The sequence below is a fragment of the Calypte anna genome, chromosome 1, assembly GCF_003957555.1.
Source record: "Calypte anna isolate BGI_N300 chromosome 1, bCalAnn1_v1.p, whole genome shotgun sequence".
Taxonomy (NCBI): Eukaryota; Metazoa; Chordata; class Aves; order Apodiformes; family Trochilidae; genus Calypte; species Calypte anna.
In genome coordinates this window covers 94,453,739-94,570,823 of record NC_044244.1, presented here as the reverse complement: position 1 = coordinate 94,570,823, position 117,085 = coordinate 94,453,739, and the positions used below count along the sequence as shown (strand labels likewise).

Here is a 117,085-nt window from a genome sequence, read left to right as displayed (position 1 = left end):
ATCAAAGGCAGACTAATGTTTGTAGCTCACAGGCTGTTGGTTTCTGAAAGCATGGAGGCAGCCTCTGTAGCCTTGCCCTGCATAGGGTCCGGCCAGGAATAAGGATGAGAGAGATAGGAATGAGGGTGGGATCATTTGTCCATTCGACTCACACATCCCATCAGTGGTTTTATACCTTGCTCATCTGAAAAATCTCGCTTACCCAGAGAATGACATTTGCACCATGCAATTTAAATATCACCAATCTAAAAAGTTAGCTGTTCTCACTGCAAATTGTCTTATTCCCATTGATATCTGCTTGAGAGGGATAGGGCTCTCTTAGGAGAGCATTTTGGACTGACCTATTTTTCACATATAACATTTAATAAGATTTATTGCCATATTTCACTAGTTTGCTGTGAATTCAGGTAGTGTATTAATGGAACAATGAGATAGGCCCTTGACTTGGTAAATACAGAATCAGAAGAAAAAAAGATTTATGTAAGAGCCTATAAAAACAAGATAGTTCAGAAATCATGCAGCTGCTCTATTTCTGATTCTCTTCATTGTGTCTCAAGATGGACAGATATCAGACTGCCAGATATCTTACATTATTAAATTTTGTAAAGTTTGGGCATAAGGGAGAAAAATGGCCAAGAGTAAATGGCAATGTTAACTGTACTGTTTGTCTCCAGACACTAAATCACTTCATGTGACACAGTACTCCAGGGAGTTCTAAAATTAATGCCATTTAAGAAAAAAGTATCCTTTAGGCATATTGCAATATTTATAACAGTAGTTGTTCTTTTCTCAGAATATTTAACCTTGGCAGAGATATTCCCCTTGTTCTAAATAGCATCTATAGAGTAAAAAGATATCAAAATAGATCCTAAGAACCAGTAGTTCTGATCTCTGTTTTGCTTTCTGCCATGGTCAGAGCTTGGAGCTCACTCCAGGGTATACATTGGAAAGACTCTAATGCTCCATACTGAAAACTATCTGGAAAAAAGAACTCTTTGGCATGAGATTTCTACCTCTCCAAACTGAGGGCAGATCTTCCAGAGCTTTAGAGCAAAGGTGACACAAATCTTTACAGAACTTTCTGTTGATAAAAAGGGAACAGCCTCCCTCAGATAACTGGGTAACCAATGAGCCTGATACAGATACTTGAAGGAGAAAAAGGGCATGCACAGCAGGACATTCAGTGGTCAGAGGCCATGAAAGCAAGACTTGCAACCATGTTCTAGTTGCACAGTGGTCACCAACCTTCTGTTAAACAACTGAAGTAAATGATCACTGTGTTGGCTGGGATTCAGAGACATGGATCTACCAGTTCCTTGCTTCACTCAGGCAGCATGGGTGAAGAGAGGCTCCAGGGAGAGCAGGAGACTGAAACATATAGGCAGCAACACAGCTACTCTTTCATTTTGACATGGGGGGGGATCAATGTGAAATGAGAAGGATTCTCATTTCTGGCAGCCAAACACTTTGATTTTGTATTGCAAAACAGTTTTTAGTAATTTTGATTAGATGGTCTCAAAATCACACATTTTCAAAATGGCTTGTGATTTGTTTCTTGTTCCCTGACCTATGATTAGTTCCATGGGCTATGGAAGTCAAGATGATGAGAGACTTAGAATACTCTCAATTATTCTTCATCAATAAAATTGATACAAAAACCTGTTTGTTAATCATACTAATTCAGGACTTCACTTTTCTGTTTCACAGGGTTCCTATTTTTAACCACAGTTCAGGTACACTGCGCTATTAGATATGCCAGCTCTACATCTCCTAGGCAGCAAGATCTAGTGCACACAAATAAGAGGATTCATTTAATTCTCTCCAGAGTCTTCCTTGTGTAATGTCTCCTGAAGAACATAGAGAGATTGCAGAAGCGAGCTTTTAACTCATTTATACAGTTCAAATCTCTCATATACTGATCAACCACTCTTATCCAAAATTTCCACTTTTTCTCTTCTGGTAAATTTATCATCAGGAGACCAGTCAAAGTCCAGACTTGAAGGAAAGACCAGCACCCTTGTCAGAATGTAGGTAAGAATCTGAAAACAAAATGGGAACCTCTTCATCAAGAACAATGGGCTTAGTGAGGAAAGCAGCCCATTAGAGAAACTCTTGCAGGCTTCAAGAATTTGGAAATAAACCTATCTCCTTTAAAAAAAAAAAACAAATCACGTTTGTACATGTAGAGAGTGCCACTGTTATATCAAGTTATGTCCACTAGATGGACGTCATTTTTAAGAGACGAGAGAGTTGAGTCTGCGCCAGGCTGTGGGGCTCAATTTAACAATTCCCCGCATTGCACTTTCTTTTCTGTGTAACAACAGAGACTTGGGTAGCAAGAACTGAATATAATCATTTCCACAGATGATCTGATAGGTCCAGTCCTATGTTGCTATTGCCTAGGCAAACACAGGCATCGAATGTCACTCTTTCTGAGAGTTTGCCCCACAAGGTAAGAACTGCTGGTTATTTTCTCCATTTTAATAACTCGCCTCAAATTAGGCACTATTTTTGGCCTAGTACAATCAAAAACCATGATTCAGCATGCCTCTAAAATCATAACTCATAATCAGTTTTCAAAAATTATCTTTAAAAATGAGCTCATTTGAATTTCCTACTAGACCCTGGGCAGAGCAGAGGATTAAGTGAGAGAGCAATGCCAGAGAAAAGACACCAAAGTCAATGAAGGAGAGGGAAAGATGCTCGAGCAGAGATTTCCCCACAGCCCATGGTGAGATGGCAGCTCTGCCCCTGCAGCCTATGTAGGAGCACTGTGGAGCAGTCCGTGAAGGACCACGGTGGGGTAAATGTGGATTTTTAGCCCCTGAAGTATCACAGCTGGGCAGACATGAAGCAGCAGCCTGTGCAGGATCATGGAGAGGGTCAGATGTGTATCTGCATCCAGGGAGGACCCCGTGTCAGAGGAGGTGACTGCTCCTGCAGCAGCTGTGACTCTGTGTGCAGCCCAGGCGGGAGCAGTCTGTGCCTGAGGGACTGCACCTGTGGGAGGGACTCGTGTCCCAGGGGTTCCTGAAGGACTCTCCCGGGAGAGGGACCCCTTGTGTGAGGAGTCCTCCCCCTGAGGAGGAAGGAGCAGCAGAAACACCGTGTGGGGAACTGACCCTAAACCCCCCTGCCCCTGCCCTGTGCCCTGAGGGGGAGGCAGCAGGGAAGGGATCCGGGACCGGGGAGATGGGAGGGTTGGGGCTGGAAGGTGTTAAGATCTGGCCATGTTTCCTCTTTCTCCTTGTATATTAATTTTTTTTTTCCTTCCTAAATTGAACCTGTTTTTTTCCTGTTACTGTAACTGGAGAATGAAAACCTCCATGACCTTGTCTCAAATACTAAACCTTAAGGTGGATTTTGTCCTCTCTGTCCCATGGTGGGAGGGAGGTGAGTGGGTGGAAGTCTGGTTGATACCAGCTGGGCCTAAACTGTGACAGTGATAAATCAAACAGTCACCAGAATGCTAAGTAATAGTAACAAACTCTATTTATCTGTCCTGTTGTATGGTCCTTCCATTTGAAAGGGAGATGGAATGGAATACATTCAGTATGAGGACTCTGTACTCAAAACAGGCAAGAACATTTGCATTAGTCCAGTGTGAAGAGCCATTCACCATCCAAAACTGGAAGTGAATTAGATCCTACAAGTATCTCTACTCCAGTAGACAAATTCTGTCAGTTCAGTTCGAATGAGAATATGTATTAATTTTCCTGTAGGGACCCTTTGGAACTTGACAATGGAGGCTGCAGGAAAAAAAATGTGATGAATTAGCCTATTCCTTCCTATAATACAACCTTTCCCTCACCAAAAGTATCTAGGAAAAAGGCATAATATGGAAGGGAGCAGAACGGGCAATTCATCATTTCTCAATTCTTTGAGGCTTTCACCAGCATCATTTGCTGTCATCTATCTCTTCCAGAGAAAACGGGTCCTTGCCACCTGGTTTAAACAGTAGCTGTCAGTATACTACAGTGCTCAGCTAAACCCATCTGCTTAAAAAAACATTTCATGTTCCTGCATCAAGGACACTGAAGAGAACTCTATAAAATATAGATATATATATATTATGAAGAAAGATGAGTTTGGTTTTAAATTAGTAACTATGGTATATTAGATTCAATTTGAAATAGGAAACATGGATGATGGAATAACTAAAAGTCTGTTGAAAATAGGTAAAGAGTTTGTGGTTTGCCTAGTAGTTGCCAGGATACCTTAGGTGCCCAGCACACTGGTTCAAATTTTGGGCTGTGCTAAATACTGATTAACAGGTTTTCATCTCCACTAGCACAAAATGTTGACTTTGTTCTAAGCACACAACATATCAAGATTATAGTGACATGGAGGTGCATCACAGGCCCCACAACTCACTGTTCCCAGTCTCTGTATTTTCCCCACATAACTGATACATTCATTTATATTTCACATTCAGTCCCCAAGTAGGTGCCACATTCAGTTCAAAAGATAGAATCATAGAATCATAGAATTGGCTGGGTTGGAAGGGACCTCAGAGATCATCGAGTCCAACCCTTGAACCACCGTTGCGGTTGCTAGACCATGGCACTGAGTGCCACATCCAGTCTCTGCACATGCAGTAGAAGATCTTGATGTTGTGATACATGGAAGACCTTCCATATATTAAAAAATGTAAAGCTTTAATGGACCACAGAGGCTCATTCCAACTTTGTGCCATGAAGCCTGTAGGGTAGGTATCACCCTGGGACTTTGCTTCTTCTGATTCACAGGCATGGAGTAGGACCCTGCAAACTGTGAAAAACCACATACAGTGGCCTCTCACCAACACACACTCACAAAACTGTTCAAGACCTTGAGTGCAGAAAGCCTATGAAGAAATTACTGCGAGCACCTTGCCTGCTTGAACACTGCAGGAGCAGGCCCCAGCTACTTGTTTTTCTCAGGTTCTGCCACAGCAAGGTTTGTTGCTAGCTAGGGACTTCTGTTAGTTTCAAAATAAACCTTTCTTTTGTTCAAAGTCCTCAAGCTTACCTCAGGTGGAAAAAAGCCTCAAACTTTGCACTCAGTATAGCATTTCTTTAAGAACAGAAAAGGCACTAAATGGATGCAAGTCTAGAAATTGCTGCATTAAGTCTGCTATACACAACCCACACACAACAACATAAGGGTAATGTAAAAACATGCATTAGGGAGGAAGAATATTAGATCCATCTCTATTCCTATGAAAAGATGAGCTGAGAGCTGATGGTGGGTGAGTACTGTTAGCAAAGCAGACACTTCACTATCTGTGGGTGAACATTTCATGCATGCTCTTTATTATAAAGCCCACTGAAAACTTAAAGCTGCTTTTCTGAAGGAGCTGTTGCGTAACTATGACATCCGGGGTTTTCAGTTGCTGCTCTGTTTGAACTGGTTATGGAACATTAAACCCACAAGGGTCCACTTCAGCTGTTTACAAACCCTCTCCATACTCCTCCACCCTCCAAGCTTTATCAAAAGGCTCCAGTTTAGTGCTGGGGCTGGAGGCTCAAGCCTGACTTTCTTGGATAAGCACTTCAATGCTACCATGGGCTCCAGCAGGAAGGAACTCTCATTTAAAACACAGAATATTCTCAAGGGCCTGGTAGAACCAGGACTGTTGTTTTCAGAAGTTTAATCCACTTCTCTACATTTGGAAACACACAAACAAGCTGTGACCATAAAAAGGACCTTTGTTTCCACATATATGTAAACCTATGTATGCCTATAGCTGTGCAAATTATATAACTTGCCTGTATATTTGGAAACCTACACCAAACTTTCTTCTGTGTTTCATTATTAATATAATCAGGTGTTTGATTATAATATACTTTCATCATTAATATAATAGGAATAAGGAAGTTGGTCCATGCATGCCATGCTTTACTAAAAAATTCAAATTAATAAATCAAAACAAATCATTCCCTTCTTTTCACATCTCAAACACACTTTGATTTTGCTTTTTAATATAATAATGGGTTTATCTACACAGTTACACACATTGATAAGGCACTCTCAACTTAGTGCAACTACTAGAACTAGAAGAGTTCCTATGGTGGAAATATGCTGTCACAAAGTGTTTTGGGTACCCAGACTGTAGGGAGTCAAAAAGCAATTAGATAATTCAAGTGAAAGAAAAATCCAGCAAGGTGTTATTAAACTACTTCTGGATCTGGACCACCAGTTTTGGATCTGGATATATTTGAGTTGCAAATGACTGGAAGCTTTGGAAAAGTGCTGGGAAAATAATAGTTTAGGTATTCCTTCTGTTTATGATCTACCTTAAGCATCGAGGCCAGTGTTAGAAAAAGAGACTGGATGAAACCCAAGGCTAGCCATACTTTTGACTGACAAACCACTGCCTTTCTTGTGTTCAGTTTCTTACAATATAGATTGAAGATATCTCTGCTCTGCTGATTTCAGGGTTTGTGTAGCTACCCACCTCCAGTAAGAAGTCAAAATATCAATAAATTATATTTATGGCAGAAATTACTTTTCATAAAGCACTGAGAAAGCTTGCTTACCTTTCTGCAACCGTGGTTTTTTAAGCTGAATTCTTCCCTTCCAGACTGACTGTAGGAGTTTGTGGAAGCAGAGTATCAATAGGTTCAAAAAGCAGATGCATATATTAATGGACAATAGGTCCATAAAGGGATACTAAGATGAAGAGACAGGAATGTTCCCTTGATATTCCTAATCCAAAATTTTTTACTCCAAAGGAGTTAAAAAGGGAATGAACATCAGGATGCGGATGGGCTCGTATGTTCTTTCCAAGCAGTTGCTCCAATTGCCCCAGCCACAGACACCAAATAGCTGGGGCAGCAGGAAATTTCTTGAATTCTTATCACCACAACAATTACAAAGAGGGCACCTGGGTAAGTCAGCTGTTCCTTCTTTCTCTAATGTGCCTTGAATACTGAGTAAAGAGGGCTCAATCAAAGAGATGAATGTTGAAACAAGCAAGCAATCTTAGCCAGATGTGTGCTGCAGGTACTGCTTTGCTGGTTTAGTCAAGGGTCTGCTACTGCTCATAGCAGCAGAGGAGAGGTGAGCTGCTTCTACATTTCAAAGCCCTCATGGCTTTGTCATTTCTTCATTCTGTCCAGGATGGAACCATGAGCACTGGAGCTGCACGGAGGAGGGTATATTGGCAAGCCAACATAGCCTGCAGAAAACTGGTTAAACAGGCAGTGCTTCCAATTAAGGATAATCAGGGAAGTCATTACCAGGATATCCAGTGCAGAAACAGCAGCTGAAATACAGCACTGAACGAATACAGTGCCACACTCCCATGATACAGGCCAGCAAAGACTGTAGAAAAAAGATCTAAAGCTGGGTATGCAGGGTAGTTCCAGGGAAACACTTTCAGATGCATCATTTTGACTCTAACTTTGTGAGAATGATCTATATATTCTGGGTATCTATAGGACTCCACAAATACAGTCTTAGCCACCACAAAGGAGAAAGAGTACATAAAAATTATATCAGACTTGACTAATCTTTACACAACAAAAGTCTTTGTTTAGGGAAGCAAAATTTTATATTTCTAAAAAAATAATACCTGCAAACAGCTGCCACCATATAGTCATCTCATTAATTAAGGCTTATATTAGTGATAATATGGACAGGTTACAGTGCAAATAATTTCACAGAAATATATGAGCATATAGATAATTTTGTACTTTGCATGGTGATAATGGACACTTGGACCTTAGACTTCATCTGCCCTAAAATAAAAGAGGTTTCTGCAGCTTGAATTCTGATCAAACTGAATTAAAATTAAGTAGGTCAGGTACTACTCAAAGTTGTGTAGTTACAGCAACATGAGTCTCAGTGCCAACTGATGGGCTGGATAGGTACCAAACCACTCTGGCAGCTGCACTATATTCTGTGCAGTTGCAGCTACTTTTAGAGGGACCCAAAGAGCTAATTTAAAGCTAATTTGTGAAAAGCTACATGAGCAGTAGTAACAAAGAAGCGGAGTCCCACTACGAGTGATGCTTAGTATTGTTCCGTTCATTATGTTTTGGGTGCTGGATCAGAGGAAATTTGGAACCAAATAAAATTGCTGGCCAAAGACTCGGGGGACTACAAGCATTAAAACCACAATGCATTTCTAGACAAGCCCGGGAAGACTAAATAACATGTACCTGTACAATTAAGAATGTTTCCAAGAAAGTAAAAAAGTTTCTGTTTAGCCTACAAGCTCACCTGTGCAACTTTACCGGACCTGACTTTGATTTCTCTTCAGCCCACTTGAAGCAACAAAGTTACGCCGCCAAAAAGTCAAAGCAAAGTCATTATCAGGTGGTTGCTACTGCATTGTTTTCATGCTGATAGGATGTTATGAAAGCACAATGTCATTCCAAAATGTTCTACAGCACAATTTGTGGTATCTGAAATACATTCTACAATCACTGATAAAAGCCTCTAAGATATATCTGTTTTTACCTGTACAAAAGCTACTAAGAAGAATAACAACCTCGACAACTCCAGGTGAAGTATGTACCGGTTGATGTGCTTTTGTTACCTAAGCACTAATGGCAATTTCTGAAAAGGAATCCAGGCAAAGTGGCACATAATAGATTAGCTATATAAGTATTAAGTCATGTTAAAAGTCAGGCAAGTGACTAACATTGACATAAATATAACCCATCATCTGGCTGTGGTTTTAAAGAAATTAGCTAGTACCATTTACTGCATGAAAACAAAGAAGATATCAAATGATTTGGGGGAACAAATAACATTTAAATATTCAAGATCAAAGTTTATCATGTGTTACCACTCTTGGTTTTACAGAATCCAAGAAATGAAAAGAAGCTTCTGGAAATGTCAACCAGAACATCAATTGCAGATTCAAGATTAACTCAGGAATCTTGTCTCACAGTAGTGTACATGTGATTTATTCACCCAATGACAATGACACAGGTTACCTGTTTGTGAGGAAGAGAGTGCAAGAGTCTGTACCTTGACACATGCAACACAGCCAGCTGCATTTCAATACAACTAATCATAACCTAACCAATGATATCCTAATTGTAAAAAAAAAAAAAAAAAAAAAAAAATCCCTTTAAAGAAATGAAGTGTTCCCTGCAGTGGGATGTTGAAGTCATACACCCAAATTCCCCATCAGAAGGCAAATTTGCTGATAGCTACCTACAGCATGAAGAAGTGCTGGATTAATCTGTCTTTACTATTTGAGCATACTTCAAATTTCAGCTTTGGGAAATTCACCTAAATTTTTAGTAGTCATCTCACAGATGATTTTTCCAGTCCATCAGGTGTCCCTTGCAAACACAGCAACACAGCTGCATTTTTGTATGGTAAGATGTATAAAGTAACCAATACCTCTCACACATAGCCTTGCCAACACAGGGCCACTTAGGACCTTAAATGGCTTCATCCATGAAATGTGTCTGCACCTACCATGAAGACACAACAAATCCTGATTTACTATGGATATACTCAGTGCATGTAAGAATTCCATGGGTCTACCTGGCTTATGACTAAAGCAATGATTTGCATCATACACACAGCAGCTCTGCTGCTAGCTTGCTTCCTGCCTCTGTGACAAGCACCTGAAAAGAAGCTGGGAAGGGGCAACTTTCATCAAACATTTCTCCAGCCAGAGGCCTCCTAGATATAGTGTGTGTCTAATGCTCAGTGGTGTCAAGTTGAATGCTGCCTGCCATGCATTAGCTGTTTGGCCAACAGCATGTTTCCTGTTACTTTCCAGTTAATTGTGATTTGATCACCCTCCCTGTAGATCCCAGGATGTAAAGACAAAATATTCATGCTCTGTCCCCTATGTCCCCTTATCCTCCTCACTCTGGTGTACTTGCTAACTATGAGTCTTATTACCAAACAGAAATTACCCAAGCATAAAATGAGGATGACACACTTTAAACCATGTATACCAGTTTCCTACTCACTTGCATAATAATTTTTGTTTCTGCAGTTAAAATATATTCCTACCAAAGCAACATATTTTAGTCAATCCAGAGACAGAATGTTTTCTAATGCAGTTATAAATCACAAAGATTACCTGACAGTATTTTTGTGTGTGTCCTCCTTATCCCTGCCCCTTTTCACGTTGGATAGTAGGGAATTCCACTGCTGCAGGTGGCCTGTTCTTCTGATTTCAAGGGGAAACCTGCAAGAAAAGGACTGTGTAAAGAAGTTGTTTAGGATAAAGAAGATGCAAGAGTGTCAAAAATACAGATTTCTAGAAACTTGATGAAAGCTGAGGCTTTTTCCCTGAATTTATTTTAGGACAAATAGTGAGAGCCCTTGAGCTAACAGAAACATTATTTGCTGAAGGTAAGGATGCTATTTCATACACAGATTACATACCAATCATGAAAGAAGTTTTGAGCCATTCAAATAATTGTTTTTCACATTATTTCAGACATTCATTTATGATAATGGTTATATAGTGAGTTGGGTTTCATACTTTACAAATAAAAAGCTTCTCTTTAACTCAAATAAAAATGGATGGGTAGCAATTACTTGAGAAACTTAAGAGAGCCAAAATCTGTATGGTGACCACTAAAAAGCAGCTTGCAGGGTACAATTGGTGATATGAGAACTCAATCAGGGGCAAGAGGAGTTGTGATGGAAGAGTCAGCTCTCAGAGCTCTATGAGAGCAGGGAAACTTGCAGAGTGCCAGGCTACACTACATGGGGAATGATTTTGGCAAGTGTCATCTGATGACACTTACGATGATGATGATCATATAGATTGTGACAGCAGTGGGGATATTAATGAGAAGGTCTGTAAATACCTATCTGTAAAAACTTTAGTTATGAATATTAAGCAGCTACTAAATCATGCCAGAAACTCTTATTAGGCATTTCATGAAATCATAAAAACTTCCAAAATGGAAGCATAGCACACATTATCTGTAGATTTCATTAATGTCCCTGGTACACAACTTCATAAAATTTTAAATATAAACACATATATTTTCAGCTAATGACAAATGTTAACACAGGAAAACTTTGCAGGCACAATTATTATTGCTAGATTGATACTTTCCAATAACAAATGTACTTCCCACAGCAGATAGGCTCTCTGGTGGAAAAAAAATAACTGCAAAAATGTTAAGGTAGAATATATAATTTCATTGAACAGGTGTATATATAACTCTATTTTGCCTGGACAAAACTGTAAGATACACATCTGGACAGCACCAGGAATAGCTCTATTCTTCCACAACAGTTCTGATGAGCAGAGATGTTGCCTTCTTGAAATGCATAGCCTCGTGAGGTGGGATGATAGTGGTGGGGTGTACAGCTCACCATTTGTTTAAGGCTGACAATTAATTGAGAGATGAATCATTCAGTTATGATGTAGAAAGAAATTAAAATTGATGATCCTTTCAAGGCCAGGCCATGCAAGTAATGACTGAGCATAATTTGCATCTGTAGGCGCTTTAAATTAGTTTACATGAAAGAAATTGTACTTTTTCCAATGATAGGATGTTGCTATTCCAGAAATCATCACAGCTGGCAATTTCCGTTGAGTTCAAGAATTAAGTTTACATAGACCCCATCTATATCTGCGTAGAGATACTTGTCTGGGGTCAGGTCCCATATACATCAGAAAGGTAGCATATGGGAACATCTTGTAGTTGTGTATTCTGCGATTCTATGGATGCAGAGAAAATCATGTTTCAAAGCTCATGTTTATTAAAGCTTCTATAATTAGAAAATACATATGTTTTCTTTATGCACATAATGTAAACTCTGTGTAGAGTAAATGAAGTAACAGTGAAGAGAAAGTTTCCAGCACATGATTTCTGCATGTGAATTTCAAGTGTCTGGATACCATTCTGAATAGTTAACTAATGGCTTCAAAAATCATCTATAAATATAGCTTAGCAAATTTTCTAAAAGCAAACCTGTTTCACTACAAAGAAGTATATCTAATATTTTTCATGCTCAAAAGATGGATATTTCATTATATCTACATGCTTGCTGTAAAAGTACTATATAAATGCTAAAAAGAATCCTGTAGAATTTGTTTTTTTAATTGAGCAAGGTGGCAGAGACCACTTGATCTCAAAGGTTATGCTTCACTGTGAGATGGGGGAATGTTTCCTTCTACTTATTGATCCTGCAGAACACATTCAAGCAGGTTTGGCTCTGTAATAACCACAGATTCATTGACTTCCCAAACAGACGTGGCTTGCACTCAAGGTGCCCAAATTGTGTGCATCCATACAGGTGTGCTGTAAGGACTTGGCCACCGTACGAGGAGGTGTCAATAGCAGAAGAGGACCCTCACTCTAATGAAACTGAGTTTGAAGCTAGCAGCACAAACATCTGGATTGCACTGTACTATTCCTGCCTAGGTAAGATTTTCCCTCACACAGAAAGGACCATTGCTGCCTGTAGCCACTGAAGTAGCACAGAGATGTTCAAATCAGCTTTAAACATAGCAGCTCAGACACTGTACTGTAGCCATTGCAATGCAGAAATCCCAGTTCTCAGTAGGGTAATTTAATCTGTGAGTGCTCTGTGTTGTCATCACTGTCAAATAGACATGCCCTGACTATTGCTCTTGAACTTAGTCTCTTTTATATTAATGGATTTCACTGCTTGAGATATTTAATTGTGTTCTGTTGCCAAAGGCTTTCTAATACCTTGATGATGTTTTATGCAGAAACAGAAGTTTCTGGTTGCTTGCAGAACAAGATGACAACCTGAATAATTGCATAGCTTAGGAAGATGATATCTGAGCATATGCCTAACAATTTCACATTCACATTTGATAACCTCATAATTCATAAACACAATCTAAAAACACAACAGAAATGCCCCCGTGGCTTTGATGTATTTTTTTAAAGGCAACTAGCATACAGGCTTCCTGATATTCACAGCTATCTAGCCAGCTTTTAATACAAATTAATTAGATGCTGATAAAGAATAAAACAGTTTGATATGCTGGTCTCTGTTGATTTGTCCCTGTCAGGACTATTTTGCTAGGTGAGATTTTCATATCTGTCAGATCACGATCAGCCTGTGTCACGGGCAGTATTTGGTGAGGTGACTATTTCAAATCACACCTCTTGCATTTTTCAAGTACAGACAGCCCCTCAATCTCATTCACAGGGCTGTCCCACAAACTGTTGTGCCAGCATAGTTTGGAAGACAGGGACAAGGTCTGTGGCACAGAAGTTCAGCTAGGGAAGCCTGCTGTCTGCCATTGACTTATGGCACCTAACATTTTATACTGACAAATTTATGGATGCATTAGCATGCAATTAACAAAATTCCTACAGAAGGAACACATTCAAATGAAAGACTGGAGAGAGAATATCTTCTGCTGCTTTTTTTTTTTTCCCAGTTTTTCAATGAAGCTTGATCTGCAACATGGCCACCTTAATGTTTGAAATAGATGATAAACTGTGTATAATGTTATGGGGAAAATACTAGTTATAGATGAAGAAAGAGGTTTTATTTGTCACTTCCAGTCCTACTAGCACTGTTGAGTAAAATGCACTTTCCCCTCACATATGATGTGGTCACAAATGTGCAGCTGAGCAGCATTCCCATCTAGATCAAGACTTCATCTGGCCCTGATACAACTACTGCTAATTCATGCAATACAGATACTGCTCTCATTGAAACCCATCTCATACATTCATTATGTTTATACTATATGTACAAAGTCAACCACAAAAGCCAAAGGAATGCTGTATGGCAGGCTTGAAATTTTATTGTTTACAGAGTTTCTGCCATTATGCATTTTCAGTTTTCACCTCTCTTGATGGTTATTGAAGACATGTACATGAGGATATATATATACAGGTAAGATCCTCAGATAGTGAAAAACTGAAAGTCTGGCTCAGGTCAGAAATATATCAGTTTACATCACCTCAAGATTTGATCCAGGTTTTGTGTTGCTCAAAAGCTTGCTTGAAGTCAGCGTTCACCGTCTGGTTGCCAGAAACAGTGAAGTATGTCTGCTTGAAGGAAATAAGCAGCAGGAGCAGAGGAACCCTTAACCCACAGAAGATCATATATTTCAGGGAAATGTACTTAGTAATAAAAAACAAATGGAAAGATATGATGAAAACAATGTATTAACAGAACAGGGTGTTTAAAAAATTAAAGAAAAGCTGTTTTTTCTATTATTTATCAGTAATTTAAAACAGAAATTATTTATTTTCAAAATTATGTTTAGATTATTATACGAATTAATGCACATGAGAGTAGATAACACAGCTTAGGTAAAAAAAGATATGATTTACCTAGTGACAGAGAAGTGTCAAAAGACTAAAGCCACAATATAAAAATTGACATGATATTAATAATGTGTACAATTAACGTGTAGAGTCTATTATTTCATATTCAGCTAATTACTGCTTCATTTCCTTATTTCTTCCAACATTCAAACACCACATTACTGTGCATTTGTCTTTTCTTGGCACAAAATAATAATGAAACCATTAAAATGCACACACGAATGAGCCAAAGCTCCCACAGGATTTACTTCATCAATATATCTTAAAGAATTATCTTTAGTCTTGCATTTTAAATAAAGTTGCTGCTGAGTTCTGCTTAGAAATTGGGATGACTTTTACAATTGCAGAACTTCTTACATCTCTTTGAACTATTTCACTGATATTAATTCTTCCTCGGTGTTTTTTAAGTATTTCAGTATATCATTATTGGGCTAAAAAGTCTGATGATTTTTAAGCATCTCAGAAAACTGTGGCATAGATTTTCCTGTATCATTTCTATTTTGATATAGAAGTTGCTCATTTTGAAAAAAGTAATATAAAACAGGTCAATTATGCTATACTCAGTCACACAGCCATCCTGGTGAAGAGGGATTATTTATAGAAATGAGAGGCAGTAATAAATGCATGTGACATATATTTCTGACATTATTTCAATATAAAAAAAAATTACAGCTACATTTATATATATATTCATATAGAACTTCTCTAAATCATAGGCTAACTTCTCTGCTGGTCTAAAGGAAAAAACTTCACTGAAGCTTCTGTAGATGCATCCAGCAGTTTCAAGAACCATTTACTACTGTCAAAGCCTGTACATTTTTTTGTTTTGTCATCTTGTGGACTAAATTCTGTTTAAAAATGGCAGTGCAATCAAGTGCTAAGCAGAAGAGGACTTACCTGCTTTGTTTTCTATGAAGTGATCACCAAATTATCAACTGGTAGCAAAAACTTGTTATTTCAGAAGAGGGATGAAAACAGTCAACTTCTAAAAAGTTATTCCAGTCATTTAATAAGCAGATTTATTTTCTAAAGGAAATCAAGCAAACAAATGGTAATTGTTAACAATAATTAAGAAAAAAGAAAACTGAATTAGTAAAAAAAATATTAATTCTCCTTGATAAAAAATGTTCATAATCCAATGGAGCTACCAATAATCTTCAAGGTTTAGAAGAGTAAGTATACTAACTGACCTGTATTTAATTATTAAGGTCTGTCTGTAGAAGGAAATGGACTATATTATAAAAGGCATATGCATCAGACACATATCTACTCATGCCAAATGTTTTACTGTATTATAGAAGTGGAGAAGGGGAAAAAAAGATTCATTTGAAAAGAAAGTTAGTGCTGGATATATGCAACAGGCAGCACATACTACTAGTTAGTTACCACAAAAATACATAATTAAGAACAACTTTCATAACACATGGAGATGCTTAAATTTACAGAATTTTCCTAACGAAATAATATTTTTCCTTATGTGACCAGGCCTTTGAATGTCAGTAGTCCACAAACCACTCCTTACCTTGCCAAAGTATTAAAAGAGGGAAGAGAACTGTATTCTATCTCCTGTCTTGATTTATTAATCGTATGTTTTACATTTCTTTTCAGAGAAAATGGCCTTCAGCAATATGCATAACAGTTAAAAAATGCCAAGTAAAATCAGATAATTTTGTCATAGGTCCTTAGCTTTGAGTTGTGTCCTTGGCTGAAAAGTTCTTCCACATAACTTGGAAAGAAAGAGTGTGGTTTTATTAGCCTCTATGGAAACTTGAAAATAATTTCCTCTTATTAACAAGGACATTCTTTGTATTTAAATGGATATAATTAATACAATATTCGCTGAAAAGTCTCTTTCAGAGAATACTCATGACCCATCCAGAACCATTTGAGGTCTGTGGTCTAATGAAGTGCAAAACCATATTAATCAGAATTCCAAAGGTGTATAAATTAATTTTTAAAAACCTATGTTCTGCTATAGGTCTCATAAAACACAGGTATTCAAAATTGAAGTTAAAGCAAGACAATGCACACAAAGTTGTGAATTTATTACAACTTATTAAAACCTCGAAATGTAATGTAACATTTAACATGTTAAACAGTCCAGATTTGTGCTGAAGATTTAAAGGAGGCCAAGCTGCAGATCAATGGGAGAAGTCATTAAGTAGACTGAAAGACTGTTGAAGCAATATTTCAGTTTTTGGCAGCAGTAGCTCCACTTGCAGGTGTAAAGAATATTCATTCAATGAAATTATTTCAATACCTAGGTCATACAACATTATGAACTAATGAGTGCAGCAGAACTTACTTCTCTTTATTACTCTAAGAACTGCAGTAAGATTTTGTAATTCCAAAAAAACCTCCAAATATGGGAAACACAATATTTGTGTTTACTGATCATATGTAATGTCACTCTTGGTCTAGAAGCATAGAAAAAAAGTTGCAATTAAAGAATATTTAAAGTTTTATTGACTTTATATTATTTTTTTATGTTTTTATATATTTTAATTGAATTTTACTTTGTAACAAGATCCAAGATCTAACTGGGTGGGAACTAAGTAAAGTAAATTCTGTTCCAATGATAAAAACTCTTTTTGGTGAGTATATTATTCACCATTGTCTAATAACATAAAATGCAAAAAAAAAAAAAAAATAGACCCCCAAATGATAATTAAACTGTATTAAATATTAAGTACTTTAATTTAAAAATTCTTAAATTTTCATATTTCCCACAGCATAGTTCTACTAGGAAATAAGTGATTTGTACTGACTTGCAATTGACATCTTTGATGGATGCCAAATACAGGGTCGACTCCTCTTTAGAGAACTGACCATATCAGTGCAAATGCATGACAAGATTAGAACTATTGTTTCTCTTCAGTTGTTCTGATAATACATTGGAATCATAAATAATATTGATGACTTACTCACGAGTTATCTTTAATTCTGCAGGTTTCAGTACAATGGAAGCCTTGGTGATTGAGTTGCAACTGAGATATTACACTGTGAAGATGTCATATTTATAACATCTATCCTTAAATCTCAATGCTCAAGAAACTGAAAAGATCGTAAGAAAGATAGAAAAAAGAGAATTTTGGATTTGGAGCTACAAAGATGACACCATCAACTCCTGGGGATGCCAAAGATTCTCAGCCTTTGATGTGATCTTAATTTTTAAGAGAACCAAACCCATTTGCTTACTTTTTCAGGCAGGATCCACACAGTGAAATGGCCAATGCTGTCAGTTAAAGAACATATATCCACCAGATCACTAATTTTAACACGCCAGTGTATCAGAGGAAAACATTTCAGTCAGGAACTATGTAAGGATGATCATAGCAGGTACACACTTTAAAGCAAGGAATTACTTAGTCCTCTCCAAGTTAGAGTGTTCATTGGTGACATTTCCATGCATGCCACAAACAGCTTTAAAAATAAATACAACTACATAATGACGTATGTCTTCTGTGCCCCCACCCCAGCTCACCAGCTCTTTTCCCTTCCCCATGAGTGGTCTGGTTCCCATAGCAATGAAACTACCTTCATCTACTGTTTGTACCACCCCCACCCTGGCATGCCCCAAACATACTGAACGTGGAAACTCTGGCAAGTTTACTCATATTGTTAAAATTAACAGTCTGGAGGCTAGAGGGATGTAAACTCAAACCTCCTCTCTCAGATGTATATCACTGATAGCCCTCCTGGAGCTTGAACAAACAAACAAATGCATGAAATGCCAACCATGTGTCATGAAGTTACTTCTTCACGTAACCATGGCAAAGTGTAGGCAGATAAGTAAAATTGTGATCACTTTGAATGGTTTGAAATATGTTTATTGTCATCAGAGAGGCCAACTGATGGCAGAATAGAGTTTAGACCAACTATGTGATTCAGGATTAGAAGCCAAAGTGGGGCTTGTATTTCTGCTTGCATTGGACTTTGTCAGAAAGTTTCAGTCTAAAGAGGTAATTTAAAACTATATTCAATTGGTTAGAAAATGATTCAAATTGATTGAATCAATTGATTCAATTGATTAAAAAATGATGTCTTTCCCTTTATTCCCATGGCCTAAAACTCTATGCAGCCAGGACCATGAAATCATAGTAAAAGGGATACAGTAAAAGTCCCTTTGCCACCTCTTTAAACCCAGTCCAGTAGGCAGCCATCAGTGGGAGCCTGCTGGCTTCCTGGACATTTCTATATAACTAAGCCAATGATACAATAATTTAAGAAAATGTTCCTAGGAAGATTTTTCTAGTTAGCAACTATTGCTGTTATGAAGAGCAACAGCAAACTAGCAACATAATATAAATGTAAATTGCTAAGGCTGCTTGGAAATCTCTTCCTAACTCATCTGAGCCATGTATTTTCTATAGCACTGCCCTGTTAATAATCACATCTTCACACTAGTTGGTATCTCTCAGAGGAAGACTGCCATCCATTTTTTCTCCTTTCTGTGGCAGCCTGACCAAAGTTATTGTAAACTGCTAGAATCACTTTTTAAAAATCCATCTTACTTAACATAGTTTATTAGTTGCAGCTGTGAAACAGCATCAGTAAAGCAAATACCTATGCAACTTTGTAACCCAGTAGATGGAACTTAAATTGGCATAAGAGTGGTTTAGGTTTTTTTAAAGGGAAGATGACTAAGGCAAAGACACAGGTGCCTGTTGCCACTTGGGAAAAGTGTTGTCTTTTTCCTGTCTTTATTGAGTCACACTGAATTGCAGAACACATGGACATTTGGTTGTGTGGGCCTTATTTAGCAGTATTCTGGGAAACAAAAATGGTTGAATGGTATCCATATGGTTGACAACTCAATATGCCATGTAACAAGGTAAATATTTGGCAGCAGAAGAGGGCAAGAAACAGTTTGAATTTAATTCTTTCCACTTAGTCATTTAGCAGGAGTAGGTAGTTACCAGCATGCTGCCTGTTATTTGGTGGAGAATAACTACCAATACAGCCCATAATTTTCAGTACATGAGGTACCTGAATAGTTTGAGACAGCTGCCATGGTAAGATCTACAGCTGGAAAATAGAAATAATGTTGTGACTTGAAGTATGTTAAGATGTTAGTAAAAAAAATTAGATAGGATTTAGTGAACAATGTCACTGGATCAAAGACCCTAAGTACAAAAAAGCACTTTAAGATTATTCACCTTTTGTTTCTATCAAGAGAGTGTTTTCATAATGTATAGTGAAGTACTTGTATGTTCAGCGTGTTTCTGTAAATGAGTATCAGCTCAATGCCTCTAACTGCTTGATTCCTGAAGAATCTTAAGCACTCTAAAATCATCCCTGCCTTTTCTTCTCTCTCATAAACACATGCACTTTGTCTGCAAATTTTACCTATTTTTTTCTCTCTCAATGATTCCTCACAACTTTTCCTCTCAATACTCTCTGAGGAAACTGGATGTTTATAAAAGAATTAAGGTAACATTTTACTCCCAAGAGGCTATAAAGCATAAAGCAACATAACACCATACCATATTACAGTTTTCAAGTTGTGTAAGAAAAAAAAAAAATAAAATATTTTGCACATAGACAGTTTGTGAAGATCCAAGAGCCAATGAAACCTGACCAGAGGATCCTCACTTATCTTAGATCAAATCCAGATTTAGCTACCTATATTCCTTTCTACTAATGCCAAAATAGCACAAGTGCAAGTATTAAGACATTTGCAGAAACCATATTCTGTACTGTGGTTATTCGAAGGATTTACAAACTGTGCTTCTCAATTGATGCAGCAAATCTTCCAACAGCCCCTTTACTCAAGACAACATTCTGGAAAACTGGCAAATAAGTGTGACCAGGAAATGAACCCTCAAGCCAAAACTTAATCCAGAATTTATCATTCTTTACAAGTGTCCATAGTTCCTTCAATTATAACTAAAACTTGTAAACAGCAAAGTGTTTTACAGATGTACTGGCTAATTTTTAAGTCATTGGCTAACCCTCTCCTCTCTTTCCTCCCTCCTCTACAAAACCCTGCAACTTAACCAGGCTTTATGAAAAAAAGAGATGAAATTCTTCAGTGATGCTTGTGATATGGAAATCGTAATAGCACCCATGGGAACAATATTATCTTTATTATTTTACAGTTCTGGGCTAGGGGTTGATTAACACTAACATTCATTCAAAAAAAAAAAAAAAAAAAAGATGACATGGAAATAATCCAAGGAGATGTTACAGAAGTAAAAGTGATATATTCAGTCTTTCATCTTATTTGCTTCGTGGAATGATAGCTTTCCACCTACTATTCCTATCTGGAAATTTATATACAAATGGAATATGAAAATTAGAATACCTGACAGAGTGAATTATAATTCCTCTCCCTATAAATCACTCTGTATTAAGGACCTCTCTCAGTCTTCTTATTCAATGTAATTTTTTTTTTAACGGTCTTTCAGCATGAATATTTTGTGATACACAGTTTTACAGTGCGAGTAAATGCTGGCATAGCTTTGCTCTACTCTACTCAGCAACTCTTTTGAGTCCCATTTTAGAATGAACATTTGCATTCAAATACTTAAATCTAGGTGACCACAGATCTGTCCCCAAAACTGTTATTATCTAGCTTATTAGGTAATAATAAAGCTTATTTACCTCCATGGACAACCTATGCCAGTGCTTGGTCTCCCTCACAGCAAATAAATGTCTCCTGATATTCCGAAGGAAATCTCTTGTGTTTCAATTTGTGTTCACTGCAACTTGTCCTGTCACTGGACACCATTGAAAAGAGCCTGGTTCCACCTTATTTACACCCTCTTCATATAATAAGTATCAGTGAATATAACAAGGATGAGATACCCCAGGATGAGATACTCTAGGCTGAACTGCTCCAGCTCTCTCAGACTTTTCTCATACAAGACATGTTTCAGTCCCTTAATCATTTTCATGGATTTTTACTGGGAAAAAGGACAAGAACACGAAACAAGATACAAAAAAGATTTAAAAATATTTTCTCTTAAAGAAAAAAAAATTTCTAATGCTATTTTTGGATGAACAGCTTAAGAGAAAGAATTGAGTTTTAAATCATCCTCTGAATATCAGGTGCTGAAATCAAGAGGGTGACCCTGCTACTTCCATTATCATATCATCTTCCCTTTAATTTGATTGAGTTCATAGCTTCAGTGGGCCATCATTACACCAACTTAGGATTCAAAGCCTGCAAATCCTACAGGCACCAGTCAACTACTTCCAGTTTTACCAGAGAACACTTTGCCTTATCTGTGCACTTGTTACAGAAAAGTTTATGATGGGCCCTGCTGAGAGCAACTCAGAGCAAATTGGAGAGGCAGGAGAGCTCAGGTTCTTAATCTTTGGCAAACCAATCCTGCTCCGCAGCCTGTCCTCCCAGACAACAAGGTTATCAAAAGTCAAATGAGAAGAATGTTTACTGTAACTAATTCCCATTAAAAATACCTCATCAATACTAAAGGGTAAGGGGAACAGCAGCTAAGGCATATATTTGTAATTATTAAGAAAAAATATTAGACTTTCTGGGACATTTGTCAGGTTCTTATTAGACTTCATTCTGTGTCTCCTCATACACCTTATTAAAGACAAAACCTGTTAATTCTGAACCTTCACAAATGAAAATCCAAATCCAGGAAATAAGCACATGTCTCAACCTAATAAAAAGGTCCCCCTACAACATTGCACAGGCACACTTCCATGTTTTACACGAAGACCCAACTCAGTCTGTTGGGTTTTTTTCAGATATTAGGCATGCAAGAAGAGTCTTAAGAAATTACTTGATGCAGCAACTAATTGTTACTAAATGTCCAAGTCTTATACAGACATTATTTCACATCCTTGCATGTTCTCTCAGCACTTGAGTTTTCACTGATTTGTGCTGTGTATTCTGATTATTCATTAAATCAAAGTATGTGATTTTTTAAAAGACAAGGCTCTCATTTTTCTGAAGTGCTGAGGTTAGAAAACACAGAACATGTGTAAGTCATCTGCAGTAGTTGAAAAGAATGTTTGAAATTCTCCTTTTTTGTCTTTTAAACAACACATGTAAACTTCTCATTTGCTTTGCTAATCAGATACATGCAACACTTAAATGTGCAGCAGTACAAATGTTTTTGGAATTAGTCACTTCTTAAGAAACAGCAGATATTAATTCCAAATACTTTAAGAACATCACATATCCATAAACAGATTTAAAATTAATGCACAGATTTCCATGAGCACAAGATATTCCCTAGGAAAATTTTTGAACATTGTTAAGCACCATGGAGACAAGAGAGTACAGGTGATCCAGACCAAGATTACAAGAAACAGAAGAAGCTGACGTGGCAGTTTTTAACAGCAAGCAATGTTCAAATGTGTAGAAATATTTGTCTTCAATGGATAAGTTTAGTGTAGATATTATCAGCAGTCCATGAGCAAAGGAGTATGCTTGCCAAGCTGGATTTATCAAGCTTATCTTTAACCACAACAAATTGATAGACTTGAAATAATCATGTTTTTTCAAGAAAATGCCCAGTTCCTTCAGACAGCTGCTCTCAGCAGACTCAGATGTAGCTAAAAAAATTCCAAAACAATTAAGGTATCATGGTCAAAGCTAGAAGATATTTGCTTTAGGACCTTAATGAAAATGCATATTAACTTCCCACAGCAAGTCTAAAATCATCAATGTGCCACAAATATCAGTGACTCAGTAGAATTGTTTCAGTGATGTACATGAATGCTAACATTTCAGTTATTGGGATTTTTTTTTTGTGCTTTGCTTTTTTAAAAGAAAAAAAATATCGAAGGAATGTAAATAATTTTTAAAAAATCCAACCCACCCCTGAAAAGGTATGTTCTGTTTGGACTTGGTTTTATACTGAGAAGCATCTGGTAATGCACTGAGATGGCTTTGGGGTGCCTAAACATAGGAAAATTGTGTACAAGGAAACCATTTTTTTTTTAAACCCTCTCAAGATTCTCTCTGCTGGAGAATTCAGTCAGTGGGAGTACACATTGATTCCTATGTAGACTGCATATCTGGAACTCTGTATAGGAAAAGTATATTTAAATATTGAAAATGTCCCTGTAAAGGCAAGTCAGGACTACTTATGCTTTTTTATCAGAGAAGGGCATCTTGCAAGGCTGTGCCTTTTCTACTCCACTGCTGTTGGTTTGTTAAAAACCTTATTATTGAACCTGAAGTATATCTAAAAATCATTGAGACTACAAAGACTGCTCCATTTCCACAAATCTTCCGAGAGTCTGCTGGAAAAAGCAGCTAAAAGCTAAAAGTTGTTCAATTAAATTAGGCTGCTTTTGTGCCTTTTTTTATGAGCAAAAGGGAAATGTTTCTCTTCTATTCTGCTTACAGCATTCTTAAAAGAAATTTCAGACAAGGCAAAGGTGTAAGTTCTCTGTGGCTTCTCTTCCTTCTTTTGCTCCAGGAGCCTCACTGAGCTGATCCCACGTGAGAATGTGAAGATAATAGAAAGAAAAAAAAAGAACAATAAAAATTAATCTCCACATTACAGACCACAAGGGGAATGTTTACACTTGGAGATACTTTCCTAGCATTCTCTTAAGCTTTGCTCCTACTATAATGCATAAAGTTTCGAAAAACAATAGATTTGTATGTATATCAGAACCAAAGGAGCTGGATTCTCTGAAGATTTATGGCTCAGTCTAACTGGCTGCTAATGAAATAGGTAATTCCACAGTCTTTGTCCTCCTCCATGCCACTCTTCCCAACCAACCACTATTACTTGCTTGCTATAACCATTTGGCCAGTGACAGCAGTCTTATGGCTGTGTGTTCTTAGATAGTAGATAAGCTTACTTATCTACCTGTGAGTTGTCCAGACCTAGAAATGATTTGTTTTGACCCAGATCAGCAAGCAGTCCTGGTGACTGCACAGCCACAGGACTGCTAGGGAAACAAAAGGGAGTAAACAACAATACATGGACTGTTCTTTCCAGAGACATCCAACCATTTTCTTCAGGTTAAGCTAAGATTGAAACTATAAATATATCTGAAACATATGAGCTTCTGTCAAAATTTATTAACATTGGCCAATAGACTGAAAACATCATGTGGAATCCTCAGACACGATGGTGCATATAAATGTTTAGATTGCAGAGGCTGCAATCAGGCTAGAAATGTTATATGCAAAAAAAAGATGCAAAAGTTTATTCAGCTGTCCCAAAACAATGAGAAAACCTGACTAGAGACTGAAACTGCTCTTCACTGCTGGCAGGCATGAGCTTTCAAATAAATCCAACAAGTTTAGAATTGTTTCTTAATACATAACTGCTTGAATCAGAAGCCAGCCTAGGACCTTAGGTTTCCTCCTGCTTAAAAAGGAAGCCTCTATCACTGAGAAATGCAAAAAGTAATAGATTTTTTTAGTTTCTCAAATCATGATACTATGGCCAAGTGAATGATATCCCTCAGGAAAGAAGGCAGGAGCAAGATCTAAGGTTTGAATGTTTGTAGCTCGCAATACTGAGCACATGAAAAGTCTAAATTTGGAATACTAACAATCGCTTGGCAAATAAAGGAGAAATGCACATTCATTAAGACTGAAAGGCATGGTATTTCATGGAAAACAAAGGAATAAATTAATTACTTGGTCAAAAACAGTTTCTGAATTATCTGGAGGAGCTCCTGGAGCAGTTCTTTTTTTGCTCACTATAATTAAAACATATTTGTATTTTCAGCAGGTGTCTAGTTTCAAATCTCACTATTTTGAAATTCAAGGAAAAGCAGCAACCCAGCTTCCAAAACTCTTAGGCAATTTTCAGTGTAATGAAATTTGTGATTAATTAGCTTTGGCTTTTTGCTTTTGAAACAACAGCCCCCAGACAGTTCAATATTTTAAGAATTTATCTGCAAAGGCAGTCTGAAGAGTTTCTTATGGTATTTAATTTTAATGAAAGCCAGTGTTCTCATTACAATTTATTGATTCCAGTAACTGAGCCTGTTGAGAAAATATCCAAATCACAAAACCTATGTAAACTGTCAAAGCTGAAGGGAATTTCTATAGTTTGTTGTGTTTTTTTTTTAATATTTGGTTTTAATAAATGTTTCTACGTGAAAAGAGCAAGTACAAGGTAACACCATCAAAGATTTAACAGCATCACAATCACATCACAAGTGACAGACTGAACAAATTGCAAAGGCTAACCCAAAAGCTGGGCTGCATTGGTTATTGTTTATCTCAGTCATTAGAGAAAAATGATCCATGAAACTTCTTTAAAAACCTGCATTGGCATATGAAATTAAGTCTTCCTTCAGAGTAAGCTGGACACCCTTGAAAACATCCTTCTGTATGAGTCTTTTAAGCTGTTAAATATCTTTTGTAAAGTTACAACTCATAAAGCTAAGATATTAATTACCTTGAATCAACTGTTTGCAACAGGGAAAGAAAAATGTTATTATGTTAAAAGACTGAGAAATCTCCTTGCAAGTCCTATATACTGCTAACTTCCCACTCACTCTAGTAGGCACTTTGTTGGCAAAATTTGCTTGCCTGACAGGGACCCTGTGCTCCAAAACTCTGATACGGAGATAATGTTAAGTGCACTTATTGATGAAATCAAGATACGGGGGTTTTTTCCTTTCAGAAGTAATCCCATCACGAGATTTGTCAGGAAAAGTTGTTATAATTAAGAAAGTATTCATGTTTTTCTTCCTCTCTTTCACAACATAACATAAAAATTGGTAGCTTGGGTTTTTTTGTTTGTTTTGGTTTTCCTAAAAAACTATAAAATGTATGTAAATACACATTAGTTAGGCTGGGTGGTCTTTGAATTTAGTATATATCCTACAGCTTTCCTAAATTTCAATTTCCCTCAACTGATTTTTCAGGAGTCAAAGGTCATGTTTGAGACTTGCAGGTAAATTTATAATAAAGTTTGTGCACGCCCAGCAAAGCACTCGTACTACTTCCAACTAATCACTCTTTGCTGAGTGCAAACTGAAAAATACTGCTACGTTTTCAACAGCCTTTGAACAAAGAATTGGTGCTTGCCTGTATTTAATCCACCAAGCGGCACAGAGGCCAGAATTTAAAAATGTGACGCTACTTGAAACTTTAGCCACCAGAGGGAGCATCTCAAGCTTCCCAAGTACCCGACCCAACAAAGACGGACCAGAAGAAATAGCTGTGAATATTAACACATTCTAAAGCAAACAGTTGCAGGGCTCAAAGCGTAATCCAGGTTTTCTTTTGAAATTTTATACATAATCTAAGGTAGGGAGGGAAATTCGGATTTAATTTTATTTTTTCTTTCCTGTGAAAGTAGAAAGACAGAACGTTGCATTATGTGTTTTTTTGGTTAATACTACATCTTTCCGATTTTTTGGAAGCAGCGCTCTAATGAACGTTCTGTATATGTCAAAAAGCTACAAAGTAAATAACTGAGATTTTCATGGCAACATCTTGGCCTCTGGAATTAACAGAAATCCTAGATAAAATTCTGACAAATCCCAAAAGGGGAGAAGAGGCATGCAAAGGTAGCAAAGAGCATCTTGTTTGCCAAAAGAGATCTTGGGACAGCTGTGCACAAAAGCAGCTGAAATGATTACTACACGTACTCATCCCAGCAAAGCAGTTTAATCTCCGCTGAAGGCGCTATTGGCTGATGTTCATGACATTACAGCATAAATGTTAAATGCTGCAATTACATTTTACACTGCTTATAATTCTTCTCTATTGCTTTAGGTTTTCTGTTCTAATTCTCATAACTGGAGCTTCATTTTAGTTTTAAAGACGAGGCTATCAGTCGCACTTTCACAAATGTTTCAGCTGTTCAAGCTCTTCTTTAGAAGAGCCCTGTACCAAAAAGCATATATAAGTTTCTTGTTGTTCTTTCTGTCTTCCAAGAAAACCTTGTATGTACTAGATGGGTAATTCCATGGGGGAGGGAGGGAGGGGATGGGTTTGCTGCTATAAATAAACACAAGATTGATTTTCTGCTTTCCAGAATATTTTGTATTTGTTGTTATATAAGATGTTCTACAAATTCCTTCGATAGTACTAGCAGCTATGCATGCTGCCTGAGGACAGCATGAAACCAACAAGGTTGAAAAAAAAATCTCTAAGAAATTGGAATGTACCTGTACTGAAGCTGAAGAGACCGTAACTATGGGCTAATATTTAAAAGCTTGTTAATACAAGGTTTCTTCTGTCAACAAATAAATTAGGAGGCACAGACCAATATAAGTTAACTTTCTGTCAAGCCCGCCAGGAAGCTAGTAAAAAATAATCCCTTACCCATAATAAAAAGGTGAGCAGTACAGATATAGAGCATGAAAGCTCTAAGATCAAAGATTTATCCCTGGGAACAGCAATAAAACTACCTACTGCAATTTAATTATGAAAGGGAAATGTCTTGGACAACAAATTTACAGTGAGGTTCCGGCACACAAATTAAGATACAGTACTTTGTATCTTATAGAATTACCTCTAGTCACCATAAATCAATGGAATATGAACCTCAGGAAAGCCCAGCAAAGCTAAACAGCTACGACTGTCTTTCTGAGGCTGAAAAGCATTTCTTTAAGTCAGAAACTTGCCTTTAGATTTAGAGGAAAAGGAACAGCTGCCCTTTTTTCCTGTACTATGTTCTCAAACAATAAAGAAGTGCTTAGGAGATAACTGTTGGGTCCTTTCCTTTTCAAAAATTCATATTAAAGTAAATAACCATGACATAAAAGGCAAGGACACTTCAAAAATTCACAGCCTATGCTGGAAACTGCATAGAGTAGGAGGTTTTTTAGAATTTAGATGAAGTATTTCTTTTTCTAAAGCTTTCACTCTAAGCCTTAGTTTTCTTATTGCACACATAAAATACCTAAGAAATGTGGTATTTCAGAATTTTGCATAACAATGTGGATTCATACTCATACCTTTTGGACTTCTTAATAGGTGTTCTCAAGGACAGTAAAATATTAAGATGCATGCACTGAAGGGAATCCAAGGCTTTCTGGGACTCTTCTTAAAATGCAAAGGCCTGATGCTACTCCCTGTAGACTTTATGAAAAAATTCCATTAGCTTCCATTGTGTCTTTGAAATCAGACCTAAAACAAAGAATCATTTGTTTATATATTATTGACGATTTCCAGTAGCTTAAACCAATCAAAAAGAAAATTATAATTATTATGTTAAACCCCACCTTAGCAAAGCATTGATGGAAGAGGTCTAACAAATCCTAGCTTAAGAAAGTAGGTATTTATTAATACATTCTGATTTTGCAGCCTTTCCTTGCACATAACCCTGCCTAATTAGGGTTAAGTACTTCATGTAATCTGACTCGAGCATGTGCTTGAGTAGTGTGCTGACATAGGCCTTGGGGATGTCTAAACAGGATTTATTGTGGAACAATTCATTTATTTAGCATCTGCTGAAGAAGGATTTCTGTCTGCCATGGAACACAACTGTATTACGGTACAGGAGAGGCTTTGGATGTTTTTTTTGATGCTTGTTGCTTTCCCTCTGTTCACATCCCTACTGGATTTCCATTTTACCAAGTTTTCACATTAAACAGTTCCCTAATACATTTTAAAGTGGTGGTGTGGCAGTGGACAGCAAGCCAGTGGCTTAAGCACCAAGTGAGATGGGACAAGGAAAGCTGAGTGGCTGTGCAGGATTTAACAGACTCATTTTTAGCTACTCTTTATATTCTGTAATTATCTCTTGTGCTATCATTCTAATTACCAAGATAGATGTCCTCTGTTGACAAGCACCTATAATCACACAGCTTAATTAAAACATAACTGAAATACCTGTAGTAATAAAAATACCTCTGGGAAAAAGAAAAGACCTTGAGTATAAAGATGCTTACTTAACATTCATTACTAGATCCTATCTCTGCCTCCTTGCACCCTCATAGTAGAGTTTGTCTTGATGCTTTGCAAGTTAAGCCTATATTTGTACTCTGTCACCACAAGGAATTTGGAATAATACTGCTGTTCTCTTATTAGAAAACAAAACCTGGTTCCAAACTTTACTGGAATTTTCTTTAGTCACATTCTTTTGCTGAAAATTGATCCAAAATTCAGAGCAGTGGCATTTGATGCTTTGTGCAAGGTACATACCGAGCATCCAGGGAGAACAACTGTGGAGATATTGGTCTGGGCTGTCCAAAGTACTCAGGCTGTAAAATGACACACCATGGCTGGCCTTTCACAAAACAGGCTAGGTACAAAGAGCAGTTAGCACTTTTCATGCTAAAATAATGAATACTAACAATCAAAAGCAACCTTTAAATCTTCTTAAAGTGAGATCTTATTGTCCAAGTAGCTCAGATTACTATGAAAAAAAATTGGTGTGCTACCTGTGAACACAGGAATGTGATGCTTCTCAGCACTGGTGAGAGCACCTGAGTTATCCAGGTTACTGTGCTCCCAAGTACGTGACAGAGACAAACTGGAGCAAATCCAGCAAAGGGCCACAAATCTGTCTAAGGGACTGGACTGTCTCACATATGAGGAGAGGCTGTGAGAGCTGGGATTGCTCAGCATGGAGAAGTCTCAAGGGGGAATCATATGAATCTGTATGGGGGCTGTGAGATGATAGAGACAGACACTTCTCAGTGGTGCCTTGTGAAAGGGAAAGGGACAACTAGAAGAGAATCAAAATAAAGGAAATTCAACTGAAAAATAAAAAAACCCTAAACTCTTTATCATGAGAGTGGTAGCACACAGCGTAGGCTCATCAATCTCTCTTTTCCACAGCAGTTAATCAAAGCTAGATATCTATACTGCACAGCATTTATCATTTCAAAACAAAATAATGGTTCCTTTAAACTCTAGTGTTCTTTCTTTCCTTCTGACACTATTGTTCTTTTCATTGTATCAAGGCAGGACTTATTCCTGACATTTTCCCAGTCTCATTCTGAAAACCTTATTAGCAATTCAGATAATAGAGGAGAACTTAGCTGCTATAATTCATTGTTTCTAGGAGTTGATAGTGTTCATGGATTCATCTTGAAGTTACCGAATACAATCAAAACTTTATCTAAATTAAAGTGTCCAGAAAGAAGTGCAGTATACTTTTTACGTAGCTTAGCTTGTTCCATCAATTTTCAAACTCCCTTTTAGCTCTCCATTATTGCATACACCTGTTAAAATGAGAGAATCAACATGCAGTACCTTTTTTACTTAACTTATTAAAATTCAGGATTGAATTAGAAAGGCCCTGAATATCGAGTCATTTAATACACCAGTAGGAATATTAAAAGTTCAGTTTATTAATATGCATCCTTATAATTTGTTTCATTGTACATGTAGGTGTGAACAGATTTTAAGGACTATTACAAGACATTAGGAATTTAAATAAAATATTACCTAGAAAGAAATTCCAGACTTGCCGCCGAGAGATCAAGGCAACAGCTTTGTTTCGAAGCCACAGGAGAAAAGGAGACGGATAGTGCCATCTGTTGGTCATTTTGAAATGGACATCATCCAATGGAAGTTGGTCTGGAGCATTATCTGTTACGTGTTAAGACTATTCAGGGGGTTAATCAGCAAGATTAACCACTAGAACAGCCTTAATAGTGACCCACGACGTACAGTGGTGTGTGCAAAGCACCGTAGGGCCACAATACCCCAGCACAGAGGCAGGAAATGGCACTGGTGACTTTCAAAGACTTAACACCAGGCCTTTTATCTTTTGATTGATAGATCATGTATACCATGTATAGTAAAGCATACACCATGTATGGAAACAGGTTTTTAGAGGGGGGCTTTTTTACTGCAGTGCATTGGAAACAAATCCTCAAATCTTCCCTGTCAACTGCACACAGGTTCAGATTGCTGAGTGGTGCACAAGAACTTGACTGCTATTGATGTGGTCCAGGTGCACACACTTCAGTGGCTAATGAACTGAAAAAAGTCTCAAACAATAAGAATAATATATAACCATGAAGTCCTCTATCATGTTCCCATTTTGCATGATGCAACAGACTGCTCTCAAACTACTGAGAGCTCATATGACATCCCAAAGTGCTTCTTACACAATGTAAAAAGTCAAATGGGACCTAGGTCATTGCAGTTGGCCTCTCATGAGCCATGGTAGCACATTTAAAATATAGAAAGATATTCCTGAAAGGGAATCTGACAAGGCTCCAGCTCTGGTGCCCATTCACAGGAGACAACATTGACTGTTGAGCTCTGCCTTACAGTTGTGCATGCACTGCATCCCCACATCCAGAGGACATATGGTCCACCAGGAATGAGTACATTGCCCAGGGCCATGACTCCCTGCCAGCTGAGGACATGAGTCTCTTGAAAAGGACTTCCAGAGTGAAAGTTTCTGTCAGACAACAGGATGTTTGGATGGAAAGAATAACTTCTTGGAGAGGAAAGTCCTTCCAGAATAGCTGTCAAAATCAGACTCAGAAGGAAGAAACATTTTGCCTGACATCGCTTCATTTGCCCAGTAGCAACACTCAGTATCCAAAGGTGGCTGAGTAGCAGGCACCAAGGTGCCATTTGTAAAGATGTGGGGACTGAAGTATGGACAGGAGCACAAGAAGGAACAGAAATAAAATCTGTTTCGTATGGTCACACAACCCCCATTCATATACATACTTACTAGCAAACATCATTTCTCTATGAATCCTCCCATAGGAATTAAAAGATTAAATAGCTAATGACTATGCTGGCAGCAAGTAAGAGCAGTAATAGGCTTAGTCAGGATGTTGGACAACAGCATAATGTGGAGACAGAGTGAGGGTCTTTTAAAGATTTAACATCGAGGACTTAGCTTTTGAAATACATGTACATATCTATAATAACTTTAGTCTCTGTTTTCATTTTGCATTCACAGTTCAGTTTTGCAGCCATGCAAAGGGTAGGTGAGTAGTAGTGGAATGAAACAGACATTAACAGATTTTGATTTTCATGTCCACTCACCAAAATGCATATTTATGCTTAAGAACAGTGAAGTTTCAATGACTGTTAGGTTTGTCCATATATAAAGAAATAACTGTGGGGAGAGAGGCAGGAAACCATTCTGCAAACTTTGTCTTCACTGCATATATTTTGGGTTAAGAATTAAAAGCCCTGTATTATCTCAGGATTATCTACTCCATACACATATGATCTCTCGAACATGAAACTCAATAGACTCTCTTGTGTCAAAGTATTAATTCCAGATAGTGCAAGGGAGTACAGCAGCATGTTACACTCAACAGAAGTTTTTTGTTAGATTGTCAGAGGTGTAAATACATGTGAAAGTATTTGCATAGTTTCACTGAATCAATCATCAATATCATCCAATAATGATCTGATCTTTTATGTTTGCAATAACAAAGATGTGGTCTGTTACTAGATTAAAAAAAAAAAAAAAAAAAAAAAAAAGAAAGAAAAAAAAAGAGCTTTAGGCAATTGGCTTTTCCAAAGTGTTTGCTGAGATAATTGGAAAATGTATGAAAATGCTGCCCCAAACACCTTAATAGATGCAAAAATCTCATATACTTCCAGAGAGTTGAAGATGTTCCTGAGGGACACCAGAAGAGAGCTTCTTTGAATTTGATAATGTCTCCACTGGAAAGAGATTTCAGTGTACATTATGATTTTGTTAAGCTCTAATAAATAGACTCCACTTCTGCTCCCAATCATACTATATTATATCTGCTAATTATAACAGAAAACCCTTTTTTTCTTCTATTACACATGAAAACATTAAACAAGAACTGCCTAGGAATGAAAGCACTTTTACAGTTTTGTAGTGTGAAAAATTCCCTGAGGCAGAGACAAGAAACTACAGAAATCAAAACATTCAATAGTACAAGAGATTCCTGTATTGTTTTGCTACTTCTTTACAAATTTTCTCTCAGACTGGTTCAAATCTTTGTTCAGGTTTCACTTTTTCAGTGCCAAAATGATACTGTCACCAACTATAGAAACAGCTTATCTTTTCTTGCATCTCTGGGTATACTGAAACCTGGGATACAAGAGTCAAATGATGTTACAGATATTGTAATATTTTGTATTCATAATGACTCCTGGAAATTTTAAGAGAGGCTTTTTTTTTGTTTTTCCTTTTAAAATTCATGCATGAAAAAAACCCCTTGCATTTAAAAAAAAAAATCTAGATAGTTTGAGCTATCATTTTTTTTAATAGATTCACTGTTTTTTACCACACAGTTTGCCTCCATTTACCACTTGGAATTCACCACTTATATCTTCTGATTACTCTTTTCTAGCCAAGTACCAAAGAGAAGGAATAAACAACACAAAGAAACAGACCTTCCACCATTACTGGTATGCTTTCTGAAATAAATACTATAGAAGATAGAGAAGGAAATGGGTAATTTGCTGGTTGCATTCAGCACAAACAGTAGGAGATGAATGCAGTAAAACAGCAATGTAGACCCTTGCATAGAATAACTGCTAATTTTCAGAAGGGCAAGAGGCTCACTAGTTATGCAGCACCATCCTGCCTTAAAAGATAATTCTCCCTAAGCCTTACTGACAGTCAGCCCAGGCTGCATTCAGCAGTAAAAGCAAACCATGGCACACACTGCTCTTTATTCAACTTCTGTAATCCTGTCTCAAGCCTTTGGAGCACATGAAGAGGAGGAGTGCATTTGTATGCCAGACTGATGTGTCATACAGTAAAACATAGAACTGAGCTGTCAGTCTCCAGACAAAAAAAAAAATGAAACACAAGACTTACTACTGCCATCCTCAGTGAACTAGAAGAGCAATCACAACAGTGGGTGATTAACTATTCTGATTTAAGCATTATCTAATAATCTCACAAAAAAAAAAAAAAATATTACATATCTAAATCTTCATGGCAACAGCACTGAGTAAAAATGCAGACTAAAAGAGGGTTCTAGTGTTTGAAAGCTGAAGATGTCTGGCCACAGAAGTTTTCAAGGATAATAGAAGCAATCAAGGATGGCACAAAACTGTAGCAAATTATAGGTTTCTTACTTGCTTTTTGACAACAGCACTCAAAACAACTGCAGACTAACAAGTTTTTGAGCTCAGGCAGAAGCTGGTTGGCTACAAATGAACAAGATGGCAAATGCAGGTATATTAAGAGACCCATAGACTGTGATATTCCCTAACCAAAGGCAGTTTGAATGCCATCAGCTTAGTTTAAATTTTAATTAGATTTTACTGTAACAAACATAGATTGTGCTAACGCACAGAGACATGAGTGCTGCCGCCAAGACTGATAATAAAATATTATGTGTATTCACAATTTGGACAATCACAAATCTGTCCTTATTTTTCAGCCAAAAAACATTCTGAAAAACCCAAATGATGAGTTATTTTAGGTTGATGAAATTATCAAGGTAATTGCAGAAAATTGCAGAAAAAAATTGTTTTGCTCACAAATGAAAAATAAAATACAACGACCATCCCTCAACCACAAATTCCATTTTGTACAAATTCTGGAATGTAGTTTTACATTGTTGGGTTTTAGGTTGGCTTTTTTATTGACCATGCCATTATATCCTCTTTAACACAGTGCTTTGAAACACATGCATGTTAATTACTTCTCTGTTTTACATAGAATATTTATGGAAGATTTTAACTGCAAGTCATAAATTAATTAATAATGGTAGACAATAACACCAAAAACCAAAAACTAGTTCCCACTAAATACTATCTTCCCAAAGTTAATGACAACCCTTCATACAAGACATTAGCCTATCAGAGGCAATAATTTTATCCAGGAAAAAAAAAAAAAATTGCTTAGAATACCTGCTTGGTTTGTTACATTCAGCTTCTTCAATGTGAGAATATGCACTGTACAGGATATCTGAATAATAATAACAATAAAAGAATTAATTTTGATGCCCTACCCAGTCATAAAACTGGACTTTTTTCCTTCCTTTGTGTCAAGGAGGAACTATTTTTCAAATTCATCCATGTACACTGAAATAGTTTTATTTTGCAAATTTTCTGAAGTTCTCATTCTTCAGATGCCATACAGACCCTCTATATTAGGGCAATAATTTCCAGGCAATAGTTTCTCCACCTACTCTTCTCTTCCCCCTGTACTCCACTCTTAAGAGACTCTACCCAGAGTACTGTGTCCAGTTCTGGAGCACCCCAGCACAAGAAGGACATGGAGCTGTTGGAGCAAGTCCAGAGGAGAGCCAGAAAGATGATCAGAGGGCTGGAGCATCTCTCCTAAGAGAGGGTGAGAAGGTTGGGGTTGTTCAGCCTGGAGAAGAGAAGGCTTTGGGGAGACCTTTAGTGGCCATCCAGTACTTGAAGGGGGTACAGGAAAGACGGGGAAGGTCTTTTTGCAAGGGCGTTTGGGAACTGGATGAAAAGGAATGGTTTAAAGCAGAAAGAGAGTAGATTTAGATAAAATGTTGGGAAGAAATTCTTTAGTGCGAGAGTGATGAGACACTGGAACAGGCTGCCCACATGAACTGTGGATCCTCCTTCACTCTAAGTCCAGGATGGATAGAACTTTTAGCATCCTGGTCTAGTGGGAGGTGTCCCTGCCCATGGCGGAGGGGTGATCTTTAAGGTCCCTTCCAACCAAAACCATTCCATGATACAATTTACTACTTTTATGTCGCTGAGCCAAAGTAAACACTTTGGTTGTCCACTAAATGCTAAAAGAAGATATTCTTCTTTCAGATAATTGTTAAAGAAAATGTGCATCTAGGTGCAAGATGTCATATGACAACTGCTTGATACAACTTTTCTTAACATCAAGGATATTTTGTATGCTAATGAGAAAGGGGGTTTGGTAATAAAATCAGTTGTAAAAGGAAGATGACATCACAACACAAAACACTCATGGACTCATTGCATTTAGAATGATTTAAAGACTAATACTTGTTCAAATACAAAAAGTTTGGTTTATTTTACTGAATAAATATAGGAAAAGAGGATTTTTTTTTTAGGGGGGGATGTTTTATAAAACTTTATAAAACTTCTCTAGATCTGAGTTAATGTCTCAGGTGACATAAAACTCTGAAGAAACTCTTACAACTTCCTGACCAAAAGACATAAGCACAGGAGTTAGAAAGTTGAAGAGTTTAATTTATTTTCCTGAGTAGATGCCACCAGTAAAACCATTCCATGACATCTTTGAGCCAAAAAAAGAGGTGACAGTAGTACTTGAAATGAGCTTCCAACTTCTAAGAGATTTTGAACTGTAGATTATGTAGATTATGTATTTGTCTGAACACAGATATTTCTGCAATACGAGTAATAATGCAGGGTTTAATTGTAGACGGAGTTCCTAAAAGCACAAGACATTTCTTTATCAGCAATTTGCACTTATTTTAAGCAAACTGAATCTTTGCTAAAACTTAAAATGCCAGCATTTTGTCCTGATACAGACCAGACTGTTCACACTGCTTCCTGAGAGATGTTAATTTACCTTATTAAAAAGCAAAAAAGAGCAGAATTTAATTTGAATGCAAGTATGTTATTACCAGTTGATTAGTTGTTTCAGTACAGTATGAGAGTATGAAGAGTTGTTTTTAAGCAATACATTTTAAATACTTTTGTAAGGTTTGCAGACTGCAATTAAGATCACTTTCTTTTCCCATGGACACATTTTACTACTGAAAGAAGTGCATTCACTAATGCTTAGATGGAAATTCCTTTGCCACTCATAAACTGATTTAGTTACCCCTTATATACTTCTACAGAGTACAGTGCAGCTTAGTCTTATTTTACCTTAGTAAGAGTATTCCTTCAGACACAGACTTTTTGCAATGACATGAACAGAAACATTTTAATATTTTTTAGTTATGCTTTGCTGAAATGATAAATAATTTTTATAACTGCACTTGGGGCTGATAGATGTCTACACAGATCTGGCTTTCTCTAGAGAGATAGAAAACACTATTATATTAAAACCTAGATGCAAAAAGTCAAGTTAAAAATAGTGATATTCACCATTTCTAATTAGCTGTGGAACTTCAAGAGAAATTAAATTTAGCATTTTTTCAAGTTCAGGTAAGATTTTTTTAAAAACAAAATATTCACAAAACAAACTCTCACAATTTTCAGATCTACTCATTTATAGAGGATTCACTAAGTACCCAGAAAACAAAATTCCGTTCCAATTTCCACCAATCGTACCCAGAAAACAAAATTCCGTTCCAATTTCCACCAATCTAAATAAGGAGAGCTGATGCTAAACTAAATGATAGCATTGCCACAATGGTGCAAATTGCAAAAGGGTGTTAATTTTACTGCCTATAGTTTCCAGAAAACTGTAGAAGATACAAGAGAAACAAATGTGTGAAAATCCTTGCATAATCCTTCATTTTCCTACAAGCTGAGGGTACTTGGCAGTGCTCTGTAGGGTGAGCTGTGCAGCATCTATTACTACATCATCTCAGAAACTCTATATATCTCGAGGCATGCAATATCTCAGATGATAGTGATTAAAACAGATAACCTTGGTGTCCAGATCTCTGTAGGCATTAAAATGGGCTAAGAAGGCTAACTCTAGGTAAATATCTTCCCTGGAGCTGGTTGGAGGTAAAACAAGGGTTAAGAAAAAGTTTAACAGCCATGTTATATTGAAGCAATCATTGTAATGCCACTGCTCTGGGCAATGACAATCTGTTAGCTCTTTTCTAAACCCAGCACAAGCATTTGTAATGCAAATGTTAGCACACTGAATATATGGCACTGTTTCTAAACTCATTCATACCAGGGAGGGGAAGAATCATGTGGCCCCCATCCTCCCCTCTCAGCAGATTGCTCCCTTTAGCTCTCGTTTATTTCCCCTTGCTTTCTCTAATCTAGTTTTAAATGTCATTAAGCACAGAGATTGCTGTTCAGAACTGGTTATAGTATTTGGTAGCTTTGTGTCTCCTTCCCATCATATAGTGGGTTAATGTATATAGAAAATAGGCTTCATTCCCCTTTCACATGGGTTTAAATGTGGCTTTATTGAGCTGCATTGGTGGCACCCTGAGTTTAGGGCTCTATTAACAATCTACTCATTTTGAAGACAGGAATAATGGTCAAGTGTTTTGAGATTTCCTTCAAATCAGTATACTTGGTAAAGTACTTGGATATACTGAGCAACTGAGTCAGCAACTGCGAAAGGTTCAAGATTAAGGAAGAATTGTAGGAAGGAAAATTATTCCTACCTGATGCTGCCATTCAGTTGGTTGCAGAAAATATACAGATAACTAATAGGCACCCAGCCTTTTGTGTGCATCATCAGCCCATAGTGCTGGTTTACAACCAATTTCTGTTTACTGGTTGGCAACCAATTTTATCGTAGAAGTGTGAATTACTGCAAAATCAATTTAAACCTGCTGTAGAGATTATCTTTCTAACTGGCTTTTTCACTGACCTGTTAAAAATAGGTATCAGGTATGTTGAAGGCTCTGCAGAGCAAATTGGAAACTGTTGCATAATAATATTTAAATTGTTTCTGACAAAATCACCCCTGTGATAGCTCACCATGTAAATGAACAGAAAGGTTTGTTGGGATTTTTTGTTGGTTTTGTTCGTTTGTTTGTTTTCCCAGCTTTGCATTGCCCTTGATCAAATGAAGTAAATAAACCTGCCACAAATAAATTTTAAAAAAGTACATTAGCCACATATAACAGTTTAAGAAATATCTGATGGCCAAAAACACAAATAGAAAAAAAATGGATTTTCAACTAATCTTTCCTTCCCTTTAAATGCATGTGTGTAAACTAGGAACCTAACAAATGTTCAAGGAGACAGCTAAATTCTGCCAAGGTAGACACCTCTGTCAGAGCAGTAGGTATGAAATGGAATTTCAAGGGGGTTTTTGTGCACAAATTCTGAGGTACAGTAGAATTCATGGCTCTTCATCTTGAGATCTACAAATAAAGCAGACAGTGAGAACTGATGTGACAAAAATTGCACTGGAGAGGCTGCTTTGACACACATGGTGACTGAAGTACACATGAGAAAAGGGTGCTAAATGGTCTGTACAGGAGGTGAGCTTTCATTTTGTTTAGAAGCATACAGAAAGACATGCAGGAAAATATAGGGAATAGAGTACAGGCAAGGAAGGTGGAAAACTGCTTATGTCCAGTCCCAATGTTCAGTAGCAGCAAAAATTCTCATGTGAATATCTTTTTTTATTCATAAAACACAATCTCACAATTCCATTGAATTAGTGCAAACTCTTTGGGCTGAGCAGTGAATGAATGAAAAGCAGAGCAACAATGAAAATTATGGAGTTTTACCTAATTTAAACTACTACTGAATTTTAACTTCTATTTCTATCTATTTATTTATTCACAATCAGAAATTATTAAGTCCTACGAACACTTTTAAAACAGTATCGAGAACCAGAGCTATTAAAATCTGAAGTATTTAACAGTTAAGCTGATATAATTTTCTAACATAATTAAAGCAGCCAAAGTGTTTGTTTTCTTTTCAAAACAGGAATTAGCAAAAACCTACCATCATACCATAGAGGAACTGCTATCTGTGTTAATACAGTAAACAAACAACTTGAACACAGACACATCTTGTGACAAGGAACATCACCTGTCCCAATAGACTTATTCTACTAAATCCATGAGTTTATTTTGAAAATCCAACACTTCATGTAAAGAGCTTCAATGATTATGTGAAGCACTATTCCTCAAATCCTCTTATTTACGAACAGTAACTCACAGAAACAGACTTGGTTTTGTTCAGATTTCTCCCCAAGCATGCAAGTAGTTAAAAACCAGAACCCTTTGCCTACCTGGCTATAAAAGAGAGATCCTGAAAATGAAATCAAAGCTACCATAAAGTACTATGAACTACCATTCCAGAACATGGGTCAGAGAAAAATATTTAACTATGTACTCTATAGAGTAAAATAGCTGAATGGTCAAAAACTATTTCAGAGGAAAAGACATTTTAGAACTGTAGCAACTTCCAGTATTGTATTCCTAAATGTATAAACCAATTCAATTTTGAATGCAAACAAACAGAATTATTAATATTTAAAAACAATAAAGTTCATATTTTTTCCCAACGACTAATTATTTAAAGACATTATCATGATACCTTGAGGGAGGGGGAAAATGATACAATTGCATTTAGCATATCAATGGAATCAGAAGGGAAGTCCTATTGAAGGACTTACTCTCCTTAATGTCCTTATTCTCCCTTCATTTTACCATAGATGTCCCATGACAACAACATTAATTTGACATGGATGAGTTATGACCCACTGTTTCTTGCACAATTCCCAAGAAGCCAAAGGCAGAGTTTTCTGCTTTGGGTATTGGGGCCAGAAAGACCACGCATAAAACCAGTGCAGTAGAAGGAGCAATTAAGCTACAGGTTGTTTTGCTGTGAGCAGTTAACCAGCTGTGCCTAATAAATTATTTGATTATACAACATCCTATAGTTTTGACATCTATTGTAACCATGCATAAAACTAACTGAGTGATTTTTTTAATTTTTCTTTTTTTATATATTTGCTTGTGTGATTATAACATTAATTCCTCCTGGCACTCATTAGTGCATCCTGGCAATCCAGCACCTTTGGGTTTCCTTACAAATGGTCAGCATGCTCACAGCATCTCAAAGACATGGGTTAATAAAACAACCCTGATAAGGATATAGAAAATAGCTGCTATTCCTATTTCCTGATGAGAAACAGATCTCTACAAAGCCACTCACACAGAGCAGAAATTAATAAAACATGAAACTGAGATGTGTATACATCATATGTCTGTATATATACAATGGACATGCACATGTATAAGTACACTTGCTCACAAAACACAGTTCAGTAGAGGTGTCCAAGGAATTCCTAAACCAGAAGCCTGATAGATTTATACTTATTTTCAAGTAGGCAGAATCCCATGTTAGTATACACACTCAGTTCCTGGCAACTGCACTTCTTAGGCTAAGTGAGGTCTCCATCACCCCCTTGCACATGGTTTCATGCTTGGGAGTTATAGCAATGGACAACAGATTTCCCAGAACCACATGCCAGCCTCTCACAAAAGAGAAGGGCATTTGCTATGATAAGAAAGCCAGATTATGAGGTCTTGCACAAACTTGAAACAAACTTCACAAATGCTGCAAGTCCCCCTTGACCATGTGCATTTCCTAAGAAAATGCTGCCACAGGAGCCCTCTGCACAGAGCAGAGCAATCTTCCCATGTGACCACAAGAACGACAGCTGTGCTCTAGTTAAAAGTTTCAGTCTCCAGTAAGGATCCAGAAACCATCAACATGACTCAAAGCACCCTTGCACATCACATGTAACAAAATAGTGAAGCAAACATTTATAAAAAAAAAATTTTAAAAAATCAGACAGCAATTAATAAACTATTAAATGGAAGATTATGAATAACAAATAGATTAATGTAAATCTAGTTCTGTGTGGATAATAAATGTTTAAAAATGCAAATTTTTAGGTTAAATTATTGACAATGAGTGAGTCTATCAACCCTATTCCCTCACAGGCCACTATTTCTGGAAGCTATAAGCAATGGGACCAAATTGGTGTGCTTGTACCATCTATTTCTGTAACAGCAGGAAAACACATGATAATGCTCTTCCTATTCCCTTTATTTTCTGTAAGCATGAGTGGCAGCAATGAACACAAGAACCAGATGTAATTGATACTGTAGCAAGAGCTAAATTGAAAATTGGTGGATTTTGCTAACATTGTGAATTTCGGTAATTCTGATCAGGTACATGATAAGTGGAACCTTTTGATATTAAGTGATATGGTCAGGAGAACTCTGAACAAAGCAGCCCATTTCTGAGTTCTGTCACATTCACTTATATTCTGTTGTACAAGGACTATTCCTAAAACCAAAATATCTGTGATTCCCAGGAGCAGCTGCAATCAGAAACTGATACTGCAAAAGGAAAAACAAACAAACAAACAAAAAAACAAACACATCACACAGAGCTGCTCTTCCATGACTTCTCATCCAGCTGTATTTCCCACATCAGGGAAATCGCAGGAGTCACAGGATCCCCTTCTAACTTGGAGGAATCTGGCTCTCCTGGGCACTAGAGGTGAGTTTATTATTTCCCTTCAATTTCCACTACAGCTCAATGTACATTATACATAACATCAAAAGAACAGAGTCAGCACCAAGTCTTTGCTCTCAGCACAAAAGATGTATCTTTGGATCATTTCCAAAACTGGAGCATGTCTTGATAAAGGGACTTTTCCTGCTGAGAATGAGCTTGCACACAGGCAAGTATTCAGAAGAGCTTCGTTGAGCTGGGACATCGAAACCACCTTTGGTTCACGCTCTCTCTCTCTCTGGACCATGATTTCTAATTGTAACACACACATTATGGCAACTACATTTACATCAGAGTAAGAAGTAAATTAACCTACTGATACTATTTTACAAGAAAACAGTTGGTAAGTTAGTCTCTTCAACAACTTGATACAAGCTGAGAAAAAATACGAAGCCACCCTGGAGTAGTATTTTTTCAGATACAATTTAAAGGTTAAGCCAGGCAAGTCCCCTGAATAGGGATCTAATTAGATCCAAAGGCTCAGCTCAGGTGAGTTGATGTTGTAAGAGGAAAAATGAGGCTTCTATACATCACTTCCATCAGTGACAGCTGAATTTCCCAGAAGGGAGAAGTAGCCCAGAAGACACTTACCTGTGGAACCTGGACACCTCATTTACTGACAAAACAGCCCAATTACCTTATAAAGGGATTATCCATATGAATTCTCACCAGAATGAATGTGTCTTTCCTGGCTTTGTAGAATTGAATCCTCATTTACATGTGGCCCAGCTTTTCCCCTCTTCCCGCATCTCTGGAAATGGCACATATTTTACCCTAGTTGTACAAAGTGAAAATGGCATTAAATGGTTAAAAAATAATTTTTAAGCATGTTATACAAATTAACCTAAAATAAAAAGATTTTTTTTTAATTGTGAAAATAACTTTTTTTCCAATGCTGCTTTACACCCAGACAAACAAAGAGAACAGAGATTCAACTAAAATCAAATGAGAGTCAAAATTGCTACCAGAGCTGGTGCTGAAAACAAAGCATACACAAGGGTCTACTATGCTGCACTCTTGCAAGGCATAAACAGGGTCTGCAATAAACTGCTTGATGCTGCCTTGCTGATCATAAAGCTATGAAAAAAAGGGATATGCCATTTTTTATAACACTTTAGGGCCCAATGCAATGTAAAATATATCTAGGTTTCTGGAAGTATATGCTTTGAGAGCAGATTCTAGTGACTTTGAGTTTTATGTACACTTTTGTGATACAGGAGCTGAACATATTTTTTGTTGGATTGGACCATTAGGTACCTATAGCTATTCTCAAAGGACAGTGTAAATGATGAGCATACTGAGCCCCAGTGAAAATATAAATCACTAACAAAAAGATCAAGATGAGAAATCCTTTATTTGAGATTTCCAGTGTTAAGGGGTATTTTTGTATCCCTGTTATATTTGAAACATTAACTATTCTAAAAATATTAAAAGTACTTTGTCTTCATGTGGATACAATACCATCACAGCTCCACTAACTAAACATTTTCTTCTCACAGCTATCAAAAGACTAAATAATAAATGTTTTAAAGTATTTCAAAATCATTATGTTAAAAAAAGAATCTTGTCTTCTTAAGGGATAAAGAGTATCATGCACTTCATTTAGAACAAAATTAATATTAAAGTACTTCCACTTTATGAAGCCTCTAAAAAATATCATCTCCATAAATATAATTACAACAATGCTAAATAAATAATATAATTTTATATATTATGGATGCACAATTATATTTTCACAAGTCCCTGTCCTTGGTTTCTTTTCTATCCTGTTTCCAAAGAATCTGATTCATCAGTACAGAACCTCCACTATCTCACTTATTCTCATAACCTATAGATATGCTTCTCTAATCCAGAGTTCTTTCTGTTTGAATTTCATTCTCTTTGTTCACCTTTAGCTTATACCCATTCAACTCCTATGTCAGTGTTTCCAATCTCTCACCTACCCAATACTTCTAGCCCTTTCCTCAGCAACATGACCTCCGTCACCTTCACCTCCATTATTGAGGGTGGTCAGCTGAGAGTCATCTCCAGATGCTTGTTTTGGCTCTATAAAAATCTTGCCACTTCTCTTGTCAAAGCAGCTCTGCTAGACCAGCCTTTGCTACCCACAAAGCTGAAACTTTAGACCAGGTAGTTGCTATGTGATACAGGATGAATGCAGCACCTTTCTTCATGTTCCGGGTAAACCCAACTTGGCTCCTTAAAAATACTTTGCAAAAGGCCACCCTCTTAATTCATTAATTTGATCACATTGCTATTTTCATTACCTCCTTTCAAGTGGTTTCTTCATTTACCACAAAGAGCACATCTCCATCCAAGGCTTTCCCTGCCCTGTCCCAGTCTCCATACCACCTCTTCTTGACAGTCCACAGTGCTTTAACTCTAGCTTTTAGAAATTAGTTATTAACTTTGCTCTGGAAAATTATCTTTTGCCTTCTCCTTACCTACTTATTGCTTTGGGAAAGTGTGTTTACAAACTGACGCAAAGGTCTTTTTTCATATGCTTGACATATTTTTACTTTGACACCTATACACAGTATTTGAGGAAAATTCTGGTTTCTGTACACTGTCCAGTCTGTTGGTGTCCACATATTATTTCTTACTATGTTGGGAAAATATGTTATCTGGGGGATGGAATGGCTTTCTTCATCTTCATAGCATTCCTAGCCCGAAGCAGTCATGTTCCTAGATAATAACGTAGAAAAAATAGTGAACAATTAGAACACTAAACTAAATTTCCTAGGTTCATAATGCATTATTTTTTAACAAGTACTTGTAGTGTGTTTTACTTGGAAAACCATACACACATTCTCATATATTAATCTATTCAATACAGGTTTTGATGCATTAATTCTGGATCTGTTGTGAATTCCATCTAAGTGAAATACAATAACTTTACAATTAATACAACATTTTGCCTTGGCAATATACACTAAATTTTATCTAATATACACATAGGAAATCCAAACAATAAGAACATTACCAAAAAGGTAATCCTTTTTTAGGATCAACAGCTTTGAGTTAAAGGGAAATTATTTGAAAACAAGGCAATATTCAATCAAATTGACTACTATTAGCCACAAACATACAGGACCCTCTAACTACCCAGGGTAATAAGTCTTGTATATTATTGCTGGGAATTCCTCCAATGCCCAAATCATTTTTAGTTTGCAAAGCTCTCTAATTTATTTTCCATGGTTGGGAGGAAGCTGCTGCTAAACTAAAAATAAAGTTTTACCCCCCCATTATCTCTGCACGTAAAGAGCCACAGAGCTTCAGGCTAGAATTAACATGAGATAGGCTATTATGACTGTAAGAACGTTTAGAAGTCCCTGTTGACTTTGCAGTTTGTAATAATAAATATCCTTCCCATAATCTCTCCCTCTTTTTTTAAAAGCTGATGCCTTGAGGAGTTCTTGAAGCTTGTGATAAAATGCTAACAGTATTTACCTATTTTGTTGCTAAACTGAACTTCCTTTTCTCCTTGGGCAAAGTCATTTAAAGATATGATACTTGCAAGCAAATATTTTTAAAAATATAACCCTTGATTTCATGAATGCCCTACAGAAATATGATGTCCTTCTGTACTTGATCACTGAAGCAAAACTAAATCTGCTTACAAAAAGCAAGGACACTTTTATTATAAAGTGTTCTCTCTTTCACCAAGGAAGAGCCTTGCAATCAGATGTGAAGGTTATAACAGATGTAGCCTGCAACACAAAAGTATCTTATTATCACCAATTACAGTAGTAATTAAACCAGATTTCCGTAAGGAAGGGTCAGGCATTTAGAGGGTTTTACAAAGTGTGCAATTTGAGGCACATACTAAATGATGCAAAATACTTACACCTTACTAAGAAGATCTTGAAAGTGACTTAAACTAAGGTGTAATCTTGCATCTGTAAGTAAGTTACTTTGACATGCTGGTTTCATGCAACAGATAAATCTTGCCTAGTTACTAACATACCTTAAGAACAGTTGAGGTTTGTGGGATTTGGATTTTTGTTTGTTTGGTTTGGTTTTGTTGTGTTTGGGTGTTTTCAGAATTGTTCATAGATATATCCAGGAATAAAAAATTAAGATAACATCCTTTAAATGAGTTCCAGTTCACTAAAAGCTCTTCAGCAAACTAGAGTAACATTTCACATTTAAGATACTAGTTTTTTCTTTAACTGATTCTTGCCATTTTGTATTTACTCAGAAGTTTGTCAAATGAACTGCAAGGATAATCATGCAAAACATGCACATCACAAAGCCTCTGTCACATAAAAAGACAATTTCAGTCTGCACAGATATCACAGTCCTCACAAGACCAAACTGAATTAAGACATGCTTCCACATCTATCTGTGCATTTTCCTCTATCCTGTACACCTGGGATGTTGTAAGGCAGAGATGATCAGTAGTCTATTGGCAAGTGACCTCTTTTAGATAAAGAAAGAAAGAAACAATTAAGTTTTTTTAGTAAGACCAACAACATACTCTCCCTGTTCCATATACAAGCCTGATTCAACTTAAATTGTGAACAGATGGGAAGCAAGGCATTCACTCATATTTCACCATATTCCACAATATTTTCTTAAATAATAAAAAACTCTCCTTTTAAAATTTTGGTTAAAATGTTCAGAATTATAAACTATTTCCAAATAGGTAATCCACTGATAGTGCTCTAGCTCACTGACTTGATTCCCAGTGCAACCTCACTTCCTTACTCAGGAAAGAAATTGAAGTTTTAACTGCAGCCTTAGCTTCCACAGTCTGCAACTCTCTCCATCTTTTCTTATTGTCCCACTCCTACCTCAGCCTACTTTCATATGACACAGTATAAGGTCATGTAGCCTGCACAGCATAAATTCTTACATGTGTAAGTGCTGCCCCGTTTGGTTTCAGTGGAGCTGCTCCTGGATAAAGTGTTAGCAAGTCCTTAGCAGGCTTTGGACGCTGGCCAGTTGCTGAGGACCCAGAGACCCTTGACATAACCTAATTTTACACATAAAGCACACTTCATACACCAATCTATTTATAGTGGCCTTTGATAATTTATCTCATTCAGGCTCCTGTAATTTTCAATTTACCTACATTGAAATTGTAAATTGGCCTTTTTAATTTCCTTCTAATCTGCATGTGAGAAATCAGACACACCAAAACCAGATCAGAGTACTGAATTTGAGTCATTATCCACAAAACATCCCAAGACAGTATGCTTCAACTTGTCAGCTGAAGTTCACTTGCAGTATTTTCCTCACACTAGAAGGGGAGCTAAGGAAGATTAATAACTTTCATTAGATCAGCTCATACAGGATCATATATTCATAGAATTGTTTGGCCAGGAAGGGACCTTAAAGATCATCCAGTTCCAACCTCCTTACCAAGGGTAGGGACACCTCCCACTAGACCAGGTTGCTCAAAGTCTGATCCATCCTGGCCTTGAACACTTCCAGAGAAGCTTCAAGGTTGCCATTTCTGGGCAACTTGTGCCAGTGTCTCACCACCCTCACATTAAAGAATTTCTTCCTAATACCTCATTTAAGTACTCCAATGGACCAATGCCAGAGTAGCTTATATTTGTATTTAAAAAAACCACTACCTTTTTCTAAGTACATATCTGGAATGCACACCAGCTTTTCTGCAATTAATATATTATTATCCAAATTAATTTTTTATACTACAGGATACGTAGTACAGGATATGGTATCTTCCTGAAGTAGTTTTTGTGTCCCACTTTACTCAACATCTAACAAATGGAAAATACATAGCCCCTGCTTTTGTTTCCTACTGATATTTCCATGCAGTTACTAAGGAAAAGCGATTTATTCCATCTGGTTGATTTTTAAATTTTGCCTGTAGCACAGAAGGACTAAGATATTCTATTTAAATTTTTATTCCCAAATTGATCCTGAAACAGGGCATTGAGAATCTAAAAAAAAATACTGAAGTTTAAGCATTATTCTTCTACAAGATAAATTCACGGGCTTCTCTTATCACTGTTATCAAAAAGATTCAAATCAAGTATAGCATAATATCCCGGCACTCAAGCTTATAGACCCAAAAAGTAAGTATTGGCCAGTAATAGCTCAGCCCATACTTTATTTATTGCTATCATGAAGCCTGTTACGGACATCTTTGTTCACCTCACCACAAGTAAACATTCATAAAGAAATACTGTGGAAAAATGGTCTTCTGGTCTTGTAGCTAATCAGAACAATTTAAGAGCATCCCCTAGTCAAGCTGCCCAGTCTCTCTCACTCTCAAGGAAAATGGGGAATTCAATCTAAATTGCAAGCACTCTCCTCCCCTTCATCTGTGCATTTTTAAAGCCAGGATTTCAGTTTTGCTTATGAATACATGTCTGACTGATCTAACAGGAGTACACACATACAGAAATAAAATACTCATTACAAGTTTATTCAACTTAAGAGTGAATTTGTATCCTTCCACAGTATCTACGTGATCAAATATCTGGATTTCAGTCTAGCACAATCGCTGAAAAATACTTCGAGGCCACATGACAAACAATGAAAAGTTGCTATTTGCAATAAAATCGGTATTTTTCAGAAAATCAAGAAATACTGACACCAAATACATAGTTTGCACTTCCCTTTGTCCACATACATCTTTACACTGCTATTACAATATTGTAATAGATTGTTTTTCCATGCAGGGTTGTAAAAGTGTGGTTTATTAGTGCACTGCCAGCATAAACTTCCAATTCTTCCTCAGGTTAAATTTATATCTAGCTATCAAAATGCATCACTACATACCAATAACTCGGTTTTCCTTGCAAATTAACATCCCCCCCCCCCGCCCAACACTTTAAAGTACATGAAGGCACATCTAGCTAGTATGCAAACCAATAACTCAGTATTTCCTATTACCATTCCTTTTTTTATTTTCTAAGGTCACGCTGTGCATGTAGGTAATTGCCAGCGATGAAACCTACATCTTAAACTACCTTATTAAAAATTAAGGCTTGTAATTAGACTCTGAAACCCAAGAAAATTATTTTTTTTCCTTTTCCCATTCTCTCGCATCTTGTGCTCCCCAGCGGCTGCGATCCTCAGCCGAAGCCTTACTTTAGGAAATTATCATGTCACCAGTGCCCCAGGCACGGCAACGACTCCGAGAGAGAATTTAGAACTGGGAAGCCCCTTCACTCAAACCGCGGGGTGCCCTGGACCCCCTCACCCCACCCGGCTGCAGCGCTGTGCTCAGCCGCCCGCCCTGCAGCCCCGCAGCCCCCCCCGCACCGCCGGCAGGGACTGACTCCTCCCCCCCCCCGTTCCCATTCCCCATCTCAGCCCCGGCAACTCCGGCTGCCCACGCCCCAACCCGCACCGGGTTAGGCAGAGCGGCAGCTGCGCCCGGGCAGCGTCCCGTTGCTGTATGCCTTTAGTTTTTAATAATTAAGTAAACATGAGGAAAATTCTAAACCGTGCAGAGGCGCACGGAGAGGGAAGCTCCCACGGCGCCGCCCGCACACCTCTGCCGGGGGAGCTTCCCCACCCTCCGAGCCTCAGCCGGGTTCGGGGCTCGTTCAGCCCGCTGCACTCCTATTCCCTCGCCCGGGACAGTCTGGGCGCGCCTCTTCCGCACCTCAGTGACGGAACCTACGTGCGGGAGAGAATACCTGCAGGGAGGTTCTGCAGCTGCCCGAACCTCCCCCATCCCGGCAGAGTCACGGCCGGTTTGCGGTGTGCCGTCACCACACCCGGCTGCGAGGAGCCCGCCGGGGGGTAGGTGGGGCCAGAGCAGCAGCCCGACTCAGCCCCGGCCCGCCCGGCTCCGCCTCCCCACCGGAGAGGGGCGGAACGGGGCGGGTCTTCGCGGCCCGCTCGCTTCCTGGTGACCTGAGGAGGAGGCAGGATCCCATTGAGGCAGTGGTGGGGGGCTTCAGGTCTGGCTGCCGGCATGGCTTCGTTCTTTAAGAAGAAGACTGTGGATGGTAAGTGGTTCGCGGGGGGGCCGGCGCCCTTCCAGAAGCCCAGGAGCGACTGCTCCCAGCCCTTGTATGATCCCAGGCCAGGAGCTGGGCCCGGAGGGGATCGGGGGCCCGAAGGTGGTGGCAGAGTCTGCGGGGCGGCTTCGGTCCCGGGGTTCCGATGGAGCAAAAACTCGTAGGGAGGGGAGGAGGCCACATCCCGCGTAGGGTGACGCACCGTAGTGCTTGGGCCAGGTGGGACGCGGGGGAGAGGTCCCAGGCTGGGCCGATCCCTTGGGACAGCGGGGCACGGTGTTCCCAAAGGCCCCGGACTCTGTAGGAACAAGGTGTGGTGGGAGGCGGGCCCTGGTTGTCCCGGTCTGCGGGTGAGGGAGGAGGAGGAATGTCTCTCGTTGGTAGGGAAGGAACTAAACAGGCCGGAGGAGATTTGTCGGAGCCGGGAATGAAGGGGGAAGGGGGGGAAGGTGCTCTGTGGGGCCGGCTTTCTGTGAAGGGGAGAGATCGGCCGATAGTGGCCGAGGGCTGCGGGAACCACTGCCTGGATGAACAGAGAGCATCTGCCGAGCTGCTGCCGCTTGCCGACCTTGGCTTTACTTCGGAAGAGTTGATCGTGATGCTTTGTAGTCACTCTGCTGTCAAAACGCTGGAACTTAACGCAGAAACAGCGCTTGCTAAAGTAAAGCCAAGCCCGATCATCACCTACCTGTCAGCTGTCCTCTGGGTGGTCAGCCCTCCAAACTGTTGTGCCCTGGTGTGCCCTGCCTGTGGCAGTGGGGCAGAGGCTGGCTGGGGGTCGGCAGGAGCCCAGGGGGTGGCTGTCTGGCATGTTGGGTGCCCGGGGTCGAGTCAGATAGATCCTCGTTTGAAAATGTCACACCAAAAATGACGCTGTGTGCCAACCAATTGTGTGTCGCCAAGGGAGAAACGCGTGTGTTTCCCACTCGCCTCTTCCCATTTTTGATGCAATACCTAAGAGGGGAGAAAGGGAGAGATGGCACTAAGCTTCCATGACCACGGTTGATTGTAGGAACCACGTCACTCCTGGCTGGGTGTCTCTTGTCCAACCTGTTTTAAGGAATGGTGGTTCTTCCTCCTTAGCTGTGTGTGCGAGGTGGCAGTGTGACACACAGGAGTGTGTCAGAACACCCTGTCTTCTTCTTCTGTCTGATGGAGTAAAGCTAGGAAATTGCATCTGATGTCTAGGAGAAACAAGAACCAAGTTCTCATAGAGTCTTCAGAGGATGGTTTGGATTGGAAGGCACCTTAAAGATCTAGGTCTTCACTTGTGGAAACCAATGAGAGAACTACAGATGTTTTCAGTTTATTGCTATTCTTAGTTTGAGCCACTATGTGAGATCAGAAACAAGAGAAATAAATTGTGCTTACCCTTATTTTCTCCTGACTTTTTTCTTATTGTCTTGAAGTTCCTACTTCTCAAGCTTTCAATACTAAGGGATTATTTTCTTTAATAGTTATTGTAGTTAGAAATTAAAGTTCTGTATATAGCTATTAAACTTTTTCTTTCAGTTTTGCAAGCACAGTGATGCAAGTAATACACATTTGTTTACCTTCAAAATTGCTTACCTGTAGCATTGTTCCCATAGTAATTTCTGCTGTTGCTTTGATGGTGTGAAGAAGACAGTGTTATATTCTATGTAATCTTTCAGATCTCCACTATTGTCCATTGAAAAGTCTACATTTTCTGCAGGTGCTTTTTGCGTAGTTCTCAAAGCAGTAGTAGCGCCGTAAATACTCTCTTCTAGAGAGTTGGTTTAGTATATATTTATATGGCCAAAAACAATTGATGGGAGGGAGTAGTGTAAATGCCCTATTTAAACTGCCACTGAAGGTTTCAGGTTTTTCTGATTCAAAGATATATACAGTATTTCTGATTGTGGGAACGAAGAATTTGCATGCTTCTATTTGTAGAAAAACTATTGCAGGCCTTAAAAAATGAAGAGGGTGACTTATTTCTTAGAGAAGACTATTTTGAATTAATGCTGTAGTTCTGTTAGTAACTCTTCGTATTTGTAGTGATTTTTACGTGCTTCTAACATTGCTGGTACAATAGCAGTGCCTAGCTATGATGTCACTTCTGTGGATGAGAGGACAGAGCTCTAAACAAAGTTTATGTGGCAATCTGCTCCTTTTAGACTCCCACCCAAAGCTTGTCTGGCATCATGTAAATGCATACTTTAGGAGTAGATGAATCTCTTCATAGAAGTGCTAACTTACTTCCCCTATAAAGGTCAGAGGATGCTGAGTCAGATGCAGACCTCTCTCCCTTTGTCCAGGTGAATCACATATAAACATGCTGTGAATTCTAACAACAGATAATTGCAACTGGCATGACTGATGCCTATATTGTTACTGTTTTAATAAGAGGATGTTACCAGTAGGTAGTTTTTTTTTAAAACAGTACAGTGGATAAACTCCTGTAAAGGATATGTTTCACTTGGCAGACAGTGTTCAGGCTTCTGCTGGCCTTAGCTGTCAGGAAACTTCAGTTTGCCAGCAAGATCTCCATGTTCATGTTTCACTAAACATCTGCTAACTGAAAAAGTTCGAACACTATTGTTTTATAGCCTGACTTGAAGTTGGGCAGTGCAGATGTGGTACATTTGTGGAGAAACCTCCATCTTACTAAGATAAGGACAGAGAAGACTATGGTCCAGTACTTGGATTGAGGAGAATCTTCAGTGTTCCAATGGAGTTGCTCCTTAATTTCTCTGTGATCTTGTAGATAAGGTTTCTTCAGCTCATCTGCCTGTTGCAGTTGGGCGTGACTGGTTGAAAAGTGATGGAATCACAGTGAATGTGTTACTACTGAGTTAAGATTGAGCTTGGAGAAAAGAGTGTATGTGCCTAACTTGTATGGTTAAGGCTCTTGCTATGGTGCAAGGAAACATACTGGGTAATTTTTATTTTGTTTTTTAAGGAATATGGCCTACGCTGTTGAACAGAGTCAAGTGTTATCAAATACTAGCAAAATATATTTTTACGTATATTTTTGAAATACTGACCGTTCTTTGATAGCTTTTAGTTCATTCTGGAAAAGTTAGGCTGTCATACTGTATCTCTGCAGAGTGCTTATCAGATAAAATGTTTATGTAATATTGAAAAACTTTTCCCATCTATTAATATTTTCTTTCCAGACATAATAAAGGAGCAAAATCGAGAGTTACGAGGTACGCAGAGGACTATAACCAGAGATAGAGCAGCACTGGAAAAACAGGAAAAACAACTGGTAAGTAAAGCAGGGATATTTATTTTACTCTATAAAAACAAACACTCGCACCCAAATAACAGAAAACTTGTGAAGCTCTAAAGGTACAATTTGGTGTGTCATAATTAAACACTAAAAAGTTCTTTGCCTTTTTGACTTTTTAGTTATTAAAATTACATTGGGAAAAATTTACTACCTGAAAGTGAATGTCAGTCTTTCACATAGGAGGAGTGTAAAACAATGAGTTTAGATTAAATAACCAAATTGACTTTTTCTCTTCCATTCTTAGCATTTTCTGTCCTTTAGAAAGGTTTTTTCTAGCAGGATTGTAAATTGTGGCCTTGCAGTGCAAAAACTAGAATAAGCATCAGTGCTGTGATATGTTACCATGGCTTTTCTGTGAGAGAAGGTACTTGAAAAACCATAAGGTATCATGAATATCCTATAGGGTTTTTATTTTCATTCATATAGAACATCCGTTAAACTAGCTAATAAAAGTAAAACTATTTGCCTAAATGAAGATTTATTTAAAACTTAATGTGTGTGAGCTATCAAGTATTCAGTGAATGGATGCTGCACCTGTGTGGCAGTATAATTGGATAAACGGATGTGACAGATGGTGGGGTTTGATGCATGAAGACATGCTCAGACTGGGAAAAGCTCTGCAAAGCCAGCCACTGTTCCAGTAGCTACAGCACTGCTGTTTAATGGTAGCAGGTCCCATGAATACCAAGAGCTGGGAATAATAAAACTACAGGAGGTCAGAGAAGTGGTTTACAGAAGCCTTGAATGTAGCTAGATATAATAGGTTACTTGTAGATGAGGCATTTTTCAGTATATTCTGATTCTGAAAATAATCTTATTTTTCATGGTTAATCCTGTTGAGGTTTCAGTAACTTACAACAGTAAATTGTTTCAGACTTGTTGGATTTCTGGGGAGAAGAAGAAAGGAGAAGTGAAGTAGATCTTTGAGAAAGTTAAGATTTGCTGTTGGAATGAGCTAATAAATGGAAAAAATGTTTAGATCATGTGAAAAAGGGCCAAGGACTCATCAGGAAATCTCAGAACATTTTGTTATGTACTTTCTTCAGAAAGACTTTTTTTCCATTTCTATGAGGTACTACTCTGAGAAAATCTACTTATATGAATGCTTTGTTTAAAAACACCTTAATATATGCAGAGAATTCCATTTCAATTCAGTAACCTGATATTGCTATATGGATTTTGGTTTGGGTTGGGTTTTGTGGGGTTTTTTTTTGGTTTGGTGTGTTTTTTCCAAAAGAACATAATTGACTTGAATAGGCTTGCTCCAAACCTCTCAAAGCAAATTTGTTGCAGCTCTTTACTCACATTCTTCTTAATTAAGAATAAACTATATGTTTTTATTTCTGCAGCTTTATTATCTGTAGTGCTTTAGCAATGGTTGATAAAAGTTTGAAAATCCCTAATTTCAAATGTTTGCTGTTGAAACTAGTGTGCCAACTAATACCTCCTATCCTTCACAATACTTGAGGTATGAAAAAAAGGAAATTATATTCTGGGCATGCTATAGAATTTTTTTTTTTTTTTTTTTTTTTTTTTTTTTAGTGTCTGTGAGCTACTTAGAAAGAGAACAACTTCACATATATTTCATGCCTCTAATGTTTGAACAATGATATGATCCTTATCTGCTGATCTCTACCTTCTTGCATTAAAAACAGTATGCAAGATACAGCCTTTCATAAATTGTGGATTTACAGAGATCCTGTGCCAGTGCTATCTCTATAGTAAACTTAACCGTGGTCTTTTTTAGTGGGAAAGGTGGTGAGTGGGTCAGTAAATCCTTGCCCAAAACATGACTGTTTGACATATCTTTGTGAGCAGTATTTACCATTTCAGAGCAACATACCTTATTTTATATGTAGTCCTTTGCTTCAGTCTTTACTGGTAACCACATTAGCCACACCACCCAAGTCGCAGAGGGCAATGACTGGGTCTGGGAGAGTGAAGAGCCACACAGATTAAGTGAAGATCAGGTCTGGAAACACCTAGAGAACCTGAAAGTGCACAAATCCATGGCACCTGATGAGATAGATCTATGGGTCCAGAAGGAGTAGGTGGCTCAAGTTGCTCAGCCACTAGCCACTGCATTTTAGAAGTTGTGGCAGCCTGGAGAAGTTCCCACAGATTGGAAAAGGGCAAAAAATAACCCCTATTTAAAAAGAAAAATGGAGTAAAGGAGACTCGGGGAACTACAGAGCAGTCAGTCTTGCCTCTGTGACAGGTAAAATCATGGAGCAGATCCTCCTGGCATCTGTACTAAGGGTCATGGAAAACAAAAAGTGACAGCTTCCATGGATTCACTAAAGGCAAATCATGCCTGACAAATTTGAATAACAGCTCTAGTAAATACAGGAAAAGCAACTGGTATCATCTGTCCGGACTTGTCCAAGGCATTTGACACTGTCTTACATGACATGCTTGTCTCTAAGATGAAGAGACATGGATTTGATGAATGGACAACTTAGTGGATAAGGAACCAGCAGTGTGCTCATGCAGCTCAGCAGGCCACCTGTGTCCTAGGATGCATCAAGAGATCCCTAATGGCTGCATCTTCCAGCAGATCAAAAGAGGTGATTATCCCTCTCTGTTGTGCACTTGTGAGACCCCACATTGAATGCTGCAGCCAGTTCTGGTGTCCCTACCATATGAAGTACATAGATCTGTTGGAAGAAGTTCAGAGAAGGGCTACAAAGATGATCCAGGGGCTGGAGTACCTCTGCTATGAGGAGAAGCTGAGGATTGTTCAGCTTGAAGAAGAGAAGACTCTGTGGGGACCTTATAGCTGCCTTCCAATACTTGAAGGGAACCTACAGGAAGGCTGGAGAGGGACTTATCATAAGAGTGTCCAGTGAAAGGATCAGGGGAAATGGTTTTAAACTGAAGGAGAATAGGTTTTGGCTGGATATTAGGAAAAAGTTCTTCAGTATGAGGGTGGTGAGACTCTGGAACAGGTTGTCTGGAGAGGTTGTGGATGCCATATCCCTGGAGGCGTTCAAGGCCAGATTAGAGAGATGAGACTTTCAGCAACCTTGTCTCGGTGAGAGGCATCCCTTAGCATGGTAGGGAGGTTGGTGTAGATAATATCTAAGGTCCCTTCCTACCTAAGCCATTCTATGGTTAATTTTCTGGTGCTCACAAAGTAATGCAACTGTATCCCTGTAGCAGGTATATTCTGAAGAATCATAGGAGAAAGCTGGTCTTCAAAGGCTGCTTTTACTTAATGGTAAAAATCAAAATGTATACATAGACAGATAAAAAAACCTGAGATAATATGTAAAGCCATCCTTAAAAGGCTGAAAAAGAAAAAATAATTGAAAAGTTTATGTTACCAAGTCACGAATGAGAAGGCAAAGTTTGAAAAATCCCAGCTGATAAGATTATTTGTGCCAAACATTTCCCTTGTACCTCAGGGCTAAATAGGCTGCTATTTCTCCTTGAATTGATAGATAGGGGGTTGAGGTTTTACATAAGCCAGAAGTGTCTTTCTTAAGACTTAAGCACATGCTGTTGTAGGTAAACTATACCAAGTTATGTAGGTAAGCAACCTATAATTATTGTTCATTTAACTTTATTTCCTTCTTCCTCAAAAACTCTGAGATTGCCTTGAGGCTGAAAAAATGTTAAAAAGGACCTGTAAATTCTCTGTTTCGTCTATGGGCTCTGTCACATAATGGCCCATGAATGCTAGAAATCAAAGATAATTAAATTTATGGAACTAAGAGTTTAGTTGGCTGGCTTTTTTTTTTTTTTTTAAAGTGTTGCTCTCCTGTCCAGATGTGGTGTTGAATATGCATATAAGTGAATGTGATGTTATGCAGAAGTTGAAGCCTTTTGAGGAACTATGTTATACCATACTATAATTCATTTCTATTGTGTTTTTTCTTCAGATCAAAGGATAACAGCATTGTATTTGTTCTACTAAAAAGACTTGGTAGAAAACAAGTAAAACTTTGCATAACCTTAAATGTGTTAAAAAACAAAGAGAATGACTTTGGGAATTTAATTATTACTATTAAGGACTAATTATAGTCTTCATTTGAATTAAAATTCTGTAAAACTCATCTTCCTTTTTTAACAGGAACTGGAAATAAAGAAAATGGCTAAGACAGGTAACAAAGAAGCCTGTAAAGTGTTAGCAAAACAGCTTGTACAGCTGCGGAAGCAGAAGACTCGAACGTACGCTGTTAGTTCTAAAGTCACTTCCATGTCAACTCAAACAAAGGTCATGAATTCTCAGATGAAGATGGCAGGAGCCATGTCAACTACAGCAAAAGTAAGCCATTACAAGCCATTCTTTTGCATGAATATGCAGCATATGATTGCAAAAGTTGTTTCATGTAAGATAATTGAAGGGGTAAAACTTATTTCTTAATCCCCCAAATGACGTTGAGGGTATGTAGGAAAATGTAATTTGATTAATACTATAATTTTTTTTGTCTAGTCAATCCAGCAAGTTAGCACCTAACTAAGGATATTATCTTGGGCTAGACATCTGTCACATCTGTGCATGAAAAAAAAAAATTCTAAATGCAGTGGAAGAACTTTTAATACAGCAAAAAACCCCAAGCCATACCTCTGCAGTGTCTTGCCTGCATATCTTATTGCAAGCAGTTTTTACTAGGGAAAAGTAGGGCATGCTGCTTCTAGCAATCAAGTCAGTGTGTCACAGTATCTTTATAGCTTGTGCAAAAAGTAGTTTACTGCTTCTGATTTTAAGTTCCTAGGGAAATCTAATCTGGAACTCCTTGTCGTTCTCACTCTCCATGCTCTAAGGAAACAGTATTGCATTAGTTTTTCTCACCAACCTCATCTCATAGGAGTCTCCTAAAAATCTGTTATCTGAGTTAGTTGTGAACTTTCCCCAATTTCCCTGAATTGATAAATAAGGAGTTTGCTTTAAGCAAGCAGGATTGTTCAGCCTGGGATGTTGGAAACAGAATTAGTGCATTATCATTGCTGACAAGTTGTGCTTTTGTCATGCCCAAGTTAAATCCATTTATATGCCAGTTAAATACAGTAATGCAGTGCAGCTCCATGCAGAAAGTAATTACTGCTAAGGCTTTGCTGTTGGGTATCTCCTAAAACCAGTATGTTGGGGTAGGCATCAGCTGTTCTTTGATAAAGTTGTGGCTCTGTAGCAAACTTTCCCTGCTCCCTGACTAACCCGCAAAAAGGCTTGTCTGACTGTACACCTGGTCAACTTAAAACAGCTTACTCAGTATTCCTACAGAAGTGTTGCATGTAAATCAAATGATCTTGCTTTATATTATTGCATGCTTGGCTTGTTTTTATCTGTGAGATGTCCTGGATTAGATTTCTCAAAACCATAAAAAGGTCACTAAACTAATTATGAAGGTTAAGTTAGTAGGGAAAAAAAATTAACCAGCATCCAGAAAACTAATGTCTTTTTAAAACACAGTAGGTACTTGTGATGAATCATTGTGGTTGGAGAAGACCTTTTAGAACATCCAGTCAATCTGTCAGCTCAGCACTGCCAAGTCCAGCACTAAACCATGTCCCTAAGTCCCTAAACCACATCTACACGTCTTTTAAATACCTCCAGGGATGGTGACTCAACCGCTTCCCTAAGCAACCTGTCCCAGTGCCTGACAACCCTTTCAGTGAAGGATTTTTTTTTCCCATATCCAATCTAAACCTCCCCTGGCACATATTGAGGCTTTTTGCTCTAGTCCTGTCACTTGTTACTTGAGAGAACAGACAAACACCCACCTTGCTACAGCCTCCTTTCAGGTAGTTTTAGAGAACAATGAAGTGTCCCTCAGCCTCCTATTCTCCAGACTGAACAACCCCAGTTTCCTCAGCTGCTCCTCATAAGACTTGTACTTTAGACTCTTTACTAGTTTTGTTCCCCTTCTTTGGACACGCTTCAGCATCTCACTTTCCTTGTAGTGAGGGGCCCAAAATTGAACTCACAGTGTTCAAAGTGTGGCCTCGGCAGTACCAAGTACAGGGGCACAGTGACTTCCTTGGTCTTGCTGGCCGTGTGATTTCTGAACTGATTTGTGTAACATTATTGGAGAGAAAGGTGTTAAATCATTCTCTTGTCACTTTTGAAATTAGTATTTTGCTTTGTTAACATGAGAAGATTAAAAAAGCAAAGTATTCAGTTGTTCATTTTGAAGCTCATAAACAATTCTTAATCTCATACAACCATCAGTGAAAAATATGTGGTACCAGTTGCCTTAACAAGAAAGACAAATACATTATTGTAGACCTTTCAGACTATTTTCTACAAACGGCTCTTATTTTGGACATAAAGTCCAGTTAATAATGACCTAATTCTTTGAGTCGTGCATCTGACCATCACTTTCTCAAGATATATAAACTCTATATCAGTTCAGTGCAAGTATTTTTGATGTTTATCTATAACTCTTGTAAAAGAATTAGAGCTAACACCCTTCAAGTCCAGAACAACTTTTTAAAATATATATATATATATATAAAATAATATGACTATGAGCACAATCTTCAAAATTCAAGCAACATTAGAGGCATATTATAGTATAATTTTTTAAAAATCTGTCATAAACACAAAGGCTTCCATGAAGCCAGCAGCTTGATAGCATCCCTTTTAATTAACCAACTCTTTTATCTTCTCAAAGAGAGTTAGATTTTATGTTTGAATTACTCATGCCTATATTTAGGTTTTGACATCCCATGAGAGGTACTGTAACTTGCCTCTTAGGAAAGAAAAGGCATTAAATGCTGCTGCCTGCAAAGATAGTGCTGCACACTTGTAGTAAAACAGGTGACGTTTATTACAGTATCACAGAAAAATCTCTACTCATTACAAAGGTTCACCCTAAGCTAATATTTACTTCTTAAACACTTTGGTGTTTGGTTCACTTTACAGAGAAAATTAATTTTCCCATTCAATTATAACATAAAAAACCAATTGTGATTTAATGCTTGTCCTCTAGTGGTGGTTCAAGTAAATGTTCCTTACTGAGTACAAAAAAAAAAAAAAAGTATCATTTACTTATTCAAAGTGTAGCCTGTAAGGTAAGAAATACTGACCTATTCTTTTCATTTGTATCAGGCAGATTTTCCCTAATGGATTATTTTTAAGATTGTGGTGCAACAGAGACACATGCATTTAAAAACATATATATCACAGTAGTAGATAGCAATATTTTTTACTAGGTGTAGCCTGTACTATTGATCTGTTATCTATCTACATTTCTCACCAGTGGTAAATAGCCAAGGAAAGTGAAATTTGGACTGAATATTTTTTTTTTCTTATTAGAAAAGTCTTATTACTTCTTAATGTATATATTGCTGTTTGCTAATGCCTCATAGTGTGATTAAGGTTATTTTCAATATTCGTAGACAATGCAAGCAGTCAATAAGAAAATGGATCCACAAAAGACACTACAAACAATGCAGAATTTCCAGAAGGAAAACATGAAGATGGAAATGACTGAAGAAATGAGTAAGTTCTGCACTGCAGGGAACTGCTAACTGCAGCCCAGAATGAAATTAGAGCAGAATTGAAGAGCAAACAAAATAATGCAGGGCTGAGTCTTAGGCTTTTTAGTAGCTTTTGAAACTAAATATAAACTCGTCCCCACCTTCATGCAAAACACCCGAAACACTCCCAGAAAGAACATACTGGAAGGGAAGGGGGTTTGAGACCAGTTCAAAACCTTGTTGACATAATTGGTAAGAAAGAGAACTTGAAATATTGCCATTTCTGTAGATGATAGTTCTGTGTGTGCTTTTTCTTCTGGGAGGAGACACTCAATCTAGATATTATTGATAATCTCAGCTTTAGATACCTGGTGGTATGGGATGATTTTGTCTCCTTCTTTTTATTTTAAGCCACAAACTACTTCTGAGAATGTAGCAAACTTCTAATTTCCAATTGCAGCCATCCACTGTTGACTAAATAATACCAAACTTTCTGATGCTGCTAGCGCAGCCTACTTACTGTGCTAATCCTTTCCATTCTGTTGGCCATAGTCAGTAGCGTGGCCTCAGTAGTCACTCAGTAGGCCTCAAAACAATATTGTTGAGCAAGATGTGAACAAGCCAACTGCACAGAACTGTATTGCTGCAATTCGGAAATTAGCTGAGTAGTTAATAATTTCACAACTTACTTGGGGTGGAAAAGGAAAGTGATTTTTATGAAACTTTAGAAGATGTTTTTAAGAAGTGTTAAAATCTAGTGGAGGGGTAGATAGTTTCAGCAAAATAGTTCTCTTGCTCTGAACATTGTAGAAAAGCAGCCATGCCTTTACCCTGGTTTTGCCCTGCCTCTGTTTACAGGATTTGCAAGGCAGAAGTAAGAAAGCCTCTTTGCAATATACCGGTGCTTTCTGTTGGTATCTATCTCATATAGTGGTATTACTGCTATATTTTGGGAGTGTAGAAGGGTGATACTAGGTTAGTAAATAACCTTTTTTCTTAATGCGGTACTGATTTTTTTTTTTTTTTTATTCTAAGTTAATGATACTCTGGACGATATTTTTGATGCTTCTGATGATGAAGAAGAAAGCCAAGATATTGTTAACCAAGTGCTTGATGAGATAGGAATTGAAATTTCTGGGAAGGTATGGCTATTTTCACATTTCATGTGCTTCCTCCCTTTCACGCTCTTTTAAAAAAATAGTTTTATTCTAGCAGCTTTTATTTTACAGTCTTATTCTAGAAATCAGCTTGTCATAACATGCATTGTTTTGACTGAAGTAAACTTCTGTCTTCTTCTAGATGGCCAAAGCTCCATCAGCTGCCAGAGGCTTACCACTGCATCGACATCAAAGCTGCTACCCATATCAGATGAAGAGATTGAACGACAGCTTAAGCTTAGGAGTTGATTAGCCTGATGGCAATATACAGTCTGCCTCCTAATTATTCTGCTGCAGACAGATGTAAAAAGCGCAAATACTCTTTCAGTGCAACTCCTGTCTAGGAAAGCTCTGAAGCTTTAAAAATGACAACTTGAAGTTGGTACTGGGAAAGGAGAAAGGGAGAACGTTTTGGATCAGTTTGCTGGGAGAAGTACACTTGGTTTGTCCATTGCCTGGAGTCTCTTTGAGCACTGGATTTAATGCTCAGAAGGGATGTATTTCTAACCATAAATTCATTTATACTTGATCTGAATCTGTCCTCTGGATTCAAAGTTTTCTTCTATCTCAGTTCCTGAAATATCTATAGATTTGGCTATTCTGTGACTGGTGGAGATGTCTCTTAGGACAGTACCTGTATAACTTACATAATTCTTATAAAGCCATCGCTGTAGGAAAATGCTTAGTCTGTCATCTTGGCAAAATTAAACTTCCCTTTGCTTTTAGTTGGAATCTGTTTTCTTTTGATGAAATAGACCTGGAAGTGTAGCAAACTTAGGCCGAAAGACAAAGCTTTTTATATATTTCTTTCAAGTCCCTGTAGTAACTTAAAGATGATTAAATAACAGCTGGTTATTTTAAATAAAGGGAAGGATATGGTCTTTGTGCAGTTAATTTTACTGGAAGAGGATTTAAATTTGTTAGTGAACTTTGTTGCATGAAAGGCACTGATTAAACTATTGTACTGTAACATAGATGGTTTCAGATGATTTCAACAGAACTGCTGTGCCTTTATGTATATAAATCTTGTATTGTGATGTTTTTCAGAATGAGTTTTTGACAGATGAGTAAAACTTGTAATTAAGGCGGTTTCAGAAAACACTGTGGCGAGACCTCTGTGCACTGGTGAGGACTTTGGTTGCTGAGTTCAGAAATGCAACTTGCAACATTGCAACAAAGCATTTGCCCTGAAACCATTTGGACATACTTTAGTTTTCTTAATGGAGATAAACTGTGCAAAATTGTTTGTTTACTAAGATGCAATTAATCGCATTGATAAGCTAAATCTAAATTTTAGTTTTGAGAACAATTTTGGATGAAATTTAGTAATTACTTGTGTAAGCGCTATAATAAAAACAAAATGTTCTGGTTCTGAGAAGGTTTTTTTATGGTCTCTGAACTGCATCAGCAGTATTCTAGCTTTAAGTGGAATGCATTTGGCTAATAAGAACTGTGGATACTGTAAATAGATGACAAATGCAGACAAACTGAGAATGCAGTTCCTATTTATGACTTTTGGGAAGGTGTGAGGTTCCTTAACCCTTAAGTCAGGTGGAGATTATTCTTCCCTCTGTTGTGCTGATCTCGGGCTGTTCATTGAATGGAAACAAGAAAATCCTCTTGGCTTGAAAGAGAGAAAAGCAAAGTACCTCCCAGATGTAATACCAGGATAACTGTGGGAAGACACACTTCACAAAGAGACTCTGCTACTAGAGGAAGCAGAGTAGCCTCTTTGAATCTACTGTTGTCACAGTCACTTCTGTCTGCTTTTTAGGACTGAAGTCAGCAGATAAATAAAAAACATAGGTCATCTGTTCTTTTGGCATAGAAATGCAAATGTTCTTTCTCTTTGAAGGTGAGGCGTAGTGTCTAGCAATCTATGTTAACATATTGCATATATCCAATACAAGGTGATTTTTTTTTAATTTTATTTTGTAAAAATGCAATAAAAGGCTTTTTATTCTGCAATGACCTTGTCTCTGTAGGGTTAGTCTTGCACGTTAGCTTCTTTGGACTGCTGTTAGCTCTGATCAATTTTCCTTTGACCTGACCTATGAAAACAGCATAATATTTGTTCTAGCTGCATGTGGGTCTTTGGCTTAAACTTGACATTCAGTAAAGACTTAATCAAGTTTGCATTCCCTTCTGTGTGTAAGTGGGTGCCTGAGTACTGCTCTCAGGCATGGGAGATGAAACCATAATGTGAAATTACTTAGGTGTGTTACTGATTGATTGTATTTTGGTTGGACACCCAATATGTCCTTTCTAAAGGAAGTGTGCACTTTATCTTTTTCATGACTGTCAGAACTGGGAATAATTCTATCCTGAGTTCTTTACCTATGGGGTCCTAGATGAACAGTAATAAAAGTGTTGCTTTTTGCTCTCAGTAAGACTGTCGAACTAGGGCTACTGTGAATATCTACATGGTGTTTCTGTTAACAGTTATCAGGTCTAATATGTATAAAAATCTTTCAGTATCAGAGTATGAAGTGGTGTAGGTTTGCAGGCTCGCTTATAGTTATTTCAGTTATAAATAAATATGTCTTGTGGCTGTCTATAACAAAGTTGCATCCCCTACTTAGAAACAAATTAATTTTAAATCACTCTTAGCAGACTGAAAAAAAACCAAAACACTTCTTTAAACTTCTTTATTCTAGCTGATACCATAATAGCAACCCAATCTGAAAGTCCTCCATCCAAGAACAACAGTGTGATTTTGCACACCCCTAAGAATGGCTCTGCTGGGACAGACCCAAGGTCTATCTCACCCAGAATCCTGCTCCATGAGTGCCCATAAGTAATGCCCAGGAAAATAAAAGATCAAGATACATGTACAGAATGCTTCCCCCACTTTTCTAACTCTTAACTATTTTCAATTTAGAACACTTCCAAAATAGTTATTCTATACAGCTTTAAGTGGCTTTCTAATCTGAGCTTGTCCATATAAATAAACTTCTTGCACCAACTCCTCTTAGTAGAGGAGTTCCACAGACTGTTCTCCACTACATTAAAGCCACCACTTTAGTTTTTTCTTAAGCTTCCTTCCATCTTCATTTGTTTACTCAGTATAAATGACAAACAACCTATCTACATCCAGACTTTGAATACAGCCTACAATTCATTAAACTTCTAAAGCATTCAGTGCACCCACTTTAAATGTAGAAGAGAGACAGTACCTTAAACAGTAATTCATCTTACCTTTGATCATCAGCTTTGTATAGAAGCCTTTTCTAGATTTGTTGTAACCTTCAGGTGATGGGGACAGAATGTTACACACAACTTTGGAGACAGGTGAACCACAGATCTATGCATTGACATATCATTTTGTTTTGTCTTCTATTCTAGCTTTAACACCCTCCCTAAAGTTACCATGAGAAAAGTAAGAGCAAGAAAAAAAAAACCAAACCCAAAACATAAGCATCTCAAAGAAAAACAACATAGCCCATGTTAGTCAAAAGACCAACAAGACACTTATATGTAAGCTTATAGAGCTCTCCCATGGAAGCCTTATCAAGTGTGATTTTACCTGATAGTGATTGGTGGTAATTCCCCAGAAGCTGTTCCTACAGAATTTCCACTCTCTCCAAATCTAATAGCTGCAGCTGCAACACATTAACTTGATTTCCTCCAGCTTTTTTCCCTTTAAACAATTCTGATTTAATTAATATGTATTTCCAAGACAACAGCTAGATGTGCTTAAATGGTGACTGCTCCTTCTTTCATGAGGAAATGGCATTATGTATCACCTTTCATTTTATTTTCATATTTATTTTACTTCTGCAACTAGCCTTCACTTGTGAGACTTTTTGTAAGACTAGAAATTGCAATGTCACAGTAAGTCTGCTCTTGAATTAACTGTTACAGTATGGTAAAATGAACAAGGACATCAAGATAATACATGACTAAAAAAGTAAAGTATTACCAAAAAAGAACTACAAAGCATTACCTGAAATGTCAAACACATTTATTTGGTTTTTATTGGGAGGAAGTAAAGGCTTATAGCATTTCTAGGAAGCCTTTTATAATTAAGAAAATAACTTAGAATATAAATAAAAACTATATATATATCAGATAGTTTCAACATACATAACATTTGATCACATAACATCAGAGGAACACAAATGCATGCCACCACGTTTGGTGATTGTTATTCATCTCACATGTATCTATCATCCTTTTGGAAAGCCCCTGATCTGTCAATAAATGTGTGGTGGATCAAGGCTAAGGCTTGAGCTTTCTCTGCTGTAGTGGGTGAGAGATGTGGTTGATGAGAACAACCTGAAGAGAGTACCTAGCACAGTTTCTCCCTTTTGAGTTATTAAATTGAAATTTTCTTCTAAATTAAGGGGTTATAGCAATACATTCATCCATTAAAATGTATTTAAAAAAAAAAAAAAGCCTAATTTCCATAGCTGAATATGCCTACCATCACTGTAATGGGTATTAGAGATAATTTAATGTACACTAGAGAGACAACACTTAGCTTGTACACACTACTTCTAAGTGATCTTGAACATTAAACTCCTTTTGCTTTCTGTGGGCCTATTATCTAGACATTTTCTAAATCATCAGGTCTATTTCATGGAAAGATAAAATGTATCTGGCCATTACTACTTGCATGTATGCACTTAATTTCAGTCCTGGGAAAACAGTCCAAAACACATATATGGTAATGGGCTATTCTAATAACAATGAGCAGGGCTGATGAGATGGCTGGATGATCTATCCCTGGTGAGTACTACAGTCATAAAGTCAGTTTCTCAGTGCCTGGTTTTCTGATAGGTGGAGCTCTGGCACTGTTTGTGGTTTTTTGGTTTTTTTATTTCCCCTGATTCTCTAGTCTAGAGGATGACAAATAAAGAATTATTTTCAGTTAGTGGGGTGTAAGAGAGGGGGAATGTACAGTCCACTGAATGCTCTGTGTGGGTACTCTTTTCAGAGCACGAGGGCCTTTGTGTTTTGGGTTGGCACACTGTCTCTAGTAGAAGTACATCCATGGATTTAGTTGGAAAAAGATACAGTATATAGAAAGCCCAAGCTAATAACCCCTCTGATAATTCTCTATTTTTTTTCCCTTAGGTCACAAAGTCTTAAGGTGAGGTAAATTGTATCCCAATTTTCATAGCTAACCCTCTCAAAATCAAACTTCAAGACATATAATAAATTAGCAAGAATTACCTTTGATAACAAGCATAAAAATAAAAGTCACTTCTACTTCACACTCATTTAAGGTAATCAGATGGTAAGCTGAGACAGAGCACGCAGCAGGAAGAGGGTTGACACCTCCACACTGGTAAGCTTACTCTACTGTAAATAATGACAGCAATTAAGGCACATTTCTAATGACTTTGACCTGAATTTACATGAGGAATTTACCAAAAATTATTCCTGCAGAGGAGTACACCTAATGTGAGCAGGTAGCTGAGTTTGAGCTGTTCCTTGAAAAGAGAGATCTTCAGCTTGTGTTCCCCTGCCTGGCTCTCGGATCTTTGCGTGGGTAGATCCCATCCTTGCCCACGAGGATATTCAGCAGTGTCACTTCTGCTTGTTTAAAATCACTTTCTCATCTCCTCTTCTTTGAATCTTTATTTCTCACTGATGCTCAGTGTTCACTGCTGGAGGTGAGACCCTCCCAGGTGCCTGGTGGCTTACAGTCTTGCAAAGGTGAGCACACTTAGCCAGGCACTGTGGGGTGGGGGTAGAGCACATGGTGGGTGGACATGCAGAGGCAAAGTACCTCCAGTAGTGTAGCTGCAGATAGCAAGCTTTGTAACCTTTCTTCACGTGCTATATAAACACTTTTTTTCTTGATGTTTAGGGCAGCTACATGGAGTTTTCCACTAATCACTAAAAGGCAAGAGAGGCACAGCACAGGGAAACTGCAACTACTTGTGTAACTTGGAAAGAATTTCTAGTCGAATAATGCGTAGTAGGGATTTTGCATTTAATCAAAGACTTCCAGCACTTTAAGTATATGCAGTAGCATTTAATCTGTTTTCAGTCTTTTACGGTAAAATAGGCCTACAAACTACATCTGGCTAACTTGTAAGAGCAAGTTCTGATTATTTTTTTTCCAACAATTTTACAACATCTACAAAAAGCAAAACAGAAATCCACATCTATACATGGAAAAGTTTTACCGGCATTCATGATGCTCCTTGATAATAGAACTAAAGGTGTTCTGATGTAAACTTGTCTTCACTCTTTTTTCTCTTTGTCTTCTGTTGCAAAACCAAACTCTCACAACCTCTTTCTCAAGATTGAGACCCTCAGCCATCCTCATAATCTCCTGAGAAGAAGGCTTACTTTGTTCCCCAAAATGCCTCTCTAGGGCTTCTTTGGCAGCAATACTGGATAAAGGAATAAAATGTCACTTTTAAAAACTTTTCTGACATATGAAGGCTTTCACTACAGGTTCAGAAGGGTCAAGTAAGAGTACTGAAGGCAATGACTTGGTTAATTTTTTCTTTTTCTATGTAAAGGAAACCCACAGAGCTCTTTGCTGACATGCAGAATTTCAGAACATAACAATTTAAATGCAAAACTAGTATCAAGTTCAGTGGAGTTTCAGTAGTAATCCTAAAATGTTTGTGCCTGGTGTTCTCTAGGAGATACAGCTATTAGCTACACATGAAAGGGATCACAGGAACTGGAGCAAGCCTGACCACCCATTCTACCCCAGTCACACTGCTGCCATGGCTGTTTACCAAATGCACATTACTGGGGTTACCAGGTTATAACAGATTATTTGTGTTTACAATGTGGAAGAGCTTCATCACTCACAATTTGGAAAATATTTTATACTGTATCAAGTTCTGCATCTCATTTTGTTATACAGACAGTGCTAGATTATTTCTAGAAATCAAAAAGATGATGGCAAGATGTTTTAGCAATCTTTGTATTTTCTAAAAGTCTGCTTTAATTTTTTCCTCACAGTCGGCAATGACCAAAATAAAGTGGTTTAATAAAAAAAATGATTAAGAATTATTGTTAGATAGAATTTTCTTCCTGTTCATCTTATGTATTCTCAGGAAACAAATAATAAATGTGACAGGCTTGTGTGCCACCAGGGTGCATCCAAAACTGGCTTTAGCAGTAGCTGTAATATCTTTGGACACAAGAGGGCACTTCATGCATTATCCTGGAAATTTAGGTGAAGCTTTTTCTGTTACAGAAAAATACAAAATATCTGCTGGAGTTACAGTTATTTCATTACTCTATCTGTAATATGTTGTTGGTCTTTTATTTATATTTTATTTATATAGGTCTATTTTGCAATATTTAGTAGCATGACCAAAACTTCCTAATTAATAGCATAGTGTTCTGATAACACAGAAGTATAGAAACATCATTGGTTTTGACTAACAGGAACAATTGTTTAGTGGAACAGTTAATATTTTCCTACTATTTGGGATTTGGCCCTGAACTTCTGCTCAGGTATCTGTGCTCTTGAGAGCCTGCCATATTTGATACTCCTAGTATAGTGGAGTTAGATATAAAAGGAGAAATAATTGAAAAATGCTTAATATGAAGACTGATTTCCTCAATAGCTATTTAAAAACAACACCAAAACCCAAAACGCACTGTATTAGATCAGCAGTCTTCAGTGGACTCATCTAGCCAGTGAAAACCACCTAGGACAGAGATGCTCAAAACTCACAGCTCTCTTGCTACTGCACAGACCAGGGCAAGGTCTTGGCACTGCAACTCAAGTTTTCACTGGCTTGGAGAGAGACTGAGGACAAAGTGGCCTTCCAAGACTAAAGCTTCATCTCTTGTGAGGTGCTGTGATAAACAAACAAGCTATAAAGCATCTCCCATCCCCAACTCACCCCTAATTGGGTAATATCCCACTAGAGGAATATTTACTTTAAAAGTCAGAGAGAAATACTCACTTTATTCCTTGTATTAAAGGCAATATGACTCAAAAAAACACCTCAAGTTAAATGTGAAAAGAAAAGGTACATGTTGTGGTTGTGGGGTTTGGAGGCTACTCATAAAGCAGCGTGCATCACCTGGAGGTGGCACAGCACATCAGGAATGATCCCTGATCAAAGAACAGGCACTTCACTGTACCAAGTAGGGCCTGGCAGCACCAGGGTTGTGTCCAGAGCCAGCCAGATTCCCTCCTTGTGAGAGAATGCTGCAGCTCCTTAGAAGCCTCCTGAATGAATTCTTCACCAAAGTTTGTAAGAGTCTGGGATATCTAAAGGAGAAAGAACTACCCCAAGTTCTCATTTTGCCTCTTTGATAATTTTGGTTTGGTTTGTTTTTTTGTAATATGATTTACCAGCCTACTTGATTTCCATATGGAGTTGAGGCTAAATAAATGGTAGTTGTTGTCCACCAGAGATGTTGAAGTAGGACAAAGAAGTTCCTAAAATGGCATCTTCTTTTCAGTTTGGTTCATTAAAACACTTCTTCGGGAACTCAAGAGAATGCAATGACAGAGGATAGGGATAGCAATACATTTCTTTGTGTAAAAGTTTGCTTTCAAACTTCCCAGCCCTCAGCTCTCTGGTAAAATAGTGCAATTTAATTTGGTATAATGTAGACCCTCCCAAAATGAAAACAAAGGTGCTTTGGTACCATATTCACTATATATATATCATATAACTTAGGCAGAATTAGAATAAAATATTTTTTCTTTCTAAGTATGTTGTATTTTGAAAAAAAAAACCAGTGTATTTGGAAAACTGGAGGTTTGGAGGGCTATTTTGTTATTTTCCACTGGAAAGTTTTGAAATAGTGAAGCACTAGGAATAGAGATTGATTAATAGAAAAGAACACTTTGATTTAAAGCCCAGAAGAAGCATCTTAGCCAAAGGGGTTACATAAATATTTATTACCTTATGGTGGTTCTGCGCTTCCTCTTCCGCTCATTCACTCCAACTTTTTCACTGTATAAAGCTGCATTAAAAATAAACCAAGTTACCTTCCACAAGGGATGGAAAACAAGCACAATTATCTCCAGAAAAAAAGTCCCTTTCTTTGAAGACAGGGAAAAGCTGTCAGATAATGCTGCTGAATAAGAGCAACACTACACATATGAGCACCTTTTTTCTTGAAGGTGGTTGGTCACTGTGTTACCTCCAGCTATAAATGGTTATAAGCAAAAATGGTGTGCCATGAGTAAAGCTGCAAACAGCCCTGGCTCTGTGCCTATGTACCTTTAGAGCTGGACTTCAGCCCCTCCCTTTTACACACCTTCTTCCTCCTGCCCTGCAGGGTTAGACGGAGTCCATTTCCACAACCCTTGGCTTATCCTCCTTTGTTCTTGGCTTCCAGTCCCATTTATTCATCTACCTCTTCTGCTTCACTTTCTAATGAACAAGTCTCCCCTAACTTCTCAGTGACCTTACTGCACACATCATCTTACCTTGCAGCTCAAGCCTGTAACACTGCTGACACGGACAACAGCTTCTGTACACCCCAAGCCCCTTACAAGTGATACTTGCAATGTTCCAGATACATTAGGAGAGTCTCTGGTACAGTACAGGGAAAGGAAGCTTCAAAGGAACTGAAGTGTCTGGCAGAAACAGCTGTTTAACAATGTTTCCTTCTATTGAATACAATGGCAAATCTCAAAACTAGTATTAAGATCATCTTTTCTTTCTTCCTGTGCTAGGTGAGTAAGGCACAGTGGTAGTCCTGGCTTTAATGCCACCTCCAAGCATACTGCTTCCCAGCATCTGCAATTGATCCAGCTGAAAAGGCTGTTCTTTAGAACAACCTATTTCTTTTAAATGAACCAACTTGTTCTAAAGAACTTCACCCAGTGAACCCTATGACTCTTCCTGCAACTGGAAAGTAAGTGGACAAAAGGATGGGAACCCTCTAGCAGCAAAAAGGTTGCATCAAAACCTTCTATACCATGCTATTCTTCTTCAGGTTTAAAGTCTACTGTCTCAGATGGAGTCAAATCCTTTTCCCCATGGTCAAATCTCATATGCCAAGAGCTTGAAGGAAGAGTCGTTTGTCAATGAAGAATCCCCATTTGCTGCTTAATGGGCTGTCCCTATATCCTACCTAACAGCTCTCACTTAAGCTATAAGGAGTTTGATGGGATGGGACTGGAGAAACTATTTCCAGCAAGTGTGTTTTTACACATTACATCAGTAAGTGATGTTTCTGTTATTCTATACCCTCCTTGCTCACACAAAACAGATAACCATGATTTAATATAAGCACAGCTTAGTGTTTAAAGCTGGTTAAACAGACTCTAATCGATAGAAGACACATACTAGTCTTCCAACATAAATCTGGAATTCTGCTTTGAATGCAAATCAATATTTAGAGGATTTCAATTCTCTACCTCCTACTTGTTCTGCCTCCTCCAGCCACTTGGACAGTATAGATTTCAGTTTGCATGCATTCTTGAAGCTCAGCTGCAAGTTTTCAAAACGACAGATAGTAGTCTGGCTGAATTCAGAGCCGTGCACAGCAGCCAGTGCTTCTCCAACATTGGTTTGTGTATAGCCTGTCAAAAACAAGCAGAAAAAATTCACTTTGGAGTTTTTGAGAAAGTGTTACTTTCCTTGAAACTTAGCCCTTTGCTGCTAACTTTTATGAAGAGTGTGAGCCTTCAGTGTCTTCAGGATGGACTTTTCTGCAGAAGGTAACTGATCTCACCTCAGAGGTGTGTTTAGTTTCCTGTTTGTTTCAGTGGAGTATCATACTGTTTTAGTGGACTTTCACACTCCAAGGTTAGGGATTTGAGAAGGATTCAAGGTTCCAGAACTATATCTTTCCTTCTATGGATGGGATAATGGCAATAAGCTGATCCCTGGTGTTATTAGTTCAACTAAGCTAGAGCCATCAGAGAAATGTTGTAGTTGCTGTGCAGCTAGAATCATAGAATCATAGAAATTCAGGGGTTGAAAGGAACCTCAAAAGATCATTTAGTCCAACCCCCCTTGCCAAGCAGGGTCACCTAAAGGAGGTCACACAGGAACACATCCAGGTAGGCTTTGAATGAGAGAAGGAGACTTATACTTGTACCTGGGGTTGTTCTTTCCCAGATGCAAGACTCTATGTTTGCCCTTGTTGTAATTCATTAAATTTCTCCCTGCCCAACTCTCCAGCCTGTCAAGGTCCCTCTGAATGGCAGCACAGTCTTCTGGGGTGTCAGCCACTCCTCCCAGTTTTGTGTCATCAGCAAAATTGCTGATAGTACACCCCATTTCCTCATCCAGGTCATCAATAAATATATTGAATCAGGGGTCCCTGACCCTTGAGGGACTCTACTAGAAAAAGACTTCCAATTAGACTCCATCCCATTGACTACAACTCTCTTGCTCCTACCCATCAGCCAGCTCCTGATCCACCTCACTGCCCAATCATCCAGGGCACACTTCTTCAGTTTAGCTCCATTGTGCTGCCTTTTTAACAGCAGCTCCTGTTCAGTGCTCTAAATGTTTGTCTGCCACATTCAGGGACCTGGCTTTATCGTCCTCCTTTTCTGTCTCTGTGTCACAATGGGTGCAATCTCTTTAGATGTTGAATGTCTCACAAGGCAGCTTTTAACCTCCATTTTGATTGCACTCACTCTGTGCACCTCAGCCTCAGACACAGCCCGTATTAGCTCTGTCTTCCATTGTGAAGCTGAACATCAGATTAGTTTCCCTCTGAAAACTGCATTTTTCCCATCAGAGCATTAAAGCCAGTCTTATAGGCTCTGTGCCATCTGTTTGCATCAGAGGAAGTTTTGTTCCCTCAAAAATTCAGGATGAATATGCAACAATAATTATAATTAACAGCTTCAGGCCTACCAAACCTTTCAATTGATGTAGCTGGCATTAAATACATAAAACAAAATACATAAAACAAAACTGGCCAAGAGGCAAATACTGTTTTAAATCTTAATTTTTTGTTTCAGGACTTATTTTTATCCTGCAAATGGAACAAACTAGCTTACTGCTGTTTGAAATAGTGCATAGATACCTGTAATTACCATACAATTTCTTTATATTTATAAAGCTGGATTTATGGAGGATGCCTTATTTTGCAACTGTTATAAAAATTACAACTCTTCATTTGAGGCTGTGCCAAGATAACGTGCCTGCTACTTGAATGTAACTTAATGAACATCAATACTTTGCACTTGAGATAGATAATTTAAGGGCAGGAAAGTTTAAAGTAATTTTCTGAGTATTAAGCTTCAAAAACCTGAAGTTCATTAATTCTTTGAGAGTCTTCTAGGAATGGAGAAAGTTTAACACTGTGATTCAGGATTAGAATTATGATAAGGCAAGCGCAGAGGCTAGACCATAAAAAAAAACCAGAAATAACTGGACTTCCATTAGAATTTCTCAGCCTTTTGTTTGTGAACACAAAGCTTTACATACCCAACTTTATCCTCCTCAGCTTGAATTCATTAGCAAATTTCTCCAGTTCCCTGATTTCAGGAGAGTCCATGTCAACAGGTTCTTCAACAGACTTGCTTCTTCTGCGAAACTCCTGCTTGAAGTCTGCTGCATTGGGATCCTCTGTGAGGAGGGACTGGTGCATGGGTGTGAAGCTGTGGCCCAGGGCACACGAGCTGGCACTCAGGGCATGCTCTGGGAACTTGTAAAGGCAAGGGGTCAGACTACCTAAGCAACACCAAAAAAAAACCCAACCCACCTTTAGTACAGTTGTTCTCCACTGCTACAGAATACAAAACACGCTGTCATTATCTCATAACTGATATCTGTGTTATTATTATAGAACATGAGCAAAGGTACCCAAGACCAAGGATCTCTTAGGAGATGTGGTCTCTCACTTGTCAAAAAGACAGACACTTCACGGGCCATGCCAACCTTTTTCATTGCAAACTGTGATGCACTTAAATAAGATGACAAATTGTCTAAACTTAAACAACAATCCAGGACCTCAGCTGGAATCAAATGGCACAGTGAGATTAATGTATCTATATAATTTTCAGTCACCTAAAATGTGCCAGTCTCTGTTTTCTAGTGCAAAGAACATTTCCATGTAAATACCATTTGATGCCCAGACAAGATACTACCTTGGTTAAACTGTGGAATAAAATTTTTTGAGAAAAGTACACATGTAAGAGTTCAAAGAAAAAAAAACTTAAACCAAACATAATCAGAATGTCCTTTTGGCTTAAAAAGAAATTGCTCAACCCCAAAGCAAAACTACCTCATGATACATTTGGTTACATGTATCAGACTTAGCAAGAAGATTCAATTAAGAGCAAAAAATGTTCTTTTGTCAGATACTGTACCTAGACCTAAAGAGTCTCTGACCTGAGGGGGAAAGAAAATAAAATCATTGGAGATATATTAATTCTCTTCAGTGTATCTAAAGCAGCTAGTAAATTCCAGATTCTCAAGACATCCTTTTCTGTTTTCTAATTGAAAAAAACTTTGAAGTAGAACTAACAATTTCATTGGTCTCCCACCCCTTTCTGCATTTACTTTTCTTGCCTTCACTATCCTGATTCCTCCCACTAGTGCTGGAGGTTCTAACCTTATGTAAAATTTTATAAACTTCACACAAGATAAGCTTAATAAAAGAGACTTTCTTTAAGAATAGAGAGAAAGACTACGAGAGAGGACTTGCTTTGCAAGGTGCTGACACCATTGACCACATTGGGATGTGGCATACTGCATGTCTGTAAGATGCGACTCTGGGACAGACTTGCTGATAGCATCTCTGGAGTTGCAGGCTTGATACCTAGGAAAAAAAAAAAAAAAGTAAAGATAAAATTTACAATTTACAAATTTACAAAAAAATTTAGATGGACTTTCTTTGAAATGAAACAAAATTAACTTCTGAGCAATAGTTTTTGTTAAATACCTAATAACTCTTCCCAGGGATCTGAGCAATACCAGGCATGTTTGCCTCAGACACATAAATGCACAATAAAACAGGAGCATTTGGGCTTTTGAGCATTCTGAAGTCTGCTCTCTGTCCCTTAAGAGTCCCTACGCAAATATATTAATCTATGCTGATTTACTCTACTACTTCCTTCATTCTTGAGTAAAATAAAATGCTGAGTTTGATTTTGGATTACCTCTGATTCACGATTATCTCCTGGCACTTGTGTTAATTTGGTTCATGGCATTATTATAATTAATGGCTACTTGAACTTGCATGGAACAAGTTTCTCTTTCTTACTCAGCCTGGGACACAGAAAATTGAGCAGGTTGCTAGCATACATTAGTGAATGTAAAAATCCCAAATCATGCATATGATCTACCTGCTGCTTTTCATTATGCCAGCATTTTATTTTATGGCTCCAGTCAGGGCTGCACCTCTAAGATCACAGTGTCCAACCCTCAATGTCCCCAACACAATAAATTAAACACAGAGCTTTGGGGACCAACCCTTAATTTCCTAACCCCTCTTTAGAGCCTTAACCTCCATCCTGTCCTCTTTAAGCCACTGTCTTGAATCATTTCTTCTAAAGGAAAACAGATAAAAATCAACATGCTAGTATTTCACCCAGCTGAGGGTATGTCTCTTACCTGCCATCACCCCGTAGGTAGATGGTTGATTTCCATAATGACAGGAGGGCACAGAGTAATGAAGGCCTGCAAAAGCGTTTCCCAAAGTCATCATGGCAAAGCAGATACAGGATCAGGTAGGAGTTTGGAAGAAAGACAAAACAGACCAGACTGGTGAGAAAGCAGGTGAGGATTCAAGACATAGCCTTTAAGTTCAGAGGCAGACAGTACCATTTTACAGAGTTTTAGTGTGCCTTCTGTAAGCATTTAACTCTGGGCAATAACCATCAGTCTAACACATCAGGAAGTCCAGAAACTTGGCCAGGTGGCAGCAGACTACCAGTATAAATAGCAAGATGCCCTTTGAGCCAAGACCAGAAATTGTCATGCTGTGACAATGCATTATTATTAACATAATCTATGGGCATAACTCGATTTACATGTACTGCTGAACAGGTGAAGCATTGAAGTCTCCAGGAGAAGACCAGCTTCATTCCCCACACAACTTTCACTCAACACTTAATTTAATCTTTCATGAAAACTTTCTCTATGTTCCCAGAAAACTGATTGTGCAAATGGCACAGTAGAAACAGGTATTAAGGAAGGCAATATTTTATGCATATCTGAAGACCTGCACAAACAACAGTTTGCAACATCTGCTTTGAAGTATCCAGGAGTCACATTTCCTTAAAGTGCCCATCCACTGAAAACATTTCAGAGTGCTTTGGCAGGGTGGAAGGGAAACTGGGTGATCAGCTCCAGCCTCTTCTAAAATGTTAGACCTAAATCAACATTTCCCATCATCAGCACCAACAACTGCACTCTGAATTTATCTCTAGTGCATTCACAGGGGTGTTTCAGATCTGTAGCTAGAGATCACCAGTGCCTGAAGAATCTGATATTTGATTTACTGAATGCAAAACGAGAGGTATGGCAGTTTCTTGTGCACGAGTAGGCACAGAATTGTATATATGGTCCCCTCTAAAACTGCTGTAAAGTATATTAAAAATTCATTTTCATGAACATTCAGAAATGTGTAATTGCACTTTAGAGCACATATTCCAATTGTTCAAAACACCATAAAAAACCCTAGGAATCAGAATCTCTGTATTTTACAACAGTAATCTTAACAGTGGAAGTGGAATCTCCTGTTTAGGTGCACTTACATATATATAAAATCCACTACAACAGGCATGTTTACACTAGTATAAATGCATTGAAACTAAAGATTGCAATAATAGTAATGCATTTGCAGCAATGCAATTTTTCTGTTGACATACTATCTGTTCACTGGTCTTTTTTAAAATTATTATTTCATAATGCACAGACTGTAGCTTTTAGGCAAAAAATAATATTTTCAAGTTGCTAATAAAGATTTAAAATCAAACAGCAAGGATGATGCTATTAAAATTAAATAACAGCAAAGTTTTAAGGATACAGCAGAACATCAACTCTATGGCATGGTTTAGCATTTGAACAGAACTATATTAATCTCTATTTTTTGATGCAGAATCATTATGCGCATTTTAAAAAATTTACATTCAGCATAAGTCATTATTCAAAATTCTTTCACATATAATAATTTTGCATAGATTTTTCTTTGTGCAAAAGGAAAATGTCTTAGATTCTTTCCCCAGAATGGCATTGTTTATTACAGTTTCTGAATCTATGTATGAAATCTGTAAACCTTCACTCAGTATAGTTAGCACCCTCTATTACTGCTTCTATTCGCACAGGGTCATTTACCAGATGTGATCTTGCAAACAAAATTCCCACTGACTACAATGGTGTTTGTAGGTACAAAATATCAAAACTGAGATCTGAAGGAGAACAGCAAATGCTTTTGTCTGGGAATAACCATATGCTTTTTATTATGAAACAGATTAATCCGGAAAATACCACTATGGCATAGATACATAAACTTGGCCTCATAAAAAATTTAAATTCTCCTGCTCCCTACTACCACTGCAAACCAACAGACATTAGGATTAGTTTATACTCCTGCCTGAATGTGTAAGATCCTATTTTCTACCACCAGTGATCAGTTTTCATACATGTTTTTTCTTATTATTAAAACGTTTTATTACCATTTCAGTAGAAGGCTAGTTTCTTGTTAAGAGTCCAAGTAAGATTCTTACCTCAATGTAATTTCAAAGAAAACAAAACTATTTCTTTTCCCAAAAGCTTACAATTCCCGTATTTTGCCTGCAAAAAAACTCTCTCTGAGTCTCAGATAGTTTAGTGGTTACATAGTCCTAGGTAATCATATACAGTTGATTTCATTCCATACTCAAACACAAAATCAAAAAATATTGCTGAGAATTTTGCCACCGATTTATAACAAAAATCTTAGTCTTCTCTCAGAAGTATGTTTTGTAATGCAATGTTTTTCCTTCTTGAGATAATATTTGTACCTGAGGTGTTATAAATACATTCCCTATTTCAAGTAGTTTCTATTTTAATTTGTGGTTATATAATAAATAAACTTTCAATTGATTTACATGACACTTGTCACTGAAGACTGTCTAGCCACAACAACCACTACAGCGTGAAGCTGTTCTAAGTTATTGCATTGGTAACATACTTGAGCCTAATCTTGTAAAAAACTCAGAGCAAGCTACAAACTTACCTAAAACACAAATATTTGGGGTTTTCCTGATTCAGTCATAATGCAGAGTTTTGTGAAAATGCTTCTAGTTTAATGTAGTCCTAATCACACATAACACTGATACCAGATACTTTAACATTACAGAACTCAGTGAACATGTATCATCCAAAATCATTACAAATGAGAGTTACTGAGAGCAAGAATCTTTGTTGAAAGTACCTGGAGACACAACATTGGTGGCATGGTTAGAAACCGGCAGGCACTCTGCGGCGCTGTGATGCATGATCAGAGGCAGAGAGGGAGAAGAGTCAGAATTCAAGGGTACAAAGGTGTCAGATGAAGAAAATGCTTGGCAAGTCATACCCTCCAACAGGCTAAAGAGCCACTGGTCCCTGTTTTCTTACAGAACAGATCCTGCGTGATTAACAGCAGCTCAGGCTCTAGTCCAGCTTTGTACCTGCATATACATATACAGGAGGTCTCCAGATCACAGGGAGGTCGTGTGCAGATATTTATACCACTAGGAAATCCCTTTATCCATTTTAATGTTCTTTCCCAGCAATATTGCTATACTGCTACAGAGACTCCTTCCTTCCCACACAAACACAATACGTGTCCAATTAATGGGGCTGAGGGTGAGAGTGTGTGAAGAAGAGAGAAACCAGAGACATGTTTTGACAGATATTTTCAATTAGGTCTTTTGAGAAGAACAATGACCAGGAAAAAAATATAAAAGTATCATCTACAAAGTCCGTAGCAATGAGACAGGGATGTTTAATACTAACTAGGCTTCCACAGTTAACACCTGCCCCCAAAATCTCATCTGGACAATTGTCTGGAAGGCAACCCAGCTGAGAACTCAATCAAAAGTCTACAGAAGTCAAGAAGATATAGAAAAATACACTAAATTAACCTAATGCCCAGCAGTTGCACAGTGCTCATTTGTCTTAACATAGACTATTATAAGCTAGAGATGTGTAGTAAGGAGCAGCTGTGTCCCGGAGGAAGTTTCTGAACAGACTGCTTTACGTAAGCACCATGTGCTAAATGTTTATCTAAGAAACTCTTTAAAGAGACTAAAGCATCACATTGCTATTATTTACAATATAGCACCATCTACAGTCTTATCCAGAAGGTCCTCATCTTTATTGTGCTACATACTAAGTAAAAGCAGGATCTTTTCTCAAAGAATTTACTGAGTGATTTTTGGTGTAAGATTGGAATTATTTGGGAGCAGTAAAGACCACACAGGTTACCCTAAAAATGGTGAGCATTACTGCAGAACACCACAGTCACATGTCCTATGTATATGCTATAAATTCTAAAGGCAGAGTGAGATAGATGATCTATCTCATTAATTTTTACCTTTTAGGGAGTAAAATGTGTTGGTATAGAAGGCAGGTTTCTTTCTGTGTTGTGGTTTTTGAGGGGGGGGGCTGATATTTTGAGGCAATTGGCTAAGACTTTTTATTTATTTCATGTAATGATGATGATGCTTTGTGTTAGTTATTTCAAACTGGTTCAAATGTCTCTATTAGGATTTTGACATCATAGAATTCAGATGTGTGATGTGGGAGCAAACATACATGCTATTGTGCCATTTTTTCATGGATTATTGTATAAAAGTGGCAATATATTGAGCTATTCTGTAGAATTCTTGGTACTATTTGAAATGTATTTTGAGGACAGCTGCATCTGAAGTTCAGAAATTTCAGAAGTACTGCATGTAGTAAATTCCACACATGCTCATGTGAGTGACCAATGGTAAGGCTCTGTGCACACAACTATACTCACTATACACACCTTCATATTACAAAATATATAAAAAAAAACCTTTAAAATACTCCTTGCAATTTTATGGAAGATTCTATCATCAAAAGAAGTGCCATTGTTATATTGCTTTGTGCTTGGTTCAACATATATTTAAGCTGGGACTCGTAAGTACACTAACTAATGAACAAGAACTCTAGTATTTCCTTGAGTTGAGGGGTTATTTTGAACCTTACAATTCTCAGATCAGCACACAGTACTGACACACACTAGTACAGAAGGCAGTAATGATGACAGAACCTTAATGCCTTATAACACCTTACGGACCATAAAGAGTCCTGAAATAATATATCCTTCTAATCACAGAATCACAGACTTATCGGAGATGGAAGGGACCTCTAGAGATCATCTAGTCCAGCTCTCCCACTAAAGCAGGATTACCTAAAACACACTACACAGGCCTCATCCAGGCAGGTTTTGAATATGTCCAGAGAAGGCAATGACACAAAAATTTTGTCACTTCCAATGGCAGATGTATAGTGCACTTGGCCAGAGTGCTATACCTAATAGCACATTAACTGTTAAATGAGTGAAAATTCAACAATTATTTTAAGCTTTTTAACCTCTGGTGACCTTTTCTCCCTCATTGAGGAGCATTGTACATCCCCAGAGGGCTCTTGTTCCTCTTCCTACTGGGGACTTGAAGACATTGGAGACAGAGAAATAGCTCTGAGAATACTTTACAGCCTTGTCCCTGACAAGTTTTTCTCTAATTCCAACTGGTAATATTTCTACTGCAAACTCATACCCCAACGAAAAGTGCTTATAGCCCATCCTCAACTGCAAGATGGAGCTCAGTTCCTGATTTCCATTTCTTTCTGAGGTCAGGAGACTAACCTAACTTCTCAAGTGCTCAAGCTTTCCAGACCTATACAGTTCAGTAGAGGAGGCTGTAGTAGTTTCATGAAGTGTGCTCACCATCAGAAACTGGGACCAAGAGAGACTGGGAAAGTACATGCAGCCAGCAGTCATGAGACTCTGAACTTCTTCTCAGTATGGTAAAATGCTGATCTGTGACCATCCCAGACACCATCAAATGAGGTTTTCATGCCACTGCTGTTTAATGTTGTGTTTCATACTGCTAAGTGACTTGAACTTTTACTTTTATATGTTTGTTCTACATTGCCTACTTTTTACTAGAGGTAACCGCTACACTATTTTCATTTTGATTATGGCTGAGTTTTTAGTTGCATTCAGTTTAAAATAAAGTTATGTGGCTGCATTTTTGAGAATCATGAATAGCCAGACTCTTTTACCAGTACTAGGCATTTGACAAATTTCACATTCATCAGATAGAACAATGAATCTTAGTTCTAAAGAGAGTAGTATCTCTCTCCTAAAGCTTTGCTATTATTCTCTGTGGATATTGAGCAAATCTGTTGCTTCTGCTCTGCCAAGAATCCCTGGGTGGTGAAGCCCTGGCATGCCAGCCACACATAGTTAGTTTGGAAAGGCTTCAGGCTTCAGGGATTCAGCTACCGTATGTCACTGTAAATAACAATATCGTGGTCACTTTTAAACTCTGCCTCACAAGGTGAGGCAGAAAGGGACCTGGGTCTGGATTGACAGGAAGCTGAACATGAGCCAGCAGTGTGCCCAGGTGGCCAAGAAGGCCAATGGCATCCTGACCTGTATCAGGATCAGTGTGGCCAGCAGGTCCAGGGAAGGGATTCTGCCCCTGTACTCAGTGCTGGTGAGGCCACAGCTTGAGTCCTGTGTCCAGTGGTGGGCCCCTCAGTTCAGGAAGGAGATTGAGGTGCTGGAGCAGGTCCAGAGAAGAGCAAGGAGGCTGCAAAGGGATCCAGCACAAGTCCTGTGAGGAGAGGCTGAGGGAGCTGGGGCTGTTCAGTCTGGAGAAGAGGAGGCTCAGGGGAGACCTCATCACTCTCTACAACTCCCTGAAAGGAGGGTGTAGCCAGGTGGGGGTTGGTCTCTTCTTCTAGGTAGCCATCAGTAAGACAAGAGGGCATGGACTTAAGCTCTGCCAGGGGAGCTTTAGATTGGATATTAGGAAGAAATTCTTTACTGAGAGGGTGATCAGGCATTGGAATAGGCTGCCCAGGGAGGTGGTGGATTTTAAAACCATCCAGGGATGGAGAAAGAGACTGAATTTGGCACTCAGTGCCATGGTCTGGGAACCACAGTGGTAGTGGCTTAAAGGTTGGACTTGATGATCTCAGAGGTCCTTTCCAACCCGGATAATTCTGTAATTCTGTGATTTTGCAAATATTTGCTGTTCTTGTCCCAGCTTCTAGCTAGACCTGCAGTAATATAAATTGTTCTGCTTGTTTAGGGCAGCTTTGGGCCCACATGGACCTGAGAAACACCTCCTTACTGCCATGCTGACATCTCAGGAACCTGTGCCAGGTCATTGTCTAAGGATACTACATCCTAGCCATGAGAACATACTAATCATAAGTTAGAAGGATGACACAGTGCTTCTCTCTTTTGACAAGGAGCAATCAGACTTTGGGACTGGAGGTCAGTTTGAATTAATAGCAGTTTCTCTCTTCTGACTGCACTCACAGAAGACTCAAGTTGTTCCACACTGGTAGACCACAAACGAGAAACCTGGAGTGATGGGGTTTTGGTTTTTGGCGGGATTGGTTGTATTGTTGTTTGGTTTTTTTGTTTTGTTTTTTTAAATCTTTATCCTACAGGGCTGTAATGGCTTCCCAAAGGTTTTTTCCACCTCAGAAATCAATAGGATGTGTCTTACCTACAGCCTTAGAGCAGAAGTACTCCCTTGATTTTGTTGTATGACCTGTATCTGTCCTCACTCAAAACTGTGGAATTTGGCTAGACCTTAAAAAGAAAGGCTGTACTAATAAATAAATCCCAACCACCATCTGAATCTCAGCACTCAGCATCCCAAGTTTGGACAGATTATGGAAACCAAATGGATGTGTCCTTTTCTGGTGAGAGGACCTTTTGAATGAGAATGGCTTTACTGGACATACTCAAGTGGACCAAGGAATATACATGGAAGTTACTATCACCCAGAGAGCTCCCTCTTTTCTATTTCTGAATTGTCTTCTAATAGTTAAAAATAAAAGAGTACCAGTTCATCTGAGGGTTTATGCCAGCAATTTCAGACCTGCTGTCACTGACATTAACAAGTGCTCTCAAAAATTCTATAGTGCTTTTTTGTTCTGAGAAATAGACCTACATGGTACATATCTAGATGGTACCTACCACTGTAAAACCCATCTGTCCCCTCCTGAATCCTCAGTTGAAAATGGCCTTTCAAGTGGATGTTACTTCTACAAGGAGGACTGTGGAAAATTAAGATTTTTAATGACTAAGCCCTTCTCACACTGTCCATTATGGGATTATGCTGCACTCACTAATTTCTTCCCTTAAATTACCTCCAATTTTTACATCATTTCAGGAGACTGATTATTTTCCCCCTAAAAGTGTTCTGATTGAGTACTAAAACACTGAATTGAAAAAAAATAAACAAAAAAACCCCACCAACTTTGAGTTTTTGTTTAGACAGAACGAAGTTGTTTAATTTTGTGGCAGAAATATCCCTTCACATGGTTTTCTCTGATCAGAGGTAGCTCTCATTGTAAGCTCTCGGGACTGGCTGTGAGACTGCCAGGTAAAGGACCATTGTTTTGCTCATGGAAATGCAGTATCTCTGTTCCCAAGAGATGATCACATGCTGAACAGCAACATGGATCTTCATACTCACCTTTGCCAAGCACTGCATAATTGCAAAGCAAACCAAGCATAGTGTAGGCTTTGGCAGCATTATTCATTCACTCATTTTCTTGGGTCTCCAAGATCATCTTCTAAATGGAAGTCTCTACAAGAATAATCACTACAATACTCCTGAGGGTGAAACATATCCCACTCAGATAATTGCTCAAAGGTACATCTGCACTCTGGAGAGCGTGTGTGTGTGTGTGTGTACATATATATATATATATATTTATATTCACGCAATCATCTATGTATCCTTCTTTCCCACTTTGACAGCTCAGAGAATCTCTGGTTCCATGGGGAGCCAGCTTCACTTTTACTGCATATAGACTGGGGAATGTTCAAGTCTTTTTCTGATATCACTGCAATTTGTATCCTATCATCCCCATACATTTTTGCACAACATAAAAATTCCTCTGTCACACATCTCATTTTTTATGCAGAATATCTAGCTTCCCAGTTTTTAATTCCATAATTTCATGGTTAGTTTTTTACGGAGTGGGTAAGAACTATAAAGCAAATAGAAAGAAAACAGAAAAGCATCTCCTGACTTGTTTCTATTTTGCCTGTAACAGTCTTTTGCAGTTACAAGAAAAACAATGAGTTGAGCCTGCTCCAACTCTAGTCCAGATTTCCAAAGTGTCCCAGATTTGATACAGTCTTTCAGCTGTATCATTCATCTGTGTAGGGTATTCTCTTAATTCACTGTGGTCCTGGCACACTCTGTACTGCTCAGCAGCCATGCAAAGCTGAGGAGACTGTCGTTCCTGTTCAGTGTGAAGCATTCAAGCTCTGCCTGCTCAGTGCTGTGTAACAAGAACATCTGCAAAACATAGTGAAGGCCATTTCATGTGCACACAGTCTCTAAAAGATTGTCTCCCCATGACAGTGAGGTGACACATTTGGACCTCAGCTCTCAGGGCAGAAATAGTCCATCATTGCTGCATAGGCTACATAGGAAAACTCTTCCGTGGAGCCCACAGTAACGGCGAGAGTAGCCCCTTAGATACAGACGCTTAGGCTGCTCCTCAGGATCACAAGTGCACTTTATTTTTCAAGGACTTGTCTTCACAGAGTGAGTGGTCCCAATGGTAAGTGGCATCAATTGGAGCTGGAAGTAGTGAGCATCACAAAAAAGGAAAAGGGTAAGTGAGATTTCAGCACGTCTCAGAATGTAAGCATGAGATATGCCAGTACTATCGCACAAAACCAGTAACCCGGATGGAAGTAAGCACTGTTGATATAATTGCGTATGCTGTGTCACTTTCGCAACATTTGAATATTTTTGGTAGTTCACAACTGCTCTGAAGATCTGCATGTTTACACAACACTTTCCCTTATTTTTGCTCGCCAGGAAAATCTTTAAATGAAATTGCTATGCTCCTGTTATTGAAATACAAGAAAAAAAAAAAAAAAAAAAAAAAAAAAGAAAGAAAAAAAAAGACAGAGAAATATCATAGATTTATGGTTTACTTCCTCTAGTGTAAATGAGAAAGATATCTCTAAGTATATTACACTGTACACAGGTAAAAAAAAAAATCTTCTTTCTTAGGTGAGACATAAATTGACTAACTAACTGTGAGTGTATGCCACAGATGGTTTCACCCACAGATGATGGGGAGGGAGTACAGATTAAACATTTTCAAGGAAGACACTTTCCCAGGGATCAGCACAATGCAATTCACTTTTAGAAACCTATATATGGCTTACCCGGTCTTGCTGCCAAAGTCTGGTTTGTTGGAGTCTGGGTAAAAAACATGTGTAATTGCATTACAGCAAACAATAGGTTTAAATCCTGATTTAGACCAAGTGGGACCACTGATAAAGACCATGAAGAATGTAAGATTACTTTTTCTCTGAACCACCTGTCCTTAACGTTATATCATCTCTGCAGAAAAGAGCCTCTGAATGTACAGCACAGTCATGATCTATTATCTGCAGGGAAAGGTGTTGTTCCCACGGCTCTCAGAGAACAACCCGAGCCTTGTTGTCAGCAGCTCCCCATAGAGGGAGCATCACACAATATGTTTAAACCTATAGATAAGATCTACAAACTTAAACACCACAGATACATAAGTTCCACTGGTCTGCTTCATGCTTCCAATCAGACTGGTTCTTCTCACAATGTTACACATTGCACGTACAAGGCTGGGGAGAGACCCTGACACCTCATGGCTATGGTCCAAGCTCATTCCAATGTAACTCCAGTAAAAAACAGTGAAGTAGCAGGCTGCAAACTGTTATTAGAGGGCCCAGACAGTGGACCTATACCAGGCATGCAGTTAGCCAACTACACAGAAAAAAAATGTTAACATCTTTAAAACATTTACAAAATACTACTGATTTACAATTTATAAAATATTACTAATAATAACAATTTCACAACTGCTAAAGGACAGGTTTGAACTGAGATGTGTTATGGCTGACTCATTTCTAGTTAATTCAGGACCACATAACACCCCTTTCAATGGCAAAAGTCTATTTTTTTCCACATAATTTTTCATTTGGAAAATTTGAACTTTTCCACACAGGAAAATATTTCATATATTTGGTTATGAATTTAAATCCAAACAGTGATATATCTAAGAATCATACTTTCCAGTAAGCACTCTTAATTCCTGATCAGGTGACTCCTTCTGGTTTTTCTTTTGTCATTTCAAAAGGGTGTCTGTAACACCAGGAAGCTTTTTTCATGTAAACATGGGGTTTTGCTACATCAGCTAGACCATTAATTCATCCTTTCCATATTACAGGACAAACGTTGCTTTCAAAAAGCTTTTGTAAGTATTCATGTGCACTGAATGCAGTGTAAATAGTACTGTGAATCTTGCAAAGTCAATATTGACCCTTCAAAGTACTTGACTTCATTATCTAGTTTCATCAAAGCTGATTTATCAATTAGGGATCCAGCTGTACCCAGAAGAAATATTTCTTGGTATTTTCAGAGTCAAAGTATGTCCATCTACAAAAAAATCCTTTCAGTAGATCAGATAATTTATCCATGCCATACAGTATGTGCTTATTAAAACTTAGTTAAAACAAACAAGAAAATTAGTTTTGTAAGGATCAAGCATTGTAAAGTGGTATCACCTGCTGAGACTTTGACTTCACAGTGCTTCCCGAAAAAGAGAAAATCTCACAATGCTGTTAAATGGAATAATGATAATGGTTAGATATGGGGGTTTCTTGCCTGCTGGGTGGTAAAATGACATATTTGGAAAACTAGCATTTAAAAGTTGCTATAACAGAGAGAAATGAGTCACATTCACTTACACTTAAAAGGTATAAAGTTTAAATTTTCATTAGCAATACAGTTTCTCCCCAAATGCAGGTAATAATGTGATGTTAATTTAAAAAATAAGTCTAAAAAATGAGCCTAAGTCTAAAAAAAAAAAAAAAAAAGAAAAGTAGAACTGACTAGCTCCAGGTGTGAAAATGTTACATAAAACCCTCTTTTTTATATCCTGAAGTGATACAAAGGTGGGAGGAATCAAAATGTAAAGCAACGAGTGTAAGTATATCAGAGAAAAGAAAGTACAGAAAATTAATCAAATCTAAGATAGAGAACTTGTCAGGGTCAAGCTACTATGCCAGGTCACTGAGATTTTTCCACAGAAAATGCCTTGTAACCACCCAGACAAACCATCCAAAGAGCTACCAATCTAATACTGAAATTCAACGACATATAACCTATGACCACATCATCTTATCTCTGCAACTTAGCTATGGATTAGTCCATTTACTATTAAAGATTACAAGATCTTTAAGAAAAAAAACAGAAGCTTTTCTGGCAGTACAAGCTTTCCCTGATCCAAAGCTAAAAATTGACCAAACATAGCTAATTCTCAGAAACTTGGTTTATACAATAAAACACATTTGCATTAAAGAATTACAATGAAAAACCCCCAAAAAACTTTTTCTTGAAAATATCTTTCACTTGCCATCTCCAAAGGCAATTTCTTCTTCATTCCCAGAGAGGGCACTGAATACTACCTTCATTATCTTTTGAAAGGATTTCAGAAGTTTCCTTCTAGAGGTCAAAACTCCTTAAAGTCAGAGGGCACTTAAAGGCTCAAAATGTTCTCCAGTGGCTGCTTGTTATGGCAAGATATTGTCAATGTTACAGCCTGTGCCTTCTTTGAACAGCAAAACCCTTCTGTATTTTACTTAGAAGATTAATTTCATGATCAGGGTTTGGGCCCATCTTCACCTCTTGATGGAACACAGGAAAATTTCTGCCATAGCAAAACAATCCTCAGGAGCATTTTCACTCCCTTCATGCCACATAGTGAAAGAACATGTTCTTTATGTGATCTCATCTCTGACTCTTTATAATCTATGTAATTAAAATTAATACCAAAGGTTTTTCTTTGAGTGTTTTTGTTGTTTTTTCTTTTTTTTTTTTTTAATATTCTTTTTCCCTGGTATAATAATTACCAACTGTTGTGCTCACCTGCCTCCCTCCTCTGCTCTGTGCCCCTGTCACCAGGAAAGAGAAACAGGTTGATATATTACTAATTATATTTGAATATTTGACCCAAAGAACCAATGAACAATTTCTAGCTGTAAAATTGTCCCAAAACTAAAAGGAAAATCTTCAGCTTCAGTAATTTTTGCATAAAGAAAGCGAAATCAATGTATTTAAAGGAAAAGTTTCAGCTTTAATGAAAAGTCATTCAGAATTTCAGAAACTATCAAAGGCCTCACCTAATGCTCTGGGCATCTTTGATGAGCTCTCATAAATTAAATAAAATGCAATTTTTTAATTATGAGGTTGCTTTAGATAAAATATTCAAGGATTTTTTGATCAGCAGTAACTGTAGTGTTCAAAACAGAGAGACTTAGAAGGAATAAATTGTGGGAGGAATTCTTTCAAGACAAACTGCAATTTTTGATATCCACTATTTTGGGTTAAATAAAAAATTGTGATAATTTATATGATTACAATGTTACTTAATAAGATTTACAATAGCAAAGGCACAAAATAAAAGAGAAATCTGAGGATTTTTTTAAAATTATTTTTAATCCTCTGAGGTTACTGCCTTTTATTTTTTAAAATAATATTTCAGATGACAGTATAGACAAATTTTATTCTTTCTTATGAATATAACTGTAACATTTGTACCTTATCCTGAAAAGTTATCTATGTACATCCGGGTTCAGTCTAATTAAAATGAGAGCAATAATCAACTAAATAAAAAACGGATTTTGTAATATATTCAAAATATTAAGGTCTGACTTGGATATCCTCACTGAGCAGTATGCTTAGCAGTAAACAGTCCCAAAATACTTCAAAAACACCCCTCAGTGGGAGTGCAGCTGGCAATATCTGGGCTAAATGGGACTTTCTAATTTGCTAAAATGTTTAGTGATGAGAACAAAATTATTTCTGTATTCATGGAACTAAGTGATAAACTAATACTGCTTTCTTTCATTATCAGTGTAAAATAAAGGTCACCAGCTGGTTACAAAGATCAGGTCCTAAAAGGGACTATTATTTGAGCTCACAGAAAATACTAGTAATCTATATTCATACCTGAACTTTGCCTGCACACACTGCATTGATGAATATTAGTGTGTTAGACAGACAAACATCAGCAGCTCAAAATGTTCAGTAGTTTTGAGTTTCATTACCAAACAAAACATCTTGTGAGCAAAGTGATTTCATTAGCATATTCAAACCACTGACTGTCTCAGTCTGAAGGTCATTTAAAAGTCTTTGAAATACAATACAATTTTAGGTCTTAAATCTCACAAAGCATTTTAAATTCATTATTCTTTAGGACAGTATTTCATAATACGTACTAAAAATTTAATCCACACAAGTTGAGTTATCACCAAGCTGTGTTAAACCTGAAAAGTACACCTTCTCAGTTAAAAAATAATCGTCATAGTATCACAGCACTTTGCCTGTCAATATCTCTTTTTTTTCTAACGATCTCGTATTGTATGGTTGAAAAAACTATGTGTTAAGTGGCTTCCCCAAGAGAATAAAAAATCAGTGACCCTTCTAGGGATAGCAGCTACATCTATCAATGACATTGTGATCAATGCTTCACTTATAAAATTATATATCCCCTAAGTATATTCCTGTGGCATGAGGAAAAGCCTGAAATGTCTCACTAGCTGGACATAATGACTCAAAGTTCCACTTGCACTTTCTGAGGTGTGTCCAATGTGTTCATACTTGTCAAGTTTCCAAATTCCAAAGCCACTGTCCAAGATGTGAGATAATTTAGTCTCAATACAGGCTGATATCTGAAAGGTCATCCCCTCATGTCAAATACAAGCAAGAATGGGGATTAGGGAGAGCAGGCTTTCTGATTTTTTGAAGGAGAAAAGTAAAAAAATCTTGTTCACATACACATCTTTGTTAAAATATTACTCAAAAAAAAATTCAGAAAGTCAGAACCTTCCCAAAGCAAAACACAGCTAAACTCAAACAATAATGATGGAATGATTGTCATAAACCATTTGCATGGCACTGTAAGAATTACTCATTCTTTGAAAGCATTCAGATGTGTTCCTTTTTCCTCAGGATGAGTATTTTAGTGCTTCTCATTGGAACTGCATCTACAGACCTTTCACATTACCGCTGCTGTGCTAACTAAGGCCTCTCCCCTTTCAAATGCCCTACCACAAAGTACTGTGCTTATAGAAACTATGCAGAGAGGCAGGCACAACAGGCCTTTGAAATTTCCATTTAAATTACAGCACTGCATTTTAATCTGGCAGCATACACATGCAACATACGGTAGGAAGCTTCTTACCGTACCAGCAGGTGTGCTGGCCTGAAGAAGCAGAAATTTAAATAAAATACAGTGCCATTTTCCAGGCATTACAACAAACAAGCATAACTCAATCACGTATGTGAGAGGTGGGAAGAAGAGGTGAGCCATTCTTCTTCTTTAGAGACAATCCCCCTGGACAAATGAAATCCTAAGTTTAGCTCAACAGCACTTAGACCTTTGAAATCCCCCCTTTCTTCCCATGCAAGGAAACCCTATGGGGAGAACAGTAGTAGGCTGTGGGTAAGGAGCATGAGCAGCGGAATTGTGTGACCTCCTCTGCTTTACCCATTTATTGCCCATCTTGGGACTGCACTGCACATCAGGAGCTGGGCTTTTAAGGAAGTCTCCATTAGGAAAGTCTTGCAAAAGATGTCAGGGGACTTGCACAGTACAGAGCACAATGCACACAACTTCAGACATGATTTTCCTCCACACACCCTTTCTCAGAGGGGAAGGATTTTACCACAGAACAAAACTGCACCATTCCTGCATTGCAAGGATGGGGTAAGCAAGAACCAGGGTGTGGAAACTGACCACCGTTCTCTACAGCTTTTACACCACATTGTAGTGAATGAGGGGAAATAAGGAATTTATTGCAAGGAAGATATAAGCCAGTCCCTGCAGTAAGTTAATAACAAGGAAAACTGAAAGCAGCCTTCATAAGTCACTGTCAAACTATTTGGTTTCTTTTACAAGAATAATAATCATCCATGTGTGATGCTGAATAATAGGACAGTAATACAGAGGATTCTGTGCAGACTGTGCATTCTAAAAGAGCTACACACAAGAAAATACTAACCTTTCCTACGTGTGCTACCTGGACAGAGGGTGTGAATATACAGAAATAAAAGGAGCTCCTTATCCACATAACACAGCCTAGAAGAGAACTAACAAAATTCCTCTTCCCATTCTCTATCTCTGGTTCACATCAGTATGAACAGAAGCAGAGTGGAGGCAAGCACAAGGAGATGGTTTGCCAATAGTGTCTTTGAGTTTGGCATGGTCTCAAGGCATACACTGACAATGGAGCCATATCCTTACCACTGCACTGCAAATTATATTTGCAATTGTCACCAGTTCAAGTGAAGAATGTTTAAAAAAAATAAATCAATTAAAAGGCTACTTTTACCAACTTAACTAACTAACATACTGCTGTAACACAACCTATTATAAACCACAAGAAAAAAAAAACACCTATGTGAGATGTGTTACCCCATAAAATATAAACTTGCTGAGTGCATCTCAACTAGAGACTTCTGGCTGATCAAAGAGAAAAGAAAAATTTTCACTTTTCTTTCACCTTGTTACCTTTTTTTGTTTTTTCCTATTCTTCCCAAACCCTGCTTCCCTGCCTTCTCACTACCTCCCAAGCTGGAACTGTCTGCAATTCTCTTTCCTAAGCACCTTCCAACTACTCAGTTGACTCAATCACGTGGTGCAAAATTGCTTGCCTTACAGGACAACACCTTTTTCGTGTTGTCCAGTAAAACTTAAAACTGTGCCTTTAACAAAATACTCAATATATTAAAAGAAGAGCTGGCATGTCCAAAAGAAAGCCAATTTTAGCATAGTTTCTCAGAGAATAAGCACAGTCTAACCTTTTTATGTTTAGCTGGAAGCTAATTTGAGAGGTATGTTACTGTTTCCTCAATGAAAATAAGAAAGTAAAAGAAACCCAACACCCCAGAATATCCCCTGTCACAAAACTATAGTAAAGGTGAAAACCATCACTGTTTTGTCTGACAGTTGGTGTTTACTAGAAGACATTCATTAAAATACTACCATATTCCAGTCACTTTTAGACAATACTAGTTTTATAAACAGTAAGTTGATTTCTTCCTGAACTTCCCTTTGGACTATCTCAGACTAACTAAATGGCTCCTTTCCCTATAGCAGAGAGGCTTCACCAGCCTTCCACCTATTCTGAATCTGAATTAACACCAGCTCTGGATTTTCAGTCTTTCTGAAGCTGTTAAAAAAAGTTGGTAAACTACCCAAAAGCTCCTTGCCAGAGAGCTTGCAGGCATCTTCTCACTCTCTCCCCATCTCCTCCATGCACCCAGGCACATAACAAAATGAACACGAAATCATTTCACTCATCTCCACCCCAGCACACTTAGAGCATGATGACTTTTCCAAATGCCTGGGAAAAAATACATTTGATTCCTTTAACATCCTCATGCTGATGTGATTCACAGCTATTGTTATTTACTCTGCTATACAGCTTTCATGCAGATGATCAGCCAAGCAATCTGAATGATTAATTAAGTCCTTATGATGATATTCTATAAATCTCAGTGACTGTTTTATGCTAGTCTGAAACAAATTACCATTGCTTTCACAAAGCTTTAACAGAGAAAGCCAACTAAGAAATGTGTTGTTACAGAAAAAAAGCATATATTGATAGTAATACCTAAGATAACCTAATGTGTCCAAACAACAAATGCAGTACCTGAGCAGAAGATTTCCAGAAAGCCATCTCTTAATCTTTTTCTTAATCCAACACTCAGACTCATCTTCATGTTTGCAAAACATAACTACTTGTTCTTTTTCCCCAAACTGTTGAAAAGCACGTCCAGATCATCTACAGGATATTCTTCTAAATGAAAAGCGTGATGTATTCCCAACAGCAAGCCATTTCTCAAGAGGCAACAAACTTTATATAGAGAATAAATAAATTTATAAAATGAATACTTCATATCTAAAGAGAGAACTAATTGATATTACTAAGTGCCTCCACCTGTCAGAGGATTTTATTAATAGCTTAGACTTAAATAATCATTTTAGTTAAAGATTGCTTATTTAATTTTAATTATTTGTTCAATAGTTAGGAATTATATAAACAAGTAAAATATCATATTAGGGCATATCTGTTTCAAAAGTACCACCTTTGTGACAAAAGATACTAGAACAGTATTAGAAAGGATGTTTATGCTGACACACAACTATTTACCATGAAAGAGGTAAGTAAAACAACATTTTTTTAGTATGGATTTAAATATATAAATAATCCAGGGAGATTTTCCATGTTCTTATGTTAAACTACATTAAAATTGTTAAAAATAAGAGTACTATTCTAATAACAATTTTGGCAGCATGTTTTGCTCTAATTGCAAGCTGTCGGCTCCCAAAAAGTAACTTCAGTAAGATCAGAATTTTTCCATGATCAAGAATCATCTCTAAAGCATAGGAAATTTATGGGCAAAAATGGTAAAATTTTACAGCATATATTTTTGTATATACAAATACATAAACATATTTCACAGCTTTGCTTTTGATAGAGAGATAGAGTTGATTCTGTGCTTATTCACAAAAATAGCTGAAATAAAGAAACCATTCCACATCCATACAGACTCTGAAAATTAAGATATTTGTTAATTCCATGAGAGGACACTCTGAATTTAAAAATTCACTATTTTCATTAAATATTACCAAAATATTGAATATTGTTGATATTGAATATTACCAAAAATTACATAGTAGAAGCAAGCAAATAACATGTTAACCTTTTTTTAATAATTTTCTTTCACAGATGCAAATTATGTCTACTATACTATACTATTTGAAATAATTTTTTTCAGTACTGTTTTCAGATAAAATACTACTGAAAGCTTCCATTTTGAAAGTTTGCTACCCTTTATCAAGTTAGTCTGGGGATTTCAGATTTGTTTCTAACTTCATGTGTGCCCAAATACCACCCTGCATAAAGGTCACTTTTAGCAAGTTAACAGTGAAACCTGTATATAATCTAGGAAAGAATTACCCTCCCTTTGCTTAATTGGAAAACAGTGAATTAGGCAAAAACTGGACTATGAGTCTATTCAAACATATCAGCTACTTCCACTTCCCTCAGCTGCCAACCTGAATTCCTACAGAGATTAAAAAATTATATAAAGACCAATTATTTTTTAAAAACATTATGCCCATTTTTGACTTTTTGTCTGCTTTGGGTTTTTTCTGGTTTTCATTGGTTGGTTGTGGGGTTTTGGTTGGTTTTTGTTGGGTTTTTTTTGTTTGTTTGTTTTTTGATTTTTTTGTTGTTGCTTTTTTAAGATTGTCTAAATACAACAACCTTCTCTTAATTTTGGAAAATAAAAAGTTATGTAAGAGTATGTGCATGAATGTGGGTTTAAGACAATACTTTTGTGTTCTCTGGCACTGAAAGCTATTGCATACATTAAATATAATACCACAAAATAAAATTTTAAATTCACCAAAGGTTGAAGTTCAGTGTGATCTCTAAGTATAATGTTTGAATGAAATGCACTATGGAAAAAAAGGTTATTTGTGTAACACACAGAATTTCCTCAGCAAAAGGTTTAACACAGAAGGATCACAAATCTCACTAAGGTTACTTTGTACCCATTTATTCTCAGTGGTCTGATGTAAACCACAATCACATTTAAACTCCCTAGCTCTTCAGAAACACTCTTCCACACCTTCAATAATTTCAAGATTTTTATATTTTTTTATAACAAATATGATCACCATCAACAACATCAATCAGCCACAGCAGTCAACAAAATCCAGGGAGATGTTAAGATACTGCTGTATAATCACTGCTAAAGGGAGTACAGATGTGGACACATGTAGCAGATAAACCTACTTATCAAATAGCTAGACAAGAACTTGGTTATTAGTGTTAAATGAAGTAAACTGAAATATTAATAAAACCAAATTGCTCGATTTTTTTATTAGTAATTGAAAAAAACATAGCAACAAAACTGATTTGGGATTTATCTTTCATAAAAAGCAGCACTGGCAGAATTCAGTATGCCTTGAATGCCAGATTTTACAACACACAGTCTTTTCTCTCAAAAAAAATTAGCATAAAAATGAATTGGATGTTATAAAGACATCAATAATGGAAAATTACATGTTCATGTGCACACACACTAACCTCTACATTGTACTCTTTCCGTAGCATTGTCTTGAATTTGGGGGGAAAGAAAAAAAAATTGGTTTCTTTGTTTCAGCAGGCATGTTATATTCAAACTAAAGCACAGTGAACAAATTAATCCCCTCACAGTCAATCCAATTTTCAATTCTGTGTAGACTTCATCCAGTTTTTCTATAGAGAGACAGAAAAATTGGCCCCCAGAGATTTCAGGTATACGTTTGCACCTTTACTCTTCTCATTTTAGAACAGGGGATGAAATAACATGGCAAGGTTTCAGTTCCCAAACTCAAACAGATAGCATAAATCTTACTTATAGTCTGATCTCACTGTTTTCTTTTAATTTTATGTTAGCTTCAGGCAGAAGCAAAAAATTCTTTGTGCTGTGCCATCACCTACTGACTCCACAATATGAGGAACTGGTCCTCAAGAGCTGTTGCAAGCTTCTTTACATAATTTAGGTCAGGATTAACAAAATAATGTGTGGCAGTCAGAAATGGAAGCTCAGACCACCCAGCTCCTGACCTCTTGCTTTAGCAAGTGTCCCACACCTTCTTTTTCCCAACATCAAACATACTTAAGCTAGTCTATCTGAATACCTCTCTGTCACACTATGAGGATCCACATCTTATAAAGTGGAGCTACAAACTACTGCAATAAGTGAAAAAGCTTGTCAACAAACCTCAAGTTTATCTGCTTTACCAGGGGCAGCTCTTGATTTGGACCTCACCACTGACAGCAGAGGTATTTTACATGTTACTACTGAGTAAGACTCAACCATGCTGCTGCTGCTCTTATATAGTTCGACTCACCACAGTGAGCTTTTGCCATGCTGAACAAATGAAGCATGGTCTCTGTTCTTTATTAGGATTTTAGGCTGAAAAGATTTGATTTTAAATTCAAGTGGGTAGTTATTTATGAAAGGTTAAGTACTTATGCCATTCCTCCCACTTGCTGATCCAGGAGCATACGTACTGCACACACCTGGAGCAGTTGGTTTTTTCTGAAAGCTGAGAGAATGGAAGTAGTTCCAACATGTTCCAACGGCATCCCCAGAGCTGCTGAGAGCATCACCTTTCTGGTCTCAGCAGGATAATTCATTGCCTTTAAAACTGAGCCATTCATACTCAGAGATCAGAGGCCTGGGACTGAAGTCTGAGTATCACAGAATCACAGAATATTAGGGGTCGGAAGGGACCTTGAGAGATCATTGAGTCCAGATCCCCCACCAGAGCAGGATCACCTAGGGTAGGTCACACATGACTGTATTTCACTTATGTGAGTTCTTAGGGGGGCAGCAAGACATAATCTTTAAAAGCTTTAGGCTTTCAGTGGTAGATATATGGACTATTTTTAAAAGTACATCATCGAATTCAGTGAAGATTTGCCACTTAAAATACAGGTATAAGTGCATAACATTTGCCTGTGACCAACAAGAAGGTTTTCATTACCTCTTACTTTTAATTCTCCTCCTCCTCAATCAAATAACATATTCAGTATCTCTCCAAAGTCAATGCCATGTGACAAACATGAAACATATTTTAGTCATACATGTTTCTCAGTTGCAAAGAAGTGAGGAGGTGTAAGAGGCCTATGGCCCTGCTAAAGCACCAGCCTCTGTGATAGACACTACTATAAAATGATGCAGTCACATTGACTTACTGCCTCTGACAGTTTTTCAAATGCTATTTCATGCTATTTCAAGCACAGGACGACTTTCAAAAGTGTGTTAAAACACATGTCTCTGACAAAATAAAATCCACTTTTGAAATTTTAATCATCAGAACAAAATACAAACAGCTCAAGTGAAAGGGTTTGGGTTATTTTTTGCTTGTTTGTTGTTGGTTTTAAACATGATCAAAATATTCTCCCTTGCTCTTCTCTTACAAAAAGTAGAATTAGTGAAACTGTCCATAAAAATTCAACTGAGACGCCCACTAAAGATGAAAAATTTCATCCTGAATTGTTGAAGCCTGACAGCTATAAATAATTACAAGTAACATGCTACCAGAGAAATGACTGTACAGCCCTAATGACAGGCAACTCTGTCTGTAACTCAACTGACTTTTTTTATCAGCAAAGGCAATAGACATTTATTACAATGCCTTGAAATAAACAACGCTGAAAGTCAAGGAGTCACCTTCCCTGCCTTTAGTGCTCAAATATCCCAACCAGCAAAGTGGAGAGAGAACTGGAAAACAACCCTTTCACAAGCTGGATGGAAGCCCCCAAATAATAATACTTTTAAAAACTGTCACTGTTTAGGTATATATATTAGGTAACTGTCACTGCTGGTATTGACCAGGCCTCTGATCACTCACCCCCCTTACCCACTGTGGGACAGGAAGAAAAAAATCCACCGAAAGGCTCATGAATTGAGACAAGGATGGGGAGGTTTTCACTACCCAGTTAGGGTAACGGGCAAAAACCAGACAGATTCAGTTTGAGAAAAAAACCCTAATTTAAATCTACCAGGGAAAAAGGAAACATAACCAGACCTTAATACCTTCCCCTCAACACCCCTCTCTTCTCCTCAGTCCCGGATCCCTTCCCTGCTGCCTCCCCTCAGGGCACAGGGCAGGGGCAGGGGGCTTAGGGTCAGTTCCCCACACGGTGTTTCTGCCGCTCCTTCCTCCTCAGGGGGAGGACTCCTCACACAAGGGGTCCCTCTCCCGGGAGAGTCCTTCAGGAACCCCTGGGACACGAGTCCCTCCCACAGGTGCAGTCCCTCAGGCACAGACTGCTCCCGCCTGGGCTGCACACAGAGTCACGGCTGCTGCGGGAGCAGTCACCTCCTCTGACACGGGGTCCTCCCTGGATGCAGATCCACATCTCACCCTTTGTGACACTTCAGGGGCTAGAAATCTACGTCTACACCTTCTTTTCTTCCTTCCTCACTGATCTTGGTGCCTTTGCTGTGGCATTACTTGCTCTCACCTCCTCCTCTCCTCTGCAGGCCTTTTTTTTATACTTTTGCAGTCTTGTTTTCCCTTTTCTTGAATATGCTACTCCCAGAAGCATATCCAGCTTCCCATATCTGCTCGACCATGGGCAGAGGTGAGGCAGCAATTGGAACTAGGGGATCTTCCAGCAGCTTCTCACAGCAGCCACCCCTGTGGCTCTGCTGCTTCCAAAACACTGCACTAACTTGAGACAAAAATGCAGAGGGAACCCCATGTCCTCTCCCTCTGTATAGCAATATACAGAGGTCTTGATGCAGAATCACCCTCAAGAGCCCATACGCACAGATCTACCTGAAAATTAATTGTGTGCCTAGTAGGGGCATGTAAAATTGTGTGGAACAGGACCAGGCAACACTGACTTCATGATCTTCAATAAAACCAACCTGCTACAGCGAGTCCCCTTCAAGCATCTGAACTGCAGCTCCTTACATGAGTCATTTAAATTGTGCCCTCTTCCCTGTGGTTGCCACAGGAGGTCACAGACCTAACCCACCATGTAGCTCCCGCTTTACAAGTCATCAAATCTGTGCTCAAGCAGAAAATGGCACGCAGGGGGTTTAAATTATTAATTGCCAGGAGATAGCTAATAAGTACTGTACTGTGCAAAAGTATATGTTATGCAGAAGACGATTAGATTAGTTTCTGAAATGGGGTGGCCACAATAAGCTGGGATTTATGCATAATCATTTAGAGAGCAATAGGATTCTCAAGGTCTCCCCTCCCCTGCACATATCCCTCAGAGTGGGGCTGGCAAAGGGCCACCAAACTCCATTGCCACCGTTGCCCCCTCCCCAGGGCTCACAGCAGCCTGTTTGCTGAAGCCGACCTGCTTCAACCAGCAGGTCCATGTTGCCCAGCAGTGGTCAGCACAGAGCTGTGGAACACACAAGCAGCTTTTCTGGTGGCTTCCTTGCACTTTCTGAGCAAAGAGCATCTCCTCCTCTTCCACTCCTCAGAATGCTTGCTACATATCTTTGAATTCAAACAGCAGAAATGCAAGACAGAGGTGAAACAGAGATACAAGACTTCAGTGCTATATCACAGAATCACAGCACTGTCATGGTTGGAAAAGACCTCTAAGATCACAAAGTACAACCATCAACATCCTCCCTCTCCCCAAAATAAAATAAAATAAATATGTATAAATATAGAAAATATATGTATATATCACCATACCCACTAGACCATGTTCTGAAGTGCCACATCTATACAGTTTTTAAATACCTCCAGGGATGGTTACTCCACAACATCCCTGGGCAGCCCATTCTAGCACCTGACTGCTCTCTCAATAAAGAAATTCTTCTTAGTATTTAGTCTAAACCTCCCCTGCTGTAGCTTCAGGCCATTTCCTCTAGTCCTATCATTCTTTCCTTGAGAGAAGAGGCATATCGTGTGTAGTATCTTCAAGCTAGCAGAGGCTGCGTATGCAGAGGGAGCCAATGGAGCAGGAACCTGTGCATGGGCAGCTACTACTGTAACATTACTAACATGACAACTTGAAGATCACACTGAGACAGAAACAATGGTGGTCACACTTAATGCTGTGAGCCAATCCAGAGCACCTACCTCCTAGTGTCATCTCAATCCTGCCTTGAAGGATGCTATATTGAAAAAAATGAGAAATTCACATGATAATCATCTTCCTTGGGAAAAACAGAAGCTTCAGAGTATATAGTGTCTTTGGACAAAAACTTATCTCTGGAAATAAAAAAAGCCTTTTTGTCCTGACCAGCTTTTGAACAACATTTCAGGATGAGTTCTCCAAACTTGCTGTAGGCATTTTAAAACAGTTGCATTTTAATGGGATGGAAAAAATTCACTTCCTCTTGGGGCCTTTGAAAACCTCTTTGCAGTGATTTAAAAAAAACATTCCAAAAAAATGAAATTGGGCCTTGGAAATGTACACAATAACTTAAGCACTGTGAGTTTTAAATATTTGGGTATTTGTATGAGCTGTAAAAAAAAAAAATGAGGAGTAACATCACAAAAATTAATTTGAGCAACACAATAAATATAGCTGCACTCAAATCAAATTTCGAATTATATAAAAGGAAAAAAAATACTCAGGTAGTTTGCAGTTCATACAATTGTCTTTTTTCCACTAAGGCAAGTAAAAAAAAACAATGCAGTATTTCTGCCACCAGGTGGCAACGCCAAACAGGCAACAAAACACAACAAAACGCTCCCGAAGCAAACGCCGTTTTTTCACACCGTCGCGTTCAGAAAATACTCACACATCTACAGCATTACATCCCCCACGGGATTACATTTACTGCACTACAACTTTGGGATTGTGTGGTTTGGGGGTTTTTTTTGTTGTTGTTGTTGTTATGAGGTTTTTTTGGTTTTTGCTTGTTTGCTTGTTTGTTTGTTGCTAGGGTTTGTTTTTTTTTTCCTCCTAGGGAAAAAAATAAAATAAAAAATAAAAATTAAAAGGCAAGAGATAACAGACACCTAGCTTAGGTTCTCAATGAAACAAAGCTTTTGCAGTCTCATTTTTTGTGTGTATATGTACACGTGTGTGCAGACCTGTTGTATATCAGAAGTTCTCTGACACTGATATGTATTTTTCCAGGTTTGAATACAAAATAAATGGAGCTGAGCACAGAGATCAGCAGGGGAGAAGGTGTAATGTGAGCTCAGTCCGCCAGAAACCTGACAACCCAATGGACTGTGGCAGGTTCATTCAGGTCTGGGTGTCTCGAATGCCAGACAAGACCAGCACTTCAGCAGATGCTGTTTAAGCTGTGCCCAGAAACATTTGAAGCTTCCTGGCCCCAAGCCTCCAGGACAGGCAAAAGTTATGCCAATACCCACCCATCCAAGAGGCAAAACCTTCCCCTCCAAATCCATTTGGCCATAAAATGTTTCCAGGACTCAAGATAATTCATTTGTTCAAATACACAAACCAACCAGCCAAAAAAATAGCCCTACAGTTAAAAAAACCTATCAGACTGTACAAAAGATACAAGGCCAGAGAAGTCAGTAGACTCATTGTTATTGAAGGCTGCTTGGCTTTAATCATCAGGCTTGTGTTGTGTAGATACTTCAGAGTTGAGGGGAGTACATAAAACAGCCTAGCTGCTAAAGTTCAGAGTCAAGAACAGAAACAAAATTATGTTTGTGGCCAAAGTGGGATTAATTTTCCATTTATTTCCAAGGCTAACTTATTTCACTTTACTTGAGAAATTTACAGCAAAGGTATCGGCAGCTGAACCTGTAACCTTACCCTCCCTTCATAATCAACACTGGAAAATAAGTACTTCAGGGCCCAATTATCTGTTATTTTAGACTACTTTTTTTCCCAGATGAGGGGAATAGCAACAAGAAGTGCCTGTTTCTTTCCACTGGCTATAAAACAGATCCAGTACAATCAGGTCAGACCTAACATGCCTATATACACATTCCTGGAGCTCTGAAGAGTCATTAGCACTCCTCTGCACCATTAACATCATCAGTTCAGCAGCAACCCATCCACATGCCTATAAAACATCTCACTGGAAAAACAAGCATCTTCAGATAAGGTTTTAAGAGGTGTGGCTTTACAAAGGGAGGCAGGGAAAAACATCATCTGCATTTGTAAAGCAAGAAAGTGTCAATCTAGAACTACAGTGTGGGACATGAACACAGTTTTCAGGAAGTTACTCAAGGCAGATCGGTGTATTGTTGGTCAACTGTCTCACACTACAATATGCCTGAAGAGGCACAGGCCTGTTTTCCATAATTTCACTCAGTCAGCTGCATTTCTTGTAGCTGGAGGTTCCTCTCTTTTCCACTGATTACATGACTTGTCTTGGGAGCTTTTCCATGAAATCTTAATAGTGCACTAAGAGATTATTTTTACAAATACAGAGTGCAGAGCACAGTAAGTGCCAATTTTACCAACTTCCCTTGTGTACTGTAAGTGCTAATAGTTACCCATCATTTAACTTTGGAATGGATAATAATGCAGGGGAACATGCAGTGCAACACTGTTTTATCTGTGCAATGGAAGTACAATTTCAGCAGAGGGAAAACAAGGGTGTCATGCTGACAGAATCAACATTCTGACCGCACAACAGACTGTTGAAGAATCAGGACTGCCCATGTGCAGAAGTCAGATGCTTCAACTAATGATTCTTCCCTCCACCATGCTTAAGCCATTTCCCCCTCCCTCAAATACCTTTAGAGCTCTCATACACTGATTTAAAATATGAGTGTATACTGGCAAATAGGAAAAGCTTGGTGCTTTATACAGAGTACCTAATTGCAATAAAATCCCAGTTTAATTATGTAACCACCTGTTCAGAGAATAAGTTAGCTCTAGTGAGAACTGCTATCTGTATAATCCAAGACCAATAAATCAAATTGACCATCTCAGTAAAGCTGAGAGAATTAGCCTCTAAGTATTTAATTCAATCTTTTGACAGTAGTGCCTCATGTGCATATCTATGGTAAAAGTAGTGAAAGAACAAGACAAATTGATGTTTCTCATGGCCTAAACTCTAAGCCTTTCAGGATGTTCTTAATACAAAAAATTTAATCCTCCAAAGTTTTAAATAGTCTAAAAGCTATATTTATTTGATGCTCTGCAAAACTAAGTCATAATTGCTCTAAAAGAGTGTATTGGTCACTGAGAAGAAAAGTATTTTCATTCATGATGTTTAGCTAATTAAATTCATTTCTATCTCACTGAGCATTAACTGATAAACCTGTGGGAATAGTTTAATCTATCTCAGTTAATCATACCCCAATTACAACTCTCTGTCTGTTCAGTTTTCAACACAGTATTTATTCTAATCACAGTAGCACCTAGAAACAGAACCTTAAGATGAGCTAAGCACTTCATCCAAGTCAGTCACAGGTTTATTGCAGTCAAGGACATTCACAGTAACTGTTACGGAAATTCTTGCCTGTTGTGCTAGGATCATCACTTCAAGGTAGAAGTTCCAGAGAACAGTGGGAACATGGGGCTCATGCCTTCCTCCTTAGCAGGGTGTGTCTGTAAGTCCATCCCTAGTACAGAAAATGTAGCCAAATTTTTTCTAGCTCTAGCTTCTCCTTTAGTTTAGGTTCAGTTGGTGAATGGGAACTGCTACATGTAGTTTCTTCTGCATTTTCTTCCTGGAAAAGTATGAGGGAGAGGGTAATAGAAGATACTTCTGCTAGGGAGTTAGCATCTCCCTTAGAGACCTTTAGCAAGATCTTTAGCCATAACCATTGAGACTTCCCAAACATCTGTTGGAAGACAGGGTTCTGGCTCCCCATCAGATTTCTGCACACACTGTCACTTCATGTGCTCCTGCTGTCAATAATCGTATAGTGAGGAGATTATCTAGGGAATCAAATGCTTAGAAATAGCCACATCATGGAAGTGTCAGGGAACAGTTCAAAAGGCTTCGCGTATCGAAGAGTCAAGGGCAAGGAGTGACATTTTGCATGGTGTACAATTCTTCACTTTCTAAAAGCAGTAGAACAGCTGCTACTAACAAGCAGTGGCCAGCACTGATTTTTTTGTTCTGCAGACCCATGGCAGAGAAGGAACTTTAAATAATGAATTAAATTTGACTATGGCAAAAAAGGGGGCATTACAGCACTATAAGGAGCATTCTATCACTGTAGCAGTACTTCCAGACTGTGTTCAATACAAATGTCAATAGTTGCAGTATTGCATGTTTAAATTCATGCTGAATCAGTGTCTTAATTTTAGGATCAGTACTAATTTTTGAGGTAAATAGATACTGGTCTTCATTCTGTTACCAGAGTACACCCTCCACAATTCTGTTCTCCCCAAATATACCTTCTGCACTGAAAGGGACCAAAGTGTGTGCTAATCTGAGGGGGAAAAGTCTTAGAATTTCCTTCATGGCCCTCTCTTTAAAGGAATCAACACGCTCTCATGTCAGCTCTGAACCATCCTCTGTTCACACAGAACTTTTTGCAATTGCTTCCAGCACACACAGAGATGTTTACCAAGTTATATTGCAATTGTCATATTATCTTTCATGTGGAAAAAAAAGAGCTATTTTGGCTAATCGTGACTTCCAGAGTAAGAAATTAAGAAGGATATGACAAAAAAAGGGAAACCTCTGTTCTTCTAACAGATCTGTTTTCCAACTTTTGATAAATCTCTGTGTTTGCCTGTCTGTGGCAGAGAAGTGAGTTATACCAACAGAGTATCTGAGCACAGATCTGACACTGGTATAACAGAATACACAAAGTACAGTTTCAAAGCAATAAGCAGCTATTTTATTGCTCGATTCTTATCACAGTGGCTGGAATCCAAAAGTCTAAATCCCCACTGTTATGTGTTAGAATTTCATTGTCGGAAAAAAAAGATATTTCACATTGAATGACTAAGATAACTAATCATTTGGGGAGAATAACAAGGTTATTTTAAGGGGACGCCATAAAACCATGAACCCTACAGTGGCAGTCACTCCCTCTGATTCTGGATGTCCTAGAAATATATTCCTAAGTTCTCTAGAACCTCTAATTTTCCCCTCCTTAAAAAGACTATTTTGAAAATATAAGTTAAGGTGTATCAGCCACTAATATCTTGTCACCTATACTTCACTTTTTCCTAACAAAGTAGGGAGAAGATCATGTCATATCTGATCCGAGTTTTTCTCTCAGCCACCATGATAAACCAATGCACCCTCAAGATTCTCAAACACAAGCTTACTAAAGTGAAAAGTTCAGTCCAAGTGACACAAAACAGTTACAATCTCTCCAGAAAAAAAACAAACGAACCCCCCCCTCAGAAATCAAACGAAAAAAACCCAAACAAAAAACCCCACCGAGTACTTTCCTATATAAGACAACTGAAGTCTTGCTTTCCAATGTGTTACTTGCTCATGTGTGAAGCTTTTCCTGCAATTTCAGGTTTTTTTCTCCTTCCCTTCATTTTCCAGGCAGCTTCATTTTACTCAGCTGAACGAATATTTCCATGAAATCTTATGATTCCTAAGATTGCCAGGCTCCTGTCAAATGGACTGAAATTGGCCAAAGAGCTCAAAAACTACTAGGCCAGCAGGACTGCAAATCCTTATTTCTTAAAAGAGCATTTTTCTGTTCTCTTGTGCTAGAATATTAGATGCTAAAGCAACAGAGATGATTCAAACCTGGATTAGCTTGACAGATTGCAATTCAGTTCGTTGGTTCTTGTGCAACATACACATAATCCTTTCATTTTCCTTACATTATCAAAATTAATAATCTTTCATTTCTTTCTTGGTTTGCAGACTTTACAAGGCAGTAACTTTTCTATCTTTGTAAATAGTGCCCTAAACAATAAAAATCCAAGTTCATTTGCAATCCTTTTGTTACATCTGTAGTACAAATAATAAGCAATCACAAACATTGCTGGTCTGACATAGCACTTCCCAGGTGCTGCAATATTCATTAACTTCTAGGGCTGGACTACTCTTTTTCTTATTTGATTTTTTTTAACCACAATAAATTATTCTTCAGTAAATCTTTTATGCACAAAATTCTATGTGCTTTCTTCGTTAATAGAGAAATGAAAGCCCAAAGTTCATGGTGCTCACTGGAGTTCAGTGGAAAAAAAAAAAAAACAAAGCAAAACAAAACAGGAAACCCAGGAATTTTAAGAAGAAACAGCAACATGGCTTCATTAGCTTAAAAGCCTCTGGAAAAAAAAAAAAAAAAGTTGTCATTTTGTGAATTATAAATTAGAGGGAGTTTTCAAAAGGAGCAGAAAACAATCTCCTTCCAAAACGACACTGTAACCAGAGATGGATTTGGTGAGAAGAAAAAAAAAAAAAAAAAAAAAAAATGCATCCTTAAAGATGCTCTTTAATCATAGTTCAAGGAAATAAGACCCACAGCTAATCTTAACATAATGAAGATTTTAATTTCCAGCGGAGCTCTTCAAAAAGCTGGCAAAGCTGCTCAGAGCTTGACCCAGAGTTTGAGAAATCAATGGGGCCCAGACTTGAAAGCCAGAAATACAGAAATTGAGTGCTGAAGGGTGGAGAATCTGTAAAGCCCAACAGAATGTAAACAGAATCAGGTTTACAGTAAGTGTCTGAGGAGAGAATTAGCAGGGTAGGGATGGTGGGAAGTGTTAGCTTTAATAGCAAAGGACCTTCCTTTAGAAAATAGATGATTTACAATGAACTTTACATAGAATTTTCCTTCTGTCAATTTCTAAATATATTCTTTCATTTAAATTCTTTTTTAGCCCATCAGATCAAATCACCTTGTGGGTCTTGTTAACTGTTCAGAAAACCACCATCCTTTTTGAGCACTGAAAACATACCTTCAACAGAAATGTTGAAGAACAGAATCTCCCAGAAATTCATAGTTTGAGTGTTAGTACCATATAGGTGCACATTGTAGGACCAGTATCAGGAACTCTGAATATCTGAAGTCCTAGGAACACTACCCAAATCTTAGGGATATAGCCCAGTGACTTGCTCCTGAAGAAGAAAATAATTAGCACTAGCATCTAGAATGCATTAAAGAATGAGTAAGAAAGCAAATTAATACCTTAACAAATAATCAGGTCTTTGAATAAGGAACTAATTATAAAACTATGCTTACTACTTATGTATCCTAAAGTTCCTAAAACAAGAAAACAGCCATGAACACAGGACACACTGAATAGTGTATGTACCTTGCAGTAGGCACCTCAGCCTCTGCACAACTCCATACATCACATCCTCTGGTTGCTGGTTGTGCGGGGAATGAGCTTGTCATTACTCAGTAGCCGAGAAGCCAGGACTCATGGAACACTAACAAATGTGGTCACCCAAATATCTCCCTCAGTATCTCTCTGGTTTTAAACATCAGGACAAAATTTTCTTCTGCTGCTCTGCATGGTAAAACAGGGAGACAGCTTCAGCCCAGTGTGTTAAATTGTTTTTCATCTGGCAGCTCCTGGGGTGTTCAGTTCATGGACTCATAAAACAGAAAGTGATCTGTGAAATGCCTATGATATCAACCCCTGTTCTAAATGCATTTCTTATACATAAAAGCAAAGAAAGAAGTAAAACCAAGGACAAATAAAAAGAATACTTAAATTTCGGATCAACATTTTCTCAGTTAAAAGCAAACATTGGGAGAAAATTGCAAAAATTGGTGTTTTCCAGAAGAAAATCCAGTCCCTGGATTTTAAGTAAAAACAAAACAAAACAAAAAAAAAGAAAACAAACAAAACCCCCAACAAAAACAAACAAACAAAACCCAAAGAAACACTCTACAAACCCAAGCATTAACTACAAGATATAGTGTTGCCCTTGCAGGAAGTCTTGTAGACCCCCAGAGTACAGGCCTGTAAAGTCTTGAACGGACTGTTTTCTCTCCAAGAAATCAGAAATGGAAACATTCTAAAAGTATTCCTTTCTCAAATTCTGTAGCCCTTTTCTCTCCCCTCATGCTTCCCTGTTTGGGATACACAAGATACAGCCTTTGCCCTTGCAGAAATCCCATTGAAATCCATGGGTGTTCTTCTCAGAGATTTCAGAATCCAAACTTTTGGAAATTAATTCTTGTACAACAAAAAAATGAATTAGCTTTGATGGAAATGGACAGATTGTTTGTCTCTCACAGCTTAATACCTAAAATATCAAGTTGTTCCAAGTCTTTTCCTAATGGGCAGGTATCCAGATCACAAACAAAAACCTGTCATTATTAGTGCTGGCATCCTCACTGATAATTTCAGCAGAGATACAGAAGAGTACAACAATTTTGAAGGCCATCCCAAAAGAAGTCAAAGATCCTTCCAGAACACAGAAGATGGACAATAAAGGAAAAAACAGAAAATTTACTAACTATTCTTGCATGTTCCATGCCCTCCCAAAAGTTTCAGGTTCCTAAGCAGCATCCTTAACTGAGGGAGGCCACATGAATTGGTGATTACAGAGATGATACTTAGAGCTTTTTTTTGCACTCTATGGAAGGAATTTTGGTTGTGCATCTGTTCTTCAGTTTCTCCATCTTCAAAAGAGGACATTTGTACTCCAGAAGATTTAAGACTCCTGGATGAAGAGAAATTTGAAAGCAAGGTGGTACTGTTTTTACAAAAGAAAAAAAAGAAAAAAAAAATTAAAAATTCAGTTTCTCACTGATTTTGGGCAGGAAATCTGCATATTCTAAGATTTTTTTCATCATTTATATTTAATTACTGGTTTGCTGCATGTAGTGACATGCAGCAAACACAGGGGGGAAAAATGAGATAACAAGGATGGGTCCTCAGAGTGGTACTGAAACCAGCAGGATCAGGGAAAACTGACACAAGATGAACTCAGAAAGCATTTTTAGGAAAATGCCAAAGTACACTTTCTCTCCCCCAACACACAAAACCCAAAGCTCTGTTACATAAAAAGCTAAGGGTACTTTAACTGTCAGAATGATTTATAATTTTTTTTTTTAGTTACTTATAAAGTAGTAGAAGAGAGGATACTGAAAATCAAGGGTGAAATATATCCTGAGTTATATAATTAAATCATATGAGACATAAATACCATGTTATGTATTCGAAAATGTCAGACAGACTGAAACAGTAGTTTCAAAAACTGCTGTGCTCACAGAGGCTGTGTTTTCACAGGGCAGCATGAGACTAGACTTTGAAATGCTGTAAATCCACTCGGTCTGTGTGAAGAAGATGAAGCTGTAAGCCCAGTACTGGGTCCCCTGTAAGAGGAGGAGGTACCTGGAGGCCTTCAAGGTGCCTGGCCATGTGCCTCCAAGGAGCTTAGCTGCTGCTGCTTTCCTTTTCTAGCCCTCTGCTCATCATCACAGCAAGAAGGCAGCACGTGAAAGATACTAATGCCTTCTGCACTTGGGATTATGTGTCATATCTGCTATACTGTCACACCACTGGAAGTCAACAGAAATGTGGGTTATTTTACTTTTACACTCTCTATGCATGCCCTTCCTCAATGGCAATATGGTGGAGTAGATGACTTTCTGACACATTGGCCCACTTAAAAAATCAATCATATCATGTTCAGAGAATCAGAATTACTTTAATACTATATAACTTGGCTTCCTTTTTCATTATTTTCATGAAATAGCAGGTTTAGCATTTTGCTTCTTCTTAAGCTCCTCTCAAGGGAGGTGTGTTAACCTCAATAGAGCAAATTTCCTTTTCTGTAAGCCTGTAGGTCCCCAAGTCTGTCTACATTTTCTACTTTCCATATACAAAATGTTCTTTCCTATACCTCAGAACATTGGTGAAGACAGTACCATGAACAGTGGTGAAATAAAAAAGCAAAGCATTAACAGATTCGTTACCTTCAATGTTACATATATTAATTTTCCTAAATATTCAACAGTAATATTGCAATTGTTTCCTTTTGAATGTAATTTATATATATATATAAATATATTCATATATATTCATATAAATATATTCATATCTATATATATATATTCAGGGAAGATATACAGATAATATAACTAGACAAACTCTAGTTTGTTTTTTCTTTTCTTCAGTGCTCACAAATCTAATGTATTTATTTTCCCAAAGTCTTCATACTTGTAAAAGAAAAAAATGGTGTGAATTTGGATGGCTGGGTTTTTTTGTTTGATTGTTTTCCCCTTATCTTGTTGTAAATGGATATATCAAGATAGAAGACTCTGTAATATTGAGCATGCTTGCAGATTTCCAAGTGCCAGGTTTGGGGCATGCTGAATGCTAAGTTGTTTAGCACTATATTAATTGCTTTCTTTTGACAAGTTGTGTCCTCAGAGGACATGGTCTATAACCAGCAATAATTCTTCAGAGAAGCTTTTATCAGCTGATGCAAGAAAATAAGAAAGCAAAATAAATTATTATTCTCTTTAACTAAAGAACAATATACTATACAGCCTTAGAATTAATCCTGATGTAATACCAGCAACTGAAACCATGCACACCTTCAGTCACTGGTATCTGCCTGCAATCTTCTTCTGTGTGGGATGTAATCTAAAAAAAAAAAAAAAATAAATGCAATGACATTCTCTATTTAGGAGTTTTGGAACTACAGATTTGAAAAATACATTTTGTCATTCTCTTAGAGGAAGGATGCAAGAGTTCATCTTTCACTGCTCTCTCCAAGAACAGAGTTCTTCCCTTGCTCCCTTTCCTACTGAGAGATTCTGCCTGATCAGTTACCAAACCCCATTTAGGCAGAGAACCCCATAGGCATTGACTCTCTTTTTAGTCCTCTTTCTGTTTCCAGGAAAACAAGATGTCAATCCAAGACTTCCCATCAGGTGAATCCAGCACTACAAATGATCCTCTAGCTGTTTTTTAAAGTAACATTTCAGGAAAACAGCATACTTACCTTTACCATTTTTGTCACATTAGCATGAGGCACGAATGGTGGTAGTTTGGAGGACTGGTTTTTCATTGAATTGGATGTTAAAGCCATTCTCATCATATTGCTGGTCATTTCAGGTAAATAAAAAGAAATTATTTATGTGTTATGTTTTGTTCCTACTATTTTGGCTTGTGGTAAAGGCACATTTAAATTTGGAGCATGTTTATTCTAGACCTGTCCCTGATACTTTGGCAGAAGTATCACACCCTAAGTACAGGAGCAATTCCTCAAGATGAAAATTGTGTTTCTCTGGTGCTTAATGGTGCCTGCCATGCAAGAGGAAAAACACCTGCTATTAGTTATATATGGGTCTCTGATTTACAAATGCAGTGTCCTTCTCTCTAGTGGATCAGAATTCACATATTAGTGCTGATGCACACTGCCTTACAATGGTAACTTACAGCCAGTAAGAGAAAATGTGTAAGTGTTCCCATAAAAAAACCCACACAAACCCAAACACAACACCCACACCACAGTCATATTACAGTTTGTCCTGTAGTACTGAATAGTACAAGATGACTACATGCTTTGTCAGAGTACTTACTCTTTTGTACTGAAGAGTGCTGCCTCTCAAATACAAAGAAGTCTTATTTCCATGGTATTAAAAAAAATTAAAAAGAAAATTGCTTAACCCTCTCATAAGTTTCTATTGCTTCAATCAAGTTATACCTAATCACTTTTCCCTTCTAGTCCAAAGGGACTAGAAAATACAGTCCTAGTACTGTTCTACAGTACTAGAAAATACAGGCTGAATCCTGTATTTTGCAACTACACTTGTCAAACCCTCTGCTGTGTTCTCTCATGCAATAGATAACACTTATGGGAAAGTACCATTATTCGCTACTGAAACCTGGAAAGTAAAGTAGCAAATATATACTAAACTTATTGCATTAGTTAATATATGATAAGTGGTATCTTCTGTCTATGCTGTTAATATTTAGGGGCTTGGACAGAAACTTCATGCAAATTATGGCTATACATTTTTGTAGACACATCTTCCAAACTGCTGTACTTGCCTCCTAGAAACCAAACACATGGTGGCTTTCCATTTCCAAGAAGTTCTTTAGATAAGCTGGGACTGTCTTCCGTTCATTGTATAGCATGTGTGTAGGAGACAAATGAACCAGAATTTATCTGCCTTTAATTGCCTGCAGTATCAGAACCTGTGCTGAAGGCTTGCTATCTACCTTGAAATGACAGCATATGTACCCTTTACCCAAACATCCATGGAAAGTAACACCACATACCTCCCTAGCTCTCTCAAGACATTTTTAACAAGGCTGGACAAAGCATTTCACTTGAGAGCTCATTGTTGCAGTAGTGACAGTACAGAACTGTTGTGGACTTTATACATCAGAGCTCTTAAGAAACAGCTACTTATCACTGCCTTTTGGGTTATACTGGCAACAGTTAACAAAGGCAACTAGAAAGTGCCATTTTTAACTTCCTCCTAGGACAAACAGATATAAAAAAAAAGACTGAAAGATCAAGGAGCATCTGTATTATTGTCTCAACTCTTTCTACTGTCATTAGGACGTCTACCAACCCTGTGAACAAAATGGAGATTGGCAGAAGCTGAGGGAATGCAAACTGATTACTGGAGGAAGCAGAAGACCATAACTCATTACTTTACTGAGATTACACCAATTAAAGGTCAGGTGTTATGATCAGTGCCAGAATGGGAAGTCACCTACAGATTCCTATTTGACTGCTAAAATAAAACTGAGCTTAAGTAAGCAAGTTATTTCTTATGGGGAGCAAGTTAAACTAAATGCACTTTGGATGTGGAAACAAGAAATGAAGTTGGCTGAAGAGTTCAAAATCAGTTATACTTAGATAGCAGTGGTTATAGAGCAGCAGCAAGCTCAACATGCTGTTTTTATGTCTGCTTACATTTTCCCTAACTCCACACCTACCTTGCAGGTCTGTAAAATACTCCATAAAAAAAGGCACAAATCACAGTTTCTGTCTCTCAGGATGGTGCTGTAAATAACATCATCAGCAGGCAGGGACTATGTCATAACCAGTCTGCTCATTCTGTTAGCAAGGTCATGGCTTCCTTTCATGGTGAGATTGTATCCAGCTATTCATTCTTTAGGTAAATGAAAGATAGGAATATTAGAAGTAATCCTAAAGGAAGGTACTAATATAATCCTTCACAAGGGAATAACACACTGCTTTAAATTAGACAAATTTTTACCAGTTTTTTACCAGCTAATCCATACTTTGCTGGGTATGTAGACTATGGAAAATGCATATATCTTATTCAAAACTTCTTTTCACACATGGAATTGTTACTGGAAACACACTAATTTTGAAATGTGACAAGTTTCTTACCTCTGAGTAGGAAATGCTGTGTAGCATAGCAGCCAATTTTGGCTTGTGCAAAATTATGAGCAATTTCTTACCTGTTCTCTGGGAAACCCAGACAAACAATATTGAATACTTATATATAGATATATGTAACTTTTTGGAAAAAACGAGTCAGAGTTTTATCCCATTGAGCTTGCGAGAGGAGGTTTGCCTAAGTTGCACAATTCACAAGTCTAGGACCCTCTTGCTACATTTCCTACACAGCACAGGAGAACAGTTCAGATCATCTAACCAGAGGCAGATATTGTTTAAAGACAAACTGCCCCACTTGTACTGTAGGCACAGACTCTGTATAAAAAAATATATTTTATTTGGAGTTGGTTGGTGTGGGTTTTTTCATAGAATGATGTAGAAACTCAAACCTCTGGTAGAATTGCTGCCTAAAAGTTGTCAGAACAATCTTCCCTATCTCTTAACATAGCTTGATCTACACAATTATGGCCTGTCTAAGATAGCAATCTACAATCAATAGAATGTAGATCATTTTTCTTAGGATATTTTTGGTTTACTCCTGTTTATTTGCTAGGGAAATATAAACCTTTCAAAACACAGGTTTCAACAAATATTTAAAAACCTTATAACAGAAAGCAAACTTTACATTTGAGCTTCCCAGTAAGTTGCACAACATTCTGATAATTCCTGTTTTGATGTAATTACTTCTATTTATGCTGCAAACCACCGGTGAAAATTATGAATTTCATATTTCATTATAAAATTCAGAATTGGTATCTGTTCAGGCTTATTTTTTTTCAAATTGTTCTCATTCATGCTTACAAAATAAATATTTATTTGTGTATTCAGACTAGTGAAAAAAGGGCACAAAAACCAAAAAACCAAACCAAAACAAAACCAAAAAAGCCCAACTTCACCACAAGCCCCTTGGATTCTGAAATGATCACCAAGTAGATTTTAGCAATAAATGATTCACGTGTGCCGTGTTCCTATCACTAAACTGGCAGCATTTGAAAGAGGCATCATGCAAAGAATTTTCTCAGGTTGATAACACCTTTTTTTTTAGCCTGAGTTTTCTCAATAATAAAAGCTAATATCATACTGAAACTGTATAAAGCTTTGCACATTACCTTGGAACTATGGATTTCTCACATGAGCTATGTCATTGTAGATACAATTCAAGCCACTGAAAACATAATTACAACCTCTATATGCTTCCAGAACAACTCAATTTCTTTAAAAATACACAGTTGGTCTTGCTAGAACATGACCTTGCCAACAAAAATTTCTACTAAAGTCATTGCAATATTGATAGTTCAATTTAATCAACTCATCAACTCTAGTGCCTCAAAGAGGCAATATTTTTTCACCATCTCTAATGCATATTTACTCTTTGAGGCACTACAGTTGATGAGTTGATTAAATTCAAATATCAATTAATACTCTCACTGATACCCTGATGCCAAAATACACTTCCACAATCAGCACTAGAACAAAATTTTAAGTGGTATACTAATACTTGGTAAACATTTTAAGTAGGTGTATCACCAAAATAAAGCCCAAATTAGAATAAATTTGATTCAACTCATTCATTTTTTATATCATGCCACACATTTTATCAAAGAAAGAGATTGAAAAAAGAGTAACAGTATCTAAGTGTGAACAAGTGAAAAATTTAAACTGCTGCCCCATCAGGTTTAATTCTGTTAGAGGTGATGCACAGAGCAAAGGAACCAACTGCTGCCAGGAGCCAGGCCTTTCACAGACACCTCTTTTGCTGGACCATCAGTAGTTGTGTGACTGGTCAAGACCCATATTCTGTTTGTTCTTAAGTAAAACAGAGCTGGTGCTTTCCAGTGCAAACTGCTTCTATTGGTAGGGAGAAAAAGAAATACATTACAATAACACTAAAAGACTGCAGTGGTTACAAAGTCAGCCACATAAATCATGAAATGCTGCAATGTAGAAAAAAGCCATGAAAGTTCAGCTCTGTAGATTACTGCACCACTTCCAAGTAAACACCTATGCACTGTTTCTACAAGGTCTCTCCTTTTGGCAGTGCACAGGACTAAAATCAGTTGTCCACAATGCAGCTACTGAAAATGCTTGTCTTCTGACATTTCTTCTCTTGTCTTATTTACAGCAAAGTCTTCTGAGTGAGAAAATGTTTTCTGATATTATACCCTTAGTTTCTTATGTACTTTGAGATCTCTCACATTAGGGTAGATATCTCTGAGGGGAAAAAAAACCAAAAGTCTCATTTCAGTCTGACATTGGCTCTTTATAACACAAATTATGAAAATATTTTTAAATTTATTAGTTAAGAATGTTTTTTTCTTTAAATAACACGCCAAACATCTTAAGCACACAAGGTGACATCTAAACATCATTGTCTTGCAACTTGCAGTACAAAGCAGTAAGAATAATTCTTACCACTTCTGTACAACAGTTTTGCAGCCTTACTGGTTTCACTCTTTTTTTTTTTTTTTCTACATAGAGGCTTTAAGACATACATTCTGGCTAAGATGCTAAATTGGCTCTGTTGCATACTTCTCTGCACTCAAATAAAGTTCTATTTTAAAAAGAATATTTTAAAGAACATTGCTCAGGGCTTAAACACTGTGAATAGAAAATATGTGAATCTTTGCCCAGTATCTTCTCCCTTTTAAGTGTGAAATACAACATATCATGTGCTAGGGTGGAGATGGGAAGACTGAGAAGGAGGAAAATAATAATGATCTGCAGCTTGGAAGGATGCCTCTTGCCATAGCTAAGAATTTTCTTGTCTCATGAGAAAAGTTGCTGAGTCTTATACTCACAGGTATTTTATTGAGACATGCCATACTCTCATGGCATTTATTGCTGTGTAGTCTTCTGCAATCTGTAGAGTTGAGACATTGCCCTTCTACCTCCCCATGAAACATGCTGAAAGCAAGGACAGGGTTGCCTGCATTGACAGAACAGCGTGCTTCCTTGGCAGTTCAGAAGGGTCATTTGACATTCCAAAAAGCCAGGAAGGAGAAAGGACTGCAGATACACAATGTGTCTGGCAGAGCAGTAGATAAGATGAGGAATGGACAGCAGAAGAAAATGAGTATGGACTGACTAATACTGTGTGGTATCCCTAAAAGGTCAAGAGATTATAGTCCATTTGAAAGGATCACACAGGAGAAACTCCTTTCAGTCACAC

At 37.8% G+C, this 117,085-nt stretch overlaps 2 protein-coding genes across 5 annotated transcripts; one reads left to right on the top strand and one right to left on the bottom strand.

The window, feature by feature from the left end:
* The first annotated feature begins 50,025 nt into the window (after positions 1-50,025).
* CHMP2B (charged multivesicular body protein 2B) lies at positions 50,026-63,974 on the top strand. Its single transcript, XM_030469095.1, is given in 8 exon segments — positions 50,026-50,153; positions 53,306-53,397; positions 57,497-57,691; positions 60,769-60,871; positions 61,885-61,991; positions 62,149-62,182; positions 62,185-62,242; positions 62,244-63,974. Coding segments are annotated over 8 exon segments (639 nt in total). The 5' UTR covers positions 50,026-50,119; the 3' UTR covers positions 62,260-63,974.
* A 4,168-nt stretch (positions 63,975-68,142) lies between these two features.
* Positions 68,143-79,431, bottom strand: POU1F1 (POU class 1 homeobox 1). Of its 4 annotated transcripts, XM_008502992.1 has the most exons (8): positions 79,290-79,431; positions 78,462-78,463; positions 76,484-76,549; positions 75,572-75,689; positions 74,354-74,595; positions 72,322-72,486; positions 70,856-70,916; positions 68,143-68,356 (listed from the first exon to the last, which is right to left on the bottom strand). In XM_008502992.1, exons 3-8 carry the CDS (start codon positions 76,488-76,490, stop codon positions 68,143-68,145), a joined length of 807 nt encoding a protein of 268 aa, XP_008501214.1. In that variant the 5' UTR covers positions 76,491-76,549; positions 78,462-78,463; positions 79,290-79,431. The 4 variants fall into 4 exon arrangements, with proteins under 4 accessions (XP_008501214.1, XP_008501206.1, XP_008501187.1 ...); XM_008502984.1 differs by lacking the exons at positions 75,572-75,689; positions 78,462-78,463 and adding an exon at positions 77,343-77,348 and having other exon boundaries at positions 74,354-74,599; XM_008502965.2 differs by lacking the exon at positions 78,462-78,463.
* Positions 79,432-117,085: the final 37,654 nt, after the last annotated feature.

Excerpts from the sequence above, each read along its gene's own strand:
- POU1F1 (XM_008502965.2), bottom strand. The coding sequence starts at position 79,431 with ATGACTTGCCAAGCATTTTCTTCATCTGACACCTTTGTACCCTTGAAT. Across the intron at positions 76,550-79,289 it reads CACCAATGTTGTGTCTCCAG|GCCTTCATTACTCTGTGCCC; the intron begins GTACTTTCAACA and ends ACGCTTTTGCAG. Across the intron at positions 74,596-75,571 it reads GTCAGCACCTTGCAAAGCAA|TCTGACCCCTTGCCTTTACA; the intron begins GTCCTCTCTCGT and ends TTGCTTAGGTAG.